This window comes from Aphis gossypii, chromosome X (assembly GCF_020184175.1).
Source record: "Aphis gossypii isolate Hap1 chromosome X, ASM2018417v2, whole genome shotgun sequence".
NCBI classification, from domain to species: Eukaryota; Metazoa; Arthropoda; class Insecta; order Hemiptera; family Aphididae; genus Aphis; species Aphis gossypii.
Window position 1 is genome coordinate 39,172,710 of NC_065533.1, and position 119,663 is coordinate 39,292,372.

General features: G+C 27.7%; 7 protein-coding genes, 3 long non-coding RNA genes and 3 pseudogenes across 21 annotated transcripts; 7 read left to right on the forward strand and 6 right to left on the reverse strand.

Moving 5' to 3' along the window:
- The first annotated feature begins 1,001 nt into the window (after positions 1-1,001).
- Positions 1,002-3,752, forward strand: LOC126551879 (uncharacterized). 2 transcript variants are annotated; one of them, XR_007605763.1, is made up of 4 exons: positions 1,002-1,462; positions 3,078-3,145; positions 3,210-3,357; positions 3,420-3,752. It is a non-coding gene; the product is annotated as an uncharacterized LOC126551879 (long non-coding RNA). The 2 variants fall into 2 exon arrangements; XR_007605764.1 differs by lacking the exon at positions 3,078-3,145.
- A 4,241-nt stretch (positions 3,753-7,993) lies between these two features.
- On the forward strand, positions 7,994-8,547 carry LOC114129473 (uncharacterized; annotated as a pseudogene).
- A 325-nt stretch (positions 8,548-8,872) lies between these two features.
- Positions 8,873-10,579, reverse strand: LOC114129470 (uncharacterized; annotated as a pseudogene).
- An 838-nt stretch (positions 10,580-11,417) lies between these two features.
- LOC126552707 (uncharacterized) lies at positions 11,418-14,993 on the forward strand. The gene is made up of 3 exons (XR_007606121.1): positions 11,418-11,875; positions 14,575-14,664; positions 14,850-14,993. It is a non-coding gene; the product is annotated as an uncharacterized LOC126552707 (long non-coding RNA).
- Positions 12,489-16,922, reverse strand: LOC114129426 (cAMP-dependent protein kinase catalytic subunit beta-like). 5 transcript variants are annotated; one of them, XM_050207455.1, is made up of 5 exons: positions 16,694-16,922; positions 16,099-16,456; positions 14,829-15,209; positions 12,858-12,879; positions 12,691-12,789 (listed from the first exon to the last, which is right to left on the reverse strand). In XM_050207455.1, exons 1-5 carry the CDS (start codon positions 16,759-16,761, stop codon positions 12,782-12,784), a joined length of 837 nt encoding a protein of 278 aa, XP_050063412.1. In that variant the 5' UTR covers positions 16,762-16,922; the 3' UTR covers positions 12,691-12,781. The 5 variants fall into 5 exon arrangements, with proteins under 5 accessions (XP_050063411.1, XP_050063409.1, XP_050063410.1 ...); XM_050207454.1 differs by having other exon boundaries at positions 12,489-12,879; positions 14,829-15,152; positions 16,120-16,456; XM_050207452.1 differs by having other exon boundaries at positions 12,489-12,879; positions 16,120-16,456.
- LOC114129468 (lachesin-like) lies at positions 16,334-33,595 on the forward strand. 5 transcript variants are annotated; one of them, XM_050207457.1, is made up of 8 exons: positions 16,357-16,470; positions 23,634-23,778; positions 25,987-26,234; positions 26,319-26,575; positions 27,021-27,284; positions 27,348-27,487; positions 27,884-27,970; positions 29,576-29,679. In XM_050207457.1, the coding sequence occupies exons 2-7, from the start codon at positions 23,733-23,735 to the stop codon at positions 27,922-27,924; spliced, it is 996 nt and encodes a 331-aa protein (XP_050063414.1). In that variant the 5' UTR covers positions 16,357-16,470; positions 23,634-23,732; the 3' UTR covers positions 27,925-27,970; positions 29,576-29,679. The 5 variants fall into 5 exon arrangements, with proteins under 5 accessions (XP_027850019.1, XP_050063414.1, XP_050063415.1 ...); XM_050207458.1 differs by lacking the exons at positions 25,987-26,234; positions 26,319-26,575; positions 27,021-27,284; ... (1 more) ...; positions 27,884-27,970; positions 29,576-29,679 and adding exons at positions 31,319-31,566; positions 31,655-31,896; positions 32,017-32,280; positions 32,348-32,484; positions 32,875-33,595; XM_027994219.2 differs by lacking the exons at positions 23,634-23,778; positions 25,987-26,234; positions 26,319-26,575; ... (1 more) ...; positions 27,348-27,487; positions 27,884-27,970 and adding exons at positions 31,319-31,566; positions 31,655-31,896; positions 32,017-32,280; positions 32,348-32,484; positions 32,875-33,595 and having other exon boundaries at positions 29,576-29,720.
- LOC114129427 (uncharacterized) lies at positions 19,457-22,969 on the reverse strand (annotated as a pseudogene).
- A 4,463-nt stretch (positions 33,596-38,058) lies between the features above and the next one.
- Positions 38,059-42,830, forward strand: LOC114129454 (lachesin-like). Its single transcript, XM_027994188.2, has 6 exons — positions 38,059-38,218; positions 41,274-41,521; positions 41,600-41,838; positions 41,959-42,222; positions 42,287-42,426; positions 42,655-42,830. The coding sequence occupies exons 1-6, from the start codon at positions 38,173-38,175 to the stop codon at positions 42,687-42,689; spliced, it is 972 nt and encodes a 323-aa protein (XP_027849989.2). The 5' UTR covers positions 38,059-38,172; the 3' UTR covers positions 42,690-42,830.
- A 2,413-nt stretch (positions 42,831-45,243) lies between these two features.
- Positions 45,244-46,773, reverse strand: LOC114129456 (uncharacterized). Its single transcript, XM_027994190.2, has 2 exons — positions 46,189-46,773; positions 45,244-45,740 (listed from the first exon to the last, which is right to left on the reverse strand). Exons 1-2 carry the CDS (start codon positions 46,678-46,680, stop codon positions 45,411-45,413), a joined length of 822 nt encoding a protein of 273 aa, XP_027849991.1. The 5' UTR covers positions 46,681-46,773; the 3' UTR covers positions 45,244-45,410.
- A 719-nt stretch (positions 46,774-47,492) lies between these two features.
- LOC114129428 (uncharacterized) lies at positions 47,493-50,438 on the reverse strand. The gene is made up of 4 exons (XM_027994157.2): positions 50,234-50,438; positions 49,765-50,070; positions 49,502-49,678; positions 47,493-47,728 (listed from the first exon to the last, which is right to left on the reverse strand). The coding sequence occupies exons 1-4, from the start codon at positions 50,400-50,402 to the stop codon at positions 47,709-47,711; spliced, it is 672 nt and encodes a 223-aa protein (XP_027849958.2). The 5' UTR covers positions 50,403-50,438; the 3' UTR covers positions 47,493-47,708.
- A 39,532-nt stretch (positions 50,439-89,970) lies between these two features.
- On the reverse strand, positions 89,971-93,658 carry LOC114129432 (uncharacterized). Its single transcript, XM_027994159.2, has 5 exons — positions 93,414-93,658; positions 91,980-93,350; positions 90,914-91,509; positions 90,642-90,843; positions 89,971-90,583 (listed from the first exon to the last, which is right to left on the reverse strand). The coding sequence occupies exons 1-5, from the start codon at positions 93,554-93,556 to the stop codon at positions 90,286-90,288; spliced, it is 2,610 nt and encodes an 869-aa protein (XP_027849960.2). The 5' UTR covers positions 93,557-93,658; the 3' UTR covers positions 89,971-90,285.
- Positions 93,659-94,834: 1,176 nt separating this feature from the next.
- LOC126552013 (uncharacterized) lies at positions 94,835-97,588 on the forward strand. Its single transcript, XR_007605869.1, has 3 exons — positions 94,835-95,943; positions 96,056-96,109; positions 96,191-97,588. It is a non-coding gene; the product is annotated as an uncharacterized LOC126552013 (long non-coding RNA).
- A 7,141-nt stretch (positions 97,589-104,729) lies between these two features.
- Positions 104,730-112,659, forward strand: LOC114129457 (farnesol dehydrogenase-like). Of its 3 annotated transcripts, none has more exons than XM_027994193.2 (7): positions 104,730-104,878; positions 105,001-105,182; positions 109,080-109,248; positions 110,746-110,869; positions 111,859-111,991; positions 112,094-112,228; positions 112,426-112,659. In XM_027994193.2, exons 2-7 carry the CDS (start codon positions 105,051-105,053, stop codon positions 112,510-112,512), a joined length of 780 nt encoding a protein of 259 aa, XP_027849994.2. In that variant the 5' UTR covers positions 104,730-104,878; positions 105,001-105,050; the 3' UTR covers positions 112,513-112,659. The 3 variants fall into 3 exon arrangements, with proteins under 3 accessions (XP_027849994.2, XP_027849993.2, XP_050062569.1); XM_027994192.2 differs by having other exon boundaries at positions 104,860-104,931; XM_050206612.1 differs by lacking the exon at positions 104,730-104,878 and having other exon boundaries at positions 104,900-105,182.
- The last annotated feature ends 7,004 nt before the right edge of the window (positions 112,660-119,663 follow it).

The window sequence follows — 119,663 nt, forward strand, 5'->3', positions numbered from 1 at the left end:
ACCTATTATATATTATGTTATATTATATTATTTTTATTATTATTATATCACATTATATTTTATATTAAGTACATTTAGATATTTTATTCTTTTAAAAAATTATTTTTAAAGGAACCTAACCTATTCTTAATATAAATATTTTAATAACTGAGAAATAACTCATTTGAATATTCAACTACGTATGAAAAAATTAAAAAAAAAAAAATTATCCACTAAATAAATCTATCTACACCAAGGATAATAATCCTTAAGTAATAGAAAAAAATTCCAAGAATTTGAAGTCTTTAAGTATATTTAAAAATTCCAAAAATCATGATTTGAATAAATTTTTCAAATATAAATAGTGATGATTATTGGTGAATTACTCATGATACTATTTTATTATTGTCAAAAATCCATATTTTTGTATTCTGAGCAGAGCAATGAATAATACATTCATAATGATTTTATCATAATATGTTTTTTTGTAGATGAGCACACGATACGGCTAAACTGTCAATAAAATGATATGGAGATAATTTTGGATATCAAATTATTCAAATTGGATCTAATCAAAATTAAAAATTCCCAGTATTTATTTTTATTATTGGAGAAAACAAACAAAAAATTAAGAAAAAACGGAGATTTGTACACATGTCCAACTTTCATCAAAGGGTTATATTATCGTTTTTATTTACAATAAAATTTTTCAGTTATTTTTGAGTTATTTTTTTATTTATTTTTAGGCAAAATTCATAACATTAGTAAATTATTTTGTAGTTAGAAATTCATAAAATTTTTTGTTTTATACCCAAGATTTTAAAATAGAATAAAACGTTTTTTACTGGTTTTTCAACCTATGTGTGAAAAAAAATCATTATTATATTTCCATATTTTTGTTTTTAATTGTCGTCTGTGAATTATATAATACCTATGTTAATTATAGAAATATGCGTCGACGCGTTATCAGCCGCCGCCGGCTCATTGGTGCGCGGTTTTTAACACGGCCGCCGAAAAAGTCACTTCTCGTCCCGTACGTTGTCGCGGTAACATATGATGTGCGTGCAATTATTGTTTTTAAAATTTACTCGAATAGTTAATTTATTATTTACTTTATTATTGTGAGTTGTGAGCCCTGAAGACTAGTAGGTATTTAGAATATCTTATAGGTGCGAATCACCACTATTCTTTTATTTCATTATATTTTTGTATTGACGCGAATCGCCAGTACTTAAAAACTATGTAGACGCTAATCGTCACATTTTTTTTGATATATTGTGTGCGATAATCGCCACTACATTTATATTTTATTTATTACGTGTTCGCGAATTGTCACCTTTTTCAGTACTATTATTACTGTTTTATTGGCGCTAATCGCCACATTTATTATTTACCTACTTATAATTATTGTAAACTAGTGTCTGCGCGTGTGCAATTATTATATATTATATATGTAGGCCAGATTAGGAGCACCGACAAAGTTGTGAGTTTTTCTTTGTATTATTATTATTTAAGTTAATATTAAATATTTACTTAATACATTTTATTATTGAGCCAAAAAGGCTATCTCTATGTATATTATTGTTTACCTGTAGGGCCAAAAGGGCAGTCGATTACTATTATTTTTTATGTATACACATATTACACCTACTATTTACTATTTAGACATATTTTTTATTATTCTTTACGGCTCAAATAGCTTCAGACAACCAATTTTTAATACTTATTTATTGTGTATTGTTTGAAGTATATTATATTATTGTACTATTTAAAATATTGGAAATACGTGTTGATATTTTATTCTAATGAAAGTACACACAAACATAAACATACACATTACACACACCACCAAATACTAGCACAGCAGCACTCACGGGTCTTGCTCGGCAAATCTGGCCACTCCCTGTTGAGTGCAGAGTGCTATACACATATAATACACAATATGTACACATTTTTACACGGGTCGGTCGGTGTATGAGTATATAATAGCGCTACGGAGTTAGTATATCGGTTACCGGGCGCACGGATTAATAATATTCGTTCTCAGCCCGTACACAGAGCCGGTCGTAGGTTTTTTGCCGCCCTAGGCGAATCTAATTTAAGTTGCCCGATCGTTATACATTCATTATCGTTATCATAGATCAACATTATGTATTTAATTAAATATTAAAAAATATATAACTGAAAAATCAAAAATAATATTTAATATTATTTAATATATTGTATTAAATGAAATTAATTTTGCAAGCCTTTTTTTGGGCAAAATCAGTCAGCAAATTTTGAATACAAAAATAGTATTGAGCTATAACAGTTATTAATATTACAGATTTTTAAATTATTAGCTAATAAAAAATAAAAATAAAAATAGTATAGTATGGAAATACGAGTCTGTCAAGTATGAAAGTCAAACAATAAGAATAATAGTTAAAAACTACATGTAATGTACCTATATGGAATTTAAAAATTGTAGGTATATTTCTTATCTTTGATGCTGGTTAGTGGTTACACAAAGTAAATAGCTTATTATTGTCAGCAGTATAGGATTTCTGTCTTTTCTGAAGTCTATTGCCACAATTGTATTACCCAATAATAGATGATAGAACGATATTATTGATTGTTTAGATTATTATTATTATACAATATTTTATAACAATTTGCTTTTAGCTTTTAATTTTTTAATTTTAATAATTAACACTATACATAATTACTAGTTACTACTTAGGTACCGATAAAACTTATATTTATAAGATATTAGATATACTTTGTATACCTATATAATAGTACAAAGTGTCAGCGTTCTGCAAAGTACTTTTTTAACAGACTGTACAAAGTGTTCGCGTTTCGCACTTTTATTGCTTGACCGTACAAAGTGACCTAGAACCAATTTTTAAACTTCAGATTTTCCATTACTTCTTTTTCAATAGAAATTGTAGCAAGATCACTTAGCCTTTCTTGATTCGTAGAAAACCTTAAATAGTTTTTAATTATTTTTAATTTTGAAAAGCTCCTTTCACCAGAATGATGACCTTTCATGTTTGAGCCATTATCATAACCATACCATTGCGTATACTGTATTGGAATTTTTAATTCAAATTTAGATTAAGTCAAGTACAAGGACTTTTAGAACATCTCCATTCAATCGGACATACATCATATTTTTTATTAGGTATAATGTAAAAATAAATATTTAATGGTGATTTAAAATGTAGGTTTTATTTTATTTTTATAAGGAGATTCAGGGTATGGACTCTGACCATGAATACAGACACCGCTATATAATCCAGAACCAAATACTCCAGCGGAACAGTACAACAAATGGCTATGTAAAACAAGATCTATTATAGAGCGTTGTAATGGAGTACTCAAAATGCGTTTTCGGTACTTATTTTTTATTTTTTTAAGCAAACTAATCTAAAATAATAACTGCATAATTAATTAAGTTTAATACAGATGCCTACTTAAGCACAGAGTACTTCATTATCATCCTGAAAAAGCTGCAACTATAATCAACGCATGCACAATACTACATAACATTTGTATAGCTAATTAATTGCCTATTATTAATAATAATGATGAAGTCGAAGCAGAGGATCTAGATGTAATTTCTGATATAGTACCTATAAACGATGGAGGAAATAGAATAAACCCAGAGCTCTCTGCAGGAAGAAATTTTCAACAACATTTAATCCAATTGTATTTCACATAACAGTCACATTTTATAATGAAAAATGTTGTTATATTTTGAACTAATAAAAACTTTTTTTATATTTGAATTTGAATACACTTTATTAAACACTTGTATTTATAACAGTTATGAACATTTAAGATTAATTATTTCATATAATGGTACATAGTATCTAATATATTATATACTTCCTTAGAGGATGATTACTCATAAGGATAACATTGTATGTATTTTAATTAACAAAATTTAAAAATAAAAGTATTACTCAAATAACATTAACATTAACAAAATAAAATATATAAACATAAACTATTACACTTTTAAGTTCCTTTTAAAACTTATGTATTTATCACAGATTATTATTTAACTTTTCATTACATAAAAAAATTAATTAGAAAATATTCATTCCTCCTTAAAGGCTGCAGCCCTCATTATTTTAACTTTTTCTTCTTTCGCTATTACAATCCTTCCTCAAAGAAGAAGTTTCTGAGCATAATAATCTTTAATGATATCATTTCTAACCTTTGAAAGAGAACTCGCATCATTGGACATCTCCATCGATCGTTTAAGAAGATTGTGTTTACTAAAACACTTTTTTTTTTAAACATTTACTTATTTAGAAATTAATTGTCCATTTGGCTGAACAAAACTAAAACACAGTAACTACACTTTGTGAAATTGTTCAGGAGAGCCAATTTTCTAAACATTAACAGGCCGCTGAAAAATTTTAATCACACAATATTGTAACCCTGTATTATGAACCTCCAAATTATATATGTGTTGAATATTTTTTTTTTTTTTTATTGGCTCCAAAGTTATAGCAGTTACTTGGTTTTAATCTGGGATTTGTGAGTTGAATTAAACGAAATAACTAATATAAAACACAATATCGTAGTATTTAAAAATTGTAAATTCTTTTAAGTAGTTTATATTTACAAATATAAATTTATAAATAACAATTAATGAAGTGAGGTGTTCCTACCTACTTATAAAACAAATTTAAAAAAACATTAAAAATAAATTGCAGCATAAATGTCCTTTCTGTTCACATTTGGTAAAATGATAAAATATAATATAAAAGTATTTACTTTTATATTTACAAATATAAATTTATAAATAACAATTAATAAAGTGAGGTGTTCCTACCTACTTAAAATAAAACAAATTAAAAAACTATAAAATTAAAAATAAATTGCAGTCCTTTCTGTTCACATTGGGTAAAATGATAAAATATAATATAAAAGTATAATTAACCAAGTTAAGAATACTTACTAGTGTAATAATTCACAAATAAGTAATAAAAAATACATCATTCTGCACATTCATTAATAAAAGTATCTGATAGTCCAATTTCACTGACTAGGTCTTCAGAAGTTGCAGAAACTGGTAAGGTAGTCCAAAAATGTTTTCTATTATTTGGCATTAATGGAAGTAATTTTTTTACTATTTCATTTTTTTTTCAATGTTTATACCTCGTGGTTCTATGATTTTGTCTGGTTCATAATCAATGATGGTTTTTAAAATTTTTTTTTGTAAAAAGTCTAATTCTTTTGGTGCCTCATTAAAGTTAGTATAGTATTCTATTTTGGTAGATCCTTTAAAAAATGTTACCATCACTAGACTCGACAATTTAAAACCTTTTATTAGGTCATTCTTTATGGTAGTGGATCGTTTCTTGCTTGACCAATTAAAAAAATGTGTTTGATCAAATAATGTTTAAATTTGTTCTACTTTCCTTAATTTTATTCTTGAGATCATAATATCATATATATATACCTTACTTGCTTAAATTTTTTCTCTATGTTTCCATGAACTCCATCTGCTGACATATGGGTATGGCCTTTTGTCAAGTATTTAATAGTGACACTTTCTATAGAATTGTTGTGCTTAAAGTTCAAAGTGCTGATTAATGCTGTGAGTAATACCCAATTTTTGTTTTGACCCAGTTAAACAACTGTTTTCAGCCGAATAAATTATTATCTCATGGAATAACTAGCATTTTAGTGATAACATTACGATAATCGAAAACTCGATTGAAAATCATGTATTTGATATTTAAATATTCGATTAGCTTTTGAGAAAAGCGTAAATCGAAAAATAAAGATCGAATCAATTATTTTGATCGAAAGTTGACAATCGAATAAATATTATCGACAACCAATTTCGATTGATTTGAGAATAGCCCCCCTGTATCGGAAATTTCCGAACAAATTGGCGTTTATTGCCGATATCGTAGTCCGCTCGTAACCGTATAACTGTGTATTGTAAATTGTTTGAGTTTAGTCTAGTGAATATTTTGTGTCTTTCACCGTTTTGTGTAGTTAAGTTAGTCACTTTTATAGTCGTACATTATTACAAATTGCAATGGAATTCATGTATAGTCAGAATGGTAAAAGGTTATTAATAGTTGATAAATATAAATTTTTTTTACATTATACTGCAAAAAGTGGCCAAAAAACTTGGCGTTGTATTAATAATAAGTGTCAAAGTAAAATTTACACAAATAATTCAGAGGATGAAATTATTGAAAAAAATGTAGTTCTAATTCACAATCATGATGAAGATACTACATTAAATCGCCAAGAAGTCAATAATTTATTGAAAAGGAAAGTAAGTGAAGACAATATTGTAGAAAATACTTCCAAGTTTATTTCAACTGAAATCAAAACTTTTAATAATGACAATAATTTAAATACAACTGATGTCTATTATATTAAACGAAATGTATATAATGCACGTAAATCTATTTTGCCACCTTTGCCTAAAAGTATTGAAGAAGTTCACGATACATTAAATTTAATGGATATAAAAACAAACCGTTCTGAACAATTTGTTTTATTAAATGATCAAGATAACCATATTATTATATTTTCTTGTATAGAAAATTTAAAATTTCTTTGTTCTAACGAAAAAATTTTTTTAGTTGATACTTTTAATTATTGTACAAAATATTTTTTGCAGTTATTCACTATTCATGGTTTTAAGAATAAAAATTATGTACCATTAGTCTTTGCTTTGCTTCCTGACAAAAATAGCCATACTTACAGTACATTATTTTTAAAAACTATCAAAATTTGCTTGCAAAATAATTTACAATTTCAACCAGTTACAGTTGTGGTGGACTTTAAAATTGCTATTCATAATGCAATTAAAAATATTTGGCCAACAGTGCAAATTCATGGTTGTAATTTTCATTTATGCCAAAATTGGTACAGAAAAATTCAGCAATTAGGCCTAACGAATGATTACAATAATGGTAAATCTGAAATTGGAAAATTTTTAGTTCTCACATTCGGTTTACCATTATTGCAAGATGCTAACGATATTGAAGATTGCTTTGTATTTGATTTGTTAGAAAATATGCCATCTAACGATAAAGTCCAACAATATTGCGACTATTTATCTGAAAATTATACTTTTTCGTTTTCATTATTCCCTCCAAAAATGTGGTCTTCTAATGATACTACTAATGCATGTGAATCATTTCATTTAAGATTTAATAGTAGTTTTTATCATCATCATCCAAATCTCCATTTATTTGTGAAAGTTTTGAAAGATATACAGACCGAAACATACATTAAAATTAGAAGCAGTCATACAACACAATGCAGACAAACAAAAACTATTTCTAATTATCAATTTATACTTAATCAAAAATATAAATATATACGAGGAGAAATTTCACGTTTAGAGTTTATCTCCAAAGTATGCCATAAAAATATACGTAAATGATTATGATTATGACTTGGTATTGTTTTATTGAATTTTTTGTTATTTTTTTCAAAAAATTTTTATTTTAAACATATATGATTTTGATTATTGTTTTATGGTATTTTTCAAACAATTTTTGTTTTAGAATTAAATAATTATGACTATTGTCTTATTATTTTTTTCAAACATTTTTTGTTTTAGGATTAAGTGATTATGACCATTGTTTTATTAACATTTTTATTATATTTTTCAAACAATTTTTATTTTATGTTTTAATGTATTGCAAGACTGATATTTTTTACAGCAATACGAGCGGTATTAATTTTTTGTAGTAGTTAACACTATTTTTTATAGGAGTTAACACTATTTTTTATAGGAGTTAACACTATCTATAGAGTATAGACACCGTGCAGACATACACTAGCGCTCGCGGTTGTGTATGCATGCCGTTTTTGTATGATAATGTTATATGGATATTGTATTATGGTATACTATTATTAATAATTAAAACAATTTTAAATACCTATTTTTAATTATTTGTATTTATTGACTCTATATCTCTTTATTTATTACCTATTACCTATTACCTCTCTATTTATTACCTATTTGTTGTTAAAAATGAGTAAAATCTGCTGTGTTGTTAACTGTAGTAATACTTATAAAACACTACAAATGTTAAGTTTTATAATTTTCCAAAAAAGCCTTACCAGAGTGAATTAAAAAAACAATTGATTTATGCAGTTAAACATTTAGAGTAAGCTAAATAAAAGCATAATGTATTTGTTCATGGATAATGTATTCAAATTTAACTCTGTAAATCTGGTTTTAGCAATAATGGTCAATTGTGGTACCCTAAACCTCATTCTGTTATTTGTAGTGAACATTTTGTCATTGCTTGTGGTCCAGATATATCTTGTTTAAATATGGATTCTTTATTAGGTTATCATTCTATAACTAACGAGGCACAATTAAAGATTTAACCAGTACTATAGTTAAAGTTTTCAACTTGCTACTTTCATTTATGTCTGATTCTTGTTACAGTACTGTGAGTAAAGAAAATAGGTTAAGGATTTTTCTCATCAAAATTAAATTGGGTATATCATATTCAGCTATTGGAGTATTATTTAATGTTAATCGTACAACCATGTCAAGAATATTTTATTCTGTTCTAAATTCTTTAGTGAGCAAAACAAAACATTTTATATTTTAAAACTTTGGGAATTTTAAATAAAATAACCATAGATTTGTTACCTCATGTTGATGATATTATGCATGTATGTTGTGTGTTAATTAATTTACAAGACCCAATAATTAATGATTAACAGTGTAACATTTATTTTTAAATCATATTATTCTTAATTAACAAATTCTGTAAAACTATTACAATGTAAAATATTATTAATATTTAAAATTATGTAAAAAAACAAGTATATCTTATTTATTTAATATTAAATGTTCCATAGGTTTTATAAACAAACGAACAACTTAATAAAATCTTTATTCAAGTATACATTTTGGTAAGTAAAAATAAAAATAAAAATAAAAATATTCCAGTTTTTTTAAAAGGGTTTGTAAAAATAAAACATTCTTCTCAATTGTAATCACTAGTGGGTCTATTTTATTGTACACCAATAAATCACAATGACTTATATCAGTGCAATACATTAAAATTTGACACTGAGTATAATATTGATGTGTTGTTTTTAAAAAGATTTTATTATTCTTATATCCTAAGTAAGGCACATTACACTTTTTTGTTATATAGGTTTATTTTGGCATGATATTGGACATTTAACTTCTAAAATTTTTTTAGGAACTTTATTTTCAATAACAAGACCATCAGGACTTGCACAAATCCATGGCCTTTGTGAATGAGTGATACTCCACACTTAAAAATAATTATATTACTAAACATTTTGCTATAAAACATGATTGCTTCACTTTCATACTTATTACCTTAAGACACATTAATTTTTCCATGATGATCCAATTCTTTTTCTATTAGTAAAGGCTCTGCTAACCTTTCTTGATTTTCAACCAATACATTTTTGCAAGTTTTATCTTATGAGCTTTAACGCTAGCTGATATTCTATTCATTCAAACTTCTTTCCATTTTTTACTCTCAGACTGCATTTTAGTCTCATTAAATATGTCTATAATTTGTGTTGAATCAACTACAATATTATTCATATAAAATTTATTTTCATTCAAGTTTAAAGGAAATTAACAACCTATCATTGGTGGTAAGGCAATATCATATGAATATTGTTTAGTGAGAATAAAGTTTAAAAAATCAGTGTCTACTGACTTTTCCACCTTGTTTAACAAATCTAATAGACATCTCTGACACTCAGTATCAACCTCACTTTGTACTTCTTTTTCAATCATTTTACTTAGAATACAAGGAATTTCTAGGATTTTATATTCATTCACAAGTTCTTTATGACTAATAGTTCTGTTAGTTGAATTAATTTCAGATTTAGAATAATTTGAAAATAATAATAATAATAATAATTTTTTAATATTTTTTTTTCTTTCTAGGAAATAGATTTTCAATGGTTCTGCCTTTTTTGTACTTAACTTCTGCTGATTTTGAAGGCTTTCCCCATTCTTGTTCTGCATTTGTTTTTGAATTACTCTCTTCATTATTTATATAATTAACAAGTGCAGCAATGTGCTTACACTTATTCCCAGCTCCAGCAGGGCATTCACAAAAACAATGAGTTACATTTCTAAAGGGATCTATCTATAAATACAATTTAAGAATTAGAATAGTTACTTAATTTCATTTCATTTTTGTACATACTTCAAATGTAACTTTTTAAGGTGGCAGAGTGACTGACGTCTGCCTAATAACATAACCATTCGGCTGTTGTACTTCAGATACTGTTTGCACATGACCACTTTCAAACAACTTAAAGCCCTTATTATTTTTAAATTCACAATTGTATGTAATGTTTCTATAACCACAGTTAAGGATGATATCTGGTTGAATCATTATGAAGTAGAAATCTCAAATCTATTTTAGTATGTGTGTAATATAATATGTTCATGTAAGTAGGAACCTTATTACCTTAATATATGTATAACAGTAAACAGTAGATACAATTTAAAACAAACTTAACAAACTGAATTAATAAAATATAAATTGTAATTTATAAACTATTTAATCACCAATTGATATATTTCATAGTAAGTAAAGTGACTACGAAAAACATAACAAAAGTAAATAAAAATTTTTTTAATAATATAAATAACCATGGTAAATTATTTAATTATCATACAAAAGTTGCGTATGTTCACTACGACGGTGCGCTGTTTTCCAGCGGCTGCACAGTGCCTATTGTAGGAGTTAACCCTATCTTTTGTAGGAGATTACACTACATTTGTAGGTGTTTACCATTCCCCGTTTATGTACCTCGAAAAGGTAAACATTATTTACCAAGAAATTCAATGATTGCCATTAAACGCTCAAATACATTTTGCCAATGCCGAGTTTCATTATTTAATACACGTTAGCTACTAATGGCTGTACAATATTACTTAATACATGATAAATTTATTGGAGATTTTTAAAAATTATACAACTTAATAGTATAATATAAGAATAATGAATAAAACAATATCTTTTTTTTTTTTTTGCTAGAAAACATTCAATACTGATCTCACATACTTAAAACAATTACCATTAGTTTTAAAATTTAATTCTTCCGTATTAAATTATTACTTGATACATGATAAGTTTATTTGATATAAAAATATTAATAATTTTTATATTTTGACTCAAATTACATATGTACCTACACAAATGTACCTATTTGTGGCGCAAATTATTACAAGTAATAAAATTGGCCAAAAATACCATCTCTCGTTTCTAAGATATGATAAAGACCATAGTGGCTTAATGTTGTTAGTTGAAATTAATCTATGTTACATTACCTATTATATTATTTTTATTATTATTATATCACATTATTTATATAAAGTACATTTAGATATTTTATTCTTTTAAAAAATTATTTTTAAAGGAACCTAACCTATCCTTAATATAAATATTTTAATAACTGAGAAATAACTCATTTGAATATTCAACTGCGTATGAAAAAAAAAAATAATAAAATAATTATCCACTAAATAAATTTATCACCACGGATAATAACTTTTAAAGGCTGTCCGTAGTTTACTCAACTGTTTACTATCCACGGAATTAAAAATAATAACTACATACCTACCTTTAGTATTTTGTTTACTTTTGGACAAAGCTTTAATCACGTATGAGGTTTCTTTTCAATTAATAATTTCAGAATGTCAAAAACTTAATTTATGTTTTAATCCTAAAACTTTTTTCTGATTTTGAAAAGGCAATTCATGTTGCCGTAAATTAAGTTTGGCCATCAACACGACTTAGGCGTTGTCGATTTCATTTGGGACAAGCATGGTTTAGAAAAATCCAATCATTGGGTCTAGTTGATGACTATAAAAATAAAAACTACGAAATTGGTAAATATTTAAAAACTTTTTTTGGGCTTTCGTTTTTAAATCCACCAGATGTCAATGATTGCTTCACTGATGACTTAATTTCTATTTTACCTCAAGACTATCGAGTGGAATGTTTTACTGGCTACATATTAGAAAATTACATAACTGAAAGCTCACAATATCCTCCGGAGATGTGGGTCTCATTTACATATTCATTGGCGAGGACCGCTAACAGTTGTGAATCTTTTCATTCAAAAATTAATGCCATGTTGTATTCAGCCAAAATTTGAATATGATAATTCATAAAAAAAAAATAGCCATATTAATTTATGAAATTTTAAGTATAGGTAGTCATATGAAAATTAAAAGTTGATAGTGGTTTATCTAATAAATATAAGAGTAAAAATATGAAAGAGTTTTACAATTTTAGAACAGTATGGATATTAAATTTAAAAAATAAAATAAATTCAATACTATTGTATAAGTCACAATTATATACAATGAAATGGTAAAATCGAATTTAAAATAAATTGTAATAAAATTCACCATATTACTTATGCTATCTATAAATTTTAAATTTGAGGACATGCAAAAATTCAATCTTGTAGACAGTAACAAATTATAATAATAATAATAATATTTATTATTATTTTAATAACTGAATTATTATAATGCAATACAATACGCAAATCACGCCTTGTCAGCGGTACAATTCAGTAATATTTACTAAAATATACAATATTTTGCTGCATTTTTCTTCATATATTTCTATATACCTACTTAAAAATAAATAAATAAATAAATAAAAACATTAATTAAAATTAAAAATCAAAAAATTCGTTGTCATTTTTCCGCAACTTCAGTTCTGCGTAGTCTGGTGGTAAAAATCTGGTGTTAGTTGGTCTAAAAGGTGACTCCGTTTTTTGATTAATTATCTGCAACCAATTAATAGCGCTGTACCACGTATGATTCTTAATATCGGAAATTCCATTTTTCAAATTACCTAATCGTTTGGTCAAGTCGGTCTATAAATATAAAACATAATATTAAGAATGCCGTTATAATAATTAAAATAAAAGAATATTATTTTAGCTCCTAGTTTTGGAGTATATATTTTATATAAGTAATGTTGGTTAGATGGAAAATGTAGGTATTACTTAATAGGTAAGTAGTGGCAGAAATATCAAGATACAACAAATTAGAAAAAAAATATTTTAAACAAAATTCACATTCAATAGGTACCTACTATAATATATTATTATTATATTTTATTTTAATAATAAAAATAAAAATAATGAGTTTAAAATAATTTTATACTAAGAAGATTTCACTAGAAGACGTTAATGAAAATGTCCAGTTTTTATTAAAATGCTGTGGAAATTAAACACTTTGCATGTAAGTACAGTAAAAATATGTTCCAGGTGGGTTTAACTTTGTGAAAACGACAACCTACTACTTGATACTTTTAAAACCTTACAATACCCGCATTGTGAGCTGCTATTTCAAAATCTATCATTGTCAACCAATATCGGTATAGCATTTTTGTGTTTAAAAGTCCATAAAAACAAATAAAAATGGCATATAAAATCTATTTAAATGAATGTGTATTGCATAGGTACATTTGAAGAAAATATTTTGGCACATATGAAAAAGTTCCATCAGAAAAAAAAATGCTGATTTATTTAAAGCAGACATATTAGTAACATTCTTAGAAATAGGTACTTACACTATATTTTCCACCCATGAAACAACATTTTTTTTTTTTTTTTTTAAAATTATAGTTTTTGCTTTGAATAAAGATTTTGGTATTTTAAGAAATATTTTTTGTCTAGTTTCATACATGCTGCTCTGAATAACCTAACGTCTAAATAACGTAGATGCTTTGATTTTGGGCAGTTATGTAGTTCATGTCGTATTTATTTGGTTTTACGTCAAGATCAATAGTTTGCGCTTAAAATGTGACATCGCTGTTTATTTAGTTATGGTTTTACCACTAATGCATCATGATTATGTTCTCCATTTATTAAATTATTAGTTATTTTCATAGCTACAATACACTTACGACTCATGCAACGAAAAGCTTTGATTATAATTTTGTTGTTCTAAATTCATTAAATTTATATTAGTTAATTGTTAATTTTCTCATGTCAAGTGTAGTGTTTGGCCGTAGGTAGCATTTTTATCCAAAAATGAGATACCGTTTTCCTCCACAGTTCATTTTCCACCAATAAAGAATTAAGAATAAAAGAAAAATGTTTATATTTCACACAAATAAAATAAAGAATTATGTAATTCATCAGCAAATATTTGTTTAAATTTATTTGTGTATACTACTGTTTGGCAAGTAAAATAATATCAGCAACACGATAATCCATCAAAACGTATTGAAATATCTAAGACTCCAAACATCCATATTTCTGCTTCATAAAAATCTATACGTAACCATAAGAACCATCATAATGATGATAGTTTAAGAGGACGTCGTACCCGCATGTGTTGTCTCCGTCTTACACACGTATGACATAGCAAATTTTCGTTTACCAGATTCAAAAGTATGCTGTTAGTTTTGATATTAGAGTGAATTGATCTATTATATAATTTAAAGGTAAGATTATTATCTAGGACCCCATGAAGCCTTTTATTGATATTATTATTTTTAATTAAGTTATAATCATTTTAAAATAGAGTTTAAAAAAGGAAATGCAACCTTTTTTTTGCAGGAAAGTGGACGGTGGAAAAATACGGTATATCATTTTCAGAGAAAAATGGACTCGCCCTAATGTTTATGGCACCCAAATTTGTTTTTACAGGTAAAATTAGGGCCAAGCGTCCAAACGTGCTGCTTTTCATATTACCCAATATTAGATATATGGTCCCTATCAAACAATTCTTAATAATATGAGTTCCTTCATATAAAGTAAAAAATGACTGCAGTGAAATCATAACATTATTATTTTAATATTGTCACGCTCACTTGAACTAAATTTTGAATCAGGTTTCGGAGTGGTGGGCTGAACATGTTATCCATTCGGTATTCACCTCTCAAGATTCGCCCAAACAACACTCCGACGTCTGGTCCTATAAACGGTGGACGTGCAGCTGCCATCTCATATAGCATGATGCCCAGGCTCCAGTAATCTACGGCCAAACCATAGCCACGGAACCCAACCATCTCAGGTGGCATGTAATCGGGAGTACCACACAAAGAATATGTGCGACTGGCCCGCCCAATCAGCTTACTTTCACCGAACCCTGATAGCCGCACATAACCATTGACGTTGACCAGCACATTCTCAGGCTTGAGATTTCGATGCACCAGACCTGTAGCGTGCAAGAATTCAATTCCTAGCAAAATCTGTCGAATATTAATTTTTTATTTCAACAATCATTTAAATATCAGTGACATTTTTCATATTAAAATTTATTTCTGATAAGGTATAAACGTTTTTCGTACGGTTATATTTTTTATCAATATTAAAACATAATATCCTTGACTTTTACAAGTAATTCAATGAGTAGATTAAAAAAAAAATGAACGTTAATTTAGTACTTAATACAGGAATGGATTATGATAACAGGTATAGACATAAAGTTGGAACTCCGACTTTATCTGATCAGTTACAAACTGGTTAGGTATCTTTAATTTTTTTTTCAACCAAATCTTAACGATGTAAAACTTTTTTGTTAGAGGGACGCATAGAAAAATTTAATTTGGGTAGCAGCATAGAGGTGATAGTACATGCACATACTGTTTCTTCAAAAGACTGAATATCATTTGTATCCTCTTCAATATACTATCAAATAATTTTAAATCGAATACTTTTTTCTGTTTTACACATAGGTATTGCAATATTTTCGATTAACTACTAAAACATTATAATTAATTATAATTTAAGTTCGATTAACTTACAAATATGATGAATGTTGAAAAATTTAAAGGATAAAAAATGTACAAAAAATTAAATGGTATTAACCAAAATCAATTTTCAATTATTTACGGCCATCTACATCCCTGAATTACAGTTTGCAAGTTTGCATGTTGCCCAAAAAATTTGTTAAAAATTATTTTTATCGATGTTTAAAATTGTTTACAAAAAAATTGCTCTGATTTGTGATTTATGGGATGAAGTCTGGGTTCCAAATTCAGGTAAGTATATTATAGCACCCGAGACCTACGTAACAGGTCATAATATTATGATAAATAAATCATAGTAGTTATAGTTTAATAGTAAACCTAATTCAACCTGAGCTGAGAAAAAACGGACCACGTTCTCGCTGAGCCTTCCGTATTCAGACACCAGCTCGAATAGAGTACCGATAGAAACCATGGGCATGATGAAGTACAACCATTCAGCGTCTGCCGCCCAGCATTCCAATCGGACTGTGAATGGGAACGTACCCATCGCCGCCATAACATTTCGGTCGGCGTTCACATTTCTCGGTGAAGTGGATGCCACTCTAGCACTTACTGCTTTCACAGTTTTTAACTCACCGGTAGCACAATGTCGAGCCAACACCACATGGCCGAAACTACCCGTCCATAGCTTTTGAGCAAACACCAAATCGGATACTGGAATAACGTCCATATTTGGGTTACCATACCTGTGGAAGACATGGTAAGCAATTTAAAAATGAATTAATAACTATCATTCATTGAGTTTTTATATAAGAAGATATAAAATGGACTTGTTAGCTATGGTCAGGTTATTTTTTTTCTTTTGAACGTTCAAATAACAACCTAAACTGTTGTATTATAATAAATAAACCTTAAATCATACATCGTTTTCGATTTGATTTAAAAATTTAAACATAATGCTCTCAAATAAAAAAAAAACTTACTTAGTTATAAACTTTTGTTTTTCAAACTCGATATATTTATTGATGTTTTTTATTTCGATTGACTCCATTAGTTATGGAAACTAATAAATTGCAAATTTTAACCCCGTGTATTTAAATTGAGCAAGCAAAAGTAATAAGTGTATGTAAACTATTGAGGGTAAAAAAATCAATGATATTTTTAACAACTGTCGCCGTATAAAACAATGCAATTGAGAATTGTATTTATTCATTATTTAATAAACCATAATTTATAGAGACAAAAACCATAGAAACAGAAAGACTTTTAAGATTATACAATACATAAATATTGTATTATTTTTTTTTTTAGTTTTGTAAAGAGAAAGATTGTAATACACTAATACTTCTATCAATAAGTGAATAAGGTATAAGTAAAAATGCCTTTTTAATGCACTTTGAAAATGATCAATTTTTTTTCATACGCTCAAAAAAGAACGTTTTTGTGTCTGTGTACACCATATCTTATCGAAATAATCCTTCAATTCAAAACTTCAGGGGTGGTTTCTGGTAGCAAATTGAACATCATTGGTACATTATAAAGGTAACAAGTAAGAAGAAAGTTGTGGTTAGTAAGAACCACCTTTTTCACAACCTATAGTGTAAAATATATATCATAGGCTGACAAATCGTATCAGAATCTTTTTCCGTATACAATACTACCTACCTATCATTGCATTCAAATTTAACACACTCATTATAGTAACCTACTCTGTGTGCGAGATCCACTCAATAAATACAGTACAGTTAGAGCGTTACCCACTAGACCACCTTTTTTTCAATATTGAATCATAAATAATAATAATATATTATAATTATTAATATCATACATTTTTTTACATACAATTATCAAAATATTGTTTACATAACCTCCTGAGTCCTGGGATAAATTACCTCCCCCCATAAGTTCTTCTAGTTACATTTTAAATAGTAAACATCTTAGAAATATAAGCATAAATTGATTCCGACAGACACAGACAAATCGACAAAACATTCTCTGAGCGGATGGTCTATCGTGTCGCACCGTGTCATGTTGTGTCTGAACGGTGCTGACCGTTTCGGTGAGTATAACCGTATAAAATTATATGAATATAATATTTTGTCTGTTTTAAAGTTTTCTGAAGAAGTCGTAGCAGCACATTGTACATGTATAGCTAGGCTTGGGGAATGTTGCTCGCATATCGGCGCTGTGCATTTTTATTTGCAATATGCTTTCTTAAAAAAAAAATGATACAAAGAAGTCTGTAACTGATGTATCTGCGTACTGGACTGTTCCATCTAATACAAATGATAGTTCACAAAAAATTAGTGAAATTGATTTTAATCAACCAAAAAAAATAGGCAACAACCATCCTAAGTCATATAAAACTAAAGCTGATTATATTAAAAACCTTCCAATGACTATTAATGATACACAACATTTAAATTCATTTTTAACTAAACTGGAGAAAGTTGATAGCAATGCTGCAATTTTAAAGGTTATAACGCCCTTTAATTTAAAATTTAAAACTGACTTATTTCCTAAAAGTTTTATGGGAATGTATAAGGATGAATATGCTTTACTTAGTAAGGAAGATCTTGTAATCCTAGGCTCTAAATTAGACTTTTCTTTGACTAAAGATGAATGTGAGAACATTGAACTAATAACTAGACAACAGGCAGAGTGTAAAGAATGGTTTTACTATAGAAGCGGCTGTATAACAGCTTCAAAATTTAGAGAAGTCTGTTTCACAAAAATATGTAGCTCAAGTATAAGTCTTCTTAAGGCAATATGTTATCCATTAGAAAAAACTTTTAAAAATCAAGCCACTGTATGGGGAACCACACATGAAAATGAAGCTAAAGCTTTTTATAGTGAAAAATTAAAAAACGACCATATACATTTTTCTGTTATAAATAGTGGATTTATTATAAATCCATGTTTTCCATTCATTGGTGCAAGTCCGGATGGTATAATAAATTGTGACTGTTGTGGTACTGGTGTCTTGGAAATAAAATGTCCATATAGTCTTACACAAAATAAAAAAAATAGAAAATCTTGATTGTATATTAAATGGGAAACTGAAGAGAACACATCAATACCATTATTAGATACAAACACAAATGCTTTTAAGTGGTTTTAAGTATGGAGATTTTATTATATGGCCACCTAATAAGTATTATATAACGTGTTAATATTGATTATGAAATATGCAATGAAATTACAAGCAGATCAAAATGGTATTTTTATGAAATTATTCTGCCTGAATTGCTTGGTCGGTTTTATTCTAATAATCAATCCATTAAAAAAAAATATACTAAAAGAAAGTGTGGTAAGTAAAAATGGTTCCTATCAATACTGTACATGCCAAAATGATACAGGAGGGAAAATGATTATGTGTATTAAAGAAGGATGTGCAAACTTGTGGTATCATTATACTTGCATTGGAATCAAACGTAAGCCTACAACTAAAAAATGGAAATGCGAAAGCTGTAAATAATTAATAAAATAGATTTTTTACTTTTAAATATATATGTAAAATTAAATACAGTATTGTATTGAATTAATTGGCTAAGGGTGATTAATAAACGTCAACACAATTATTGAAATCTTATAACATTTAATAGTGTTGCTCGCAGTTACCTACATCACAGTACACTTCACTCGCTGATCTAATGACAAGTATCTACACTGCATCATTTAATAAAACATTATAATACAAATAACAACCCCACATATATAATATAGATAAACATTTTTTAAATTTTTTAATCTAACGGTACAATAGAACTGCACATGTTAATGAGAGCACAACAAACTGTAACTATTGAATCTAATAAACATGAGTTGTCATCTTGGTGTTTGAGAGTTGTTATTTGCACTGGGCCATTAAGAATTTTATACTTAGATCTAGTGAGTCCTATTATACGCTCTACATGTATTCTAACAGATGCTTTTTTCCGTGTTTCTTCAATAGAACATGGGTGTAATTGAGGAAGACCCCTTGTAAAGGCAGGTATTTTCAAAGTAGCAAAATGAAAACCTATACTCTCATTTACAGTGAATCCCCTATCTGCAAGTACTACATCCCCTGGCGATAAATTTTTCAAAAACATACAGTTTTCGGTTGTGTGTTTGTCACTTACCCTACCACCCCATCCTTCAGATATAAATGATACTACCCCTTGATGTGTAATAGCAATCAAATACTTAACAGTATTTTTGTTTTTGCAAGAAGACCAAGTTTGTGCTTTAGCTCTTAAATTACTAGGTTTATCAATTCCGATTTCAAAGCAATCGATAATAACCGCAACTGAGTTACCTAAAGCATTAAAAAATGAACGTGGCATTAGATAACGTAATGCTTCCCTGTCTGGCCAGTAAATTAGTTTTTTAAATGCATGTTCTAAAAGAAATATAACCTTACGAAAAATAATTGAAGCTGAACCACAAGTGATATTAAACCTATAGCCTAAATCAACAAATGGCATGTTTAACCTTAATTTCATAAGACATAACAATAATTTTTGAAATTCAGTTAACCTTTGGTCACTAGAAGTTAGTGCAGGTTTAATTTCCTCTAATATTTATAAAAAGAGATCCATATTTTCTAGGCCAGTATAAAATGCTAACATTTTAGGACGACCATTAAATGTCTCTTCACTTAAATTTAAATAATTTACTTCTGAAGTAAGTTTGTTGATTAAAAAATCTTTCCTTACTACTTCTTGTTCTAGTGTCTGTAAATTAGCCATGGTAATTGTTGTTGAAGTTGATGTCTCTGTTTCCATGCTTATATCCACATTTTCTCCATCACTAGAATTAGGAACAGTGACAACAAGCAGAGCTGTAAAAAATACTTTAAAAAAGTATTTAGAGTAATATCCAAATACTTATTTATCCAACTTATTTGAGTATTACTCAAATACTTTGAAATATTTTTAAAATACTTATAAAAAAAAAAATAATAATCTGACGGTCACAAGCAAAGTCATAAACATAATATTTTAGTTTAATAAAATTATATATTCATAAGTATAAAAGTATTTCAAATACATTAGTATTCAATACCATAAAAAAGTAGTTATTTTTTATTTTATTTTTTATTGATCTTATAAAACATCGGCTTTTGTGGCCATTAGTTTACAATTTACAGTAATTTAAAAATATATACAATTACATATTATGTATCTAGTGGAAAAGGGCTTAAATTAGGTTGTATAGCTGGATTTCTTTTATATACTGTATGATGTTGTGGATTGATTGGGTGTCCGGTCCTAATGCTTCTCCGATTTGTTGAGATACGTCGTATTTTTTCCTCATGTCATCATATTTTCGGTATTCAGTAATAATATGTTTTACTATGAGGTCCACTCCACACATTTCGCATATGGGGGGATAATTTTTTTCCATAAGATGCCTATGTGTGATGAAAGTGTAGCCTATTCTTAGACGATTTAATATAGTTTCCTCTTTTCTATTAAGTCCGGGGTTTTTCCATGTCTGTATGTTGTTTTTTATTTGGTTTAACTTTGTATGCTGGTTTATCCATTGTATGAGCCATTTTTGGTCTAGGACTTGTTTGATTTGTTTTTTTTGTCTTCGTATGTGTATATATTGAGTAGTGGGGTGTCTGGGGAGGAGGCAGCTTTTGACGCTTCTAGGTCTGCTTTTTCGTTGCCTTGTATGCCGCAGTGTCCAGGAGCCCACATATAGCATATATCCATCCCCATACCACTTGCTTCATATGTTTTTTCTTGTATTAGTTTGGATATGTCAGATGGGTGTGTTATGTTTTGGATTCTTGTGATGCTGCTGAGTGAATCACTGATTACGAGGTAATTGTTAGGTGTTGTATCTTTATTTTGTATTATGTGCAAAGTCGCATTATATATTGCCAGTGCTTCAGCTGTGTAGATTGAGCATTCGGGGGGGTAATTTGTAAGTTGTGATTGTATTTTCTGCTACTATTGCAATCCCTACGCTGTCTGTTGTTTTAGATGCATCAGTGTAAATATGTTTTCTATCAGGGTATTTTTGTATTATTCCTTGGAAAAGATTTTTGTAGATATTAGGATTTGTGTTGTTTTTTTTATATTCTGTTATTTCGATGTTTGTATTGATTTGCATTAACCAAGGAGGTATGGTTTGTGGTTCTCTTGGTACTATTTGTTTTATATTAATTTATAGGTTTTCTGCTTCTTTGATTGTGTTGTCGATGTATTTGATTGCTGGGTTGTTCTCATTTTTTAAAGTTCGGGATGCATAGAGTATATTGTTTTGTGTTCTCCTTATGTCGGGGGGGGGGGGGGCAACATGCAGGGGGGAGGTATGTCATTGATAGTGTTTAAAACGATGGCTTGTTCTTTTTTTGAAAATTGAGTGTTGGCAGTGGTTTCAGCGAAGGTTTTTAATTGAGATGTAGATTGTGTATTTTGTTCTTGGGAATTCATGATTGATAAAATTGCCGTAGCAATAATATCAGATATTTGCACCGATGTGCGCTGGCGGCTTAATTAAGTAATTACGGGTCAAGATAAGAAGTTACATGCCTGCAAGATGGTTGCTGTTATGATGATATAAATTATATACTGCTATCGGAAGCTAATAAATACGTAACACACATGCGTCTTGGACGGAGGTCAAACACGTACTGAAAAAAGTAGTTAAATAAAGTATTCAATATTTAAAAAAGTATATGAATACCAATATTCAAATACTTTTGCTCAAATACTTTCACCTCTGGACAACAGTATCATTTTCCAAGTCATTTGGAAACAAAATGGTTGGTATCAATGCCATTTGTTTAGTAGCCCTATGGTATCGCTTAATATCTGGTGTAGTTGTAGCACCTATTTAAGTTTTAAATAAAATCAAACTTTCATTAGATAAATCTACAACCTAAATAAAATAAATGATAATTTCTTGTTATTGAACTCTTAATTGTAATCTATCAAATGGCATGATTATATTTTTATTAAAGATGTATAATTAATACTTCCTATTATAAAACATAAAATGATTAACTACCCTTATTAGTCTTGTAGTCCATGTTTATTGATGGACACCAATCAAGATGTTTGTTATAAGTATAGCAAGCTGGTTTACCTAAAGAACAAGTATTACAAAAATAGGTAGGAATGTCATACAAAATACAAAAACACTTTTAAAACTGATAAATTATACAAATTCTTACCACTTTTAAAATGAGAAGAGCATATACGCATATCATCAATCTGCTTATTCTTCAAATCAAGTCTATGAAGGGATTTCAGTAACATATTTCGTTGTTTCTCTAGTAGTTTTTAAAGATCTGTTGCTGCACTTTTTTTTTCGGGAAAACGGTAAAATGATACATTTTTATTGGTTGTTTTATTCGTACAACCATCAACTGCACAAACAGTTAGCATATTTAAAACTTTAAACAACAAATTAAAAATTAAAAACTACACAGGTCCGTACCATACAATAATACAAATCAAAATGTTTGTACCATCAATAAGTAATAACGTAATTATGATAACAGAATGGCAGCCATACTATAATGATCAATTAATAAATGGACTGGTTATAGAAAGAGAGGTACGTATGCCAACATTGTTAGAAAGAGATAGCATACAACTTAAGACAGCGGCCATATTATAGGATTATAATATTATCAATTATCATCCATAAACAAATGAATTATTATGTTATCACCTCCCAATTTTGCTTATCATTCCATGAGATATCTAATTTTTTCTCTATGATTTTCTTAAACTATACTCTATCTCTTTCATATACATGTATAATATCTTTGATCTCTTTCTAACAATGTTGTCTTACAGAGACATAGGCGGGGTGTGTGGGAGGCGCAGTCCATTTATTAATATGTTTATGGCGAAAACCTGTGCACTACTTAATCAAACAACATTTATCTGTATTCTTTCTTTGTGTCTTTTTTAGTCAAATTAACAACAATTTTGTCGTTTCATAATTTATTGCCATAAAAGAAGATTGAGTTTATTAATAAATATATATCAATATTACTGCTGAAATTTCGAAATGAAGAACATCTATGGCGTACTTCTTTTGCTAAATATCAATCTCGGTAAGTACTTGTTTAGCACACCGCAAAAATTATGGCAGTGACGTTAATCAGACCAGATTCCAAACCTGTTGTCTACTTAATTAGTGGAGAGGTTAGAAGTCATACCCATCATTATTATTATTAGTTCTTACCTGACCTACTTATTACAGCATTAATTACCTATTTTCTGTATTATGATCACAAACATATCCGTATAAGTTAAGAATCAAATATACAGATCACCAATACAAATTTATCAAATATAATATCTCCCTATGACAAACACTTATCAATAAATTACTACTACACATTTACACTGTTGTCAGTTATAAGAGTTGCTTAATATTGTATAGCACTTAAAGAGACTTATGCTTATTTATAATATATACTGTAGTAATAGATATAATATAATATATGAAAGTAGATATCAAGTTTCAAGTTTTAATAAGAACTAAAATACTTATAGTACACCCTATACCTATCTACTTGTTATATCTTAGTCCAGCGGTTAACTTACTAATAATTTTATCAAGCTTTATGTCCTTAAACCTTGGTGCTTAGACTCACCCAAAAAACTCCTAGAATCAATATCAAAAATTTTAACAGTAATTAGGGTTTTAATTTATGAACAAGCTACCAGTTCAGCCTAACACTTATAATGCCCATACTATATATTAGAGAAAAATAAATACTTTACATAGGTACGTTGACAATTTTTAAAAATACAAGAATTTTATTATTTTTTTTACATTTTACAGTTATTTTAATATTAAATCATCATTTTATTATAAATCTGTATTATTGGATACTATTCCTCCCCTATACCTACTAAATACCATATAAACTAATAACAAAATAATTATTGAGATACTAGCGATTAATCCCTATTTATAATAAATAATAACAAAAATAAAAAATAATAATGTCTATGTATAATAATGTATGTTATGATAAAAAAATGATTTGGTTAATAATTTATACGATTTTTTTCTATCCATTATCACAGTTATTCAATAGAAATTGGAACTGTTAGGAATTTTTTTATAAAATTAAATATAATATAATTTTATTAAAATAAAAAATTTCATTAAATTAATATTAATTTAACTAATAAGTGAAACTATTTAATTATAACATTTTATGTTTAAATTATTCAACTTATACTATTAAAAATGTACATCAATAATAGTAGTTTATTTGTATTTATGCTTTAATACTTTACATTTTTTTCTTGCTTTCTTAACATGTTTTTAATTTTAGAACTGATGTATAAATTTGCCAATTTTAAAACTTTTATGGATTCATACTCTATTTTTGTAGATAAATATGAAATAAGATAAAATGATAATATGTGCAAACAAAAAATTACAGAATAAATGTTGTTTTTGAATACTTTCAATAAACTGTTGAATGCTTATTTTAATGTCTTATTTTTCATGATTTTGATGTTTCAAAGAATATTCTAAAGACTATGTAATCTTACGCTGTTCAAACTGAACAAATTTTATTATTATTAATTTATTAATTTTAAATAAACAAATAAATAAAATCCACTAAAATTTAAATTTTGTTAAGTTTACTTATTATGAAGATAATATATTTGATAATACATACTAGTATTTATAATCAATGATAATATGTTGTTTTTTTATTACAAACATAGCATAATTATATATCACAGAATCATTTTGTGTTTTTTATAATAATATAATGGTCAATCATTCATCATCAAATTTAAAGATTTTTAAGTTAAACATTATATTAGATTTATATAACTTATGTTTTTATATGCTACTATATTTTTTTATATTTTTCATGTTATTTTCTGCTATAAAATTTAATTTTCAATGAAAATCTACTAGAAAACATGTATAATGTTTTTTACTTTTAAAGATTATGTTAGGTAAAATTACTGCAATATTAAAACTAACACAAAATAGATTTTACTTAATTCAAATTAACTTTGTGGTTTAAAGATGAATACTCATAATTATTAATTTAATATATATTATAAATATATAATATTTTTTAAATAATTCCTATCGGTTAAAAATATTAATAAAGATTTAACATCATAATTACTAACTACTATACTACAATAATACCTATAAAAACATATTATGTATGATACAGATATGTTGAATTATAGATAATTATACACATTATTCGTAAAAATTTTAATGTTGCATAATCTAATTAATAACAATAATGATTCAATTTTAATTTTAGCTTATTCTCAAAAAACGCCATTTATATCACATATTACACAAACACTTGTAAAAGATATCGGTGATGACGTTGAAATGGCTTGTTCAACCGTATACTCCAAAGAGTTCAATGTTTTATGGGTTAAGGTTACAAAAGATCAAATAGATGAATCTATTGTACTTTCATCTGGAAGTACAATTATTGTCAATGATCCAAGAGTGACTTTGATGTCAGAAATAAATCCAGATGGCAGTCGATATGTATTACAGGTAACTAAAGTTATGAAAAAAAAAGTTATAGTCCCTTGTGCCTATTAAATAACTATCAAATTTAGAAATAATATATATTTTCAGATTCATGATATTCAGGAAGTCGATGCCAGTATCTATCGCTGTGAAGTGATGATTGGGTTAAACAATAAAATATCTGCTGACACCGAGTTATTGGTGCGTAGACCACCATTTATTTACGATAACTCCACCAGATCATTAGTTGTAGTAGAGGGTCATTCAGTGCAACTTGAATGTTTTGCTGGTGGATATCCTACTCCAAGAATTTTATGGAAGCGACCTAACAATGCAATTTTATCTATAGGAATATCAATGTACAGGTACCAAAAATAATATAAAATACATAAATAAATTAAACATTATTTTAATCATAATTTATTAACTATTAATTACATAACATCGGTGAAACTGCAACACCTTGAAAGGAAAAATTCACTTTTTTCACTTTTTTTAAGACACATAAATGTGTTAATAAAATTAAATGTATCATGACACAATACCTCATATCTCCGTGTCATAGTGTATCATGATATACGGATTAGTGTCAATAATTTTGATAGATGACATACCTACGATGTATTGTTTGAACATTTATAACCTTTTTGAAAATTAGATATACAAGATATTTACACAACAGTATTATAGAGTATTTTTTTCCGAATATTTTGATGTATATATCTAATTTTCGACTTTTTTTGACTATTGAGGTATTGGCGGTATTGCAGTTTCACTGACGATAAATTAATTATGCATTAAATCTTGTAGTGGTAACATTTTGAAAATTCCTGCTATACAAAAAGAAGATCGTGGAACTTACTACTGTGTAGCTGAAAATGGTGTTGGCAAAGGTACCAGACGTAGAATTTCCATAGATATAAAATTTCCTCCAGTAATAACTGTTTTACAAACTAGAGTGGGACAAGCTGTACTTTATGACACATTTCTTGAATGTCATGTTGAGGCGTATCCTCCACCTGCCATAGTTTGGATGTATAATGGAGTACAATTATCCAATAATCAAAATTACTTGTATGTTCTTAATTATTCTTATCAATGGAATAACATTTAATTTTCTTTTCTTTTTACATTTAGGATATCAGAATTTGCTACTGCTGACGACAAAATAGACATGAGTTTAAAAATTATGAAAATTATAAATCATCTTTATGGTGATTATATCTGCAGAGCATCAAATATTTTGGGAACTACTGAAACAACCATTACTGTTTATGGTAAATATTGTTTTCATAAACATATTATGTATAAAATCTTATATATTTTAATTTGTTTAGCTTAAGTTGTATAAGTAAAAATGTAATATAAAAAGATTTTAAATGTTTAATTTACATTTATGTTCATTGATGTGAAATTAAATGAAATCAAATTTTTATAAAGTTTCTTACTGAACCATACTATACAGATTAAACACTGTACTAATGAATAAGTATTTATGGTATTAAAAAATATGTTTTTTTTAATAATGTATTTTTATCAACTGATTTTACTTTTTAACTACATTATTTTAATTTTTACTTAAAAAATAGTTTTTTATTTCAAGGTTTAAAACGATTTATTTTTTCAACAATTAATATATATTTATTAATTTGTTATATTTGTTTATTTTACAGAGACAGTATTACCACAGTGCCCTCCTGTCTGTGAAGATTAATCGACAAATCAAGCTGCTATTTTTTTCTAGTTGTAGCAGTTTACCGGTATTATATTTATATACATTTAATTTTTTTTTTCTGTCCAAATACAATGTATTAATGATGAAGTAATAGAATTAAAAAATAACATAATAATGATTTCCCTTTATATTGAACAATTTTAATTAAATTTAATATACAATTTCAAAAGATACCATTGCATTTAATGTCTAAATTAAATATATGATACGCTTGTAAAATATTGTTTAGATGTACCTATTTATGTAATTAAATATTATTTTAATAATTATGTAACTTATTAAATCAGTTGCAACGAAAAATTGTGAGCCAAAAGCCTTTTAAGATATAATAATAAAACTTATATATTCATATATTTTAGTAGTATTGTTGCAATATCACAAAATTTAAATCATTATCATTACTATTTTTAAACTACAAAGTTAGAAAGAATTAATTTTACAAAAAAAAAAGTTAAATGTAATAATGATATAAACAACTAACTACACATAATTTATCATTTTAACTTAAAAGGATAGATAAAAAAAGTTTATCTATATAGCAGAAGACATAATTTGATCAGCTTTATGGTTATTATATTTGTAATTTCCTATGAAGTCTATATAAGTCTATATCTTCAGAATAAACAACTGAATTCGATCACTGGATTTTGATCATTATTAATGACTTAGGAAGTTAGAACATTAGAATAAGCTTGGATAATTTAAGTTTATTTAAAGCCAATGTTGAAATATACTGAATTTTTTTAATTGGGTTTCTAGTTTATGATTCTTGCAAATCTTTAGTCTGTTTATTGAATCATAAAATGGAGACTAGTATATATCTCTACATTGTTTTAACATAATATTTTAATTGTTATACTATTTTTGCCAACAGTATAATAACCAAATGCGCTTAATTCAGACATTTTTTGTAAAGCAAAATTATAAAACTGCAGCTATCTAATATGATATAAAAATACTCACAATTTTTTTTAAGATTATTTTATTTGAGTATCTAGTTTTGTACACGATTACACATTGGTTATAAAATTTATATATAATTTATAATGACTATAGTAAACCAATTTAAAAGCGAGCATTTCACATGACATATCTGTTCGGCGTCACTGATAATAATCTAATTTATTTATAAATAATGATTATAAAATAATTCAACAAAAGTGAACATGTAAAAAAATAAAGACATCTATTGCCTTTATCAATTAATTAAATATTATGTTAATTCCGACACAATAGTTATAACTACCTACACTAACTATATTTTTTTTTATATTAAATTTGTATTGTCATCCATCTCGGTACATCGAATAGTACCGATACTTATTATGATCATTACACCAATTGATCATACATATTATTATGTACATATTATACATATTATGGTCAATTATTTGTAACTATTGTATCGGAATTAACATAATATTTAATTAATTGATAAAGGCAATAGATGTCTTTATTTTTTTAATTAAAATTGTCATAATACATCATTTCTACTGATATATTATATAACTGTAATTCCCACTTTTTGGATACACTGTTTCTCATAAACATAACCTCAATGTCAACGAAAACCTGTACACTACTTTTTCAAACAACATTTATCTGTATTCTTCCTTTGTGTTTTATTTAGTCAAATTAACAACAATTTTGTCGTTTCATAATTTATTGCCATAAAAGAAGATTGAGTTTATTAATAAATATATAACAATATTACTGCTGACATTTCGAAATGAAGAACATCTATGGCGTACTTCTTTTGCTAAATATCAATCTCGGTAAGTACTTGTTTAGCACACCGCAAAAATTATGGCAGTGACGTTAATCAGACCAGATTCCAAACCTGTTGTCTACTTAATTAGTGGAGAGGTTAGAAGTCATACCCATCATTATTATTATTAGTTCTTACCTGACCTACTTATTACAGCATTAATTACCTATTTTCTGTATTATGATCACAAACATATCCGTATAAGTTAAGAATCAAATATACAGATCACCAATACAAATTTATCAAATATAATATCTCCCTATGACAAACACTTATCAATAAATTACTACTACACATTTACACTGTTGTCAGTTATAAGAGTTGCTTAATATTGTATAGCACTTAAAGAGACTTATGCTTATTTATAATATATACTGTAGTAATAGATATAATATAATATATGAAAGTAGATATCAAGTTTCAAGTTTTAATAAGAACTAAAATACTTATAGTACACCCTATACCTATCTACTTGTTATATCTTAGTCCAGCGGTTAACTTACTAATAATTTTATCAAGCTTTATGTCCTTAAACCTTGGTGCTTAGACTCACCCAAAAAACTCCTAGAATCAATATCAAAAATTTTAACAGTAATTAGGGTTTTAATTTATGAACAAGCTACCAGTTCAGCCTAACACTTATAATGCCCATACTATATATTAGAGAAAAATAAATACTTTACATAGGTACGTTGACAATTTTTAAAAATACAAGAATTTTATTATTTTTTTTACATTTTACAGTTATTTTAATATTAAATCATCATTTTATTATAAATCTGTATTATTGGATACTATTCCTCCCCTATACCTACTAAATACCATATAAACTAATAACAAAATAATTATTGAGATACTAGCGATTAATCCCTATTTATAATAAATAATAACAAAAATAAAAAATAATAATGTCTATGTATAATAATGTATGTTATGATAAAAAAATGATTTGGTTAATAATTTATACTTTTTTTTTCTATCCATTATCACACTGTTATTCGTTAGAAGTTGGCTCTTTTATATTAATGTTATAATTATAATCATTAATCATTAATAAAAAATATATATTAAATGTTCAATTTTGGAAACTAATACATACTAGAATTTATAAACAATGAAACATTATTTTGATATTTTAGATTTATATGAATTATGTTTTTATGTGCATTATATTTTTTTAAATTTTACATATAATATTCTGCTATAAATTAAAAATTTCAAAGAAAATCTACTAAAAAACATGTATAATGTTTTTTACCTTTAAATGTTATGTTGGGTAAAATTGCTGCAATATTAAAATTAACAACACAAAATAGATTTTGTTTAATTCAAATTTACTGTGGTTTTAAAATGAATACATCATATATTCATAATTATTAATTTAATGTACCTAATTTTTTTTATTTAATAGTATCATTTAAAAATATTTTCAAATATTTATCAACATAATTATTAACTAGGTACTATAATACAATAATACCTATCAAAAATATATTATTTATGATACAGGTTTGCTATATTATAAAAAATTATACACATTATTTACGAAAGTTGTAATGTTGCATATTTTAATTAATAATAATACTGATTTAATTTTAATTTTAGCTAATTCGCAAAAAACGCCATATATAACTCATATTACACAAGAACTTGTAATAGATATCGGGGGTGAAATGAATTTGGATTGTTCAACCAAACATTCCCAAGAACCAAATAGTTCATGGGTTAAGGTTGCAAAAGATCAAATAGATGCATCAATTGAACTTTCGTCTGGAAGTGTACTTACTGTCAAAGATCCAAAAGTTTCATTGATAACAGAAATCAAGCAAGATAGCAGTCAATACATAATACATGTAACTAGTTATGAAAAAAAATATAAGTCCCATGTGCCTATTGAATAACAATCAAATGTAGAAAGAATATATTTATATATATTTTCAGATTCATAATATTCAGGAAGACGATGCCAGTATCTATCGCTGTGATCTGATAACTGGGTTTAATGCCAAAATATCTGCATACACCGAATTAATGGTTCGTGGACCACCATTTATTTATGATAACTCCACCAAATTATTAGTTGTAGAAGAATATCAATCAGTGCTCAAACTTGCATGTTTTGCTGGTGGATATCCTACTCCAAGGGTTTTCTGGAGGAAACCTAACAACCCAATTTTATCTATGTGAGTATCCATTTATAGGTACTAAAAATAATAGAAAATACATAAACAAATTAAACATTATTTTAAGCATAATTTATTAATGATTAATAACATAAATTAATTATGCATTATATCTTCTAGAGGTAACATTTTGAAAATTCCTGGTATAAAAAAAGAAGATCGTGGAAACTACTACTGTATAGCTGAAAATGGTGTCGGGAATGATACCAGCCGTAGAATTTCCATATCAGTAGAATTTCCTCCAGTTATAACTACATTACTAACTAGAGTGGGACAAGCGGTAAATTATGAGGCATATCTAGTATGTAGTGTTGAGGCTAATCCTCAACCAGCCATCACTTGGATATATAAAGGAGTAGAATTATCTAATAATGAACATTACTGGTATGTTCTCAATCTTTGTTATCGATGGAAGAACATATAATATGATTTGTTTTTTTTTTGTGTTTAGGATATCGAATTTTGCTACTGCTGATGACAAAATGGATAGTAGTTTACTTATAAAAATTAAAAATTATCTTTATGGTGGTTATATCTGCAGAGCATCAAATATTTTTGGAGCTGCTGAAATAAAAATTACTGTTTATAGTAAATATTGTTTTCATAAACATATGCATAAAATCTCATGCATTTCAATTTGATTAGTTTAAGTTGTATAAGTAAAAATGTAATATAAAAAAATTTTAAATATAATTTTACATTTATGTTCATTGATGTGGAATTAAATGAAATCTAATTCTTGTACAGTTTCTCATTGAATCATACTATACTAATTAAACACTGTACTAATGAATAAGTTTTTATGGTATTAAAAAATATGTTTTTTTAATTATGTATTTTTATGAACTGATTTTACTTTTTAACTATATTATTTTAATTTTTACTTAAAAAATAGTTTTTATTTCAAGGTTTAAAACGATTTATTTTTTCAACAATTAATATATATGTATTCATTTGTTATATTTGTTTATTTTACAGAAACGCTATTACCACAATGCCATCATCCTGCCTGTGAAGATTAATCTACCACGCTAGTTGCTGTTTTATTCTAGTCGTTGCCAGGGTCGGATAAGGAAGGTATCGGCTCACCGAGTTTTAGAATTTTAACCGGCCCTAAAAATGTTAGCGGCCTATTTTTCAATAATATAAAATCATTAATTCATATTTATATACATTTTTGAGCTGTTAAGAGTAACAGAGTTTGGGGTATTCAAATATTTTCGACCATGTATTACTAAGTCTGTCCAAATTTTAAGCGGCCCACCGAGTTCAACTAAGTAACTCACCAGGCTTATCCTGGTCTGGTCGTTGCTGTTTACCATTTTTATATTTATATACACTTAATTATTATTTTTCTATTTTATTATTTTAAGGGCAATAAAACACGTACATGTTATTATTTATATTAATTATACTTAACAAATATGCCTACTAAATATGTTCGAAATAATTCTTAGAAATACCATACGTTTCGTTTTGAATATTTTTCCTAAATGAGCATGTATGTCAATGTATGGTCAATTGGCGTGATGACTATGATAAGTATCGGTACTATTTGGTGCACCAAGATGAATGACGATACAAATTTAATATAAAAAAAATATGGTTAGTATAGTTGTATAAAAATAACTATTGTGTCGGAATTAACATAATATTTAATTTATAGATAAATGCAATAAATGTATTAATTTTTTTTTTCGTACACTATAAACAAATTACTTTATAATTTTGCTTATCTTTTATTTTACTAATTACTAAATTAAAAAAAAAAATTTAAGAAACAAATTATGGTTTTTTTTTTGTCCTGTTCTGACTAAAATCTATATCTATCGTCATTTTATTCATCAAAATAATCAGTAAATCGTTGATTGTTAATTGTCTAAAGCATTAAATACAATTTAAAAAATATTATAAAACAAATTTACTAATGGTAGGGCTAATAGCTGGTTCTATAGATAATTAATTAAGTATATTTCACAGATATATAATACAACTAGATAGCCGACTTGGCTTTAGTGTTGAATTGAGATAAAGTTTCCGACAATTCTTATTAAATTGGTGATGGTTTACAAAAGTCTTCATTGATAAAATCTAAAATGTGATTTGACAAAAACAAAAATTTTACTTTTATCGATAATACTTATTATTACTTACATTATGTAGGTACTTCAAACATATTACACATAATAATATTGTTATTGTGTATACTATTTGTAAATAAATCATTTAAAAAAATTATTTATTCGTCAAGAAAAAAGTAACACCTAATTCCTAAATGTTTGTATAATTATTAATGTAATATTAGATTATTTGAATTTTATAATAATATTTACGTATAATCGAAAAATCGCAAAATTATTTTATCTTGAAGGATTATTTTTTTATATCAAATGTAAAAAGTTAAGTAGGTATTTCATCTACCAATTAAACTGTTTAAGTTGCTTAGAAAATAAACTAACCACTTAATTTTTAAAAGTTAAAAAAAATTAACTTTTTAACTACCTAATGTCCCCTTTTGAGAAATTGTTATTTTATTAAGTTTAGCACACGGATTAAGACATGAATCTAGGAAATAATATCCAAACCAAAATATCCAAATGTATCTGTTTTTCCGAAAATAAGTACATTACAGTTTACTTTCTAATAAAACTAGATGAAATATTAAATTATTTAATTAAAAAAAAAAAAAATGCCTAATATAATAATATTAATAATATCACAAATTATATTGCACACGTATTAGTCAAATAGTCAAATAGTCAAATAATATAAAATAATTTGTTTTTATGAATACAGACTTGCATTTAAAAAATTTGGAATGTCCCTACTTCCATCATTGAATTCTTCGCAAAGATATTTTAATATACCTTTTTTTTTTCGATGGTGGTCCAATGGTACTCAACTGACGCGGTGCTACTTAAGTTTCGTCTGCTGCATTTTCATGTCGCATCTTAGTAATTAATGTCCAAATTGTTGGATGCTTGTGATTCACCTAAATCAATATTAAACAAATTATATTGAATATTTTAATTGAATTTTAATACCTAATAATAATTAAGTACTCGAAAACCGACTATTCCATCCCTTACATACATTGTTAGTTTGACAATTATAAATTTTATTATTAAAATAATAATTAATGCACGTGAAAAATAAATAATTAATTTTAAAATTTTAATCTCAATTATACGTATATTTACGTAAATAAAATGCATATTTTACAATTTTTTATTGCATAAAAATCCTATCCCTGCTCATAAGTAAGGACTCGATGACCTAAAAAACGAAATAAATTACTTCAATAGTGTAATACCTACTATCTCAAACTATACTAAATAGAGTAAAATGTACATTAGAGTGGTCCCCTCTTTCCATATTTTAAATTATCAAATTATATTTTAAGTTGTAATTACTTACCTGTATTAATATCATTTATTAGTAAAAAGACTGTCTTACATGCCACAAATATGGGAAAACTCTTCATTTGAGCTGTATAATTGTTCATGACCTAAATGTTGTATTTTTCTGTAGGTACTTTAACATAGATGAAAAAAGATTTGTATAACCTCTCCAATAAAAGTTTTTATAGCACGAACTACTACATGTAGTAGTTCGTGTTTTATAGCATTGATTACTGCTTTTTTAAAATAAACATTAATTATTTGTGGGTTCGGAAACAAAATTCTTTTGGCACATTTTTTTATTATGATTTGAGGCATTTCTTCGAAGCAAGATTTTGTTTTATTTGTAAGTAAAATAAAAGCGGTAGTTATACAAACACTATTTACTTTAACACGAATGACGTACAGTTGTTGGAATAATAGTGGAGCCATTGAAAAATGTCCGTCCATGAAGCTTCAGTTAAATATTTTAAACAATTATCTGTTGCAAAAACAATTATCCGTCCAATTTTGTCGGTTCCGTTATAGTGCAATAAAAATCGTGTTGATTTGTCATCCAAATAACACCAATCATTCTCATTAACTACTTCACTAAGACAATTAGAAGTTATTGGATTGTTTTTCGATTTTTGTCTCCTTAATCTTCTTTTCACGATTTTTTCGGCTGGTATCAGAGCTTTTGTGTTATGATCAACTTTTGGTACAACTTCAATAAATATTTGTCCTAGCTTTTTTTCATGATCTTTTGCAAGTTAGAGCATTTCATTTACACATTTTGTGACATTGATTTTCCCTGTATCTTTGGTACATGTCATCAAATGTGTTGTGATGAAGTGAAGTTCAGTATAGTCCAATTCCGATAGTAATATTCCTGGACATTTCAATAAATATAATGCCTTGGCGTCTCATGAAATGTCTAGGTTGAAATACAATATTATTTTTATATATTATTACATTTTACCTTTATCATCGGTGAGTGTATGTATATTGCGCGTTGATGTATGTGTTGAGCGTGGTGAGCTTTTATTAAAAACTCAACTCAGGGGTGGATTGGGGGAGATATAGAATTATATAGAAACCGTATTAGTTTCTAGATCCTTTTCTATTTTATTATACATTTTTTTTTATTTATAATAATATATATTATAATAATGATTGTTTTGTCAAAATTCTTAAAAATTATTTTACATTTTAACTATACATATTATCAAGGCTAGGCAAGTTAACGATTTTTTTAATTGGTTAAGTTATTTAGTTTGTGATATTATTACTATTAGTAATACAGCGGATAAAGGTTGAGTTAAATGGTGTAGTATATTATTTGACTATTTAACTAATGTGTGCAGGATAATTTGTGATATTATTACTATTAACTTAATTTATATATTATATAATATATTTATATTTATATCATTATTATACATCAGGCATTTTTTTATAATTAAATAATTTGATATTTGAGCTAATTTTATTGGAAAATAAACTGTAATGTACTTATTTTCGGAAAAACAGATACATTTGGATATTTTGTCCTTGGATATTTTGACTGATTGCCCTAAGATATAAACCTATACTAATATATAAAGCTGATGAGTTTGTTAGTTTGTTTGAACTCGCTAATCTTAGGAACTACTGGTTCGAATTAAAAAATTAATTTTGTGTTGGATAGTCCATTTGTCGATGAAGGCTTTAAGCTATACAACATTACGCTGTAACCATTAGGAGCGAAGCATCAGTGAAAAATGTTACAAAAATAATAAATATGTATGTATATAGATAGATATATATGTATCATATATATATCTTAGTTCGTGGTTTAGCGTTTAATATCGAACTGCATATTATTATATTATTAATCAATTATCACAAAACAGTATAATAACAGTTGCAGTTGTATACATATTATTTATTTTCATTCATCATAGTCAAGTTAAATACTTATATCATAGTACATAGTTTATTCGTATAACATTATAATGTTTTGAAATTGTTTTCTCATTTCTGACTTCTGTTCAGTTTTCATAAATGATACTGAACAAAATGTAAACAAGTACTTCTTTGATAAGATAGTCGGTCATTTTACAGGAGTGTTTAAATCACAGATTTCTACATAGAACTAGATAACGAATTCCCGTTATCAATTGAAGTTTTCATTTTAAGATTAAGACCATTGCAATTGTATATTAAATTTTGAAAAATATGATTCTTCTAAAATAATATTTTCTATCTTATGGACGATTTTTTTATGTCTTTCTAGTGAATATTTGGTTGAAAAGTTTTTATTACAAATATTACAAGAAAAATCCATTTGAAAAAAGACATAAATCAAATAAATGCAAAATTTTAAATCATCATGTTATCATTGTTATCTAGTAAGGTATGCCTAGATACCATATTGCGCGTGCTCTCCATGAGCGGTGAATTCCTGTATTTAAACACTCCTCATTTTACCCTTCTTGAATATTTTATGCTAAGGGTGCAGGAAGTCGAATATTTAGTTGTATTATATATCTGTGGTAGGTTCATATTTTATTGTTCATTTAAATTGACCGGAATAGTTATGAACCACTGAATTATGTTTAAAGAGTCATTGTAATTTTAAGCGATCGTCTATGGGCACGGAAGAAATTGTCTAAACACATTATTTCACTGATATTTTGATTTCCTATTTTTGGATGCACTGTTATTCCTAACCATAGACGACACAGCTGCTAGCCTGTGCACTACTTAATCAAACAACATTTATCTGTATTCTTTCTTTCTGTCTTTTTTAGCAGAACTAACTGCAATTTTGTCATTTCATAATTCATTTCCATAAAAGAGGATTAAGTTTATTAATAAATATATTTATCAATATTGCTGCTGACATTTCGAAATGAAGAACATCTATGGCGTACTTCTTTTGCTATACATCACTCTCGGTAAGTACCTGTTTACCACATCGCATAAATGGCGGAGGTGTCGTTAGTCAGACTAGATTCTAAACCTGTTGTCAATTTAATTAATAGAGAGGTTATGAGCCATATCCCTCATTATTATTTTTATTATTTCTTACCTGAACTACTTATAACAGCACTAATTACCTATGTTCTATATTTGATCACAAATATGTCTATGTTACGGGCAAAGTAGGAAATTTAGGCATTGTATAACAATGCCCGAACAATATGTACAATGTAAGAATGATAATTTCAACACTCAAATTGTTTATACATTGACCGTGCATTGTACTAGATTGCCCGGACAATCTTGAATCTACCCTGCCCAGATTCAAATGGGCATAGTGAATTAAATACAGCACGCTGCACACATTTATATTGAATTACATTTAAGTTTTATACTTAAAAATATCACTACAAAACTATACTTAGATATTTTAATATCTAATTATCTTTAAAAATCTTCTAATTTAGGTGGCCAAGCGTACGATAGGTGTACTTGCAATACATTGTGTAAATCTGTAAATGTAAAAAATCTGGTCGACTTAGCAACTCTTGAACTCTAAATGCCATAATAGTGATGTATGTGGTAATGGATAATGTAAAATAATGCTATAGCCCTTCATTATTTTTTAGTAATAATTAATAATTAATATAAAATTATCAAAATAATTGTAATTTAATAATAAATTGTATTTTATTCATATCAATCCGCTTATAAATAATAATATTAAAAAAGCTGTGCAAGTTAATGATATTTTCTGTAAGATGTTTTATTTAACTTTTTATGTATTAAATATTTAGTCTATAGTGACTAAATTTAATTGGGCATTGTACACAGTGCCCGACTTTCTACTTTGTCCATAACATCTATATAAGTTAAGTATCAGCTAAACATATCACAAATAAAGCTTTATTAAATATAACACCTCCCTATGACAAACATCTATCAATAAATTACTAATACATTATTATCAGTTATAAGAGTTGTTTAATATTGTATATAGTGCTTAAGTGACTTATGCTTATTTATAATGTATACCTACTGCAGTAATAGATATAATATAATATATGAAGGTAGGTATCAATCTATATTTAAAGTTTTAATAAGTACTAAAACATTTAAACTAACCCTATGCCTACCTACTTATTATATCTTAGTCCAGTGATTAACTTTCTATTAATTTTAGTCCTGTCCAAAAAACTCCTAGAATCCATCTTAACAATTTTAAAAGTAATTAGGTTTTTATTTGATGAACAACGGACATACAAGTTACCAGTTCTGCCTAACACATCTAGTGCCCATGTTATATATTAGAGTAAAATAAAAACTTAACACCCGTTGATAATTATTTAATACAAGATTTTTTATTGATTTTTTGACATTTTACTGTTATTTTAATATTAATACATCATTTTATTATAAATTTATTGAATACTATTATAACCTTATATCTAATAATTATTATACAAACTAATAATAAAATAATAATTTTGATATTAGATATTGATACCCATTTCTAATAAATAATAACAAAAATATAATATAATAATGTATGATATGATATAAAAATATTTTAAATTTTAATTATTATTATACAGTTATTCATTGGGAGTTAGCATTTTTATATTAATGTTTTTATTATAATGCAATAATCATTAATAACAAAAAAAAAAAAAAAAATATTAAATGTTCAATTTTAGAAATTGATTTAACCGCTGTTTGTCCAATGATAGCAATGATTTAAAATTTAGTATTTTAAAATTTGTAATCTATGTTTCAATACTCTTAACTTTGTATAATATATTATGTTTTATTAATTCAATTATACACATTTAATGCACCAAAATATTATTTTCATCCTTATTTATTTATTTTAAGTTAACAAGCTGAGCCAATAATACAATAGGGTACTTATAAGTTTTATCATTAAACAATATATACCTAATAATATATAATACATTCGACAAAAATAATGAATAATTAATTGTATTCTATAGTATATAAAATATTTACAAGAATTTTAAACATAATTCCCAAACAAATATATTAAATTTGAATTTGAAAGGTGTAACAACAAACTTATGAGCAGTTTAATTTTTTATTTATTTTTTTAAAAATGAATTTTAATTAATATATTTAATTAAAATATTTCATACAAACATGCAAATACATTTATATAATTTAATTATATAAAATGAAACTAGTTACAACTATAAGTTTAATTAATAAGTATAACTAATTTAGTTTTAACTTATAACATTTTATGATTATATTGTTTAAATTATACTATTAAATATGTACTTCAATAATATTAGTTTCTTTGTATTTATGCTTTAATACTTTACATTTTTTTCTTCCTTTGTTAATGTGCTTTTAATTTTAGAATTACTAGTTAAATTTGGTAATTTTAATACTTTTATGGGTTCATACACTATTCAAGTGGAAAAATGTGAAATTGTAATATGTGCAAACAAAAAATTATAGAATAAACATTATTTTTGAAATACTTTCAATAACAGTTGAATGCTTATTTTAAATATGTTTATTTTCATGATTTTGATGTTCAAAATTGTAATAAAAAAATTTGGTAATCTTACACTGTTCAAACTGAACAAAGAGAAATCACAGTTTGTATAAGTAAACAAGTAAATAAAATCCACTAAAAGTTGTATTTTGTTAAGTTCACTTATTATAAAGATAAAATCATTGATTATACATACTAGTATTAATAGTCAATAATAATATGTTGTCTTTTTCTTACAAACATAGTATATCCACATATTATAGAATCATTTTATGTGGTCTATTATATTATGGTCAATTGTCTGTCATCAAATTTAAAGGTTTAATTTTTAAACTAAACGTATTTTGATATTTTAGATTTATATGAATAATGTTATTATGTGCAATTATAAAAATATATTATTTATGATACAAATTTGCTATATTATAAATAATTATACACATTATTCACAAAAGTTGTAATGTTGCATAATCTAATTAATAACAATAATGATTGAATTTTAATTTTAGCTTATTCACAAAAAAACCCATTTATACCTCCTATCACACAAACACTTGTAAGAGATATTGGGGGTGAAGTGGATTTGGATTGTTCAACCAAACATTTCTTAGAGTTCAATGTTTTATGGTTCAAGGTTACAACAGATGAAATAGATACATCTATTTTACTTTCGTCTGGAAGTACACTTATTGTCAAAGATCCAAGAGTTTCATTGATAACAGAAATAAAGCAAGATAGCAGTCGATTCATAATACATGTAATTAGTTAGAAAAAAAATATAAGTCCATGTGCCTATTGAATGACAATCAAATTTGGAAATAATATATATTTTCAGATTAATGATATTCAGGAAGACGATGCCAGTATCTATCGCTGTGATCTAATAATTGGGTTTAATGCCGAAATATCTTATTACACCGAGTTATTGGTGCGTAGACCACCATTTATTTATGACAACTCTACCAAATCATTAGTTGTAGAAGAAGGTCAATCAGTGCAACTTGCATGTTTTGCTGGTGGATATCCTACTCCACGTATTTTCTGGAGGAAACCTAACAATGCAATTTTAACTATGTGAGTATCAATGTATAGGTACCAACAATAATACAAAATACATAAACTTATTAAACATTATTTTAAGTATAATTTATTAATGATTAATTACATAAATTAATTATGCATTACATCCTCTAGAGGTAACATTTTGAAAATTCCTGCTATACAAAAAGAAGATCGTGGAACCTACTATTGTATAGCTGAAAATGGTGTTGGCAAAGGTACAAGACGTAGAATTTCCATAGAAGTAGAATTTCCTCCAGTAGTAACTGTTTTACAAACTAGAGTGGGACAAGCTGTTAATTACGACGTATATCTTGAATGTCATGTTGAGTCGAATCCTCCACCAGCTCTCATTTGGATGTTTAATGGCGTACAATTATCTAATAATAAACATTACTTGTATGATCTTAATCATTGTTATCGATGGAATAACATTTAATGTCACTTTTTTTTTTACTTTTAGAATATCAGATTTTGCTACTGCTGACGACAAAATTGACAGTAGATTACAAATTATAAAAATTAAAAATTATCTTTATGGTGATTATATCTGCCAAGCAGCAAATAATTTAGAAACTGCTGAAATAACAATTACTGTTTTTGGTAAATAATATTTATACAAACATATGCATTTAAATTTGATTAGCTTAAGTTGTAAACGTAATAATGCAATATGAAAAGATTTTAAATATAATTTTACATTTATTTTCATTGATTGTATTATTTTAATTTTTACTTAAAAAATAGTTTTTTATTTCAAGGTTTATGACGATTTAATTTTTCGGCAATTAACATATAATTAATAACTTCTTATATTTGTTTATTTTACAGAAACGGTATTACCACAGTGTCCTCCTGTTTGTTAAGAATTATCGGACCACGCAAGCTGCTGTTTTATTCTAGTTGTTTCCGTTTACCATTTTTATATTTATATACATTTAATTATTATTTTTCTGTCCAAAAACAATGTATTAAAGATGAAATAATATAATTCTAAAATAACATAATATTGACTTTCCTTTATGTTGAACAATTAAAATTAAATTGGTAATATAATTTAAAAAGATGACAAATGAAATGAAATGGTTTTCATTTATCGTGTAAATTAATGATAGTCGTACGTTGTCATTTTTCAAGGATTATTTTTAATCTTTAACGTGAATAATATAAATTTATAATTTATTAAAAGCAATACCTATTATTACTGTGAAAACATAATTATTTAGGATAGGTAAATTATATTTATATATTATTTGAAAAGAGCGAATAATAAACTTGGTAACTTGGGATTCAGCTCATATTATTCAATTTATACAATTTTACGAATTTAAAAATCTATTGCAAGATTACCTATTGCACAATTCTTTTACAGTAAAACTTCTTTATAACGGACCCTCTATTGGACGGAATCATCCCTTCGGTCCTTGGACAGGATAGAGTAATTTTACTGTAGGTATTCGATTTGAATGCAATATGATTGCATTCGATAAAAAACGATTCTGAACGGACTAGGGGATCTTTTTTATTTAGTTTTATTCGTTTCTATTGAGATAAACAATGCCGTAATCATTTTATACTACATAATCGTGAAGTTTTTCATGAATTTATTCTCCTTTAACCGCTTTTATTTCAAGTATCATTTCGAAAATCGAAAAATGACCTGTTTAAAGTACCAGCTCAAAAAAATTACCTTTCAGAAAATATGTTACACTTGTACTTTTGAGCAAGTTTAGGGGGAGAAAAAGTGCTTACAGAATAAAAAAGAAATAAACATCATTGTAAAACAAATACATTTCTCGCTCCGCTCAGAACCTAATATTTGTACAAAAGTACATTTTTATAAAAATAAAACCCAAAACGTGCAATTTTGTGCAACATAAAACTTTCTTAATCTACATATCTTGATTTGGATTTGTAGCTTGTTTTTATAGAATTTAGAACACGCCATTAAAAAATGCAATTGCATGGGAATCTGGTCTTTAGTCATTACTTTTTCAATTCAATGTTGACTGGTTTTAACATTACTTGACGAAACACTTCAAATTGTATCAGTGTGAAGTGTATTACTCTATTATAAAATTAAATATTAAATATTTCATAGTTTTATTACAATCACAGTGTCCGTTGACCGTTACAATCATAAACGACATAGGTAGGTACCTTTAAACTACAACATTGTACGTTATAGTCAGTTTTCAAATAGGTTTGGTTTTAAATTAACAATTGTTAAACTAGTAACGATTTGGACAAAAAACAATTTGATGATTGTTTATTGAATGTTAAAACATTTCATAAGGGATCGCCGGTTATTGTTGAATCTAAAACTATGTAAGTGCCTATCTACCTTACATATGGATAGGTACTCTAATATTGTCTTTTATATTCAATATTATTTTAAATACGTTGTAGGTTAAAAAGAATTATATAAATTGTTTAAAAAAATATAAAAATATGCTACTTAAGCCATCTGAGCATGAGTGATTATCTTTGAAATGTTGAATTACTAAACTATACATATAGAGTTTTGAAATTTCATGTAGGTATCTATATAAAAAAAATCATTTTTATATTTTAAATTTTAAAATTTAAACTTGTAGTAACAACAACAAATACTTAAAAGAAAATTGTTATAGAAATGTATCATCTACAAATACATAATACATTAGTGTTTCACGTATCATAATCCAAATAAATTTCAAAAAATAAACTTTTCAGTGTGTTTGGGCAATAGGTAAAAATCCTTAGAATAAGCCCTGGGTTATACGCTAACGGTGGCTCACTCTATCTCCTGATTGTATGTATAGATGATAAGTAAGCCCTATGTTATTATAAGTCATAGGTCACACGATTGCCTACCATTTTCAAGCGCTACCGGCTTAATCCGATTTTTCAATTCTTCTCATAATTTAAAAAGTAGATTTAAGATATAAATAATGAATAACCCATAAACTTAAGAGGTATTTATTCCATTAAAATGATTGGCTTAAACACCCGGGTAGCCGTCTCAAAATAACAACTCCAACTACAAAATGGTAAGAGGTTATTTTCCAGAGATCAGTTTGAAAGAACGATAATAACGCTAAAGAAGTCAATGGTAGTTTATTTTATTAATTAGAAAAATATTACAGTTTAATATCAATGATCAACTATCAATTAAAACATAATTATAGAAAAAAATAACATTTTTAAATAAATTAAAAACATAGAAAATGTAATTAGGTACTTATAAATATAGAATATTTTAATACAAATATTTTTAAAAAAATATTCCGGGTTATATGATAAAATATGTATAGGTGTTATAATTTAGGATATTTTTAATCGAATTTATATTTGACTAAAATACTCTTCCCTAGATTAAATTACCTTGTCAATAGTGGAATAGCAAAGTAGCAAGTAAACAAAATCAATAACTGATGATGAAATTTTCAGAACGGTCTCTATTTATTTATTAATAATTATGTCTATTAATGCGGTGGAACTAATTTATGTGTGAACAGCATACGAAATTTTATTTTTCGACGTTGAATTTCTTGCAGTGCCATGAACTTACTGCCTTGATATCAGTATTATCGTGTGAACTAGCCTTAATGGTGGTTGTACATGTACGCGCCTGTTCTAGACACTATCGAGTCCATCGTGAAGTATATGTCCAGCGAATCTGCCATTGGATTGTACGTGCCCAGTCCGACAATATTGCGCAGTATTTGTTGGCCGTCTGAAAAGTATGTGATGCACAGAAACACCAACTGCACATGCACTACCAGTACCAACAGCAATGTGTCGACGGCCCCTTTACTGCCAGAATTAAGCCAATTGTGGCATGCACTTGTCACTAGTCCGTACACCAATGAGAATCGCTTCCAAGTGAGAAAGTCAGTTAATACCAACTTTTGATATGTATTTGCCGGTGCTATCTGTGTATGGGATATTATATCAATACCATTTGTAGAGGGTATGTATAATATGTATATGTATATAATGATAAGACGAAAGAGATAAAATTGTTTACATCAATTATATATGGAACTGATATATACTTATTATAAGCTATGGATTGAGAAGAGCAGTGGATTAGAAGAAGTGTTAAGAAGTAAAACATAAAATACTATTTAAAAAGGTTTTATAATGGCTACTTAATTATTATTTACAATTCATCATCAATAAAGTATTAATTTTTTCAGATTTAATTCGTTCCTATATGTGTATGAAAAGTATAAACAAATAACATAACTTTATAATTTTGGTGAATAAAAACATAATATGACTGGTTATTATATTGTGTAAACGGAACCTGATCAGCTCCCTACGCTCATCTCTATAACAAAATAAATTAATGATGTCGATTATAAATTTTCAACCCACCAATATGAGTACGGTCAGGCAGAGCAACAGTAGCATAGCTACGTGTATTGTCGTCTTTTCATATTTTTCGTAACACATGACGTCTGACGTGGCAACCAAAACCAAGTGGCCGACAAACAACATCGCTTTGTAGAAGAAGTTGGAACGCGTGCAGAACAGATGGTGCTTGGTGACGAACGCGGTGATGTTCAATGTTACTTTAGATGTTATATAGTGTCTGGACGTGAAAGTTACGATCCGTGTGGACAGGATTAGTCTTTCGAACGCTAACAGGAGATGCCAACATACCATAAAATTGATTGCGTAAGGTGCCATGTGCATAGCGAAAGACCAACCATTTGCGGTCACCAATCGAATTGCGCGTGGACGTCTGGCTAGTAAAAAATATAAAAGTACGGTTATTCCAGTCACCATCGACGTGCATACCAAAAGCTCCCCCGTGAACAGTATAGTTCTGGACGTTAGGGTTCCGCCGTTGGTAATGTTATTCATGTTAAAACAATTTTTTTAATTTTAAAATTTCATAGCATAGTTATACACTTTTAATAAATAAATAATAATATATTATAAATGTACACATCCTGGTGTGTAAACAATTAAAGAAAACCAATGGTGACAGATTTCATTGCATTGTAACCGATGATAGTAAGGTATAATAGTTATAAAGGTATGATTATATTCAATTTTTATATTTTATTCATTATTATATTATTATTAGTAGTATGAAGTCCCACAACACATTACCATTATTATTAATATTTCTAACGTTGTAGCGTGGCAGTGCATTTTTAATCGTTTTTCGTAGTTTTATTATTCGTGCAATTTTTGTTAATTCTTATTTTGTATTCATAAAAAAAAAGTCTTTTTGTAAGTCATTATTTAAAACAAATCTTTTCGCTTAATCTATTCATCCCTTGGCACATTCGGTCCATATAAAACCAGAACTAGGCAAAATCGGTGGTCTAGCTATTGTCAATACCTTCTGACACATTAGTTTAGTTCGATGCATGATGTAAAATTGGACGGATATCATCATGTTACTCGACTATATTGTTTTGAAAAACTATAAACCAACATTATACGAATTTGAATTCCGTGAGAGCGAACACCGATAACTCACGTTTTTTTTCATTATATAAACAGAAATCTCGACGTTGCCGCAATCGCTTACCAAGGTTTTGGCGTAGTTCACCATAGCAATAGCTTACATACGTCTAGGCAATTTTTCTATAATCAGTGTATTAAAGTTACCTGTTACGTGGTAACTACATGCTCGTGTCACTCAACAAAAGACCCAACGTTTCGGACTTAGTCGGTCCGACGTACAGTACTTATAAGTGAAGTAACGACTCATTATGGTGTACTTCCATTCCGCAGGCCACGTGGTTTCACTTGATCATCCTGCATGAAGGCATTGTTGAAAATTAGTCCAGTGAAGTGTGTTTTTTCCGTCGACTCATTAGTGTTTTTAAATCACCATATTAACAAAGCCGGATACCGCGATACTTCTGAACGTATCTTTACGATACATGAATAGTCACTAGGTACCAACAATAAAGTAAATGTCTAAAAAAGTTAAGGGCTTCTACCTGGCTGGCTATGATTGGGAACTTGGGTGGTGGTAAACTCTCCCGATTTTATGGTAAACTATCCCGATTTTTAAAAATAGTAAACTCTCCAGAATGTAAACTCTCCCGGGTCAAAATTATGTTTACCTGAAGTAAATGTGTAAACTCTCCCGGGTCAACTTTATAGTTACCTGTAGGAAGTATGTAAGCTCTCCCAAGTTGTTTTAAATGTTATTGCTACACTACGAGTTTCAAATTTTTACATATATTTTGTATTTGTAACTTAAATTATTATTATTGAATATTTTTAAAAGAAACTTAAATGTATATCGGATTTTTTGAAATTTTATTTTTTATTGTATTTTGACTATAATATCATGTTCATAGCAGCTAAAGACATTAATTTATATTGTAATTATTAATATATATGATTGACTATTTTTAAACGCAACTTAAATGTATATTAAATTTATTTTATGATTTTTACTAGACCCGGGAGAGTTTACATATTTTCGTTAGGTAGTACAGGAATAAATCCGGGAGAGTTTACACTCTGTTAACTGGAGTAGACCCGGGAGAGTGTACCATCGGGAGAGTTTACAATCGCCCGGGAACTTAGTCCTAACACCTATTTGAGTTGAGAACTGGAATGAAATTAAATAATCTGTCAAATTTTTAATCAGTTTAGTTTTGAATACTACTCCTCTATTCTTTTTGTTTATGAAAGTAATTTTATGGTCATTTGCCAGATAAATAAAGGTTAATATAGTTGGATTACCGAGATTCTACTGAAATTCTATATCAAATATTTTGAATTGATACATTTCAAATTTCTCTTTGTTCTCTGTAAATCTCCCATTTAATGATAAAATTAATTAATCTAAATATGAAATATATATATATTGATGTTCTATAATTATCTTATGGAATTTATGAAGTTTGATTATGTCTTAATTTTTGTTTGTAAGTTTATCTTTAAATTGTTAATTCTATATGAAGTTCTAGATCTATCTCGTAATTACTATTGCTGATATAAAAGAGTAAAGTGTCGATTCTTGGCATCTAAACATAACTTTATTATTTAGCCATGATTAAAAACCAAAAAATTTGGTGTCTTTCATAGTCTTGTCTGAGATTATAAAGATGATCGAAACTTCGAAACTATCCAATCCATTCACAATCATTGATATTGAAAATGGAGATATTATCGATTTAATATCGATTAATGGCAACAACATTTCTCAATAATATAAAATGTGACAATAGTAATATTACGAAATAGAAGTTACGAAGTAGATACTTCTTAAAAGTTTGGAATTTACAAGCTCACATATGAAGAGTTAGAGAACTGAACAGAAATAAAAGCTACTAATTCTAGCGTAAACCTGATGAGTAACCTAAAGTATTATGAAAAGTGAAAACTGACCCCATGGACCATGATAGACGATAAAGAGTAGAGGACCTTTTATAAATTATCGAATTGTACTTAATTTAAAAAAAAAGTATTTTTTCAACGTCTTATACACTAATATATAGTGACTGCCATTACTTTATTTTTTATTGATAAAACTTAATTTTTTAGGTAACATAATACCATTGCCAACGAATAATATCAAGTATTAAATAACATACACGGCTACTGCTTTAAATGATTGTATTAAATCATCTGCTTCTAATTAACATTTTTAATTTTTTGTTACACACATATATTATTTAATTGTTTGATTATATAATTATACTATTACAATTTGTGCTCCATGATCGTACGCAAACACATAGTGAGAAGACTAATATAATAATAAACCCAACTCCGAAGATGAACGCAGTGCTTATGTAGACCAAAGGAACTAGCTTCGAGAATGGAAGATCTATGACATTGTATTTTCCCTTAGATCTTGTGATGAACTGATTTGTCACGAAATCTGTATTATTATTTTTTTATTATGTAATAAATTATGATAAGTATAAAATCAATAAATGTGATTGTCCTTTAAGAGTAGGTATGTACCTTTCTGGTCAGACCCAATCGATGTATTGTTTTTCGATTGCATTTTGTTAGTCGATTTCGTCGGTTGCATTAATAATGAATGGTCCTGTTGTCGATGTTTATCACAGAATGGCAATAAAGGCAACAACCATTGTACGTAGCATAAGGGTATCAACCATGAAGAGTTTCCTATTTTTGTCATTTGCTTTTGAGGATGACCTTCTGTAACGTGATAGTGCTTCTCCTTTACATCTTCTGTAGGATCAATGGATAAGCGCCGATTCACCCCGTAATATACTAACGTGTTCTTTCGTTGTAGATGTGTATCTAAATACGAAATACCCATTATTATTGTACTAAATATTTTCTTTTTTCTTATCAGGATAGGAACAGATAAGTTTAAAAATGTTAAGTTGTATATTTTATAGAAAATTTCAGCTTTTGTAAGTACCTATTATATTAATTATATAGTATCACGGTGGATACTTACATGATTGTTGTTGCGATGATATAATGCTTGAAAAATAAAATGTGCCAACCATAATGACAATTATGTAAATCATTCCACAGAACATGGCGAAGTTACACGGAACAAGCGGACATAACTGTACTTTAGACATTTCAACAATAATAAATGTCTTAATGAAGTTTATAAACATAAACAAAAATTAAAATAAATTATGAAAAAAAATCTACTCGTTGTGTATCCATAGAAAACGTAAAAATATATTTCCAGTCTATAATATAAATGAAATAATAATAAATGAAATAGATTTCCCTGTAGGTAATTATTTCAGTTTTTTAAAAAAATTGGTGCCATATGATCTCTTGCATATTTTAAGTGATTTTAAAACAAGCAATTATAAATATGATAATATTTATATTTATTATTTTATGTATTAAATCAACAAATACAAAAAGGTTGACCCTAATAATTGATGTAGAACTAAATTATTTTTCTCTTGTACGATTCTTGTATTTTTATTGAGATTTTAATGTAGGTAATGGTCAAATGTGAAAAATACTTTATTTTATTAATAGAACTACAAGCAATATTGATTTACCTTTTACTGAAGAGATTTTAGATACAAAACAGATAACTAAGCCAACCAAAAATTAGTTAATACTTTTATTTTTATTTTATATACCAATTAGTTATATATAATGAGGTACTTATTAACTTTTTGTAACACATTTCAAATCACGTTAATTTTAAATTGTAACATTTGTTTTGTTGTTATATTGTGTTTAGGATCAAAGAATGATAATTTTAAAGGAATTGCATGAATCAAGGTCTATTGCTTTATCTACAGTAAACGAAGATGACGGGGACTTTGTAAATGTGTAACCTCTTTAATGAAAAATCTGACAAAAAAAAAAAAAAATATAATAACATTGAAATCAGAAGTTATATCCTAATACGTATTATGTAGTAGAAGAAATAACGGTTGAAAACATTTTCTTGAACCAGGAGAATAGTATTATTCAAAGGAACGGCAGGTCCCGCATCCTTACATTGCATTACTGTGCATCAACTAGAGCAAGAATTTCATATCTTTACTGTAAGTTCTTAAGTATCAAATGATAGAAAAATAAAAAATGAAATGAAAATTTTTTTTCATTCAGAAAAAAGAGGTAGACCAAATGATAAATAAGTTAAAAAAATAAAATGGAATTTTGTTAGAACAACTTCATAACAAATGCAACAAGCTCATTGCTGTAATAGAAGAAAAAATAAAAACTTGAATATTTATATTGAACAACAAAAACAAATATTGAAAACGTTTCTCGATGATGATCAAATTACTGCATTAAAATCATAAACGCGTACTTCGGTACAAGAATGTTCCCCTGAAGCTATTATTAAAGGTTATAATTTTTTCTATCTATTTTTTCATTGTCAATTATTTTCATTTGAATTTTATTGGAATACCATTGTTTTTATATTTGCAGCTTTGAAGTTCCGATTAGCTTTAATAGTGCTTGGGTATGAGTATTGACGCAGCAGTCATTATTAATTACCAGCAAACAAAACACTGTTTTGCAGATTGTAAGAGTTGGAAATTAACTTTGAAATTTTTAGAGACTAAAAACTTCATTACTATCAAAAATAAGAAATTTGGACAGGTTTTGCCTTTTAAGTATAGATGAAATGCATAGACTGTACAGCCATTAATAAACTTGAAATGAAATTCAGTGGAAATATGACCTTAGGTCCTGTATAGGAGAAAGGCGATCAATTGTTAGTGGCTTTTCTTAGAAGAGCTATGGTCCATAGCAAGAAGAAAGTTTTGGATTGTCCTATATCAGAAAATCAAAAAAAGTGGAATGGATATGAAAAATTTTGTTTTTGAATGTATTGACTTTGCAGCAGAGCTAGGACTTACTGTAATTGCTATATCGTCCGATATGGGAGGAAAAAACCGTAATTTATGGAAGATGCTGAATGTTTCTATCAACAAACAAGGAGCTCGTACTAATAAGTTTGATTATAAAGGAAAAGCTGTTAATGTTATTGCTGATCAATGCCATCTATTGAAAAATTTTAAGTCCGCTCTTTTAGGTGGTTATATTAAAATTCAAGAAAATATTTTAAACTGGAAGAAAATTGAGTCACTGAACATGTTACTGAGTTTCACATTAAAAGTCTGTGGAAAAAGAGGTGACAGAGAACAGAGAAATACGGTTGTTGCATCATTTAAAAAATGAAGATATTTACCCCAATAATTTTTAGAAAATTCCGAAGGTTGTTTCGCTTCGGGTTTTTAGCTTACAAACTGTTGCAGCGATCCGAGTAGCAGTAGAATTGAAAGAATTGCCAGAAGAACCTGCTTTTATTAAATTAATTCATTATTGGTTTGTAATTATGAATTCTAAAGTGAGAAAGACACAAATCTAATGCAAACCTAACGCAATTCTGTCCAAAAATTTGAGTTCTTAATGAAATTTATAACCACAATAAATGGTACTCAGTTAAATAAAAATCAATAGAAACTCTTAATTACTGGATAAACATTGATAACATTATCCATCTGTGATTTATCGCATGTACTTTTCAAACATGGATATGAATTTATTTTGACACATCGTTTTGCACAATATGCTGAAGAGAATGTTTTCTCACAGGTACGTCGACGGGAAGGTAAACTGCCTTCTTCGGCAGACTGTAAATGTGATGAAGCTCATTTCAGTTAGTCAATTTATTTCTGATGTGAAACAATTCAATTATTGTGCGGATAGTGATATTACATTGGTGGAGCATTGTAAAAACCTAAACACATCAGTTTTAAAAAGTGGACCATTAATTTCTCATTTAGATCATAACTATTATTTTGATGCATTTTCACTTAATTCTTATAGGTTACAAACTGTTCCAATGCAAGAAAACTACATGGAATTGGACTTAAAATCATTGAACTTAATATATAATATTATAGGAAGTACTGTACATTCCTGCATCACAAAATTGTGTTCTTCGTGTCAACGATTATAACTGGATAATGGTAATGATATCCTGAACAAATAAAATCGTGGAAAACTTATAAACATTTTTTGAATATGTGTGGATTGAAAGAATCTAGCATTCCTGTTGTGCAGCTGTTTGTTAACTGTGAACTAACATATTATAGACAATTTCGAGGACACATTATGCATAATAATGAATAATATCCTTGAGTATGGTTCCGTCCTCTGGGACCCGTCCACCGCTTCCGCACGTACCATGATTGAAAGGGTTCAAAGAAAATTCCTCCGTCAAGCTGCTTACAAACTAAAGATAGTCTGCTCACCTCACGACTACACGCCAATCCAACGCCTCTTTTCCTTAGAAAGCCTCGCCGATCGTCGTCTTTCAACTTGACATTTCTATCCAATCTTCTTTCATCTAAAATTGATAGTCCTGAATTACTATCCCAAGTCTCATTTAATGTCCCCTCTCGCTGTACACGATCATCTGTTCCATTTCATATACCTTTCTCTTCCTCTAACTACTATCTTAACTCACCGATCATTCGTCTTATGCGCATTGCCAACACTGACCCTTCATTCTCTCTCTGATATTGAGCCACGTTTCCATAAGCTACTAAAACTGTTATTATTATATTATTATATTCATGTATTAAAGGGTTCGTCCCGTATTGTAATAAATAAATAAATAAATAAATAATGGTGCTCTAGAAGTTGTATCAATAATCGTACAAGAAAATAACATAGAGTTTACTTGTGAAAGTAAACAAGATTGTAGATTAAAACATGGCATTGTGCACCACTTTTTTATGATTATAGTAAATTTTACTATAACAAATTTTTCTAAATTCACAAAAAATAAAAAAACTGTGTACGGCTCTGCAAGTAGAAAATAATTAAAAATATAAGTTATAAATTTTGTTTATTAGTAATGTTGTCTAAGTTACATATTTATACATAGATATCATAAATATATTATATTTTGTTAATCAATTATACTATCTTATAAATTCTGCAATGATATTAAATAAATATATATATTAATATTATGTTGTAATATAAAAATACAGATTTTCCTTGACGATTATTATAATTATTATCTTATACTTGAATTATAAACCAAACTAAAATATGAATTTAATAAAATATAACACTAAATTCTTGTATTCTGATGTTTGGGTTTACAAAATTCAGGCGGACAAAACAATTTGTGGCCATATGCCAACAGGGAAATATTTGCAAAATAACTCTGTAGATAAAATAGGTACCTTTACATATTTATATGATATAGTGATATAATAATTATTGTTTGTGTCGCCTAAACTTTCTGTATATTTTAGAATTTATTATCGTCCGTCGTCTGTTGAATCCGGTCGTTATTAGGAAAACATTTATATTATTTATAATGTTTTGGACTTTGGGCTGTTCTATAATTTATATTATCTGAATTTATTCTAGTTGTATGCTATTTCACGCAGATACCTACCGTAAAATGTAGGTAGTTAGACAATTTAATATTGAATAATGTTTGATGTACGGTTTTATACTTTTATTCTATCACCTACAAAAGATATTACATTACCTGTGCCTCATTTTCCAAATAGTTTTTACAGATGAAGCTATGAAATTGTCAAGACTACAAGAACATAAATATAATATAATATATGTTCATACTAGATAATAAAAATAGGTAGGTAAAAAATATATATTTTTTATTTTCACATTTGAAAAAAACATTTTTTAAATTGTCGACGTTGGTTAATAAGTCTCAATAATGTCGATGCAAAATGATGATGAATTGTGTGCGTACCGCGTTGTACAACATTTCTTTAATGATTGCCAAATCTAAAACATGAACGTAACATGCTGTTTGCGGAGAACTTATTTTACCAGCTATAAACGAGGTAATGAACACAGTGCTGCTTAAACTAGTTTTTGATATTATTAAAAAAAAATCTTCTGTACAATAACATGGTGTAAAGAAGAATTGATGAAACATAGGTATTAAAACTGAATCACTCAATTTTAACAAAAGGAATAATACAATGTTTTTCTGTAAATGTATAGTCTATTCTTATTTATATGAATAAAAAGGATTTTTATTAGTAAAACATTTTAAAAACATTAATAATTGACTTAAAATAATTGTAACTTACTAAGTACACATTTATTGTAAATATTATCTCTAGATATAGATAAGTCTACTGTTGGCTAGGAATATCCTATAAAATAAAAAATAAAAAATGTACACATTTTTATAATTGATGTCTGAAATGTACAAGTTTTGTAAAGCGAGATCGTATTCTTTTTTTAGGCTGACTACTTGATTGATTGAAATGATGTATTCTTATATTAAAATACATTTTGAAAATTTCACTGTTGATTTGTATTAAATGATTATTTATTGAATCTTGATCATATTATAATATATGATTGGACAAACTTGAGGAGTATTTGTTGATATTTATCTTTGAAAATGATTTTATAATAAATGTCTTTCTTATATTTAATGTACCAACCGTTGAATATATTGATTGATGAGTTCGGAATACATTTTCAGCGATTCTACAAAACTCAGTCATGTCATTAGTTGGCTTGTATAAGTTTTCCTTTTTTTTTTATTTCTATGAATGGCATTGGAGTTGAATTTATTTCAGACAAAACCTTCATAGATTCTGAGCAATTAATTATTTGTATTAATTTCTTTGTTACAGCTCCACCTATGACTGAGTCACATCCATTAAATAAGACATATGTTGAGAACTTTGTAATGCTAGAAACATTGAAATGGTTTCATCTTCATCAGTCCCCGTTGAAAAAACAAGGTCCAAACAATTAAATTCCAAATTGGTTTTCTCGGAAGCACTAGTAGACAGTATTTCTGTCATATTTTGGGATATATTATTTGCCTGAGAAGATGTAACTATTTCATTGTGTATTAATAGTCTTTTATATGCGGCTTCAAATTGGCTTGCTATAGGGTTGTCACAGAATCCACCATGCGATCTAATTACCGACAAATTATTTCCAAATATTTTTAGGAAATCTTGTAAGTTAATATAATTTCCAATTGATTGAACATAATCTATTAATATACCAAGACTTGTTAGGCATATTTTAAGACCAAAACCATTGAAACCACCACTTCTTCTTTTAGAATTTATTATTGGTATAAACTGACGTGTATTACTGTTTGTTGAATACTTTAGTCTATATATTTGATAGATACTCAATTGAAGAAGAAATAAAAGACTTAAGAAATGTCTCGTTATTTAAATTAATAAAATTGGTCTTTTAAATGTCTCATATTTAAAACATAAAAAATGTCATTTATAAGTACTTCTAGGTAGAGAGCCTATATATATATATAATATACGCTGTGTATAAACACCCGACCATAGTCGGACTGATAATAGACACACGACCATATTGTTATTAAATGCGCAGCGATTTGTATTTGAATTTGCATAATTTTTAAATTTAAATCGACCTTGAAGTAAAACCCAATATACCTATTTGTACCTTTTTGATGCTAATATTATTAGCATTATTAATATAATTGATGCTATTAAGATAATTTTTAAACAATAATAACTATAGTATAGTACAATAGAACATACACCCAACCCTGACATTCAAGATAACACCAGGTATTAGGATGTAGTGAACTAAAGCTTGTATGCTTTATTACAGTGTTCTTTTAACTATAGTGTATGCAGTGACCTGTTATATTTTCTAAAGTTGTACTTTATATTTTCTAAAATCGTTTTTTTATATTTATTATATACTTATAAAAATGTTGAAAATTGGTGATACATTTGACACATATGCCGACTTTTTAGTTAAGTTAGAGCAGTATAAAAAAATATCCCAAGAAATTGGAATTTACTCCTGAGTGCTTAAACTATTATTTTTTAAAACTTAAGTGTATTCATGGTGGTATTTTTAAAAAAAGCGAAATTAGTGAAGATCTACGAGCCACATCGTAAGTATTATAAAGTTATCATAATTTTTTTATTACTTTCATCATCATTTGGACATTTACTCTATTTTATACAATGTAGTACAATGAAGCAAAATTGTCCGGCATTTATTTATGTAAGAGTCACATCTGATGACACTAAGTTAGAGATTTCCTAAATTAATGAGACACATAACCACGAGACGTCTGAGTTATTGTTTTCGAACTTGCCAAATCAGAGCCGCTTGGAACCACAGATGAAAGCTAATGTACTTAAAATGATGAAAATGAAAGCAAATAAAAAGGTTATTCAAGCCAAAGTACAAGCTGAAACTGACAAAGTGGTATGGTTAGGCAAGCAAGCTATGTGATGCTGTAAGTGATGTTCCTATTGAAGTTCAGACAAAAACTAAAAACACAAGACTATTATCAGCCAACGAAAAGTTTAGAAAAGCATCTGTCAAAATATCTAAATTGGTTGAACTTCTTTCAATTACATCGCAATTTAATTTTGAAAGAAGAATGAGTCAGTTAGAACAAATAATTAGTAAATGGAGCAAAAAAGAAGAATTTATTATTTAGGAGATAAGTTCTGTATCTGACAATGATGATGATGAAGGTGAAATAAAATCTAAAATTTAAAAATAAAAAATAAAATTATAATATTAATCAAATGTGTGTTAACAATTTAGAAAATGTTAACCAGCCATCACCAAGTTCTGGACCTGTCAATATAATCGAAGACGTGATATTAAGTTCTGTTCCGAATGATGAGTCAGGTACATAACATAATAAAATATAAGTGAATTATTAAGTTGTAACTAATAAATAATTATATTAATCAAATATGAGTTAACGATTTAGAAAATGTTTACCAGCCATCAACAAGTTCTGGACCTAATCAAAACAGCTCAAACAAGTTTCAAGTTGCTGATATAAAATTACCAATAAAAATTAAGTGCTATGGTTGACCTAAGGGTGCAACATAAACAACTATAGGTCTTCCAATACGCAGAAAACAGATGAAACCAATTCCTTATAATTTACAAAATTATTTACTTAAAGAAAATATGATTATAGAATGGCTCACAAATAAGGCAGTTGTCAACAAGGTGAGGAAAGATAAGTATACAATCCAAAAAGAAGATGTTTAACACTATTCAGATGTGTTTAATGGGATTATAGAAAGTGAGATTGATAAAAACAGTGTTAAGTCTTACTGCTCCAATGACGCATGGAAAAAATTAATGTTGTAATGAAACAAAAAAAAAAGAATATTACCTGGGTATGCCCATTATGTAATAGTGACATAGGAGCTGATCAAAATTCAATTTTATGTGACTCTTGTTTAGTCTGGCATCATATGGACTGCGTCAAATCAAAACAAAATGGGAAATATTGGTTTTGCGACACATGTAAATTAAAGAAATAATAATAAAAGTACTTCCCTTTTTTTAGTTTGTACTTTATATTATTAAATTATTTAATAATAATTCATTCCCTTACGTTGGTTAATTATATTCTAATCTGTGATTATATTAATTAATAATTATTATAATTATATTTAATATTATAATAGTCGTGTGTCTACTGTCTACTATTAAATCAGTCCGACCATGGTCGGGTTTCCATTAAAATCCCGACTATGGTTGGGTGCACGATATAGAGAAGAGAAGGTGATAACACTCGACTTAATTGGAAGAAAAAAAGTGGCTTATTTTTCGACGGCATTTTTTTAGTTTAAATAATATCCACACGGGCACCACAAGCATCAAAGGCCGGTTGTTATTCTATATTTCAATAATTTAGCATTATAACCACTATGCAATAATGCATTATTTTCATTAAATCGTAATGTATAAATAAATAAATATTTTATTTAAGATGAAAAATACCTGTGTGTGCCTATACATATATAATGGTATATGAAACATTTTATTCGACTGCCTATATATGAGTTGACAGTTGTAAATTATAGCAATATTGCATTTAACAGTATACAACTCATTACAAAGGTAATAATTTCTATATTTTGCAAGAAACTCAAAATTATTTATATAATATACTTACTTTATTATATTTACTTCTAATTTAATACTTACCTTGTATTGATACCTAGGAAAACTTAAACTTAACTTTAAATTTAATTTTACTTTATTGTGGATAGATGCAGGATCCGGTCTTAAGACACATTTCGGTAGCTGTGAATTCATAGCATCCACAACTTCATTGATTTTTTTTATAAACAGAACAGTAGCACTACAATCTATCATGGCAGGAATTGAATCTTTATAATACTGCATTGCAGCTGCAACAGATCCACTAAAAAACTAAAAAAAAGAATAGATGTATTATTTGTTTGATATAATTTTATAATATGAATTACAACTCATAATATTTTAAATAATTACATTTTTTTTTTCATATTAAAGGTATTTTTGAACTATACATTATTAAATTATTTTATAATTAATAGGTACCTTAAAAGCCATTTTGACATTCATTGTCTGAAAATATCTTGGTTGTACATTGTCTATGGTTAATTTGTTACAAACTTTAATTTGGAATTTGGAATCTGCTTCAACAACTGCCTTCCAATGTAAAACATCCACTGTACCTTCTGGAACCTGAATTATTCAGTCGGTAAATTATCTATTTTAGTTGCTAATTTTATTATTATAATAGTCCTATGCAATTAATCTTATGCTTACCTGAAGAGTTTTTGAATTAATTATTCTGGATTTTAAATACATAATTAAATGTGGAAAATCAGACGCAAACCACAACTTTCTTTTAGGTTTCACTGGATGTGTACAACTAGATTTTACATCTGAAATACCAAATAATTTCCACATATTTTTGTTCCAAACTGCTCCATCAGTTGTTACCACATCAACATGTATATCTTGATTTTCTAATAAAATCACTGCTTCCAAAATAAGTTTTTTTAATATTTTTCCAGAAACTGCTCCAGATCCAAGAAAAGCTCCCAAGGTTTGAAACCATTTCCCACAAAATGGTTGAAACAACAATACTAAAGCATGGTCACCTAACTTATTTCGATCATTTTCAGAAGTATACTTTCCTAAGTTAAACTAACCCTCAATTTTCAAATTAGACCTTTGAAATGATAAAGCTTCTGATATTTTCATTTCATCGAGGAGTAAACAACCTTTATATAAAATTAACAGTAATATCAAATTACGTAAGTATTATATTGTATTTCATAAAAATTAAGGGTTGTTCTTACAATGTCTGGTTAAGTGTCGATTAAGACTAACCAGTAGAATTCTATCGGTTAACACATAAGAAATTCTGCCGGTTAGCGTTATCAGACATTAAGCGGACATTGTAAGAACGGCCCTAAGACAGTTAGAAAAATACTTTACCGTGTCTCTCAGCAGCATTCATATTTTTTGATTTCATACCTATAATTTCAAAGGTTGCCTGAGAAAATCCATAGGGTGGATTCAATTTTTTTATATACCTTGTAAGTGTCATGCATGATGGCAAAGGCATTACATTATCTTTTCGCATTTTGCGATAAAGTTAGGAAGATTTTATACGCATTAGCAAATATTCATAAACCCAACATGTCGTATATCTTCTACCATTTGAAGATTTACATTTAGCAGCATCCAAACAAGCTTTTACGTCTTCTCTTTGCTTAGATGGTAATGAAGTAATATACTCATCTACTTTAGCTTGTTTAATTCTATTATACTCGTTTTTTATATTATTAATTTTTTGTGTAAGGAAATTACCTATAATACATAACATTTTGTTCATTATTTTATTGTTATCAAGTATCGTTACATAAGTAATTGTAATATTAATGGTTTACAATATTATCATATAGGTAGCCATATTACTACATTAGCTCTATTAGTTTTAACTTAAAATGTCTATAAGATTTAGATTTTTTTCGTAGTTAAATATTTGTATGTTTGGTTTTTTGCATTTTTGGCCTTACTTCACTACACTTAGGATATCTTTTAATTTTTGTGTTTATATTATTTGAAGGTAAGCTACCCAAGCATTCTGAAGACCTTTTTCCACCATCATTACTACCAATACAAATTACCAGATTATGGATATCATACAACAGATTTTGGAGTCCTTCATAACTCTTCACTATAGGAAAATACATGGATTTTTGAAGCAATAATACATTTGGTAAACAAGTTGTAGAAAAATAAACAATTTTATCATTTTCAAAATTGTCATTTATGTGGGTAAATACTGTACATTTTCCTGGAATTTGATGTATTCCCCACATATTTCCTGGTAACACAATTTTGTTAGCAATATTAGGTAGGTAAATGTTCGATTGTAAACTCATCTTGTAAACTAGTATAATTATGTTCTAACATAATTTCTGTTGACAAAGATGTTTCAGTTTTGTTTATTTCTGTAAGGCCCATTGACTATAATTCAGGATTTTGTGTTATAGCTTCGTCATGTTGATTAACTGATACAGTTTTTTTAATTTTAATTGGAATTGAGACACGTGGTTTTGGTGCTGATCTTTTTTGTTTTGACGAAGTTCAATATTTAGGGAGGTTAGGAAAAATTGATGGTACAGATCTGGGTCTTAAAATTGGATATTTTCGCTCAGTAGTTTTATGCACAAATCCTCCTGATATTTCAATTTCAAAATGTGTCATTATATCATTTAATTGAAAATGAAGTGCACAAACAAAATCCTTACTACAAATCTTTATGTTTTTGCGTGGAATCTTCCTTTCCCAAATATTTAACAGTTCAATATCCTATAATAGTTCATACAACAAAATGTCAAATACATAGTTTTTAATGTAATTTTTTAGCTTTACTTATAATATATTTATTTTGTTTTTAATTTAAATTGTAAATGTTTCATTTGTCTCAATTGTGTACAATGCTCATGTGAATAAAACATTTTTAAGTAAATGTTTATTATCCATGTAGTAATGAGTGTTATGACTTATAAATTATATCCTGATTTGAGTAGTATTTTTTACAAACTATGCAAATATAAATAATATTATATATTTTTACAAAAGTTTAAAATTGAATTAACATAATAAATAATAATAGTTATTTATTATTTATAGTAACTATAATTAATAATATAATATAATATTATTAATAATTTTTATTTTAAATTATAATATTTAAAGCATTAATATCAATATCTTGAAAATAACTTAAAATTAGGTATTGCATGTACAAATAATTTATCATAGTTTAAACAAAATTATTAGTACCATATTATAATAATATATTATTGTGTAATTATTTAGTAATTACCTACTTTAAATTTAAAAATGTTCATAAATTTTATTTAGTCTATTGTAGTATACCTTTGGTGCTTGAAATAATGTAACATTTTTTCCTTCACTAGCATATTCCGTCTTACAGCCTGGTACAAAACATTTGTTTGGCATTTTAAATTAATTTACCTGTTCAACTTTGTTTAACTTTTGAAAAAATAGGAAAGTCTATTGAGTCTGTCAGTAGTAAATAACTAATGATGTTTAAATGGGCAGTCAGAGTTCTTGCAATAATTCTAATAAATTTGGAACAGGGGTTTCTATTTTAAATACTGTTTGTTATACACGGCGTATAATATATATCATATAGGCTCTCTACTTCTAGGTATACCATATTTTTCAGCCACCGTTCTTAAGGTAATAGAATTTTTTTTTTTTTTTGTCAATTAACACTTTAACTAATTGTCTGTGTTGGTAATTCATATATGGTTGACCACCTACGTTTTTCTTACACGGTGCCATTGTCCGGAGTCAGTCAGCCAACGTTTATTACTTTTTCTTGTTAATTGTTATAACAATTTCAATAGGTATTTATCGGATTACAATTTGTGAACTCAGTTGATAAAACAAAAACAAAAAAAAAATATTGAAATCGGACAAGATTTTGTTACTTGATGAATTAACTATATAAGTGTTATCATGTATAATGCGGGAAAATATGCTGGATAACATAAACACGTCGTGTGTGAGCCACTTTTATCAATAGTAACAGCGTTCCGACTTCCGTTACGATACACTTAACCGAAAATAACGTCATAATAAAAAATTACGTGATAAAAACCAAATTCAAGTGCTCATCACACCAATAATAATTAATTATTTACCAAACTACATCATTATTGTTCGGAGTCACCCACTGTAACAGTACTCACGACAATGCGGCTGTCACGAAGTCCACGACAATTTGGAATAATAGCCCGTCTAGAACTGTGACTACCATTTGATTAATACTAGGCTCTTTACTAGTATTTATACTAGGCCTAACAATGACATACAGGACCTAGTATTATTAATAAATATGTAAGCCTGTCGAAAGATGGCACGATCTCATTAATAATAATATACCGTTTTATGGAAATTGTATATGGTGTTTCCGTCGAGTGTAGTAAAATTTTCCATTCCGCGGAAATAACATGTGTTTCTGGCCATTGCTCTTTCATTTAAAGCGTACAAGTAAAAGCATATTGAATAAAATGTATTCCGTGTACTAAATTATAATATAACACATTATAAGCTATACTGGGTTTACTACACACTAATGACCGGGTTAGCTTGTTATAGTTTATAAGTTTATAAGTTTATGTTTACGACTGCATATTTTAGTATCAGCAAAGTTATTGATACAAGTAAAGTGTAATTATTCTGATACTTAATTTAGTGTTTATCCATGTTAAATTTAATTTTTATGGACAAGGTACCTAATTAATATTTTTTTTTCAAATATTTACCAATTGGGTATTTTCTGTTTTGTAACAAGTAGGTAACCTACAAATTCGAGAGTATACCATTTTTTTTTATATTCTTAAAGCATATAATTTCATATTTAAACATTTTTAAATGCACATTTTAATGAAATTTTGATCATTAACATCAGAGCTCTGTTTATAAAGATTTAAGTTATTGTTGTATACGTCTTGTAGACTGAAGTACTTATAAAATTTGTCTTATTTATTGTAAGAATATCAAAATACTGCATACATTTGTATTTAAAGCGACCAATAAAACTTTATAACATTGCAAAATTAATTTAGATGCTGTAGTCTTCCTTATACAAAATGAAGGGTAATCAGTAAAAAAGACCAAGGAAAAAAAGAACAATTTTTAAAAATTTTAAACAGTGTCCCTCTAATCAATATTTTTAACATCATAATTTTTGGTCGAACATTTCCATGTAAAATAGTTTTTACCTTTGTGCTTAGTGATATAAGTATATTCTTCAAAATCTACTTTTTCACCTCCTTTATTAGATTTAAAAATTTTCATTTCAGATGAAGGTATTTAAAAAATTGAAGTATAAAAATGTAATGAAAACACTTGAACACTTCAATGACTGTCAATAGACTAAAATATGTTCACTCAAATTATAGTTATTAAAGTATGAAAAGTCTACATGAGAAATTTCCAGTAATAAAACGTTTTATATTTTACCACTAGTTATATTTTATGATAAAGTATGAAAAGGTCACCTATAGTCAACTAAAAGGGCACTAGGATTACTTAAGGAATTTCCAGTAATAAAAATGCATCTTACTCTACATTATTATACTAAGCTTTATTGTATTTAAAAATATACATGTATCTTGTATTCTTGTATCTTCTATCAGTTGTATCTAGATACACTAAATGCAAGTATCATGTATCATGATCCTTTTTTTTTAGTATCTTACCCAACCCTGGTTCTATGCAATATTTTGAAAATTTAATTCATAGACAATTGCGTTACATTTTTTATTTTTTAATACTTAAAAAATTTACCATACAAATATTTCTCAAAGTAAGATTTACAATTTGACTATATTGAATGTTTCGGATTTTTTTTTTATCAATTTTTAAGTTTTTTATTTTCAGTTATAAAAATTAAAAAATGAATACCAAAAATATAGCATAAGTGTCTATGCATTATATTAAAATTTTTTTTTAAAAAAATATTGATTAGTAGGACACTGTTTAAAATTTCTAAAAATTGTTCTTTTTTTCCGTGTTCTTTTTTCCTTTGTTCTTTTTTACTTGTTCTTTTTTTCCGTGTTCTTTTTTTCCTTGGTCTTTTTTTTCTAGATTCGCCATAATATAGTACCTAGGATATATTGATAATATTCACACTAATAGCAGAAATTATTGATATTGATATATTTTATAATGTCTAGAACAATTGAAAATAAATAACTGGTAATACAAACGATTTGTAAGTAAAAATAATTGAATAACTAAATAAAAAATAATCATAAATAGAAACTTTTAAAAATATAGCAAATGCTTCATAAATAAAAATAATAAAAATAAATAAAACATAAAGTAAAACCTTTAAAAATTGTAAACACAATAATAAATAGATAACTAGTAATCAGGATATATTTTAAAACACGTATCTAAGCAAAATCCTGGCTTATCGGGGCATTCGTCACCATAGTTATTATTTACAATTTTTTTTTGTTTTTTATACAAATGACACACCTTTTCAGCCTATTTTTTATGTTTTTGGGAACTGAAGAAATGACATGTAGTCCCTGTTTGTTAGATTGTGCGTTGAAGTTATAATTTTTGACCTATGGCTATAAATTAGTTTATTGATCACTGAATCCCTGAAGTCCATCAATCTGACGTTACGTTAGAAATGTCAACCATAAAAAAAACTTCCATGTCGTCCCTCGTTATATTTTTCCAATTTTTTATACGAGATTTTGGCCTTGCTCTTTGACTTCTTAAACTCTTACCTTGCCGATTTCTTTCCGTAATTATCAAATTAAAAATATCGTCAGTGAATAGGTGTAAAAAAATCTATAGGTTCATCTGAGATTGAAACCTCAAGCATACCCATAGGGCCATCAAAAGGAATTAAGGGAGCATTTTTACGAATAGAAGTCCATACTTGCTGATTTTGGGGCTGAATTACTATGGAGGGAGAGCCTGTAGGTAGGTCATGTGACGATGTCACAGTAGAAATATTTTTGTAGTATGGTTTGGGGATTGAAGAGGTACCTCGGTGTCTTGTTCAACGATTTATTCGTCACATCGTCATCTTCTTCACTTTCGAAATCAACATTTTTATCTGAAAAGTTTTCTTCAAAGTCTGAATCTTTGTAAAATTCGCAACAATTCATCGTCATTCAAAGCATATGATATGGTAAGATTTGATTTTCTAGGTAAAATTTCATGAATTATAGACGAATCGTTATCGTCAAATGACAAAGTTTTTTCGTTGATTTTTTACTCATCCTAGGGAAAATAAATTTACAAAAATCGTCATTTATTAGGGAAAAAAATATAATTTATTATAAAATATAAAATACTTGTACATTAAATAAAATTACTAAGTGCACTCTGTAAAATGCTAATTACTTTTACGAAATAAAAATAAAAAAACAACAAAAATATAGTTAGCAACAGCTATAATATTTTTACTGAAATAGAAGAAATAATAATAAATAGTAACGATAAAATATATTCGACTTTTCAAGAAATACGACATACAATAAATTATAAACATTATGTTATATTTCATTGGCTTATGAGAAGAACATAATTAGTGTGGCTCCATGTGGAGCCAATTTTGAGTAATTTATAATAAAGAATAATAATGTAAAATATAACAATAGTTTAATATAATATAATAATAAATATTTTAATGAATATGGTTATCTTACTTTTATTATGAAAATCGACTATCAATAGTACAAAAATACCCGGAATCTCAAACCACAGCGAATTAAACAATTTCAATCTACCTCTTATCTGTGCGGAGGCTCAAGCACAAATGACTTGTTGTGGGCTGGTTTTATTGGGAGAGATCAGAAAGTAATGTACAGGATGTCGACGATGCGTCGACGCCCGCTGCATAGTACTAATACGATATGTCGACGTCAGCACTCAACGTGTTAATGGCTACAACGATTTCTCCAACAAATAAAATATTAGGTCAAAGGAGAATGTTGAAGACTAGAACCCACTATTATAAAATGTTGTTTATTTTAACTATTACAAGTCATGGCGGATATAATAACTACACATATGAAGACTTATTTTATTTTTTACATCGTAAAGGAAATTTAAACCTAAAAAAGATTACTTCAAGAGCAATTCTGTTAGATATAGTTAAAATTAAGTATGGAGGTGATAAATGGGACGAAGAATACGAGAAATGTTCAAAGGTAAAATATTAAGTTTTTCCATAGATTTATCAAGAAAATAAGCTCAAAGTAATAGAACGTTGAATAAATTCATTGAAAAAAATTCTGATTGGTTTCAAATAAAATTTGAATTACCTAGATTAATAACTCATAAAAATATTGTTATTATTGGTAGACCAAAAAAGTTCGGATAGGATTAAAAATACATATGTGAAGCATATAATAGATTGACCATCTGGACCCAAAGTGACAAAATTACAGGCCATCTACCATGTGTGAGTGGCATTTTAATCCTCCTAGTGCTCACCGTTTTGATGGTATTTGGGAAGCCGCTATTAAAACAGCATATTTGTATGCTTGGTACTATGTCTTACTAATATAAATTTTCTACTTTGCAATGTAGAGTGGAAGCTGCGTTGAATTCGCGCCCTCTAGTTCTCGTTTCCTATGACTTAAATGATTTGGAATGTCTGACTCCTTATCGGTAGACCATCGCCTTAATATCAGAACCTGAAATTTCCTACTCGCAAAAGTCTCTCCAGACTCGCTATACTCCGCGCCACGAGAGAAGGAACCCATTTCGCGCATGCAGACTGACGGCAGCTAGCGTTACTAGGCTCCGTTTCTCCCACTTTGTCCTCTACAGTTCGTAGGGATGCGCGGAGTCGGTTGCAATTTGGTCGGGACATGGGTTTCTTCTCTCGTGGTGCGGAGTATAGAAGTTTATCCAGCAGTCATACTGTTTCTTTTAGCAACGTTGGTTGCAAGAATACTTGAACACTCTCCAAGCTCGTGGAAAGTGGGTTAAGTCAGAAGGAAATCTAGAAATAGGTAAATGCATTTTCTGATTAGAGTGTTCGAATCGAATCCATTACTTAATGAAAAAATGTTAATAAAATAATGGTTAAAAAATAATTATAATTTTTAATTTTATTGAATATTAGTTTTGAAAAAAACATAAATCATCGATTACGTATTGGTGAATGCTACCATTACCACGGATTTGTCGTCCACCAATCCATCGATGTGCAATTAGACTAGGTACGTTTACCATGTCTTATATAAAGTTTAAAAAAATTTAAAGGCAATAAAAATGAATATTTTTATGTCATAATAACAGATCAAAAATATAAAATTCAAATCGCAGGACTCTACGCAAATTTATTGAGTGTTCTCAGTTAGCGTTTACAATGTAAACATATTTTATATGAATGTATACGTACACATATGTACGTGTTTTTATTTGTGTTCTTTTTATAATACCTATATAAAATTGGGTCATTGTTACTTTAAGTATGATTCATGTTATATATGATCATCTGATGTTGAAATTAGAGAATTAAAAAAATCAAAAAACAAGTTTTTGCTAGTAAATGTTTTTCGAATTTTCAAGTAACATAACCAACAAAGTAGGTTGCAGCAGGTTTGTCTATATAAGATGTAGTTTGATCTTCATAATATAATAAATAATCATTAAATATTTTAAAATCACCATTTTCTAATATTTCATCCAATTTTTTTTCCAGGTATAATTTATGTTGTATACCTTCTCATGATGAAATATGAATGTTGACTAGAGAATTCAATATTTCTCCATCACTCACATTACTACTTTTTGATGGTTTATTAGTGAATAATATGATAATAACCGGTAAACTTGGATGAATTGTTTTGGATCTGGATTCCTAGTGGAGCCACATGGTTGACGTAAACAGCCAAATAAATGCTTAGACAGCAGAGATGACGAACCTACAGTACAGTTACACGCTAGGTCTGTTTTTTATCATTAAAGCCATAGATGTAGTCATTTTTATCTCTTTCACTGCTGACCATAAAAATCTAATGCAACTGCTCTGTGCTGACTATATTTCATAAATTATTTAACTGGTATTTCCACCTTAAAAAGATAGATATATACTCACTGAATCTGAAAAATTTAAAAAAAAAAAATTGGAACAAAACTTAACAAGTTATTGCTAATTGTATAACTCTTAGCCAGGGTTTCTCAAAATGTACTCCGCTAAATAAATTAAAGCACAAAATCAATGATTTCTGTCATACATTTATTTTTAACAGTTAAAGTTTTTAAAAAAAAAATTTATAAATCTTTCATAAAAAAGTTATAATAACAAATTTAATATAATTGAGTAGCTTTGTAATGGGTTTTTGTATGGTAAATACCAAAACAAGTTGTTACACATAATCCAACATCACATAAACACACATATATAATGTGTCTTTTCTTTTATTATTTTTAGAGCATACAATACATTTTCTTCGGTTAGCTTTTCCAACTTCATTTTTGGGAACATCTGTTGGAAAATGACGGGCTGTAAGTCGAGTTAGCTCATCTTTTGTACTTGTTCTCCCCTATTAGGACTATTATTATATTTACCATATTTATCCAAAAGCTGTCTAATAAGTTCTAATTGAAATTTTGCAATTGGTTTATTCTTGCCACTTACAGTTTTATATGCCGAAAAAGAATTTAGAAGACATAAATCAACTAAATGAAAGAATATTTTTTTATACCACTTCATGGTTTTACGTACACATTCAACAGAACTAAGCAGCATATCACATTTATCAATATTTCCCATGCATGCATTACAATTTACAACACATGTAGGTTTATTTATAACTTTACCACTAGCTCTGTCTATTTTGTTTGTGCTGGCTGAACTAGAATCATATAATGACGATTACGTATAGATTTCTCTTCTATCCAACCACTTCAATGCCATCATTGTTTATGTGTGACTACTCTGTACTTCACCTAGTTTCAATTTTTTTTTTTAAATCAAGCATCCCTCTTCTATTTTTTCTGACAGTCCCAGTTAATGTTGTTTTTTTTTTGTATAGATGTTGGCATAAAATAGGTAAAGTGTACCAGTTATCTGTGTACAAGTTGTGTCCTTTTTTTAGATATGATGCCATTAAAGTCATAACAACTACATTTAAAACACATTTTGACTGCGTTTTGTGTTTGGGGTAAATCTTTAATCATTTCATCTATTTTCTATTCCTTCTTATTATATATATTTTTTAAATTATTTATCTTCATTTTCATAAAATATACCTGTTGTATAATATGAAGTACTATAATTATAAAATATGTATTATACTTACTAATTTTGAAATAAAAATAAAACTAAAATAAAAAAAAAACCTTTTTAGATCTTCTTGTTTGCTGAGCTTTTTAATACTTAAATTGTGTTCCTAAAGTAGTTTTCTGTAGGTTTTTTTCTTTTTATTTTTCTACTAAGATTTTCGTAGTGATTAAATATCTGACACATTTACTTTCTACTTATAACATACATTTTGAAGATTGGAATTTTGAGATCTAATTTACGTTGGAATATTTCAAAAGTCGAATTTCAACGAGTAATGATTTCCTAAACAACCACAAGTGGTGGTGTTAATTCTAACTGTTCTTGGGACGTTATGAGTTTTTCAGCAGAAAGTGGACAGGAAAATGTCTTACAATACTTAGACTCTTTTCCGTGTGCCTGATATTTCTTTTTAAGTAAATTGTACTGTAAAGTTTAAATTATGTGCAAAACATCCTTCATGTCACCAGTTACATAAATGCATAACATTAGTTTTATTGGGTGCATTGTCAGTTGTACAAGCAGTAATACAATTTTTTAAGACTCATTCTTTAATAACTTCAAACAACTCATTTTTCAAATAAATTGAAGTATGTGATTCCGAATATTTAAAGCAAAATTAAAAAAACACTCTTTTCATCAATAAAATGAAGACACCTTTATAATTTTCATTTTTATTGATGTCCAACTTTCTATAGTAATACTGATAACGTTACAACACCACAGAAGAACTCAAATTAATGAAAACAAGTGAATATTTGATTTCAGTATAATATTTATGTTTATTTTTAAGAATTATAAATATCATTAGAGTAATAGTGTGCTTTATAGAAGATCTCGAGAGCCTGCAGAATCGGTGGTGACCTGAGACGTGACCCAGCTTTGGCCATATGGGGATCGCCACGAGACGGAAAAGAGAGTCAATGAACTGCGCCAAAACAAACCGCTGTCTCAAAATACTCCCCCCTACACTCTGAGGGTTTCACCCCTTGGGTTCCGTATAGTCGGCCGCGTCTATAATCATCTCCAGTATAGCAGCTATCGTAGTTACGGGCTGTCGGACCCTGTGAAACATAGAGTTCCCCCGAATCCGGCTTCGCTGACGTCTGTATTCCTAGCTCAAAATAACATTGTCACTCACTCCTTACTAAAGGTTCTGCCGCCGCCAACGTTGTAAAGAGTCGTCACCTGCTCCACCGTCCGAGTCGTATACTGCTGCAGGTACCCGTCGCGGCGGAATCATTGCCCACGTCGGTACCACTAGCCGGTCATCGTCGTCCATCAATGTACCGCGAGACCAAAGCAGCTTGGCGCTACCCACTCCATCAAAGTGGTCGATCGCATAGCCGACCGAGCGCGCGACGTCCGCAAATCCTTTTGCCACACGGCGGGTGGCCGGAGAACGTGCTCGGGTGACATACCGGACTGTGCACCGTCCGTGCTCTTTCTCGTATCGCCCCCTTGTGTCTTTTTGTCACCGTCGTCCTGTTTATATGTCTTCGGCGTAGGGTTTTGGGGGTAGTGCCCGCTGACGGTCTCATCGCACGCACAATGCAACGGGTTTAATGCGTTTCCACGCAGTCGCGATCCACCTTATAAGTGATTTCTACGTTGTCGCCGCCGCTGAGTACGGGTATAGCTCAATCGCCAGGTCGTCTACCATAAGATCCATATTATCCGCACTCTTCGCCGGCATGTAGTTCTCAGTAGCATCAGTTTATGTTGTATATCGTTTCTTCCACCGACGTTAGATCATCGTAGACACTTCTGTTATTGGCAAAATACGAAAGTATGTTATCGAACAACTCAATGAAGGTATTATTGGTAGTTTTTTCTGTAATGGGGCATATTTAATTTCCAAATGTTTTAAGAAGTTGGATTATTGTTATTGTCATTTTGTCGTCTAAGTGTACAAAAATATTTCAAGACGATTCTGGTTTAATCTAGCAGTATATAAAACATAATTGTATTGTTAGTTTAATGTTCTTGTTGATTTTAAATTTTTCCAAAGTAGCAGCAATCCAGTTATGGAGACAACATAACCATTATCATTAACCCATTAAATCATATCCGGTACCACTACTTGATACTAAAAAGGTATGTAATTGATTGTTTCCAGTTGACATTTATTCTTTTACCTATTAGAAGAAATGCATACTTGATAAGATTATAAGTCTTTTTCTTATTTGGTTAATGAACCCTTTAATTTCGTCTTTGTTAAACAGATAATAGAGATTTCATTTTAAGGACATTTATCTGCACAGAGAATTATTCTTTAGCTTCGTCAGTAAAATATGTAATTTAATACTTAACAATATTAAAAAGAATATCATTCAAGCCTGGTATAATTTCAAATTTATGATTTAGCCGTTTTAAAGTAGAAATTGATGGTAATGAAAGGTATTAAATAAAATTTTATAGACTCTAAGCCACGGTCTTAGATTATTAGGTCTGGAAACTTGATAATGGAATCCGTGCTCTTAATGACCGGACAGGGAATAGTCATGTACACATGTCACTATCTAGCGGATTAATGTTTTTGATTATTATGTATTAACCGGAGAATTCGCTGCAGCTACATAAACAAAAATCGCGCCAAAAATTTTAAAAGCAAAAGTATATTGTTACGTAGTTTAACATGAGCGACAAGATTTTTAATTGAAAATACACTTAGTATTTTAATTTTTTGATCTTTTTACCTAATTAGTCATCATGCCAAAAAAATGTGCCATATGTAGTATAGGAACAGAAGGAGTTCCAACTTTTATAGTGACTCAGAAGCGGAAAGAAAATTGGGAATTTGTAGTTTCGATTCCATTATTTGTGGGTGATCGAATATGTCAAACACATTTTCCAAAATCTTTTTTAATAAAAGAAAATATAAAAGACGGTCCGGAACAATCGAAATGTTCAAGAGTAAGTTTTTCAAATTAAGTGTATAATAATAGTATAACATGTATAATACCTATGTGATATATAATAATATAATATATTGCATTATATTATTTACATAAATATTTTTTTAACATATGCTTTTAAATTAAGGTACTTTAAAAGCAGATGCCTATCCTGTATTTGAATTTGAAGGTCTAAATAATAATATTCATGATACTTCTGGTGCAATTATTGATGAAGGCAATATACCAATAAATCAACTATCTACCAAATCAAACAGCATTGTCAAAAAACTAAATAATAGTTATGAAAGTTCATATGATGATTGTAATGAATTAGCTCGGCCTTTATTGCCAATCTCCCCAAATAATGTTTCTGGAATGGTAAACAATAATATAAATTTTATATTTCTGTATTATTTTTTAGTTTTTGTTGGACTTAGGGTGGTGCTTAAATTTCAACTTTAAAAATATTATTTTGGCACCTTGTTAATTTGTTCTACATGATATTAAATAGCTACAGAAAAAATTGTAGTTGAATTCATAAAGTTTTAACGGTCGCTACCAGTAGATAAAGTGATTCGACAATTACGCTGAAAATAGCTATTTACAGTATACGCGATAATTTCTAAAATGATTAATATATATAATTCTAGTACAAAGTGATAGGTCGTTAGATGTTCTTATCTAAACAGTCAATGTTTATTACAAATATACTTATACATATTTCGATAATGCGGGCACAGATGTACAATTACAACAATATAATGTTACAGTCGTCGTGATCGCAAACTCGTCGTTAGTCGTCATCGCGGTTGTATACAATTTTATGGACAACATTTTTGTGGCTTTTTGTATTTTATTTTATAACTATTTTTTTAATAGTAATTTCACGATTTATATAGTTTATAACTACGTTTATTATGACAACAAATATCAATACAGCGGTTTCAACCAGACAAATGACTCATGTATGGCTGATCGGACAGATGTCACAATATTTAAGTGAAACTAAATTACCTTCAAGAAAGGAGGTAATGAGTTTATTTTTTTATCATAAAAATATTATTAAAATAAATGTTAGAGATTCTGCACGTGTTACTGCTGTGTATGTAATAACAATTTGGGACAAGGCTAGAATACCCACAAGACTTCAGAAACATGTTATAGATAAAATTGTTGGTATATTTAATGAATGGCAAAAACTAAAAAAAATAAAGAAAATAAAGCAAAGCGATCCGAAGGATTAAAAGAAAAAGAGAATAATTGGCAAAAGAACCTCGATAAACTGTTTGATATAGCCCATGCTGATGCCTTAAATAAAATTCGTATTCTGGAGGATAAGGAATTTTTACTTTTACAACGAAAAGAAGGACGACCTGGTAAAATTGGAAATATTGATAGAAATCTCACAAAAAAGGAAGCTGAGATTAAGAAGAAAAACGATAATATTAAAAAAAGACGGATTAAAGAAGACGAAATAATTAAATCACAAATTGGACAGTCCCACATTTTGCTATCTTCCTGTTCAAGTGAAGATGATAGTGATTTATCTGACAGCAATACTTCTACTGTTGATGACTCGTCAATTAATAAATCACCACAAAAAAAAAGAGGTAGAAAGAAACTTCTTGACAGCAATTTGGCTGTTAGTCTTGATGTTGCAAAATTAAGTGATCGGAAAGCTACAGTAGTACTAATGAATACTATTAAGCGACTTGGCAGTGATCCTTTAGAATATAATGTAAACACTTCATCTATTCGTCGTCAACGTATACGATATCGACAAGAAATTGCAGAATCAGTGAAGAATGTCTTTATACCAGAAGTCCCACTGACTATTCACTGGGATGGAAAAATTATTGAAGATATAAGTGGACATGAAACAGTAGACCGTCTTCCAATTTTAGTATCAGGTAAAAGTGTTGACCAACTTCTCGCTATTCCAAAACTCATTTCTGGAACAGGTAAATCAATAGCTTCGACAGTATATGAAACTACATTATCATGGGGACTTGGTGACAAAATTAAATGTATGAGCTTTGATACTACTGCAGTAAATAGTGGACTAAGAAATGGTGCATGTATTCTACTTGAGCAAAATATGGACAAACAAATGTTATGGTTAGCCTGTCGCCATCATATCATGGAGATAATGTTAGAAGCAGTTGTTGTTCATTCTATTGGGTGCTCATCTTCACCAGATATTTTATTGTTTAAACGATTTAAAAAAGCTTGGTACACAATTCAGCTGGAACATTTTGAAACTATAATTTCCGATGTTTCTACTTTAAATCAAATAAACAATATTTCTACTGACACGATCAATTTTGCTTTAAAACAACTTGAAGAGTTTCAACCCAGAGATGATTTTAAAGAATTATTGAATCTAAGTATTATTTTCTTAGGAGGAGTTCCTAAAAAAGGTATATCTTTTAGAGCTCCTGGTGGGCTTCATCGAGCCCGATGGATGGCAAAAGCCATATATTGCTTAAAAATATATTTATTTAAAGAACAATTTAAACTGACAAAAATAGAATATAAAGGAATTCGTGACATATGTATTTTTACAGTAAGAATATATATTAAATATTGGTTTCAAGCTGCTTCAGCGATTTACTCACCAAGAAATGACCTACAACTAATAAAAGATTTAAAGAAATACGAAGAAATCGATTTAACAATTTCAAAAAAAGCCATGAAAAAATTCCTTGGTCATCTTTGGTATTTATCAGAAGAACTAATTGCGTTCGCATTTTTTGATGAAAATGTTTCATCCGAAACAAAACGGAAAATGGTAGATGCTATGCATAATGAAGGAATAGAGTATCCGATGAAACGCATAAGTTTAGATCCTGATATAGTTTTAAGAAAAAACCTTGAAGATTTTGTAACAAAAAATACTCGCAGATTTTTTGATATATTAGGAATTTCATCTCAATTTTTGAATAAAGATGTTGACCATTGGGATGAAGACGAAGATTTTAAAAAAAGTAAAGAAATCGTTCAGTCAATGAGAGTTGTCAATGATACTGCAGAGCGAGGAGTGGCTTTAATGGAGGAATACAACAAATTACACACCACAAATGAAGAACAAAAACAGTTTCTTTTGTTACTCATAAAACAATTTAGACAAAAATATCCAGACAGAAAAAAATCAACATTAATACAATCATAATAATATAATACATACTTAATACAATTAAAAATACTTATCAAATGTAGTTATATTATAATATTGATACCTCTAATCTTTATGTGACAAATATACTTGAATATAAACATTTATGCATAACATTTTCTTTTTTTCTAAAATTATCAATTTTCCATTCCTAGTAGCGACCTTTAAAATACAATTTAAAAAAATCAAAAAATGTTTTTTAGTATCTCCTCGATAAGTAGAAAATAGTGATGGGGTGCCCTTAAAAAAACTTAAAAAAAAATTTTTTGTGTCCAAATAAGCATCACCCTAATGTTGGTCTTTTATATTTTACTATGTTGATCATAGTAAAATAAACAACTCTGTAAAAAATGTTTTTGAACAAATATATTTAAGTATGGACTCTGTGCGCGGTTTCCTTCAAAATGGTGCAGACTTATTCCTGGAAATAGTAAAAGTGTTATATATAGTAAAATCGTATTAAGAGAAATTGATTTAAAGCCATATTTTGAGCGATCAGTAAGCATAGATGAAAAAGCAAGAATAAAATGCTCATATATGAATGATACAATTCCAATTAGTCATCTCAAATTGAATTCCAATTTGATACAAAATATACAGGAACTAGAAGATGTAATTTGTAAGGTGGACGTTGCTATAATGTGGAGTTAATATACCAACAGAAGTATTAAAATATAAAGCAAATACATTATGCATTGATAGTAATGGCCAATTTCGACATATAGGATGTTCATTAATAGTTAATGAAGAATTAAATGATAATAAAATAATTAAACAGTGTAAATTTTATAAGATAGCATTGATTAGATGCCAAAGAAAAAAATTGCGCCTGAAATACACACATAATATTGTAAAACGTGTTCGTTTACTATGTACACCAAGTAAACTTGAAAAGCTTAAGTTACTTCGTAATCGTAATAAAAATGTAAAAGAATTAAATCGACGAGCTAGAAAACAATCAAATAAATTAAAAAGGCAATTAAAAATTTGTGAAACAAACTGTAGTTATTTAGATGAATCAACTATATTAAAAAATTTAACATCCAATAATATTCCAAAAAATTATCAATTAGTAATTAAGGAAATAATAGCTACCTCTAAACGAAAAAGTCCAAAAAGTAACCGTTACATAGAAGACTGGATAATGCTTTGTATGCTTTTACATATTAGATCACCTGTTGGTTATTCTTTTATGCAAAATAATAAATTACTACCACTACTTTCAGTCAAAATAATTAGAGAGTATCTGTCAATGATAAATACCAAATTTGGATTTGATAAACAATTTTTTGATATTTTAAAATAACATTTGGATAGTAAAACAGATCTTCAAAAGGATGGCGTTTTGATATTTGATGAAATATCGCTTAGAGAAAGTGTTGCAGTAAATTCTAGATCTCTTACTTATACGGGTTTAATAGATTTCGGAGAAGAAGATGATGAAATGAAAAATTTACCAAGAGCAACAGACATAAATTCTAAAGCGACGCACGGGTTAGTTTTTATGTTTCAGCCCATAGCTGATAATTATACACATTACACAGCCTATTGGAGTGTTTGCATCCAAAGGATTAGTTAATGGACAAACACTGGCAAAATTAATTATTAAAGCTGTATTGCTTCTTGAGAAAGCAGGTGCTCGGGTGCATGGGTTTGTATCAGATGGCGCTCAAACTAACCGGCGAGTATGGTCTGAGTTTGGAATAAGTGGAAAATTAGGAAGTTCTAAAACTCGTATTGAACATTTTGCAGATAGCAGCAGGAAATTTTTTGCATTTTCAGATACTTCCCATTTAATTAAATGTGTTAGGAACCGGTTATATAACAACAGGCAACTTCGGGTAAATATTCAGTTCTTTCTTGAACTAATAATAGTAAAATATTAATTATTAAATAATAATAATATCAATATTTATACATAACTTACAGATAATTCCAATAAAGTGGGAATATTTTGAAAAATTGCATGCCCAAGATAAAAAGAATTGTAGCAGTCAATTAAAAGTATGTCCAAAGTTGACCGAAAGTCATATAAAATTATTAAATACATGTTTAATGATGATTGTATGTCAAGCAACACAGGTACCTACCTATAGGTTTTATTATAGGTAATCTTATTTATTTATTTATTTATATATTTTTGTGTTCTTTTTTCTTAATAGGTTTTTAGTAAATCTGTTTCAGATGGTTTAACATTTTATAAAAAACACAATATTGAAGGTTTGAGTAATTATGATAAAACAATAGATTTTTGTTTGATGTTTAATGATCTATTGATGCATTAAATGCAAAAATTCCTGTGCAAGATATTAACCTGGATCAAAAAATTATCAAGTTTGTTGGATTTAAATTGAGAGAGTATTTATTAGCTTTTATGGCTTTGTCTGTTTATTATATGTATTTATGTAGTATTATTCACAAGGAGATTACACACAATATTCACTATAATAATAAGTAGATAATAATATAATTTGAATATTAACATATGTCACATAATCTGTAATATTTCTAATTACTTCTCAATTCCATTATAATTTATAAGGTTTGTGTTATTGTGTGCATGATGCATGTAATAATTAATGATTTAAACTATTAAACGATTTGATTCAGAGTTTTATTGTTGGGTGAACGTAGGATTGTAGTGTACATGGCATCCAACCTGTTGAATGTCTCATAACAAGAATAATATTATTTATGTTAAATGTATGTGTATTTTATTAATTTTCTCTAGTCAATACCTACAATATAATGTAATTTACAGTTTGATGTGTGCAAATTGTATTCAGTGTTTGTGTAATTGTTTAATTAGGTATTCAATGTAAATCATAAATTATAATTTTCAACTTTTTAATTTAACAGATACTTCAACGTTCTCTGGACTGGTTGAACTCTTGGGAATCTAATTTAGAAGCTGGTAAAATTGATTCTCAAGATTTTTTAACCAAGAGTACAGCGGAAGGACTAAGAGTTACCCTTACATCGGCTAAAGACTTATCAGATTATTTGATAGATAAATATAATTTCAGTTACCTTCTCACAGGAAAAGTTAACCAAGATTCACTGGAGGTAATGTAAAAAACGTAACAAAATATACCTACATAAATATTTGATGAATAGTTTTATATTTGAATAACAAAAAATTTTTAGCGGTTTTTTGGTACGGTGCGAATGGCTTCAGGTGCAAACGACCATCCCTCTACGCCAACTTTTTTAGAGGTATATAAATTACTTTCAGTTTACACAGTATTATAACCTCCAAAATATAGAAACTGTACTACAGTTTATGAGAATAGGCCATTTACAAATTTAACTACTATTTCTGATATAAAAAATTGTTATGAAAACAATAAAGATATATCAGCAAAAGATAAATTAAAAACAAAATTAAATGGTCTTATAAATGAAGGTGAAAGGGAATTAACTGATATAATGGAACATAATTATTCTTTGGCTCCAATTGTGGACTGCTTAAAATATTATATCGCTGGTCATTTAACTCACCAAATAACTAAAAGAAGTTCTTGTCAAAAATGTAAATCAAGTATTATGAGTACTGAATGTTTCACTCCAGAGGCTGATTTGACAAATACAAAATCTAGAGGATGGCTAAAACATCCAAATAAAAATTTGTATGAGTTATTAAGTCTGGTTGAAGATGAGTTGATAAACTATTTAAGCAAAACAAGTGTTTTTGAAGACACGGTAGAAGCCTTGATAACCAGGTGTGAAACGTTCATATTTCTATGTGAGGAACATAAAGATTTGATTTTATCGTATATAATAAAATATTATATAAATATGAGGATGCGTCAATGGACTAGGCAAACAAACCAGGAACAGCTAAAAGAAAATGCAGAAAAGAAGAAATTATCTAAATTTTGTAAATCATAATGAAACCCTATATCTATTATAATTAATATTACACTTACTAATACTAGGTATTTAAACTGTTTACTTATAAAATAAAAACTCTAAAGTTGTTTGTTTTTTTAGATTTTGCTCCTTTAATTGTGCAAGGCCTAAATAGAAAATAAGTAATTAGTAATTTTAAGAAAAAAAAATAATTCCAATAAACGGCATAAACATTTAAATTTATTATGACTTAATAGTTAGTAGTTAATCATGATAGATGGCAGTACTAGTATATAAGAGTTCCTTGCCCCGTCAATCAGAGCACGGGTGACTATATGTTAATATTATCGAGTTGCATAGGCCTGCTCTAAGCCATAAAAAATAAATATTAAATAGTAATTGTTTATTTCATTATTATATCTATAACCTCTTATTTGTTTTTTTTAATTTAGTATGGGACTAGATAATAGTAAACAATTTAGGTAGGTAATTAATATTTTTCACTTAACCTTAAAATGTTTGATTGTATCATAGTTAGATAATTATTGACTCAAACTTACTATATTTTTCTTTAAATTTCTTATTTTTTGTTTTCCATATTTAATCCCTACAACCAGTTTTTGTTTCTTTGGTGTATTTGTCAATAAATATCCAGGTATTTGATTTGAAGGATAAGTAGTTGTTATTGAGCTACAAGATTCATTTGAAGCACTAGAAGTATTCTTGAATCTATTTAAATGACTCCTTAATTCTTCAGTGCCTGGAATTGAACTACAACAGCTATTCTGATCTTTTGAATTATCATCAAAATCCTGTGGCTCTACATGGGTTTTTGACTGTAATTTGGCCAATTTTGATTTTTCAAAAATTATTCCATCTAAAAAAAATATTTAAAATTTAATTATTTAACCAAGATTTAGTTTATTTATATCAAAAATCAAAATTAGTTTTTGATATTATTTAAATTTTTTTTAGATATGTTTTAATAATTTTATTATTTACTTACTATTAAATACTGATAGAATAGCATTGACAACTAGCCTGTTTTCTGTTGTGGAGTTTAAAAACATTGAATCTACAAAGTACCACAACTTTTTATCCATGTTGCTAAAGATAGTTTTTTGGATATTGGAAAAAAATTATATTTCTAATACTTGCTTTATTTTTGCCAGAAGTTCAGTGGAGTCAGATCAGGGTTGTATGGTGGATGGAGAAGCGTTGTTATGTTTTTACTGGTCAAAAATTGTTTAACTTTTGATAATTTGTGGTCAGACGCATTGTCATGGTGAAGGATCCAACCGTTTTTGGCTAATTCCGGCCTCACACGAGACACTCTCTGGCACAGTCACTTAAGAACTTCAATGTAATATACCAAAGTAACCGTTTAACCATTAGGAAGAAATTCTCGGTGCACAATAAAGTTAGTTATTGTCTGTTTGTGTAATTTTAAATATTATTACTACTTTTTCCCAACTCATTTCAAGAGTTATTTCTTCAAATCGTTTCAGAACTTCCAAAATTTACTTATTATATGCCAATCTTCTGAAGTTAAACTGACATCATAAATTACATCTGTTGAGGAAGAAAGTAATGGAGTTTTTAATTCATAAAATCGTTGCATTATATGAAACGAAGAATTCCAACGGATGACTACGTCTTGTATGAGTGTATGAACTGGAGTTAATGAATTTGGATCAAATTTTCAGTGATAAGTATACTTCATTTAAAATTCTCAACATGGTTTTATTTATTATGGTTTTGTCCACTAATTTCTATTTTTATTATTTATTTATTTTTTTGTATTGTTTCTGCTGTGTGCAGTGTCATCTGAAAGAATAACTATTCTGCTAAACTTATTATTTTATTGTATCTTGATGACACTGTCCGTAGCAAAGGCTATAAAAGTTTGGACGCATCAGCTCCTATCACTTTTTTTCTATTATTCATCGGTCCGAAGTCATCGTTTGTTTGTTTATTACATTTTATTCAAAGCACATGTACCGAGCTTTCATCTTGTGCATCAAGTTTTTTCAAGTTTGTCAAATAGTCTTCTTAGGACGTATTATTTCGGCAAAAGGCATTTCCATGGACCCAGACAAGGTACAGGCGATAAAAAACTTTTAACCACCTAAAACGAAAAAACAAATACAATCGTTCTAAGAATTCATCAACTTTTATCGTAAGTTTATCCGCGATCTATTACAAGATACGGAACAATTGAGCACATTAGTCAAAAAGGATACTAAGTGGGTATGGGGAACAGCACAACAGCAAGCATTCGAAAACATAAAGAAAAAATTCCTGGAGGACATCATTATACAGTTCCCTGATTTTACAAGAGAATTCTACATCAATACCGATGCTTCAACGACACATGTGAGAGCGGAGTTATACAAGATCAAGGAAGACGGACGGCATCAATCACTGGGATTTGCTAGCCGAACCCTAAACTCTGCGGAACGTAATTACAATACTACAAAACTAGAATTACTAGCCATTGTATTTGCGTGCAAAAAATTTCGACATTATTTGTTAGGACACCAAGTCAAAGTGCTCACGGATCAACATGCACTGACATTCCTCAACACTTGCCAGTTATTAAACTCCAGGTTGGTAAGATGGTCAACATTCTTACAAGAATATCAACTGGAAATCATCCATATACCCGGTAGAGAAAATATAGGAGCCGACACGTTAACTCGATATCCACAATCTCCCACCGAAGAACCCCAAGCAAGCACGAGAAACATCATCATCAACAAGTTAACCTTACTCAATTACAGCTCAGAGTTAAGAAAGCAATTCGAAGAGTTACTCGCATTACAACAAGCAGACGAACATATTCAGAAGCTCAAATTACGGATGAACGGTCGGAAAGAGAACAACCTCATGGTATACAATCAACTACTATTCCGTAAATCTAACAGTGGAGAATATCAAATAATTGTTCCAAGAGAACTAATTAAACCATTAGTAATTGAAACCCACCAGATATATGGACACTGTGGGACATACAAAACCTATCAGTTATTACAGCAACACCACCAGTTTCAGAGCATGTATCACACCATAAAACGCATAATCAAGACTTGTGATTTATGCCAAAGAACTAAAGTAAACAATGTCACAGCCAGGGGATCAACACTGAATTTGATTCCAGAGAAGCCGATGGATATGATATCAGCTGATCTCATGGGACCTCTGCTTAGGGGACAGGGAGGATGCCAGTATATCCTTGCCATCCTAGACATTTTTTCCAAATACATAAAGCTCTACCCGTTGAAGAGGGCCACCACAGATACAATTGTCAGAAGGATCGTAAGTGACTATATCACTACCATGGGATTATTTCAAAAAATCCTTACGGACAACGGAACACAATTCACAAGTAAAAAATGGATCAGAAAAATGGAGGAATTGAAAATCAAGAGTATCCACACTACCGTATACCACTCAGAAAGTAATCCTGTTGAACGTGCTAATCGGGAAATCGGGAGATTGCTTAGAACATATTGTCACAAACAACATACTAACTGGCTCCGATGGCTAGATACTGTGGAATTCTGGATAAACAACACCACACACACAACTACAAGATACTCGCCCCAATACATCATGTTTGGAAAGAACATACTATTGTCTATAACGCAGTTAGTAGCATTTCCAAGATATGAACCGACCGATTCAGTACCTGACATAATCCAAATAGTAATGAAAAGAACTCAGAGGAAGTCACAATTAAGAAGCGAATATGAAGATCGAGATAAGAAATTTCCGAAGTATGCCGTAGGAATGAAGATCTTAGTAAAGGAACATCGTTTATCTTCGGCGGAGGACCATGAAACACACAAACTATTTCTCCTATACCATGGGCCGTACTAGATATGTGAAGTACATGACAATACCGTAACAGTACGAAACCAGTCTGGACACCTCCAAACGTACAATTTTAAAAATATAAAGTGGATCAACCCATTCAGTTCAACAAAAAACAAAAAACAAAAACAAAAATATATAATAATATGTAAATATGTAACTAACCTTCATGACATGCTTGTGAATATTGTGAATAATAACACTCAGCATAAACCATAATAAACCTATAAACCAACACTTAGGCATCAAAACCATGAACATTCCAATTCAGATACCTTTGGGAAAACTACGCCGGAGCAATCCTATTAACAAGATCGAACTCACCCACATTGACTCACATCTTACCACGAAGCAGAAGAAAAGAATAGCTTAATTCTTTCGAGAAGAGACTGCGAAGAGGACAAAATATAATGCTGAACCAATATGGACTCTACCAAAATCAGTGAAAGCGGTTAAAATTCAACCAGTCAAGGATGATGACATTGAGGATACACATGAAGATCAGATAAATCCTCCAACTATGAAGCCATCACCATCCCCAAATATCTCCGACGATACTATAATCGACGTCGAAGAACCCGAAACAGACAATGCCGACGAAATCAAGATATCAATCTCTCCACTACCAGAAACAGACAGTGAAAGCGAAACTGACCGGGAGAAAGAACCAGACATAGTTGGAGAATTGGTAAGCAAACTGTTAACCACAAACCGAGGATCGTATGCTAACCTTAAGAGGAACCTATCCACCGCACAGACTTTCCTTGAATCATTTGAAAGAATGCCCAAAACCCAGATGAAAAAGCAAGCCTACAAGGAGAAGACCATACACATCAAAGCACTGAAAAGACAACACCGACTATAATTGGCTAACCTCCCAAAGACCTCTACACCATCATAACTCAGCAAGTTTTTATTCTTCCAAGATCCATCGTCCCTATATATCTGGTCATAATAAAAAAGGGGACTATGTAACGAGACAAAACGGAGTGTCAAGTACAAGTGGCACACTCTCGTGTCTCGTTACCATACTAACACATTATAACGCCGTCGCGCTCTCTCACGCACGCCCCGACACAAGATCCGCCGAGCATATATAATGTACTACCTAGTCGCAACATAGATAGCGTGGAGGAGCGCCCGTTTTGGGAACCTTCACCGCCCGACACAAAAACCAATTTCCCCACTAAACCCGGGGAAATAGAACCCAACCATTATCATATTCGAACTCAGTAGATTCAAAGCTATAAGTTCCTGAGAATCGAATATGTTTAAGCATCAGGGGAAAGGTCGAACTGCGGAAAATCAAAACTACAATACGGATGAGGACATCCGGGCTAGCAACCATATAAGTAGAAGCCAGCAGCCACCACAAAATTGACCTTGCTCCCTGCTGAGTGCAGTCTATTTGTGAGCCGGACGGTAGTAACGCACCGTTATACACTGAAATAAATTACTGCACACCTATCAACTCTCTACCATAGTCTGCACCAACCAGTCGGTATTCGACACACCGACATACACGGTGGTGCTACAGGCTATACACGACCATCCTGAGTCGTCCCTCCTATCTCCAAACGCCCGACGCATTTTTAAGCCGCCAGTAGGTGAGCGACCACGATGTCACGCTACGGAGAAGACCGCCAGTATAACACCAACGGAAAAACCGTGAGTTATATGTTATATGATTCCCACCCTTTTATGTTCAGCCCGATATATTATTTTTTCTGTACGCTCTCTGAGTATAAAATATTATATTTTTTAAAATAGTTAGATAATGAAATGATTTGTATAATTTGTTATAAAATAAAGTCTACCACATAAATACAAGTTGTACGAGTCTAATTCATTACAGGATACATTTAGGTTGTGAATATAACTATCGTATTGCAACGCTTTTTCGGTCGTTGCCGGTAGTGAAAATACAAATAACTTACCGTAGCGCTAGCTCTTAGTCTAGGATGTTATAGTACCGAATATTGCAATTCTGATCCCTATTTGCTAGTGTGTACGACTAGTGTTAGCCGTTTGGAGATGCAATAGTCAGTTTTGTGGCTTTATTGGGAGTATTTTTTATTATAATGTAGGTATGATTGTCGAAGATTTTATAGAATTTAATGTTAATATATTTGTTAGCTGATTTATTGAGAATGTTATCTGGTGTTTGCGGATATTTGGATATTTATTGCAAATTTGACCCTTACAAAGATCCACGGCTGCACCTCACCATCTATTGAGAAGTACAGCGCGGGCAGTACCGTGTTTCCAGTTAATATCGTTAATGTTATTGTTACGGGAGGGCGACACTGCTTACCGTAACGGGACGTGTCTCGTTACAGCTGAGACTCCAAGTAATTGATCACAAACATACGATGGGAAGTCTGTCAACATTTTTTTGCCTCGTTTACGCAAGTGATAGCTTTCCATCCAGTGAAAAATAACTGCATCATCGATTGACAGTTTATATTCTTTACGGATATTCTCTGCGCGCTCTTCTTAAAATCGTAAACTAGTATTTCGAATATCAATATCAACATCAGTTCTATTTATAATTACTTTATTAACATCCTCATTTAATGCTTCTGCTGTTGAAATTAAAATGTGAATGGCATCTCTGTCACTAAGCTTGCATTTATCTAATGCAGATGCTAGTTTCGATGTGATGAAATTAATATTTTCCTCTATTTGGTTGTTTAAAGCACTTTGTAGATGGACCGGGCTTGTCAAACTCTTCATCTTCCATAGTAGACTCATCAGTTGATGACGTACTCATTTCCACAAATGTATCTAAAATATATATAAAAAATAAAAACAAATAATAAAAATGAATACATAATATTCACAGTTATGTAATAATTTTACTGACCGTGGATCTCCGATTCTTCATAAGTTCTTTTTCGTCTTTCGTTAACAATTTTTAATTTTTCCTCGGCTCTTTTTTCTTTTTTTATTATTTTTAGATCAATCCCCAACATGGATCCAAGACGACCTTTTTGCCTCTGTGATATTACAAAATCTCTGTCTTCTTTTATTTTTATAACTTCAAGGTCATCAACTTGAGCAATTCCAAAAAAATCATCTAATATAATGCTAAATTCTTCATTTTTTTTAAGTTGTGTGTCTGTTTTTCTATACTGCAACTTTTGCAAATTTCTCCATTCGTTATAATTTTTGAAGTTTTATGGCACAATAATTGTTCAGCACTAACCGGTATACGTGTCTTTGCCAAAAAAACACTTACCTCTTTTATTACTAATTTCGCACTTTCGTTTTAATTAAGGCGAACGCCACACATATTGTAAAAAAGAATCGATAACGCCTGTCTTATAGATGGTAATTTAATACCGACAATTTGATTTGATGTATATCCAATTAAAAATATATAAGAATCTTTACATAAACTCTTTTTTGAAGCCATTATAATAAGTTAAACACAAAAAAAATGACAAATGCTTTATTTTAATATAATTTAACAATAAACAGTTAATATGTAGTGGCAATCGGGTTTGTGATACGCTGATATAGCACTGTAGACTAGTGTTCAATTCTAATTGTTACTAACAGACGGTCACAATATTACTTATCGGTCTGTTCAATGTTCAAACTTTAAGTAAGAAAATACCGTTGAAATAATAATCATAAGAATATTGTGTCATTTAATGTCATTTAGAAAATGGAGTTTGTTAACGCAAAGATACCTGCGGTTTGCGATAAACTAAATTATATCGATAAAAATGTATAATCTAGACGTTTCCGGTATCCTACACAGTATACAGTTTCAACTAACGACGTCGCGACGATAATAATTGACAACAGAGGTCTCTCCCGAGGCTCGGAAAAACAGGTGTAAATATAATATAATATTATTTTATACCTAATGTTTCAATTTCGGTATTTGATATTTTTTTTTTTTTATAATAATTTAAAGTCAGTTGTCAATAAACCTAATAAAATTATCGAAATGTTTGGGGCTAGACATTTGGGAGGGGGGCTAATCCCCGTTAACCACCCCCTTGGTTTACCTTGTTCAATTCACATGGAACTTTTTGTACATCGTTTTAAAGTGTATTCAAATATTATCAAAAAGTATAATTTAAGAAAAGACATAGTTAGAAATTCATACCTGATAGACTAGGACCACCCATAAAGAGATATATTATCTATATTAAATAATGAAGTTGATAGGACACCAGGTTGATGTTGATATAATTTCATTGTTACTAGAAGGATCGTCTGGGATATTTTCTTCCAAATCCAGTTCCAAAAAAATATTGTGGAATATACATATCTTCAAATCTGATGGCGGAGAAATATCCTCCACCACAAACATGTTAATTAATTTAATAACATACATTGAAAGTTCGAACAATTCATAACTACAAAAATTTCATCTATTCTATTGACAAAGAATTTAAAACATTTATAAACGATTTAGAAAGCTTTTGGATGAATCCATATTTTGCACTATTGTGTGTATTAGATGATTCATTGTCTTTCATGCGTTCAGGCAGAGACTATGATTACGGAGAAATCACCACACCTCAGTAGTATTGTTGTAAGATGCCGGATTCAAACCCTGGTCGAATTGTACAGCGATCCACGTATAGTACTGGGCTAAATAACGTATAATTATATTTTAAAAAATTCCAAAAAATATATTAAATTGAACCTTTGATTTATCGTTTTGAAACTTTTACAGTACGTAGTAAGTAGCCTAAGCTACCGTCCCTTTGTGTTTGGTGAGCTAGAAATTTTCTCTAATAGTTTTTAACAGTGAGTCTTTGGATTTGAATTTAAAAGCCAAAAAGTGTGTAAAATTTGATGCCTTCTGATATTTACAATAAAAATTTCACATACTTATAATTAGCTCAAAGTTTAAATATTTTCTTAATTGTATTGTCTATTGAAAATGATAGTATAAACATTTTATGAAAATCTCAAATTTTTAAAGTTATTCATTTTTAAATTATAAAAAACAAAAATAATGAAATTAATTTTCAATACTGACTTAGCGTAAAAATTCTCGTTCTCCATAATTATTCTTTTGTTTTTCCTGATAAAAAACTTTTCTACTCTACCCAAAATACAAAATAAATTAAATCCAATTTCGTACCAAAACTTACCCTAGAGTTGAAAATCGAAGCATTTTTACCACCCTAAAAATACAGATATTGTAAATTCTATTCATTCAAAGCTTTGCTCTTCAATTTACTTTTCAGCATTTATTTTTTTTTTTTTTTGTGAATTTCGTCAAAACAGAAACACCGTTTAGACGATACAATTGGGTAGTTCCAGGCGATTCTGTCTTACCAAGATTCAACTGTCTTTTTAAATTAATAAAACATATTGTACTCAAAGTTTCTAACTTGTAAATTTGTACTTATTAATTTACAATTAATATGAATGATATAAATATTAACTTTTCATAAATATGACTGAAAATGATTTCTATAAATCCTTATAAAATATTTATAAATTATTTGTTATTTCAACTAATTTATTTTGCACAATATTTATTTAAATTAATTGGGAAATTCTAACTTTTATTTATTTTTTCATTTTACATTGTAATTTTCAATATTATGACTTAGTTTAAGAGTTGACATTGTTAAACATTTTGAAAATGGATTTAAAATGTCATTATATTTATCATTTGATCATTTAATCATTGTTACAGGACTGGATAAGTTTAAACTTACGATTGTTGTAAATGACTATAAATCAAAAAATTATACAAAAAAAACATTCAATTTTGTATTTAAGTGTTACCAATAGTGTTATGGTTTTATCATTTATATGAAACACAGGTTCTTGCATTATCCTGACTTACAGTAATTTTGATTATATCATCTAAAATATAATATTTGACTTGTTTATCACAACACTGTACTAAAGTAATTTCATCTTTTTATGACTTATTGCGTTTGTGACTGTTGCCCGTTTGTTAGACTTATATTGTAATTAACGCTTATTAATTTCAATAACTATTGACTTTTTATGACAACTCCGTTTTCATTATCATGATATTCTTCAACTCCACTTCCCTAGGACGTTTCTGAATTGTATCTCAACACTCCGCAACCAGCTTTTAAATATTTTTTCAGTGATTGGTCAAACATTTTTTGTCTGTTACAAGGGTTTTTTGATCCTATACAACAAGGTATATTCAATTTGGGACCATATTTATTTTTTTTCGTTTCCCTTTCCGTTTTAGACTTTTTCAATGCACAACCATTTTTATTATGCTTAGCTGAAGATTGTTTTTTTTTCATTAATGTTTGAGTAGTTTCTAATTTATTGTCTAAATCAGAAAATGTTTCTTGTGGGATATTATTGTCATCACTAAAACATAATTAATTTATCTATACTATACATATATCAATGATTTGTATGTGTTTACTTGAGCAATGGAAGATTTTCATTAGAAGGATCTTTGTTTAATTTTTCCAATTCCGGTGGTTTCTGAAGACTCACTAATTGTTCTTCATTATCTTTCACACTATTACGTGCAAGAACTACTTGTTTTTGTTCAGATTCAATTTTTTTATCCTTAAATTGTAACATTTCATTAAGTTTCTCCATTTCCATTTTAAATTGGTGTTCTATATATAGTATAAATATTTGTTTTATTACCTAGGTATAAAAATTATACTTAAATAAATATTATTTTACCTCGTATTTGAAAGCTTTTCAATTCATATTCTTTATACAAAATTGCTGTTTCATAATTTTCTAATTTAGCGTTAGCTTCATCCAACTGTTGTTGGTATTGTTTCTTAGTGGCATCTAAACATTTATTTATTGTCACATCCTTATCATTATAAATTTGTTCCGTGTCACATGATTCTTTCTTTGCTGTTTTTTCTTTTTTTTCAAACTGTTGTTTCATTTCATTCAGTTGACATTGAAGATTTTCTTTATCAAATAAAAGACCGAAACATTTTGTTGATATTTTTGATTTACTAGAACAAGAACAGTTATCAGAAGCGTTAACAGTAGATGTTTTCTTGTAATCCATTTGGCATGGGTTATTGCTCATTTTATCAGAATCATATGAACTAATACAACTGTTACAGTTGTCACACTGTTTGGATTTACACAAATTGCAATAAGTAGGAATAGACTGACATGTTGATGTTAAAGGCTGACATATGACCGGACACATATGTGTCTGTGAACCAACGTCAACTAGTTTCAAATTTATTGTCTGTTCGCCATTGTTAATATTGCTCGCAATCTGACATGACATCAAATTTTCATTACTAAATCTATAATCATAAGATATATCATTATATCTTAAATATAGTATAATATACAATATTACCATTATTTTTTATTTTTTTTTTTTTAATTATTTAGTTGATTAGTTAAATAATAAATTAAAGGTAACGAAATTTTTACAGAATATATCATGGATTTAATTTTACGGCCATATTGTTAAGTATATTATTGCAATTCTATATTGTACTTGGATAGTTAATATAAATATAAAATTATCTATAAATTAAAACAAATATTTTGAATAAATAAAGGTACAAACTATGAATAACAACACAGGCCTAAATGAAAAAAAAAATAAATAAACATTAACAATCTACTTCATGGTTGAAAACACATCTATTCTCTAAAAAATTCAAAAGAAAATTATGGTTTTCTGAAAAATAACTATTTTCATAACATTAATAAATTTTAACATAATATATCATATTATGACACTATGATTTACGAAACTAATAACCTGTTATTATCGGCAGTCTGACACTTTTCTTGGGGACATGAATAATCATACTTTAAACTACAATATTTTTCATTTATTTTATCTTTAAGAATCGTCTCATTATTTAGTTTACACTTCATCTCTTCTAGTTCTCGTTCAGTATATGTTAGTTTGTCAGTCGTTATTTTCAATTTCATGTTCATACATTTTATCTCTAAATCAAAATGACTTATTTCATCGTTAGCAATCAATAATTTCTCGTTGCATACAGCTAAATCTTTTCGCACTTGATTTTCTTCATTATTAACACATATTATTGTTTCATTTAGCACATTGATTTTTTCCACGAACTTACAGTTTTCATTTTTCAGTTTATCACATTCCTGAGTTAATTCATCAAGTGTCACTTTTTGCTCTCTCACAATTTCATTAATTTTAGTTTCTAACATGTTAATTATCTTTTGTGATTCTGATAGATCTTTATTGCTTGTTATACATTGATTTGTTAAAATATCATGTTGATCTTTATAATATTTCACTTCTTTTTTAAAATTTTCAATGTTATGTTCTAATTGTTGAATTTTTTGAATCTGGCAGTCGTTTTTATTTTTTAGAGATTCTTTAGTACACTCTAGTTCAGATTCGATAATAGCTAGTTTATTTTTTTGTGTTTTAACTATACTGTTCAATTCATTAACTTTTAGTTCTGCTTCACATTTATCATTCTTAAGTTTGGAAATTTCCTCTGTATACAATAATTTTTGACCCTCAATACCTTTTATTATGGTTTCCAAATTATGTATTTTTTTGCTTAAATCATCGATATAAATAGTTTTCTTACAACTATCATTTTTTTCTTTTTGTAAATCATTTTCAAGTTTCAAATTTAGTATAATTAAATCATTGCATTTATTATCACCTTTATTATTTAATTTCTCTGATTCTTTTAACTTTTTTTTCAAATTACAAATTTTAAATTCTAGCTCTTGTTTAATTAATATTCCAGCTTCCATAATTTGATTTTTTTCATTTATGTCCTTTTTAATACATTGATTTTCGTCAATTCTCAAGTTTAAACAGTATTTCACGTTATTCAATTCTTCTTTTAACTCTTCTGTTTTTTTCAACAATTCATTATATTCCATTGTTTTAGACAACAGATCTTTTGAAACTTTTTCTAAATTACAATTCAAAAAATTATTATGATTACTGATTTCATTTAATTTTTCTGATAAAATAGATAAATCTCTTTTTATTCTAAATAACTCTGAATCTTTATTATCAGACATTTCTCGTTCTTTGTTTAATTTTTCAAAACAACATTCAAATTTCTTTTGATTATGTTTTTGATTTTTTTTGCAGTCAGTTTGCATTTGAATTACATCAGTAAAACTATTAATGATTAAAAATGATTAAATTGTAATTTATTAAAATATTTTTAGTTTTAATATTTACTGGTTTCCATTTCTTAAGACTAGTTCATCATTTTTATCATTTTGGTTTTCTGTTTTCAAATTCAACTTTTTATTTAATATGGTACAACCATCCGTCAAGTAAGTACAATTATGTGAACATTCTGTTTCATTACAATTATTCATAGCTTGAATAATTATAGAAACTCTGAATATATATTTTTTTATGTACCTACAAATTTATTAAAATAATTAAATTTAAACAGTTTTTTTTTTTTTTATTATAACTATAACATAACATTGTTTGTCTCTATGGAAATTATATTTCTACTTTATAATATATAATTGTAATTTTAGGATTTTAATAAAGAAAAGAATAACTGTAAGAAAACAAATTGAACAAGTTAATAACGACTTAAATAAAAATAATGAAATACTTAATGCTGATTAAGTTTTGTCTATTGTAATAATCAATATAATTTAGTTTTGACAAAATTGACGATTTTAGTTGTAGGAGTTTTCAGATTTTGGTGACTGAGAAGTATAACAACATTTTATATTATGTGGCACTATTTGTTTTTTAGAAAATTAGTAAAATTGTGTAATAGCACACACATTTTTAGCAGAGTATTCGGCCTATTAAATATTATCCATTAATTAAACATAATACCAAAAGCACACTAAATCAATGAAATGATTGATATATGTCTTTAGCAGATTTTAATCGGTGTTCACGCCAGTTGGAAGTAAAAAATAATTTTAATGCATTCCATTGCTCTATAATTCTATTTTTCTATTGACTACCATTATTAACGAAAGTCATCGCGTGTGTAATGGACGCAAGATTTGAAGTGGAGAAACATTGCAAAAATCCTGAAATTAAACATCACATAGTATCACATGTTGCATTTGCATATAAATGTAATAAATGACAAATACATTTTTGTAAAAATACACCTAGAAAAATGTATTAATTATAAATTTATTAAGTATGAAATGTCTTAATCTTTTATTTACTAGGCATATACTGTTGAAATCTTGATGACACAGAATTCCACTCACCCATCGTGGCCTTACATCCATCAGATGCAAATCTTAAACATAAAAAAAAATTTTTTGTACTAACCACAATCTTTTAGAGAAAAAAAATTAGATTGGGCTAATATGGCAAGACAATAATAAAAAGTTCACGAAATCACAAAAATTATTATGATGAAATATTAAAAAAATGCCTAAGTGAAGTACAAAATAAAATTATGACACAAAGGGAAGCTGAGTCTGCATATGGTACTTTACGTCGAACTATCAACTATAAAATTAAAAACCTTCACAAATTCAAGATCGGTCGTCCAATGACATTTTCAAGCAAAGAAGAGAAAAGTTTTGTTGGCCATATAATTATTATGAGTAACTATGGATTTCCAATTGATAAAAGTCATTTAAGGCATATTAGCAGTGGTTTATACCTCGGGCTGGGAGCAACTTACAAAAGAAGCTACCGTACTACAGTGTCGTTCAGTTAGGGGGAATCGAGAGCGTAACTCGGCTTCAGGGTCTGAGAGCCGTTCGTGAATGAGCGTTCCTCAACTTTAACCTTAACCGGGGAGATCGGCCAGTAATCTTTACCGAATAACGGGCGGTCATTAAGACGTAACTATTTACAATTAGCGCGAAGAACGGACTTCCGGAGGTTGGCAACTTTGGTCGTAGAAGCCAGACACCGACGTGGATTGACCCCGAACAGGCAGTAAACACGATATGCAATCCACTAAAGAGCCCGTCGTGATCCGGAGGCAACAGGACTTAACCTGGCGGTAGGTATCAAATGCAGGGAAGGACACTCGCGAAACCATAAATATGATTGTAAATAAAACAAAATTTACAACAAGGAATATGCCGATCGATTCGGTAAATTCACCCTCTGAGGAGGTATGGGCACACAGATTCTGGGGAGAGGGGACATTTACAGTCATCATTCAGCCAGATATGTGCGGACTGGTTTACATGCCTTCGAGCGAAAAATCTGACCTAAATCTGACAAATAATAAAAATCACGCAATAATCCTTAACAATACAGGTTATGACCTGAGTAAAAGCTCGATTTTAAGACTCGGAAGAGGTAAAGACAATGGAGAATACCGCTTCTTTCTCTGACACTTAGCTCGAAATACGGAGCAGAAAGCCCCGGGTCAGTCAGTTCCGATGACCCTCATAGCAACGAGATTGAGCTGCACTGTGGGGTCATAGAATCTCATATCACGAGCTCGAAGAAAATCCTCGAGAACATGACGAAGGAAGCCAAAGTTCGTAGACGTTGGTCGGGCATGCTTAATAGTCAGCTGGACGAGATACTTATAAGAGTAAGACGACTTGGAATAACAAGCGTCAAGATCCTCGGCAGCTGGTCTGAGCAAAGTGTTGAACCTCATGAGCTCTACCAGTAAATTGGTGACTTGTTTAGTGACCTGGGAACTTTCCGAGAACAGAACTGCATATTATAATGTAAACCTATTTTAATATTTTAGATGAACCTATGAATCAGGAACTAATTTCTTCTCAGGTGGAAATTACAGGTACTTAATTTATATAATTTATATTTTAACAAAAATTAATATTAAATCATCTACTAGACACTTACAGTGTATATTATACATTAATTAATAAGTTATTTTAATATTTTTTCAGAAAAATTCTCATCAATTGATTGGTCACAGATCCAATCAACCTCAACCTCTAAGAGTAAGCATACACTTAATTAAAATTAAATATACTAAATCATGTGATAATATAACATCATTTATATTATATATTTTTTTTTAGGAAATTCAGTCGCAAGAAGTTTGATCATTCTTTTAGTTCGAAAGAATCCACAGTATTAATAGTATCATCAACGGATACTTCTTGTTAGACCATCCAAAGCCTTTCCAGTCATACGCCTAGAAAAGATTAACTTAAAAAAATGTTAAGTCGCCAAAAATATAAGTATAACGAACTTAAATAAAAATTTAATATTTAAAAAAAAATCATGCAGCTGACCAGAAAATGTATACTTCGTTAAAACATTTTCAATTAATGTGTGATAAGTTTCTTAAAAAAAGGTTTTCAAATTTTATTAAAGTTCAATCCCGACTGACTTCTCATAATCCTAAAGGTCGTAGATACTCTTATGAGACAAAACAATTTGCACTCATGGTACATTTTTTAAGCCTTAAGGTTTATAGATTTCTTCAATGGATTTGTCTTCACCTAGAACTTTACAAATAACGACTGAAAACTGGGAATTAAATCCTGTTATAAATTAATTTTCGTTTCAAGTTCTAGCTGTGAAAGTAAAATCCATAGAACCTAAGTCTAAAGAATGTGTCTTGTGTGCAGATGAAATGTCTTTTAAATCTTTTCTTTACTATGACATAAAAAAAGATGAAATCGTGAGTTTTCATAAAACTAACACTTTTAAATCTTGTAATCTGGCAAAAGAGTCCGTTATGGTTATTATGATTCATGGAAACAACCTATTGCTTATTTTTTTGTAGCAAAATCTTGTACAAGACCTGATTTACTTTCCATAATTTTTAGTATGATTCATAAGTTACACAGTATCTCCTTAAATGTTAGAGTCATAATTTCTGATTAAGGATCAACTTTAAAGAAGTTTGTGGATACCAGGCACATTACTCCGGAATCTTCTTATTTTAATGTTAGTTGTAAAGAAATTGTGTTTATGTTTGATCCACCTCATTTATTAAAGCCAACAATAAATAATTTCTTCAATTATCGGTTCAAATCATTCAATAAAGTAGCAGAAAAAATTCATCTGGAAGAATTTTACAAATTAGATAAATCTCAAGTACATCATTGATGCCTAAATTAACTGATCTACATTAAAACCCGAATAGTTACCGAAAATGCGTGTCAAGTATGCATCTCAAATTTTTAGTCATACAGTTGTGACATGGATAATTACTCTAATTTCTAATAAAAATTTACCTTAAACTGTTTTCGATAATATTGAATTTATTGACAACATGGACACACTTTTCGACTTTTTTAATTCTCATCCAGTTTCTAATAAACATTCTGATGGAAACAAAATTGGTTTTAAACGGTTTTGTATCCCATTTACAAAATCTAAAGACCAAAAATCATTTTTAAACTGTATGACAAATTATTTTAAAAATTTAGAAGTTCAAAAATTCGATGCCTTGAAAAATGAGTGGATCAGCATAAATAGACAATATAATATTACATTTATTAACTCTTGGTTAATATTAATAGCTGGAGTTACTATTATTAAATTTTATAATTATTATAATTTTACTATTATTATTTATCCAATGACAATCAATAAATATCTAATCTTGAGATCTGCACATATAGACTGAATGAAGACTGCTTAGAAAATTTTTTTGGTACTGTTAGAACTCAAAATAGAAACTGTATTAACCCTACATGTATTTAATTCAAGGGAACTTTCAAAAAAATTTTTGTAATGTACCATTTTGAGTAATCAGAAGGTGCTAACTGTGTGAAGGATTTAGATGATATTCTTGTCAATCTTGAAAAAGTTCCTATTGAAGATGGGATTTTCTATCCTTCATGCATAGTGTGCCATATGTGGCACAAATTAGTTTTTCGTAATTTGTTGCTGTGAAAATATAGGTATGACATTACTGCATATACGGCCAGATTCAGCACAAAAAACGAACAATTTTGATGTAAAGTACATCCATCTAGCGGTAAAATTATGAAACATAGATGAAATTTAATTTGCTCCAAATATATTTGTCACCAAGAGTCATTATCACTTATTTTATGTCTTCGTAATAAAAAACTGATACTACCGAATTAAAAAAAAAAAAAAATACCATTTTGTTCGTCAGTTTGTCAGCTTTATTTTAAAAGTAACTACTTGTTTCTAAGTATAATACTTTTTGAAATATAACAAAAACTTAGTATGTGCCATATTTGGCACACCATGCATTCAAAACATAGTAGGTAACTGAATATTTTTTTTTAGCTCTAAAAATGAAATCTTCTATATTTTACCACCAACTAAGGTACATCAGAAGCATCCCAGAAGGAAGTTCTGATTCAGAACATTCTGACAATGCTGAACCTACCACATTGTCACAATTGCCTGTAGAATCTGATAGCGATAGTTAGGCACAAACAAACTTTTGGTGCATAGGGTGCCATATTTGGCACACATTAAACTTTGATCAACTTTAAGGAAAATTTTGACTCAAATATTTTTTTAACTATTTTTCTTGTGATCCTGACGTCTTTTACTATAACCTCATTTTTTTCAGGGATAAATAAAAAGTTATGCATGAAGGGGTTAAAATCCTTTTTTCTGAAAAAATCTAATCAAAATCCCTTTACCTATTCAAGGCGTAAATTACTATAAAGATTTAGATCTGCCTGAACAAAATACCCTGACATATATTTGTGGTTACTCGATTAAACAATGCTTAACAATTCGCCAATACCAAAGATGTTTAGATTACGCACAAACTAATAGTACTTTGTCTAGTTGTAATTTTTATGCTCATTTTAAACCATACGAACTAAGTACCTACTTCTTCATTATTTCATAATTTGGTTATACCAAATTCTAGTTTTTATGAATATGTTTTTTTTATTGATAATATTTTTAATAATAATTTCATTCAATTTGCTCCTCGGCCTAATGTTGGTAAAAGTTTACGAGATTTAATGTTAAATGCAACATTTTTAGACCACCCATGTAAAGATTTCTTACAAATTTTTTGATTAATTTTTTTATACTATTTTGCATTTATCTTACTTTAAATAGAACCAACAAAGAAAATCAATATTAATAATGTTTTAGTATTAATAGCAGCCACATGTATAAACAGTCATATTTCACTGAATATACATTACACCTTTAATAGATTATTTGCCAAAAAAATATTTATTTTAGATTCTGAACGGAGTGATGAATGAATTGATTCTACAATGATTTTTTTTTTTGTCTGTGTACAGCATAACTATTCGAAATAATGCTTCAATCTCAAACTTCGGGGGTAGTTTCCGATGGTATAAAGTGAATATTCTTAGAGCATTATAGAATTCAAAAGAAAGAATTTTCCAACAGTTTCAAAAAAATTGAGATAAACAAAAATAAAGTGACGGAAAACGGGAATTTTTACGCAAATCTAGTTTTCGAATTTTCGAATTTTATATGGTTATAACTCAAACACTTATCACTGTAAATACTTGTCATTTTCACCAAATGTTTATTATTAGTATTATCTATATGCAGATAAATTTTCAAAATATTTTAACTTTTTTGAGCTATTTAATAGACCACTGAAATTTCGGATTTTTTTTTTTTTTTTTGAATTGTCAAATAAAATTTTTTTGGCCAAATCTTAAAATGTTAATACAAAGTTCATCATAAGATATTGTTATAGTAATATAGTGATTAAAAAATTATAAGAATACATAATATGCACAATTTTTGTTTTTTTTTTAGCATTTGAAGTTCAAATATTGACAAAAAATCATCAAAATCATGAATATGTTCAAATTATTATGTATAGTTCATAAAAATGTTTGTAGAAGTAGCTAAGAGTTGAAAATTTAATACAAAATTTTCCATAAGTTTAGCATTATAAAAGAACTTAAATTTTGGTATATTCAAGCCATTAAAACATAAACCGAAATTTTCACCAACCACTGGAAATTATATCCTAGGCTGACAAATCATCTTCTCTCAGAATCGTTATTCGTTTTTCGGATTTCCATACTCAGTGGATTTTACTGTATTTTCAGACATGTTTGATAAAACATAGTCAAATTTAAATTTTGTATTATTTATTTACCCATTTTCAATGGAATATATTTTAATTTACTTTTAAATATAAAGTTGTATGGCAACCCAAAATAAAAACAATGTATGAATAACTTAAGTACCTATATAAATGTAATAAACTAGTATTTATGAGTTAAATTATAAAATTTACTGCTTTCTCTTATATAGAACACTGAACAAGTGTAGTGAAGATTCAAGATACCTTTGTAATACAAATATCTAACCTTACGTTTTTTCAATAAGTCTGTGAAAATGTTGATTTTTTTTTTATATTACTTATTTGACACCATCTAAAGTTTATGAAAATGCTGAAAATTTACAAAAGTATTACCACAATAACTTTTCCAAACTAACATTTACAAATGAATGTACCCATTTTAGAAGTTTTTTATTAACATTACCATATGATGATTTACCTATACTGTAATTATTAAAATATACTCTCTCATCATAAAAAATAACAATCAAGATTTGTTTCCATATGTAGAAATTGCGTTAAGAATTTTTCTTACTTGAACTATAATCAACTGTTCTGCTGAGAGATATTTTTCAGTCTTAAAAAGGGTCAAGTCCTATTTGAGATCAAGAACTACTCACGAGAGGTTAAATTGTTTGGTTGTTTTATCCATAGAATCATGTTTAACAAAGAGGTTAGATTATGATGATATTATTGATACCTTTGCCAATAAAAAAGTTCGGCGTAAACATTTTTAATTTTAACATATTATTTAATATTCTTATTCATTTGAGTTATTATATAACTTATATGTAATATGTGATTCAATAAATATATTTTTTATGTATACCAGTATGTATATATTTTAGATTATGAGTGTAGCAAAGAATGCATTTTTTTTACTATCGTGTGTTTTTTTTTTTTTTACAAATACTATTGCTAAGGAAATTTAGGTTGGAAAAGGTGCATTTTTTTCTCATTCGGGGCTCAAAATTCCTAAATACATTTCTGATTCTCAGAAGACTATAGTGTATTTTGTAAATTATATGCGTTGCTTTTTCGAAGACTGCCAGTGTCTTAAACAATTAAAAACTTGATGTTTTGGCTATATACACAAATAAATAATAGGAAGCATTCCCCATTGAAACATTTAATAACCATTTTTAATTAAGTTATCATTTAAAATGATACAGATACCTAGGTACCTACTACTAGCTTTTTTTAAAAATGAAACGAAATCTTAGCTTGTATATAGAAAATACAGTATAAAACGGTTCAAAATATTCAAATGAAAGAAAACCAAAATTTATTTTACTATCTAGTAATCTATTAACTACTTAGTATTATACAAATATTTCAATAGAGCTATGTAACACAAATGGCCGGCAGGTAAAATAATTATGAAATACTGAAATGAAATATATTATATAATATGTTCAATAATACGATTAAATAATATTAATATTATTATTACATTTTAAATCTGATGGATCGATATATTATGTGTTTCATAATCCATTAGCAAATGACAACGATGAAAAATACGATCATTTGACGCGTAATCACGTAATTTAATGACATATTATAGAACTAATATAAATCGATACGTTTCACGATCATAAATTTAATACGCCAAATTGGTCCATAATAACTAGTTAGGTATGCTAAATTATAAATAATCAACAGTATACATATTTATTACAAAATGTGGAGCATTAACAATATTTTCCAATTTCTTTTACCTTAAAGAAAAGACAAATCATATTAATTTACTTTACAGGTAATTTATATTTGGTACAACTTTCGAGTAGGTAGGCTATATGCCTATATGAAATGGAAAATTATTTCAAATGAATGAAACAAATCTAAACAGTATCAAAATAAAAAAATACTTAATTTCATTAAATGTTAGGTAACTGTTTTGTAATTTTTATTATTACCTATGTTATTATTTATTGTACAATAAGTGTAATAAAAAAGGTCCGAAATGTAGCAAATATCTAATTAAGTAAGATAGTCGATATTTGTTTATCATATTCTATGTAAAAATCCACAGTAACAACCAAAAGAAAGATCAATTGTTTTCCATTTGTTTAAGTATGACTTTAAAAATAAGTACGATGGTTAAATTTTGATTGTAATACTCAATATAGAAAATCATACTACAAAAAACTTAAATTGTAGTGTTTTAGGTAATATTTTTTATTGAGGCTAACATCAATAGTTGGTTATACGAGTATAACAAAAACAAAATGTATATTTTTTTGTGAAGGTTGCACAAATTGTCACTTTAATATAATTATATTAATTGTATTATTTTTTATATTATGCAAAAATTATTGTACTTTATATCCTAGTAGCAGCTGCCAAGCAGTTCACCGACAAATATTGGGAGTTCTTTGTTACTATTAATTTGTAATTATATATTATATATATATATATATATATATATAATTTGGTTGAGGCAAGTAAACTTTTATTATTATTTATACAAATTTGTTGTATCAACACATCTGTAATTTATTTATAATTGTTTTATTATAACTATTTCTGTATCACTATTTTTTAAGCTACTGTATTTTCAATCGACAATCAGAGTTAATGATTTGTCATTAAGAAGACTTCTTGCCCTCACATAACAATATGTTGCCTTCGTTGTACATGCACATAAGTACTTACTTACATATTATGTAAGTTCCTACACGAATAAAAATATACCGGTACATATTTCTACGAGAGCAAAAATTTAAATAAAATTAGTATAAAACATGTATATAATTCTGTACGTTACGATACAACATGATTACTATCTACGTAGGTACTTATCTCTTTTACCTGCTATGATTAGATAAATGGTAATCCACAAGTTGGATTTAGTACTTGTTGAGTATTAACAGAGGTACCTAACGCTACAAGTTATAAAATTAACTTAATTTCTGACGTGTACAATAAAAAGGAAAAATTTCTTGTAGTTCATGTATCAATTATAAATTGTATACAAAAAAACACATTGCTAAATCAAACATATTGTGTACCTACTTGGGATGTATTAATATTATATTACGCCCCTGGTCCGTGCAAAATATTCATAAATAATTGAATGAACGTTTTTTCAACTAATTCATTTTACGGACAAATTCGTGAAAATAATTTTAATTAAAATAATATTTACAATAACCATAGACTCTAATATTATACTATACGTCCTCATACTCTGAATATAAGGTCTATGATAATAATACTTTTTTCAGGTACTCTCTATAAATGGATCTAAATTCTAAATGAATTAATATATTAAATATTTAATAGTGATACTTCTTCAATAATAATTGTGAGATAAATCATTCATAAGTCAAGCCGAATATCTATACAACAAACTCTTTATACTCTTCAAAATTACATAGGTTATAGGTACTTATATTACGTGTATATGATACCATTCCATGCCATAGATATGATGTTTGGTTTAAAATTAAACAATACCTACATAAAGTATTATCAACATTTACGTAAATATCATATTTTTACCTATAATAGTAAAATTTGACATCAAACCTGTCCTCGACGATACGTTATTTATTATTTTATTAAGTGTTTAAAGATGAGTTGTTTGACATTTTACAGTTTAAAATTTGCACCATTCTCAATGGTCGTAACGGCCGGGATTCGAATGAATTTGAAAATTAAAACTGAATACTGTAGGTAACATAATACTTACCTAAGTAGGGTAACGATCATAATTTATTAAAGTCTATGTAAATATAGATAAAAAAAAAATATATTGGATCCAACATCCAAAAATGCTATTTGGTTCAAAACTAATTATTCATACACGTCATTAATCTCCAGCATAATTAAGCTTATTGATATTCATCCTCAAAATTTACGATAAAAATGGGAATAGTGGCGTAGTCAGAAGGGTTTAGGTGTTGTAATCCTTCATAATAATACTAAAAACTTCTAGCATTGAAATGTATTGCAATATGGTAGGTGACCATTTTACATGTTTATCATTCATTATAATATTATTGCGTTTATAACATTATATTTTTATACATACATATTTTCTTTTGTTTTCTTCTATTTTGTTTGTCTAAATTACATAACACCAAGCATTTAATAATAGTCTAAAAACAGTTCTAATATATTTTTTTTTTCATTTTGTGCATAGTAATTACTTTCAATATTAAATCTCTACTTATATGAACTTATATTATACCAAAATAAGACAACAAACAATAAATTATCCAAGTTTCAATAAAATCAATTATAATATATATACATTTAAGAATCACTATAATTCAAATTTCAATCTGTATCTATCTAGATAGGTACACAAAAAAAAATGTAAATGTATATTATATTATTAGTACCTATTATACTAGCTACGGTAATTTATTTAAACCTATGTTATTATTGCATACTATTATCGCTGAAGACGTTTACTTAAGCGATTACAATATTATATTATTATTCGTATACCTAATAAGTGGGAAAAAAAATAACAAATACAGATACCAAAGCCTAAACGCTTAGTTTAATTGAAGGTATAGAAGAGATTATTCATTGTTTTCGTGAGTATAACTAGGTACATATCTGTATACTATAATCCCGCCTATGTAATTATCATTATCGAAATCGACGAAATTCCGAACACTTGTGAATGTAATGCGTAGATACGACGCATATGACAACAAAACGCTTGAACTATAAAGTGAGTAAATATTATTTAGTCTTGTAAATAACAAGTCAGTACAACAGGCATAGGTAGTCGAATTTATAGCACTCTCTGTTAATGTAACGTACATAATATTTTATTGTTATAATAACCATCAGTTTCAGCGACGGACAGAATTGAGTGGTGTGGCAATACAATTTAAACAAAAATGGACAAGTGGGTAGGAAAAGTCGCTGTGGTTACGGGTGCGTCGTCTGGGATCGGTGCAGCTACGTGTAGGCGACTGGTTGATAGCGGGATGATCGTTGTCGGGTTTGCCAGGAGAGAAAACAGACTCGAGGTAGGTATACTCACTTATGCGGAGCTAGGACATTTGCAAAACGCAGTCGATTAAAAAAAAGCAAAGTCCTTCATTATATATTACCATATATTTCTCATAAAATAAATTAAAATATTTAGAGCTTTAAATATTAGAGGTATATTATGTGTTTGTTTTTAAAAAATAATAAGTGCAAGCAAAATGTCAGTTCTTATGCACATATAAATGTTTTTTTTAAATAAATAAAAAAAAAAAAGTCGGCAAGTGGGTACCGCTCTGTTGTACATTAGGGAGTGGGGTGGACCTCGGACTAGGGTAGGTTAAATTTGAATGCAATGATAGGTATCATTGTATTCGAAAAACGATTCTGAACGGAGATGATTTGTCAGTCTAGAATATTTAACGTTAGATATAACATAAACAATTTTATGAATTTTGAACTACAAAATAATTTGCAAGTATGCATGATTTTGACGAGTTTTTGTCAAAATTTGAACTTCAAATGCTAAAAAAAAAAAAATTATGCCTATGTATTCTTATAATTTTTTAATCACTATAAGAATAACATATGAGGAACTTTGTATACAATTTTCAAGTATTTTGATAGGGCCAAAAAAATTTTATCGACACTTCAAAAAAAAATTTTCAGAAAAATTGAAAATTTCAGTTGTCTATAAATAGCTCAAAAAATTGAAAATATTTTAAAAATTAAATCACGTAAAGAAAACGCGAATCTTAATAACTGGTAAAATTTTCAAGTATCTACGACTTATACTTTTTGAATAATAACAAATATTTAAAATCGTTTGGGATAAATCGTTGTCATTCGCTATTTCGTAAAAATTTAAAATTCAAACGCACATAAAATTTTTCCTATAATGATGTTATGAGTTTTCTCTATAGCTACTTGAAGGAAAACTCATGGAAAACTTAGTGTTATAATTTTAATCCTTAAGTTATGAACACAAAAATTTTTATGATTTTTCAACTTCAAAATTACTTGCAAATTTTCGCGTTTTCGACAGATTTCGTAAAAATTTGAACTATAAACGCTTATAAAAAAAAATTGTAACTAACGATTTTTAAGTTTTTTTAGCTACAATAAAAACAACTCATAAGGAACCTTGTATTAAATTTTCAAAACTTTTTGGTCATCCAACAATTTTTTATTGACACTTTAAAAAAAATTTCTCAAAAAAATTGAAAATTTCAGCGGTCTATAAATAACTCAAAAAAAGTCAAAATTTTTTGAAAATTTAACTATATACAGATACTACTGACATTAACATTTGGTGAAAATTTCAAGTATTTTCAGTGATTCGTTTTTGAATTACAACCATAAAAAAAAATCGATTTGGTCGAAAACTGGTTTTGCGTAAAAATTGCCGTTTTTCCGTCATTTTTTTTTTTTGTTTTTCTCGATTTTTTTGAAAACTGTTGGAAAATGTTAACTTTTTACCTCTATAATGCACCAAGGATATTCACTTTTACATCGGAAACCACCCCCATAGTTTGAAATTATTTCGACTAGTTATGCTGTACACAGACACAAAAGAAAAAAAAAAACACACATCATTGTAAAATCAATACATTCATCACTTCGTTCAGAATCTAAAAATTTGAGTTCTTAGTAGAAAAAACTATTCATTATATGATCATAATTGATTTATCTTGTAATTATTGCTTAAATTTTATTTACAATACGAAGTGTACCTACTATAATATGCTGTTTTTATAATTATTATAATAAAGAACAACAAGATATATTTACGCAACTTCAAACAGGATTGTAATTTGGCCTATGGTACAATAAATTTTAAATAGACTGTGTACAAACAATATTTTTTATTGTATAAATGAAATAAATATTATCTATTGTCATTACATAATAGATACGGCTTAAAAATAATCGCATTATTTTACATATATAAACATTATAACAGAGACCAACATTAGAATTTAACCACTATTATATTAATTAATTAAATTTCGTAACTTTTGATTTTTGGTATTTAAAGAGTTTATTTATACTATATTTTAATTAATATATGTTTCTATTTTATATTTCTTATAACTTTTCTATGAACATAAAAATATTTGGATAAGTTGTGTTAAAGCTAGAATTAAATTGAGAATTAAATAACTCGCATGCATTAGTGGTGTAAGTTGTCTCTGCTGATGCTTGAGGCCATATTTCAGGTGAATATTGAGTTTCATAACTTAGATACATTTATCAACTAATCTGAAAATCTTGCATCATCAGGCTTTGATTTTATTACATAATTAAATAAGTCAAAAGTATATTTTACAAAGAGTATAGCTTAAATTTTCAGGTGCAGTTTATATTACGCTTTTTTAACACAGATAAAAATTCAGGCGCAGCTTACAAAAAAAAAAAAGTTATTTAGGTGTAGTTTACGAATGCCCATTTATTTTACTGTTAATATTACATGAAAGATTTTAAGATAATTTTTAACTTTTAAATTAATATCACTATAGAGTAAAATAGTGTAAGTAGGTTTATGGAATAAATAGGTAAAATCTTAAAGTTAATCTACATATTTTAAAAACCACATTGCTTGTAAATTAAAATTTACAATATACGTACAAGTTTTAAGTCCCTACGAATAATGTTTTAAAACTATAACAAAATAATTAATATCGTTATTTACCGTTTAAATATGTTATTTTGTCCAAATTTGAACTTATATATCTATAAAAAAAAAATTGTACTTACATAGTTTTTAAATTTGTTGGTTTTAGTATAAGTTATTTACGACCAATCTTGAAATGAATTTTTAAGATTTAGCTAAAAAAATGCATTATTTTGTGAGTTATTAATTACAAATTTATTTGCAAAATTTGTAGATTTTGACAAATTTTATACAAATTCAAACTACAAATACTTAAAAAAAAAAATCGTATATATGTATCTTTAATGTTTATAAATAGCTATAAGTCAATATTAAAATATTTTAGGAACCTTTTACTTTTTTTTAACTCTCTGATCCAGCGAAAAAAAATTTATTGACATTTATATAAAACAAAACATAACATTATATTTTGTTTAAACAAAAATAGTGGTTTTCTGAGTGAATATCCAATATCGTAAAACTTCAAATGTTTATAAAGAATAATGCGACTTTCCCGTTAATTTCCTTTATAAATAGGAAATCTTATGAAGAATAGTTTATAAAGTTTAGAAATCTTAGATATAAATATAAACATTTTTATACATTTTTAACAACAAAATAATTTTGTGAATATTTTAAATTTAACATAACTAGTGGTGAACTACAGTCAAGTATTTTGACCCAGCAATTATATTTAATATATGTAGTGTAATACTAACAATAAAATTAACTAATTTAATAGTAATATCATGAAATATACTGAACACATTTTTTGTTATCTATATTTTTAAATGAAATTAAAAAAACGGATAATTTTCTAATGTTTATAAATAGTTTAAATTTTAAACATATGTAGGTACGATTATTGGGTTGATACTTTTTTTTTGTTCTTAAAGTCAATATTATTAATTATTATTTATGGACTAATGGCAACATACATTTTATGATAATAATAGCAAATAAAATTATTAAATCTCAGAAATAATGTTTGTTTTTCTTACGTGTTAATATTTCTAATTAGTTGATCAAAAATGTGTTATTTATCAAAATGTATTTTTATTACTTCTCACGTACCTGTTACAATAAATATTAAAGTATACTTATATATATTCACCTCGAATGAGAAACCCTACTTTCTCACCTCTACCGCACTAAATTCGACACTGTACTTTTTAGTTAGGAATCAAATCGACTTCGTCAATAATTTTTAATTATTATTATTATTATTACTGTGGATTTTAAACGCTTTTAATCTACACAATTAACTAATTTATAACTATTGAAGGAATTACGAGAAACATTGACTGGCAAACCAGGCGAGTTCCATTACTACAAAGTAGATTTGTGTTCGGAACAAAATATTCGAGAAGCTTTCGCATGGGTAAAAAACAAGTTGAAATCGGTTGACGTATTAGTTAACAACGCTGGAGTATGGAAAAATTGTGACGTTTTAGGTAAGTATGTAATTACTATTTAAATTATATAATTACAATTTTTCTACATAATTCGCTAAGTAATGAATATATTGATTTTACAATGAATTTTTTTTATATATGAGTACATATATATTCGTATTGTAGTAAAAAAAAAAGACTTAGATCTTAAACAATGACGGTGTTTTCTAACAAGATATCAGATATTCGGATCTAGTTGCTACTCTTCTTGGGGTTTTAAATAAAAATAATTTTCTAATAAAAAAATTTTTTGTTTTAATTCCCAAATGAATGACTTACTGTAGAAACTTAAATTATTCACCATTTATTTTATTTGCTCTTGTGATATTTACTATCGTTTAAGAGTAAAAAAAGGTTGAAAATTAAAAGTTAAAGTTATATTCTTCAAAATAACGAAACTTTTAAAATACACTAAAATTCTGCAGTAATAAATTTATAACATTTTTAATATATTATCTAAGGTTTAAATATAAAATTCCACACAAGTTTTTCTTACTAGATTTTTTTATAGTTACAAATTAGGTAGGTACTATAGTTGTAGAAACTTGAAATAAACACCAATTGTTTATATACATAACAAATGTATTAAGCGGACTGCCAACCTTGTGGGTTGCCAAAAGACACTAGACACACAATATATACATATTCATACATATAATACAACAATATTCAATATTGATATACATAAGATTGTTATAAATTTATAATAAATAATTATTTAAATATAATTAAAATTATTATCAAAAGATAAATTAAGTACTAAATACTATCTATAAAATACTTATACAATCAATGGAATGTGAAATCTGACGAATATGTATTATAACTCGTGCCATATCATAAATTAAATTAACTTTTATCACATAGCACATATAAGTAGGTACATTTTTGGTTAACTAATACTAATTGATTGTATGAGTATGTACTCGTACTTCCATAATCATGATTTCTATTAAAGTCAAAATGAAAATTCCCACAGTCGATCGCAGTAAAATAATTTTTAATAATAATATAAATGTGTGTACCTTATATTATCATACTAGTAGCTAATATATATTTAAATAATAATTATTATTATTTTTATATTGGTACGAGAATAAAGCAAAATAAAAAATGTATCACATAATTGGTAAACATTTTTTTCCGAAAAATCATTCGGTATTTGACCACACAGTCTTGTGTGTCCTAGGTTTTACTGGCTGCGATCGGTAAATCTTACCTTTTACCGGTATTTATATTTTTACATAATACGAGTATATAGTGTACACTGTACACGTTAATTAATAATTTAGTATTACAGCCAAATTGTTTAGTTTTTCTTTTTATACTTAAACAAGTAAATTATTTAAATAAAGTATTTATATTTAAAGTTATATTTACATAAATATACAAAACCATTGACAAGTGAAGTCAAATAAGTGCCAATGCGAACTGTCTGAATAATGTATATTAATTATCATTATAATTTTTTATATCTTTATGTTGTGTACTTGTCAGGAAACACACAAGACTGGAAATTGATGTTTGACACTAACGTGTTAGGACCAAGCATTTGCAGTAAAGAAGCTGTGAAGATCATGAAGGAATTTGAAATCAACGGTCATATAATAAATATAAATAGGTGAAAAAATCATTCTCTTTTAAATTCTGAGTGGAGTGATAAATATATTATACATATTAGTTTTATGGTAAAATGTTTTTATTTTATGATTATTATTATTTTTTTTAGAGCAATATAAATGAAAATGTTTACTAATAATTGTATATAGTTGATACTTTAGGGAGTTGAATATACAAAAGAATGTTGGTACTTTTTTTATTATTGGAGAAAACAAAAAAAGTTATAAAAAAAGGGAATATTTAAGGACCCATTATTATTTATTAACAAAACTGATTTTACTATTTGTTGTTATTTAGAATCAACATCTTAAATGTTATTCTAGTCATGAAATAATCTCCGAAATATTTTGGATCTTTTTATTGGTACTTATAAACATTTTAAAATATTTATATTCGATCAAAAATCTTGAAAACTTAAAATAAGATTCTTCATAAATCATAAGTTTTTCTTACTACTTATATAGAATTAAAATATATCAAAAATACATTCAATTTGAAAAAAAAGAAATTTTAAATTAAGTTGATACAATTGAATATTTAAACTAAAATTAACAGTTTTGATCAAAAAAAAAAAAAAAAAAAAATTCAAATAATTTGAATGATTTGAATGCGAATGCGGTTTTATTATTATTATATTTTTCAAAATATTTAAATTTAGTACTATAGGCATTATATAGGTACAAAATGCAAACCTATCTATACACCATACATTATTAAACTGCATGGTATGATATGTCTGTTTTTATATACCTAATTATAAACTAAAAAGAGCATTTTTTCACAATTGTTTAGTTCTAAATTATCGTAAAAAAATTATTTTTGTATTAAAAACCATTATATAAGTACAGGTTACGGCTTCAATATAGCTAAAAGTGTGATACTTTATACTATGTTTTAGAATATCTATTTTTTATTTTAATACATATTATATTTTAATAATTGCATCTATGTATAATTGTATAGTCTTAATATTATGAAATGTTGTTCCAGTGATAGTGGCCATTATCCACCAACGTTAATGGCCAACATGTCTGTCTATAGCGCGACCAAGTTCAGTAGCGTTTCAATAACTGAAAGTTTACGAGAACTGCTGGCCTTACAAATGTTACCAATCAGAGTCACTGTAATTTGTTTATTTTTAAATACATGATATGTATTGAATTACAAAAACAGTAATTAATTCTGACATCTACTATTTTAAATTATATTTTTATGTTATTTCTAGAGTATCAGTCCGGGATTAGTGGATACCGAAATGGTTGATGATATGACCACAGCGATCAACACATCACCAATGCTGAAGCCCTCAAATATAGCTGATGCAATTGTATATGCTTTGTCTGCACCGCAATACGTTAACGTAAGCTTATATAAATTATCACCATAATAAAATTGAAAATTAAATAAAAATTAAAGATAGTTATTATAACTTATAACGATTTATTTGAACTATTGCGTGAAGTATAAAAACTTTGATATTTTCATGTTTATTCGAGTATTTACAATTAGATAATTATAATAAATATTACTTAACATTTTTTTTTTTTTTTTTTACAGATTTCCGAAATTCTTATTCGTCCAACAAGTGAGACAATGTTACCATTTATTAAGGATGCGTTTCAAGAACTAAATATTAGTTTATAATAAAATTGTACACGACGTTTATTCGCTAATCAATAGATATAATATTTAACGTACTTATACAGTTATACGGCGTATTTTAATGTAAATCGTATAGGTGTATTTTATTTCATTTTGGAATTGTGTTTAAATATTAATTTTATAAACTTATTTTTTTTTTATTTTACTATAATATCTAAAACTAAAAATTTAATTTAAAATAATAATAATACGTAACAATAAATCATATCTGCAAAAATAAAAATAAATTGTCTTACCAAATCTATTATTTAAATTACTAATTGTGAAGTATATTTAATAAATTTTATTACACTTTTAGTTAATAATAATATATTGTTCAGAAAATATAGTTAAATAAAGCTCAACTTGTATAAAATATATTTATCTAATATAACTTAATATGTTTCGGATCATTTTTTTATCACTGTTTTACATAAATTTTTATCCAATTAATTTTTAAAAAAAGAAAAATTCTAAATTATGCAGATGCAATACCAAAGTACATTCGATTTCGAGCAGTCGAAAGTCTATGATCGTAATACTCTTTATTTACGTCGTCCAATTGCTTGGGTGGATAAGGTCAAATTAAATAAGTTCGCAGAGGAAAAACTTTATCTCTTACAAAAACAAATGGTGCCTAATTATTTGAATTTGGCAAACATCGAAAGGTTTAACCGAGGTTTACATTGCTTTTAATGTATTATTTTCTATTCTATTATGTACTCGTACATAATTGAAATATACATTATAATTGAAAAATACCCCACCATCATCGTCTTTTCCATAACTACGTAAGTATGTCAATTACAATAAACTTATTATTAGCATCATCTGCAGTGATTAGAATTATGGAAAAAATTGTTTATAATTATAAAACATCCTTCCAGAATTTTTGGAACACTTTAAGTGTATGTAGGTACTTTCCACTAACGTTTCCAACACAATTGAGAAAGCTTTATTTTTGGTAAAAATCTCGAGCGATATTTTGAAATGACCCTAAATAAAATAGTTAGATATTTATGTTTATCATATGTACGTATATTACAGATAAATGTCAAAGAATTCTGTCTTTCATTTTAACGATCCATATACACATTTAATCCTGAATGAGATATATAATTTTTTTTACATACTCTCGTAATATAATATATAATAAATATAATGACGATGGTAATAGTAATATTATATATAATATACAGAGAAGCTATATATTTTGTTCGTTATTTATAACAAAAGCCAATGAAACCAATGTTATTATTGGGCATCATTTATTTGACAACTTGTACGATCATCGAGTAACATATATAAATAATATATAATATTTCATATCGACACAAAATAATTTAGACACATTTCATTCATTACGTTGTTCATTTGGCCAATTACTTTTTACTATATAGAATAATACAATATTACATAAGATAATCCCACGAATAAGTATTTTTGTCTTGTTTATTTTATGTCATGAGTAAAATTTAATATTTTTACTTCATAAACTTTTGTTGTCATTTAATATTATATTTTATTAATTAGGTACTTATACGTACATGACAAGTTTTCAAATGTTATATTTTTCATCTTGCAGAGACGGTTGTATATCTAGTAAGGGTGTACTAGATATTTTGAACAATATTTAAAACTCAGATAAATGTTAATGACTACAAAATGTAAATAATAATATTCAACAATGTTTTAAATACTTATATTTATTATTTACGAAAATAATATAATAAAATAACTATTATTGTACAACATAAATAGGTAAGCCATAGTATGTATTTCAATTAAATAAATAGTATATATTTTATTTTTGAATAAATAATTATACTATTATAAAATATGTGATATAAGTCTAAATAAGTATACACTAATAACCATAAACCACTATTCGTCATAAATTCAATAATCGACTATTTATTATTTTTTATACGTGTACAAATAGTGTTGACATATAATGTAGATACTTTGGTTCCAATAACAATATGATATAAAGTAAACTTTCAGTCATGATGAGTCATGATGTAACTTAAATTTCTTATGTGACTATGAAGGTAACATTATAAACACCTAACATTGTCTACTGTTCTTATTTCGTGTAAGTAGGTAGGTATTTAATTTCTGTCATAATGGATTATCTTAATACTTTGCATATTAGTTTCATGTTAATACTCTATAAATATGTAGCATTAAAAAAATAAAAATAAAAAAATATACATTTACCTAACATTTTCCGATGACCACGTTTTTCCTAATATACTTAGACGTGATTATTTATACATCGATTTAGTGAAAGTAGTATTGATTACCTACTTTTTTTTAGAGCCGGCAAATCCTCCCCATGTGCTTAGTTGCGTTTTGATTACATCATTTCAGTTTTATTGGGGTGTAAATGCACATTTTATTTGATCTTGTTCGATATTTTATTGTTTTCAATTTGATCGCGCAGCCTAAATGTATTTTATTTAGTTTCGTTTGTTACACATAATAATATAGTCACAAACAACATTAATACACATAAAAATCACATTAATTTACACATATCTTATTATACGATTGTATGTACATACGATATAATATAATGTATTATATATTATATTATACGACATACGTAGGTACGACTGAAGTAAAGCGAATTGATTAATCCTGCATTAATTTTAATGGCTCGACGCATCATACCAAATTATTAAATTGTTTAACTGTGAAAGAGAATAATAAGCAAAAAAAAAAAAAAATCTTGTTTAAAATGTACTCTATTATTTCGTAAATCTTAATCTATATTTTTATTGATACAATTTACTCGTCATCAGTTTATCACTTATCGTTCCACGAACCATTAATAAGATTAGCAATCAATATTAAATTTATGAAATAAACCTGTAAATGTATTGAAAACAATGATGTAATATAATAACCAATATCAAAGCACACGGTAATATCTAACTGATTTTTAGTCCTAAAAAAAAATTTCATTAATTGAAATCGATTTTGTCAATACGATATCCTTTAAATGGGTATTTTATATTATTACTTTTATCATCTTGTAATTAATTTTTGGCTGCAATTTTTACTTGTTGAATCTACCTATATTTTAATGTTATATTTATTTAAGTTTTATTCACTTGAAACTCAAAAGATAAATATCATAGGTATATAATAATACTAATACAATTGTTGTTTTTGTGGTTTTCATGTAACTGAGTTATTTTGGATCAATTAAAACGGTTGATTTTTTTTTTCATACAATTTTCGATTCTGAAATATGTACGTATATTCGTATTGACCAGATTAATATTTTATTTTAGTGTGCTATTAATATAATAGATCGCAAACCTATTAAACAACTGAAATGGCATGTCTGCTTTAAATAACCTTTAAGTATATGCGCAGTGTATTATATCTATTTGTGACATATTTGAAGCACGTCAAGGGGGATTAAAAATGTAGGTACTAATAAAACAATCAGCATGGATTTCTCCCCCAGTGCTTCACATTAATCAATACTTCTTGAGATTATGTTTTTAAGGGATTATTATTCACAATAAGGATTATATTTTTATTTATTATTTATTTTATTCAATGCTTATTTAACATTATGTAATTTTAAGTAAAGCCTAACACACAAAAGGGGATGGGAAATCCAGCCATGAGTGTATTGATATGTTAACTTACTATAAAACTGATCAAATTGTACTACTGTTGTGATTATTGTGTTTGTCTCAAGGAGGCTGGTAAAAATAATGAACAATATGTTTAGTACAACAAATAAAACATTGAAAAAGGCAAGTAGGTAAAAAAGAAAAAAAATGAAATGTCTTTAAAAGCATAAAAATAACCAAAATATCTTTGAAACTAAATACCTAATACAAATAATACCTATCTAGTAAATGCTAATATGAATATTTAGTGAAAATATTTCATATCGATAAATATTTATAAAAACTATAAAAAAATATATATATATACAGTGATTTGCGCATCGTGTGATCAGATTGGTTCAGGTCATTTTGATTTTATCTACCAGTTGATTCAGTAAAATATATTTTTATTAATGATTCTAAATTTATACGTATGCTTAAAACTTACATTTAAAATAAAGTAAAGAAACTATCTATTTTCAATTGTACTTGTGAATCTACTAATTTCATTTTCATATTAGCCTTTAAATTAATACTATAATATAACAACTTTAATCAGTCTTAAAATTTAAATACCAAAAAACGATAAGAATGTTCATAAAAGTGATTCAATTATCCGGTACTGATGATTTTAATAAAAGGTTAAATATTATTTATTGGTATGGCTTGACATCAAATCAACAATACATCAAATAAAATTTAGTAATAATGAAAATAAAATTAGAATAAAATTATGAAGATATTTAACATAAATAAGTAAATAAATAAATAAAATATATAGATTAATAAGCATTAGAAACGCAAGATTTGGTTTGGGATTTTCATTTTTGATTCCAATAAACGGAATAACCTAACCCATCATAGAGATAAGTCTATAGTTACTAACTTTTATACAGTTAATATTTTTAAATAGAAGTTTAATTATGGCTACCGTAAAAGGAACCGACTTTGATCATAATTTTTAATTTGTTTAGTTTTAATAGTTTTATACATATTGTGCTAATAACCAACTGAAGCATACAACATTTAATTATAAATAATTATTATACATTACACCATTAATAGATAATTTTCCAAAAAAATATTTATTTTAGATTCTGAACGGAGTGATGAATGAATTGATTCTACAATGAATTTTTTTTTGTCTGTGTACAGCATAACTAGTCGAAATAATGCTTCAATCTCAAACTTCGGGTGTGGTTTCCGATGGCAAAGTGAATATTTTTAGAGCATTATAGAATTCAAAAGAAAGAATTTTCTAACAGTTTTCAAAAAAATCGAGAAAAACAAAAAAAGTGACGGAAAACGGAATTTTTTACGCAAAACCAGTTTTCGATCAAATCAATTTTTTTATATGGTTATAACTCAAAAACTAATCACTATAAATACTTGACATTTTCACCAAATTTTTATATTAGTTTTATCTATAGACAGTTAAATTTTTTGAGGTATTTATATACCAATTAAATTTTCAATTTTTGTGAGAATTTTTTTTTACGCGTCGATAATAAAATTTTAGATGACCAAAAAACTTAGAAAGTTAATTTAAGGTTCCTTATGAGTTGTTCTTATTGTAGTTAAAAAAAATCAAAAATCGTCACAATTTTTTATTTTATATAAACGTTTAGAGTTCAAACTTTTACGAAATATGTTAAAATCGCGAAAATTTGCAAGTAAGTCACATAATATTCATTTGATTTAAAATACTTATTATGTTTGTTGTTGATCTAATTATATTTTAACAGTTATCTTTTATTTTTATTTTAATAGTTATGTATTCTCTTTAACAGCTGTAAGTTCTAGTCTCACATTACTGATAATTTATAAATCAATGTTACATGATATATTATGTTTATATATTTTATAATTGTATTTGCATTGTTTTTGTTTTATAAAATGTTGTCTTTGAGACTGATGACTATAAGTTTTAATCACATAATATTCATTTGATTTATAACTATTTAATATTATGTTTTTTGTTAATTTAATTATATTTTAACAATTGTCTTTTATTTTTTATATTTTTTTGTTCATTATAACTCGATTAAATATTGATTTAACTTATCTCATGTTTTGGGTGACTTTGATCACTACCTTGAAAACATATATAAATACATTGATAAAAGTAATCATTCTCGTCTCGCAAAAAAATCTGTTCAGTAGTTTTTAAGTTACTTTGGTTTAAAGTTTTGGGGTGACTTTGATCAGGTATAAAATAAGTAGGTACTATGAAATACACATTTAAATATTAGAAATATTTTATATTTAATATTTTATTATTAATGTTATAGCAATTTTACTTTCAGTATGCATAAGTTCTCAAGTCGACCAGACAGAAATAAATCACCAGCTAATAAAGCTAGTAAATAAGTAAGTAGCAATTAATAATTAATTATCAAAATTAACAAAATAATAATCAGTACAGTAGGTGTCTAAACTATAAGCTTCTTTAACGTTCACACTATTAGGAAATTGGTGTTTAATTCTATCACGAATATTGATGACCTATGGTTCAGGTATCAGTGATATCACATCAAATTTAATGTTATCGTAAAAACATCATTTTCAGTGAATTTAAATATTGAATGGTGACGGTCCATACATTTTAAACCATTTACTTGTAGTTCATCTTTTCCATTTTTTCTTTCATTATAAAACAGCATATTTATACATAGTACCTTTAGCTCTACTTGATTTTATTTGTAGTTTAAATTTTTCGGGAATTTCACATTATATACGTTAAAAGTATTGATAATTATTCTACTTTAGAATTTTAAGTTTTTTGCTAATACTCTATCAGAGTCTACTACACTACTACAGTAGACTAAATTTATTTATAATCTTTGGAGCTTCTTTCTAGTACGGTACCTACATTACTACGGGCTTAAACGCTAATAAAATTACTATTAATATTAAATAATAACCAATTGCAATATAAATAAATGCTTTTTAAAATATCCATATTATAAACTGATGTTCAGATTTTTTCTTAAACAATGATTTATCGTTAAATTCAAATTTAACACATTCTCAATACAATTACTTATATACTTAATGACAATTTATATTCGATACCTACTAAATATTAGAAAGACTTCATCGATTTTTTAGTTTATATTTTCCTAGTATAATTATGTTTCTTATATAATGTTTTTATTGTATCTATAAAACATTTTTTTTTTTTTTTTGATAGACATTTGTTTCAGATGTTTAAATCATTGGAGATCAAAAAAAAAATACACTATAACGTATTTTAAACAATTAATAAAAATAATCTAAATTTAATTAGTATATTACTGATGAATAATGTTATAATATGTATATAGTTAGTCGAAACAAACTTGATTAGAGTATAATAATAATTATACTAGAGTAATAATATTTTATTTTATTATACTGTTAATAATTTAGTATTTTTTTCTATTTACCCTTTAAAATAGAATTTAAATATAGTACAATTTTAGCAGTATACTACTTTAATTATTATAAATCATTATGCGCCCAATGCAGTTATGTAGA

What these genes read in the sequence shown, in the direction of transcription:
- LOC114129426 (XM_027994156.2), bottom strand. Translation starts at nt 16,761, where the DNA reads ATGGAGTCAATCGAAATAAAAAACATCAATAAATATATCGAGTTTGAA. An exon ending in AAACAAAAGTTTATAACTAA is followed by an intron (nt 16,457 to 16,693) that starts GTAAGTTTTTTT and finishes TGTCTTCCACAG; the next exon opens with GTATGGTAACCCAAATATGG. An exon ending in TCCGTTTTTTCTCAGCTCAG is followed by an intron (nt 15,210 to 16,098) that starts GTTGAATTAGGT and finishes AATATTCGACAG; the next exon opens with ATTTTGCTAGGAATTGAATT.
- LOC114129468 (XM_050207457.1), top strand. Translation starts at nt 23,733, where the DNA reads ATGAAGAACATCTATGGCGTACTTCTTTTGCTAAATATCAATCTCG. An exon ending in TTTGCTAAATATCAATCTCG is followed by an intron (nt 23,779 to 25,986) that starts GTAAGTACTTGT and finishes TTTTAATTTTAG; the next exon opens with CTTATTCTCAAAAAACGCCA. An exon ending in TCCAATAATCAAAATTACTT is followed by an intron (nt 27,285 to 27,347) that starts GTATGTTCTTAA and finishes TTTTACATTTAG; the next exon opens with GATATCAGAATTTGCTACTG.
- LOC114129454 (XM_027994188.2), top strand. Translation starts at nt 38,173, where the DNA reads ATGAAGAACATCTATGGCGTACTTCTTTTGCTATACATCACTCTCG. An exon ending in GCAGTCGATTCATAATACAT is followed by an intron (nt 41,522 to 41,599) that starts GTAATTAGTTAG and finishes ATATATTTTCAG; the next exon opens with ATTAATGATATTCAGGAAGA. An exon ending in AATAACAATTACTGTTTTTG is followed by an intron (nt 42,427 to 42,654) that starts GTAAATAATATT and finishes TTTATTTTACAG; the next exon opens with AAACGGTATTACCACAGTGT.
- LOC114129456 (XM_027994190.2), bottom strand. Translation starts at nt 46,680, where the DNA reads ATGAATAACATTACCAACGGCGGAACCCTAACGTCCAGAACTATACTG. An exon ending in GCCTGACCGTACTCATATTG is followed by an intron (nt 45,741 to 46,188) that starts GTGGGTTGAAAA and finishes TCCCATACACAG; the next exon opens with ATAGCACCGGCAAATACATA.
- LOC114129428 (XM_027994157.2), bottom strand. Translation starts at nt 50,402, where the DNA reads ATGTTTATAAACTTCATTAAGACATTTATTATTGTTGAAATGTCTAAA. An exon ending in GATTGGGTCTGACCAGAAAG is followed by an intron (nt 49,679 to 49,764) that starts GTACATACCTAC and finishes ATAATAATACAG; the next exon opens with ATTTCGTGACAAATCAGTTC. An exon ending in ACGATCATGGAGCACAAATT is followed by an intron (nt 47,729 to 49,501) that starts GTAATAGTATAA and finishes GTTGGTACCTAG; the next exon opens with TGACTATTCATGTATCGTAA.
- LOC114129432 (XM_027994159.2), bottom strand. Translation starts at nt 93,556, where the DNA reads ATGAATAATTGTAATGAAACAGAATGTTCACATAATTGTACTTACTTG. An exon ending in GTCTTAAGAAATGGAAACCA is followed by an intron (nt 93,351 to 93,413) that starts GTAAATATTAAA and finishes AATCATTAATAG; the next exon opens with TTTTACTGATGTAATTCAAA. An exon ending in GAAAATCTTCCATTGCTCAA is followed by an intron (nt 90,584 to 90,641) that starts GTAAACACATAC and finishes ATTATGTTTTAG; the next exon opens with TGATGACAATAATATCCCAC.
- LOC114129457 (XM_027994193.2), top strand. Translation starts at nt 105,051, where the DNA reads ATGGACAAGTGGGTAGGAAAAGTCGCTGTGGTTACGGGTGCGTCGTCT. An exon ending in GGAGAGAAAACAGACTCGAG is followed by an intron (nt 105,183 to 109,079) that starts GTAGGTATACTC and finishes TAACTATTGAAG; the next exon opens with GAATTACGAGAAACATTGAC. An exon ending in TGTTACCAATCAGAGTCACT is followed by an intron (nt 111,992 to 112,093) that starts GTAATTTGTTTA and finishes TGTTATTTCTAG; the next exon opens with AGTATCAGTCCGGGATTAGT.